At 46.6% G+C, this 144179-nt stretch overlaps 3 protein-coding genes across 5 annotated transcripts in view; 2 read left to right on the forward strand and 1 right to left on the reverse strand.

Moving 5' to 3' along the window:
• The first annotated feature begins 36178 nt into the window (after positions 1 to 36178).
• On the forward strand, positions 36179 to 97504 carry LOC142586276 (hepatocyte growth factor receptor-like). Its single transcript, XM_075697524.1, has 20 exons — positions 36179 to 36237; positions 39554 to 40786; positions 42565 to 42744; positions 44715 to 44843; positions 45905 to 46078; positions 49398 to 49568; positions 55810 to 55962; positions 68517 to 68786; positions 70502 to 70638; positions 73132 to 73326; positions 74015 to 74126; positions 83496 to 83762; positions 88832 to 89081; positions 90205 to 90351; positions 92608 to 92694; positions 93697 to 93881; positions 95982 to 96091; positions 96341 to 96503; positions 96620 to 96756; positions 97034 to 97504. The coding sequence occupies exons 2-20, from the start codon at positions 39632 to 39634 to the stop codon at positions 97239 to 97241; spliced, it is 4230 nt and encodes a 1409-aa protein (XP_075553639.1). The 5' UTR covers positions 36179 to 36237; positions 39554 to 39631; the 3' UTR covers positions 97242 to 97504.
• Positions 97505 to 110643: 13139 nt separating this feature from the next.
• The window catches only part of LOC142585121 (acetyl-CoA acetyltransferase A, mitochondrial-like), a 56896-nt gene continuing 23360 nt past the window's right edge, over positions 110644 to 144179 (forward strand). For both annotated transcript variants that reach the window (XM_075695637.1, XM_075695638.1), the window contains exon 1: positions 110644 to 110837. In XM_075695637.1, the coding sequence (XP_075551752.1) occupies positions 110801 to 110837 (37 nt within the window). In that variant the 5' untranslated portion in view covers positions 110644 to 110800. The remainder of the gene's footprint in view (positions 110838 to 144179) is intronic.
• On the reverse strand, positions 111839 to 137502 carry LOC142584345 (uncharacterized). 2 transcript variants are annotated; one of them, XM_075694501.1, is made up of 5 exons: positions 137372 to 137502; positions 117064 to 117131; positions 115995 to 116227; positions 113334 to 113402; positions 111839 to 112221 (listed from the first exon to the last, which is right to left on the reverse strand). In XM_075694501.1, the coding sequence occupies exons 2-5, from the start codon at positions 117122 to 117124 to the stop codon at positions 112129 to 112131; spliced, it is 456 nt and encodes a 151-aa protein (XP_075550616.1). In that variant the 5' UTR covers positions 117125 to 117131; positions 137372 to 137502; the 3' UTR covers positions 111839 to 112128. The 2 variants fall into 2 exon arrangements, with proteins under 2 accessions (XP_075550616.1, XP_075550615.1); XM_075694500.1 differs by lacking the exon at positions 137372 to 137502 and adding an exon at positions 135150 to 135240.

Here is a 144179-nt window from a genome sequence, read left to right on the forward strand (position 1 = left end):
ATATAGAAATAAACTGAAACTGTTCATACCTCAAGAAATAATTATTAATTGGCTCCCTCCATCTCCTTCAAAAATGTATAAACTGTGTCTTGTGTGTATATGTAGATATATTGTTTGTGTACATGGTGTTTACAGTGGAAATTTAAAACAATGAAGTGAGAAAATACGGATGAGACAGCCGACGCTAGTGCTTCTAATGCGTGTGCCCTCCTATTGTCAGGATTTGTAGAAAGAAAGCGGAAGTGTGAATTAAAAGCCGGGCACGTCCGCACCAACAATGATGCCGTAAGCTATACTAGCCCCAGGAAAATTTCAAGTGAAAAGGTCTACGAAAGTCAAAAGAAACCTCAAATTATCTGTGTGGTAAAGCTCTGGTATTGTCACTCTGTGTGTGCGTGCGTGTGTGCGTGCGTGCGCGCGTGTGTGTGCGTGTGTGTGTGTGTGTGTGTGTGTGTGTGTGTGTGTGTGTGTGTGTGTGTGTGTGTGTGTGTGTGTGTGTGTGTGTGTGTGCGTGTGTGTGTGTGTGTGCGTGCGCGTGCGTGCGTGCGTGCGCGTGCGTGCGTGCGTGTGCGTGCGTGTGTGTTTGTGCGTGCGTGTGTGTGTGTGTGTGTGTTCGTCGGCGGAAGGGATCAGGTTTGCAACATGCATGGACAACGCGTATGGAGTCAGCATTTCAGTCAGGAAAAGCCCGCGGTACAATTCATTTCACTGTTGAGGCCGTTTTACAACTGAAACTTCAATGCTAAATGAAGTGAAACGTTACAGTTAATAGTAGCAGCGAGCAAGCATTTTATTTCTCTTTAATTAAGAATTAAGCTTCCACCATTCCACTATAATAGACAAGTGAAAAAGAATAACATTACGCGCTTACAATTTATTTTTGTGGTTAAGGCCTTATTTAGGTAACAAGGAAAGTTTGAAGTACGAACTATTTGCCGCCTCGCAAACAGTGACTGGCGGTTATGAGGGCGTGGGCGGGGCTTCACTGCAGACTTAAGTTAGTTCACTGTACTTAAGTCGTGTCCGAATATAGAGGGAACTATGGCGCTGAAATCTACCGGAAGTGCAAGTATATGGTGGTTCAGTCAGTGTGGGAATAATGGTTAGTTTAAGGATTTAGCTGAACATAGTTCTTCTGGCTTCAAGCGGCTTTGCGACCCATTGCAAACTAATATTTTAAAAAAATCCCGTATAACGTACGTCTCCTGTGTCTGGCTTGCGGTTGTGGTGGACATCCTCGGCAGATCTTGCAGGCCGTATTCCGGAGGCAGTCTTTGAAGCCGTCGGCTTTTGCGTAGATTGTCCGCTCCGTGTTCCTGTGGGTCAGAGTACATAGACGTGTACCCAGCAACTCCACCAGTTTGCCACAGACACAGCCACAAAGACTTCGGTCGACGCTACAGATCTTTTATATATGCCGCTGTCCTGGCACCTTCATCGTTCTCTCCTTCTCGGAGCCACCCAACATGCCTAGCATGTGGCACCGAATTGCACCGAGTGGCTGTCAGTTGTGTCGAGGTCGTGGCAATATTATAAAGGTAAAAAGTGCTACTGAGAAAATTGTGGAGCGACATCAAAAGCTCGCGATACAGCTTTCTGTTCTTCAATACGTGCTACATAATAGTGTTTTTCCGAGAGTGAAAGAAGACCACGAATACACGCAAAGTGCCGAGAGCGGCAAGTCGCGCGGTAATTTTGCTTGCATTTGCGGGCTGCTTTCACGCTCGGAAAAACATTTTTATGTAGCACGTATTGAGCAACAGAAAGCTGTACTGGAAGTTTTTCATGTCGCTCTACAATTTCTCCCTGACATTCTTCATCTATAGGTAATAATCGAGAAGTTAATAAATAATTAAGACTAATGACCTAATTAGATGGATTGAAAAAAAATAGTTTGAGTATCTCTAAGCGACGGTACACAGGATTACCTTTGTTCTGTCCAGCTATGTGTCATTTGCATACTTTAACACGTGATAAGGTTATCTGGACGCCCTATATATGCCGTCCGCATGACGTAAGTACATCGCGGTCGTGGTAACACGCGTAAGATAATTTGAAGGCGAATTTCACCTCTCTGGCGTTAGACTTTAGCTACGGTTATTTTGAGACTACATAACTTGAGACTGCTTTTGCACGCGCGCTGCGTATGTAGTGTTTGTCATGAAAAAATTGCGTATTTGTCAAAACCTGTTCATAAGTACATTGCGAAAGAGTTATTGAGAGGCAGCAAAGTGCCTGGTCCAATACTCAGCACCCAAACAATAGTTATACATGTCCAATTTCTGGAACTTACATTTCAGTGAAAGCATTTTCAGGAAAAGCACATTTCAGGAAAGCATTTCAGTGCTCTTCATCTAAATGTGCGCAGTATTAAAAACAAAATTTCTGATCTCAGCACGTTCCTTGATTCCTTAACTATAAAATTTGATGTTATACTGCTTTCCGAAACATGGCTAACTCCGAATGACACTCCTTCACAACTAGACTATTACACATACAATGGTGTTACCAGGACTACCAATCGTGGGGGAGGATTAGCCTTGTATGTGAAAGTTTGTCTTACGCATGATGTCATTGATGAGCTAACATGAAAAACTTCCAGTACAGCTTTCTGTTGCTCAATACGTGCTACATAAAAATGTTTTTCCGAGCGTGAAAGCAGCCCGCAAATGCAAGCAAAATTACCGCGCGACTTGCCGCTCTCGGCACTTTGCGTGTATTCGTGGTCTTCTTTCACTCTCGGAAAAACACTATTATGTAGCACGTATTGAAGAACAGAAAGCTGTATCGCGAGCTTTTGATGTCGCTCCACAATTTTCTCAGTAGCACTTTTTACCTTTATAATATTGCCACGACCTCGACACAACTGACAGCCACTCGGTGCAATTCGGTGCCACATGCTAGGCATGTTGGGTGGCTCCGAGAAGGAGAGAACGATGAAGGTGCCAGGACAGCGGCATATATAAAAGATCTGTAGCGTCGACCGAAGGCCTCGAATGTATTACAATACGATTACCAAATATTGCAGTTACTGCAGTGTATCGGCCACCCACGAGCAGAAAGTCTGAATTTCTTGATACCTTTGAAAGCCTTATATGTAAGTTAAACTTTTTTCACGTGCCTTTTTTTCTGATGGGTGACATTAGGCGATGACGCAGCCACCGTGCAGGTTGAAACTATTCTGTCCACATATCATTGTTCGAACACCATTGGGCTGCCCAGCCGAATCACTCATCATAGCGCCACACTGCTGGACGTTTGCGTAACAAACGCGCCAACAAATAAGATTGCTTCAGGCCTATTTTCACTCGATCTCAGTGACCACTTACCAGTCTTCGCTCTTTTCTGTACTGCACCTAACAAACCTAACTACACCGACAAAACAACGTATCGAGTCATAAACCAGCTCACACTTGAGAACTTTCGCTCGGAACTAGCGCTTACGAACTGGTCTTTCGTATACGCAGAACAGGATTCTGATCGCGCATATAGCGTTTTCTTTCGCTATCTCAAAGCATGTTACGATAGCAATTTTCCCATCGTATCGCACACATTAAACAAAAAGAAAATCCGAAAGCCATGGATCAGCCCGAGCCTTCACAAAAGAATCAAAATAAAAAACAAAATGTATCATAAGTTTGTTCAAACACGTGACCTAGCCGCTCTAAAAGAATTCAAAACGTGTCGCAATAAACTAAACGCCGACATAAGGAAAGCTAAGAAGATATACTATGAATGCCTATTCGCCAAGATTTATAATGATCCTCGCAAACTATGGAATGCAGTTAATAATCTGGGACAATTTGTGGAAAACAAAACGCGCTTCAACGTCAAAGCCCTCTCCCAAGACATGAGCGATAATGCGGCTATTATGGCTTTGAATGCATATTTTGCCCACTCCGGCGACTATTTGCCGCCTTCTGAACAGAGTACGCGGGAAAGAATCTGCCGTAGAGTAAGACAGCCTAACACAATTAGTTTAGCCCCAGTGACACCGTTTGAGGTATTAAGCTCGATAAGTATACTACGTAGCAATGTCGCAACAGGTTATGATGAATTAAGTGCGGCGCCTTTGAAGTATGTTGCGGATCTCATCTCGGAGCCCCTGGCTCATATCATTAATTGTATGTTCGTTTCTGGACTTTTCCCTTCCGATCTCAAGCTTGCGCGTGTATGCCCTGTGCATAAACGCGGTGCTCTAAATGACATTTCGAATTACAGGCCAATTTCTGTTTTGCCCGTTCTATCGAAGGTGTTTGAATCTGCCATAAATTGCAGACTAAGGAACTTTCTTAGTAAGTATAACATAATAAACAATGCTCAGTACGGATTCCAGAAAGGCAAGTCCACTGAATTAGCCATGTTAAACGTAAAAGAAGAGATACTAAGCAATTTTGAAAAAAAGGCTGTATACAGTTGGATTGTTTCTTGACCTGAAAAAGGCTTTTGATAGTATAAAACATGATATCCTAGAACAAAAATTATTCGACTACGGAATACGCGGTGTTGCTCTCCAACTTATTAAAAACTACTTATTTGCCAGAAAACAATATGTTAAAGTCGGTAGCTTAACGTCAGCAGAAATTGAAATTAAGCAAGGCGTCCCACAAGGTTCGATCTTAGGACCCTTATTATTCATAGTTTATATTAATGATATATGTAATATCCCCTACACAGAAAAACTAGTTATGTATGCTGATGATACGAATGTCTTTTTTAGTGCTGATTCAATGAAAAGTCTCCAAGTTACTGTAACAAATTATTTAAGGCATTTGGAAGTGTGGCTAAATGAAAACAAACTTGCATTAAACGCACGTAAAACAAAATACGTTATTTTTAGGCCTACGAACAAACCAGGTATTAATCTGAAATTTTCATTTCAAGGCACAACATTAGAGTGCGTTTGCAAGCAAAAATTTCTTGGTGTTTGGTTCGAGGAAAACATGTCGTGGAATACCCATGTGTCCAGGCTTGCTTCTGAATTGGGCAAAATTGTAGGCTGTCTGTACAGGTTATCAAACCTAGTTCCATTATGGCTAAAGAAAGCTATATATTACGGCCACTTCTACTCTCGCTTGTCTTACTGCGCGCTAGTATGGGCAAAAACGACTGTTCAAAACCTAAACAGACTCGAAGTGTTTCAGAAGAAGGTTCTCAGAATATTTGAAAATTTTTATGGGCACCCTCGTGAACTGCGTACTCATCAGCTATTCATAAAGCACGATATTACCAGAGCAAGTGATCTTTATACATATAAACTACTACTTTATACAAAAAAGAAGAAGCTTTATGAGCATTCATTTGATAGCTCCCCCCGATACTCTCTCCGTAATCAACCCTTACCAGTTCCTTTTTCCCGTACAAGCTACGGAGAATGTCTTCTTCAATACCAGATACCAGCAATACTGAACAAATTCTTAACTTGTACCAAATTCGAACTACCAGAATATAAATTCAAGAAACATGTGCGAAATATGCTTTTAAACATGTAAGAATCATTCGAACAACATCTTTATTTTGCTATTAGGTATATATTTCATTTTGATGTATAAGATTATTTTTTGCCTTCGCGAAAGTGCTTATAAGGATTTTGTGACATCTGCATTATATGCAATTATGTTGTGCACCAAAAGTGTTGCGTTGCGTGTATTATACTTCATGCCTATATTTTTGTACAGCGTTTCAGATGATTATTTTTGCAATCTGTCTGCTGCTGTTTAATGGGTCCTTGGGCACTCTCAAGATGTCTGCGACATCTTTTCGCCCAAGAACCTCCGACTCGGTGTTGGAAATAAACTTCACTTCACTTCACTAAACTTGTCAAGCGCTCGGATAGTATCGGAGACGAATTTGTTCAGTAATTATGGATAAGCAATCTTAAATGGTTTGTTTACGGCATTCGTGCATGATCGCCTTTACAAGGCCATTTCCTTACAATACAAGGTATGAGTAAAAACATAGCAGAACAGCTTGCTGAAGCCAAGCAGCATCCCAAACCACCATGTCTCCTCTCCCTCCCCACCCATGTGGCATATATAGCTTCGGCGCACCTACCTACTCATCTTTCGAAGTTTCGTTGTCTCCTTGTTGCCTCGCTTCTCTGCATTCTTGTTTCACGAAGAAGTGCAGCGGAATAGCCAGGTAGAAACTGACCTCGTTCCTTGAAGTTAGTTCAGCAGCGTGTTACGCTGCAACCAATCGGGTTCGAGCCCTTGGCCTTTGCCAAACTCAGTACATCCAGGATGCTTTCAGAGTGCATGCTTGCTTTTGCTAAAGCATATCGTGAAGAATTTCTTAAGTGCTTCAACAAAGCAGAACAGTGCCCAACGTGGATACAATAGCCCTCCCTTATCCCTGCGCCGCGTGAAGTCGGTGACTTCTAAGCACTCCTCACTGGCTGGCACTGTCAAAGTTTGCTTGCAAACGTCACACTTAGTCTTTATTAAACATTTTCGCGTGACATAACCAGCGGCATACGTCAACCGCGAGTCGCATTTCTCTATGTGCTGGTTGTGGTCATGGGAAGACGTCAAGCAGGTTCGGGAGAATCATGGGGATGGCGTCTTCCGATAGCAGACGCTTTCCACGTGGAGTACGTGTTTCCTTGCCATCAACTACATGCACATAGTGTCTGATTATGTACATGTTCTCTGGTTATGTATCGCGGCTCGAAATGTAGCTCGCAGAGCGCCACATGTATCGTAAAATACTTTATCTGCAAGGTGAAAATTCCATTCCAGCTGCTTTCTTCGTTCTTCGTCTCTCGGAACATTGAACAAGGCTGGCTTCGGTGCGGGTTTCACGCGGCTGCACCCTGTGCGGCACCCGGCCGCGGATCAATAGTTGCGGCGACGGTTAGGCATTTTCATCTACCTGGGACACACGTCTGTAACGTGGGCAATACGCAAAGACAGGCACTACACGAAAAACATGCCGGCAGCAACGAACGAAGTCGCAGACATCCAACCGCCACTGCAGCATAGCAGAAAGAATCCCACGCACCCGAGACGGAAACTGGTGGGCAGACCATATGGGAGGACTGGCGAGTTCAGGACGAAGCTGATGCAGCGCCTCTAGCGGACGCACTGGCAGGCGACAGCGGCCGCGTCAGTGGAGAGCATTGAAAGTATAGGCAAGTGAGCCCACAGAAAATACAAAGACTTCTAGTACACTGTAGCACCAATGGTAGCACTTGAACGTCGCCCCTGAGGGCTCCGTGGTCGCCGTGCAAGTGTGGACTCAGCGTAGGTGAGGAAGGAGAAGAACTCTTTTTCCCAGGATGTGACATTGCATTGTTGCTTGTTTTTGCTTTTTTGAAGCAGCTACTCTCGAACGTTGATTAGCCACTGCCGTCGTGTCGGCTTCAAGACGTTTTGTGCGCACTTTAGTAAGTGCCGAAAGGGCCCAGACGTGACTGATATTCATGCAAGCGCAGTTTGACTTGTGCAATCGTGGGCTTCGGCTCCGTGACATTTGCTTTTGCCATATGTGAATGAACGGCTTGCCGAGAGGTACACCGCCGCTATTCTTAGGTTAATACCTTGTTTTTCATGGTCCTGAAACAACAAATGGCGCGTCGCTACATTGGCGACTTCAGTCGAGTGCGGTTGTTGCGCATGGCGGGCGATTTAATTGCGCAATAAGTGCTGCATTATCGGTGTAGATAAGATAAACTTATCCTGTGGGCCTTCCTTACGTCAGTCAGTCGGTTACCATAGTTTCGCTGTTATCCCCTGCATATCTTGATAACCACTAACGACCTGCATCAAATATCTACGAAGTGTGTATTCATCTTGAAGCTTATTTTATTGCTTATTGTTATTCTCAGTGCGGCTTTTTCTTTTCTTACAACTCGTGATGGGCAGCAGGGTTACGGCCGTGAAAGCCTTTAGGTGCACTGCGTGACTGTCTTCAACTAAATAGTGGCGCCAAACTTAGTCGTCAGCATTGCCGCCATGCGTCAGCTTCTGCAGTGCACTGGTGAGGCTGTCCACTGTTTCCTCTGCAGGCTCTGAGACTCTCGCAACAGCGATAGGTAGTTGGGCCGAATGCGAGCAGTAGCAGACGGCAGCTAGTTTATCAAGGCTCATATCGTCGAAACGCGCTTGTACCATGCGTGCGGACTGTGGGAGCCGTTGCAAGAGCAGCTCACAAAAAATTGGAGGCTACCTCTCGTTTGCGCAGTGCTCACTAAGTGACTGACGCAACCACTGCAGCAGTTGTGACGGTCAGGGGTCGTCGAATTGCTCCGAGAGGAGCTGCTGGACCATGCTCTGTTGCGATGGCTCGAGGTGCTGTAGGACAGTGCGATGCCGGAGTTTAGCCCGGCGACGACATGCAGGTACCTTGATGCCTGTGAAGTGCAGAGCTGGAGTTAAAAACGGGCCTCTACTTGCGTAATCATAACTCGAGGACTCTGGGGGAAAGCTGGGAAGCTGAAGCTCTGTGGCGATGACAGAAGACGTAATCATGGCGTCGTCGCTTTCAGCAGAAGGAAGGGAAGCGTCGTCCATGGCTAGTGTCCGAAAAAAACGTAAATGTCCTGGCTCACTACTCGTTGCGAGAGCAGTTTAGCGGAGGCAAGGAATACAGGATTTCACGGCTTGAGAACGTAAAAGCAGGTGTGCCTACGAGCTGTCTTGATTCCAAGAAAGAGCACGCTAATAAATGAAAGACACCGGTTTCCGCAAAGCGTGGCAAAAGAGGAACTGACGAACGCTAGAATCTGGAAAGCGATCTGTAGAGCAAGCCTACACATACCTCATCCTGCTGTGTTTTCGCTGCTGAGTTTCAGTTGGAGCGATAGCACAAAGATTACTTCGCTCGCTGCTGCTTTAGGGCTAGATGTTACATAACTTCTTGTAGCTTAGGGAAAAGTTGGCGACAAGCTTCTAAGAAGGAAGCTTATTTGAATATCAATCGTGCGCTTACGTTGATACAGCAGCACTGTCATCGCTGCAGATGTTGTTTCGGAGTAGGAGGGCTATCCACACACCAGTATGCTCCTTCTGTTTGGCAGTCATGTATATGACACGAACGATTTTTTCCGGCTACCAGCTCGTATACGAACCGTTTACAAGGGATGTTCCCACTCGTACACCCCGATGTACGCCCTCGTACATCTCATGTAGGCTCGTATGCCCGATAGTTACATTCGCAACAACACCACCGCCCGATGCTACATGTCGACGAAACGGGAACTGGTGAAATTAGTGTCCATCCCCACTGAGACTGCGGACAATCGTACAGGGCAAGTAGACTTACCGGCGATTGCTTGTGCCCGATGATATTTATCAACCGGGGCCGCGTATCTCAACAACAACTACCTCCGCGGTTGATGTCTCCCACAAGCCAGCCGAGTGTTTTACTCTCTCGAATGTGGCTTCTGGTCGGTGTTGCATAGCTTTCAGCTATATTTATTTATTTATTTATCTATCTATTTTTTATTTATTTAACTTGTACATAATTTCGCCCTAGTAAGGGTTATCTATGGAACGATGGAAGAACAAGCATTACGAAACGGATATTCACCATAAAAGCGAGGTCAGCCGTCGTCAATGGCGGCTTCAAATTTGTTCACCGATCGAGGCCCTACCACACCGGGCAACATGTTCCAACGAGGTTATGGTTATGTTCCAACAAGATGAGGTTATATTTAGATATATCAGCTCTTAGCTAACCCGCTTTACAATCTTTTTCATTTCATTTATTTCAGAAAATGCTCAAGAACAGCTCTCGCCTTTGCAGTAGAGAAAGAAGAAAGACAGAACAGTTAAAACTGAAACGATAGTGGTACAATATCCAACCAAAAATTCAAATAAATTATAGAAAAGTCAAATAGTGAGGCAGTACAACAACTCAAGATAATAAGGTCCTAACATGAGGTGTTTTGTTGTCTAAAAAGGCGTGTTATATTGTTAGAGGTGTGTGGTATCCTATGTTGCTACTGGTTTCGGTTTTGGGTCGTTTACGTCAGGGCGCCACTCAGCGCCAAACGCTGTAACTTGCCTGCAGCGTTTCTCCTTACGGAAATAAAAATAATTCTTTGTCTGGTCCCCGACAGAAGCAGTCCGGCTTTTCCTGGCGGCGCTGCGCGTCCCTGCCGTTTAGGCCTCATGCCGTAGATTCTCCGTCCGGCCGCCCCGTCGAAGCTACAACAAACTGGAGTCGAGATAAACCGCTTACTTTACTTACTACTACCCCTTGCCGTTCTACTTCTGCTGTTCTGCTTCCGGCATGCAAGACGCTACGTCTACTTCGACGTCGTCCACCTCAACTCCCCCACCTTTGTTCTCGGTGCCCAGCATGGCGTTCGTACCCTAAATGCCACCTTTCCTGGCATTACCCGGTACTCCTTCGGTACCGTGGCTCACATGGAAACGTTCTTTTTTCACGTTTCTCCAGGCGATCGGATGCGAGGCACTACAAGACGAGAGGAAGAAAGAGATTTTACTGAATAACTTAGGCTTCGAAGGGCAGCGTTTCTGCTACGACCATGCGTCGCAAACGGACCCGATGGCTACTATGTTCGAAGACATTCTTCGCATCTTCGACCAGCCCTTCCCAGAAAGCACCAATCCCCTGATGCATCGCATTATCTTCCTGGACAGGAAGCAACTACCTGGGGAAACCTTTCAGGGCTTCGTCACCGCGCTAAAAACTCTAGCGCCTGCTTGTGCGTTCGGCACTCGGCAAGACGAGTCCCTTCGCCACCAAATCCTCAAAGGCGTCGCATCAACAAGAATACGAGAAAGGCTACTCTACGAAGGATCGTTGCTCATGCTCAAGAAAGCCGAGCAAATCAGACGAAGCGTGGAGCAAGTTGACAGGGAAGTTCAAGTCTTCAACAGCTCGTCTGTTCAGCGCGTCTCGATGCAACGTCAAGATGGCGTCGCCAGCCATCTCTTTGCTCGTCCGGGCGCGCAAGATGGCGGTCCCTACCCCCCTTCTCCATCAACCCGGTACCTTCAAGATGGCGATCAATGGCATGGCGGACAGTCGTATCCTCGAGAGGCCGGCCAACGTGACGCCTGGCCCGAACTCTACGAAGCCAGTCGAGACTTCGCACCCCATTGTTACCGATGTGGTTCACCTCACCATATCGCATGCGATCCAGCCTGTCTGGCAAAGCACATTACCTACCATGCGCGCGGTAAAGTGAGACATTACGGTTCGGTTTGCGTTCGAGGAACCGGACGCAGCAACAGTCTCCTGCTCGTACGCAGCTTGTTTCCGTTACCGCTGATACGGAATCAGCTACTACAGTCCCGTTTGTGCTTACAATTCAAGCACCGAATTTCCGTCCGGCAACAATTCGCGCCGAAGTCCTCATTGCGAGTACATACACTCTAGTTGCTCGTGGACACAGGAGCTATGGTGTCGCTGATAAACAGCTCCCTATACGAGGAACATTTCAAGGTTTTTCTATTATTTCCCTCGAATCTTCGACTCAAGAATTATTCGCAGCAGTAAATTCTGCATTGAGGACGCTTCTCTGTGCGCGTCAAGTACCGCAACAAGGCTGTAGTAGTGACATTTCAGGTCACGAATCAAGGCACTTCTCTTCTGGGTTTAGACGCAATGCAAGCGTTGGGCATTGACATTCAAGGGTCTTCACTCGCATGTCATCAAGTATCAGGACTTCCAGCTGACCCAAGCGTTCAGCCTCCGTCTCTTCCGCACAACGCTTTAACAAAGTTCGCCCATCTGTTCTCAGGACAACTGGGACTTGTAAAATGGCTTCATCCACGACGTTCGTCTCCGAGCTTCAGTGCAACCAGTCTCGGCGAAACTGCCTCCTCTACCTCTGGTTCACCCACCGTGGTTGCTCAGTGGCTATGGTGCTGGGCTGCTGAGCACGAGGTCGCGGGATGGAATCCCGGCCACGGCGGCTGCATTTCGATGGGGGCGAAATGAGAAAACGCCCGTGTACTTAGATTTAGGTGCACGTTAAAGAACCCCAGGTGGTCAAAATTTCTGGAGTCCTCCACTATGGCGTGCTTCAAAATCATTAAGTGTTTTTGGCACTTAAAACCCCGTGATTTAATTTTTTTACATCTGCTTCTCCATGAGCAAGTCTCCGCTGAGCTGCAACGGCTCGAATCAGGGGGTGCCATCGAACGAGTCTTTGCGTCCTAGTGGATTTCTCCGCTCGTCGTCGTTCGAAAGAAAGGCAATTCGATTCGACTTTGCGTCAGTCTTCGAGACCCCAACAAGGCTATCATCATCGACGCCTTTCCGCTGCCGAGAGCTGACGAACTGTTGCATCGACTCGCTGGTGCTACTGTCTTTAGTAAGTTGGACTTGCAGTCCGCTTATCATCACGTTTTATTGGCCGAGAAAAGCCGTGAGCTTACTGCTTTTATCACTCATAACGGTCTCTTTCGCTTCAATCATGTGTGTTTCTGTTTGGCATCTGCGCCATCCACTTTCCAGCACATAATGTCATCTGTTTTAAAAGACTGCCCAGGCACCCTGTGCTACCCTGATGATGTTCTTATATGGGGTCACCCACAACGTGACCACGACAGAAATTTGCAAACCATCCTGTCTAGAATGAATAATGCAGGCATGCAGCTTAACCACAAGTGCGTATTCAGTGTCCCAGAATTAACTTTCTTAGGACATAAAATTTCTGGAAACGGCATTTCACTGATGGATAGATAAATTCAGGCAATCGTGGAGGCACCACAGCCTAAGGACAAAAAGACTCTACATTCATTTCCGGGCCTCGTGGGACATTATGCTAAATTCATCCCGCAGTATGCCGACGTAGTGGAACCGCCAAGGAAACTCCTAAGGCAAGGACAAACCTTTTTCTGGGATCGGGATACTGAATACAGCTTTCAGGCGATTGAAGACGTACTTGCATCACGCCCGGTAGTACGCATGTTTCAACCGCATCTTCCTATTGTTGTTATGGTTGATGCTGCTGACGTTGGCATAGGAACCATCCTGCAGCAAAAATGTGGAAACGAGCTCGTTACAGTAGCTTTTGCTTCTCGTACGTTGTCTTCCGCAGAACAACGGTACTCAGTAGGCGAACGGGAAGCATTGGCATGTCTGTTTGCGTGTGAACACTGGCATATTTAGTTGTGGGGTCGACAGTTCACTTTACGTACTGATCACCAAGCTCTAGTTGCATTGCTATGTTCAAAGGGTCACGGACAGCGACCATTAGGAATCGCAAGGTGGAATGCAAGATTGCTATATTACAATTTCACCATTGAGTACTGTAAAAGTGACAAAAATGCCATTGCGGACGCATTGTCACGCCTACCTGTCCCTCCCGAATGTGAACCAGCTCTAGATGAGGAAATAATGTCTTTAGTTTCATCTTGTATTACAAAGGAGGAATTCCAAGCAGCCACACAAGCAGATCCAGTGTGCCAAGTATTAAAAGGCAAAATAGTAAAAGGATGAAGAACTGTGGCGGAGCTTGCGCCAGAGCTACAGACATATGCTGCTGTACAGTCCGAATTGTCCTGTGTGGATAATCTGCTTCTCCGAGGTGAACGTATTGTTCCTCCTGCTTCCTTGCGTCAGACACTCCTGTCTATTGCTCATGAAGATCACTTAGGCATCACGAAAACCAAGTTCAGATTGAGAGGCATCTACTGGTGGCCTCACATGGTTAGGCAAGTTGATCCATTGTGGGAAACTGCTTTGTGTGCCAACAAGCAGATAAATCTGCCAAACCATCTTTTTCTCCATTACAACCTGTCGAATGGCCGTTAAGACCATGGGAGAAGTTAGCCATAGACATGATCGGCCCTCTTGATCGTGCTCTACAGTATGCACGTTTTGCTTTGGTCGTGGTTGACTATCATTCCAAGTGGCCCGAAGTTACTGTTATGCTTTCCGTCACATCGGAAGCCGTCATGCACAGTCTCATGTCCATATTCAGTAGGGAAGGATTTCCTGATGCTATAATGTCCGACAATGGACCGCAGTTTGTTTCTGCACAGTTCGAAAACTTCCTGAAGGAAAGAGGCATTAAGCATTTCTGGTCTTCTCTTTACTACGCACAGGCCAATGGCCAGGTAGAAAGATTTAACCATGTCCTTAAAGATCTCATACAGATTGCTATTTTGGAACAGCGAGACCTCAGGCTTGTGGTCTTAGAATACTTGGCAATTTACAGGTTTACTCCACGTATGACCACCGGTGTGTCTCCAGCAGCATAGCTGGAGACATGCCTCCAATTCATCCTGAATTTGCTTCTCCAAAGTTGTGCCAGGAAGTGCGCAGTAGAGTGCGTGAAAAACAGGAAAATACTAAAAAGTATGTGGATCGTTGTCGCGCAACCAAATGTCCTCATTTAAAGCGGAAAGTTGGGCTAGTTGGTGAGTAATCATTTAGAACACAATTGTCAAGAGTATCACATACTTATGAAGAACCACAATGCTCTACACACATCACGTGGATTCGAACCCGCGTACACTCGCATCTATACAATTCAAAGCACACATCCTAACCATTACACCACAGAGCCACCACCTAGTTGGGCTAGCAGCAACTGGTGGTGGTAGGTCGTCTTTTCTTGTGTGTCTTCACTGTGTCCGTGTCAGTGCGCTGCTTCACCAGCAAGGTATGATGTCCTCATTTCAGCCAGGCGATCTGTTTACGGTACGCGATTCACGGAAGTCTGGTCCTAAATACTCCGGTCCGTTCCAGATTTGTCGCAACGTAGGTCGAAGTACCTTCCAGCTTGAAAATGGCAAGCGTTGGAATGCGTCTAAACTGGTGGAGTGCTCGGTACGTCAAGGTGACACAACAAATGAAAGGAGTCATTTCAATGACGACACATCCTTTGACGATAGTTTTTCACATTTTCTTCCACTTCCTACTGGTACCCATTTCCCTGCTGCAGCCACTTCTTTGCAACCACCTGTCTCGCCACCACCACCAGGTTCACCCCGAGCAGAAAAGTCTCCTCAACGTCCGTGCGACACTCCTCCCCAAGACACTGCCCCTGAAGGCACTCGGGACACTGACACACCTCCCAGTCCCTGTACGAGTAACACTTCTGCTGTTCCTCCGCTACAACCTGAACCAGTCCTCTGTAGGTCTACACGTCATAGACAACCTCAGGAACGGTTTAAGGATTATGTTTCCAAGTAACTTTCTTCCTTGAGTTACTGTCTACAGAGGTTTCAACCCTCCCATGCGAATTGGGCTCTTAACGCCAAAAGTCTTTCCTTAGATGTTTGTTAGGTAAATAGGGCATAAGTAGTATCCTTCAAATGGGGGATTTCTGGCAGCATAAAGGGTGCAATGTGCACGCTGTACTTACTGCTATACTGCAGATTTATCAGTGGATCCTAGGGGTAGGAACACTTTTCTTCATTTCTTAGCATCCTCGTGAAAGGGATACCATACATTTCTTGTACATTACATTTCTTGCAGCATAAACATGTAGTATGCACATTTTCACTGCGGTAATAGCCACCATACGAATTTGTTTTTGTGCCAAAAAGTTTTTGAACATTACTTAGGTCGTTAGCATCCTTACGGTCGTTACTGTCCCAACTTCTTGGGAGTGTAAAGTGCTTGTACGCACAATCTCCAATCAACGACAGCCACTGAGACTGTCTCGAGTCAGGCTCAGGACAAATGAGCCACCCGTCACTGCCGTCCCAAGAGGCACACAGATGTTTGCACTGTCTATTTTTGCACTTTGTGAACTCTTTTTCATGTGTGATCTGTGTGTGCAAGTCTGCATCTCATCGTCTCGCCTAGACGGGTACTGAAACTCTTCCGAACTTTGGTGCAATCATGTCCATTTCCAGTTTCCATGTTGTGTGCTTTCTTAAAATCGGGAAAAGAAAGATGTCATTTTCCTTTGTATAAAGATGTCATCAGTAAACGCGTGTTACAGTGCTAACATATGTTCTTCTGTAACTCATGACTACATTTGTTACGCGAAGAGCGAGTAGCGCACTTTCCTCTCCAGGGAGAGGTGATGTGGTATCCTGTGTTTGCTTCTGGTTTCGGTTTTGGGTCGTTCACGTCAGGGCGCCACTCAGCGCCAAATACTGTAAGTTGCCTGCATTGTTTCTTCTCGCAAAAATAAAAGTCGTTCTTGGTCTGGTCCCCGACTGAAGCAGCCCGGTTTTTTTTTCTTGCAGCACTGCGTGCCCCTGCCGTTTAGGCTTCATGCCGTAGATCCTCTGTCCGGCCGCCACGTCGAAGCTACAACAAGGTGCAATCTGAATTCACGTGTAAAATGCTGGGATTACGCAAGACTGTTCGACGGAAGCAGAACCCTACAGTTGACACTGTTCGCGTACCAGAACAGTGGTTGTGCCACCCTGAGAGAATGCACGTCATCCTGTCCACAACCAGGAATCGGGGACATTTCGTTTAGTTTCCTTTCTTCGTCTGCACGTGGCATATCGAGCTTGATAAATTCTAAATTCGCCCCTTGACGTATCCCATGACGTACAACCAAGGAAAGCCCAATAAAAATTAGCGCGCCTTGGGACTGCTGCTACACTTCGGCACTTGGAAACGTGTGCACTTTTGTATCAACCTTATATCCAAGGTAGCCTCTCGTAATGCAAGGTGTGTGTATGTTGTTGCGTGACAAGACGAGCTACAGCATTAGAGGTGCAATCTGAATTAACCTGGTTGTGACTCCGCGACAATATTCACATCATCCTGTACACATGCAGTAATTAGGGACATTTCGTTCAATGCCTTCTCCACCACGTGGCATATCGAGGTTAATGGAGGAGGAGGAAATAACTTTATTGAGTCCTGAGGGACCGCTCCCTACCCACTCTTGGTTTTGTGGTTGGCAGCGGTCGCGGGCCACACCCACGTTGGGACTGGAAGCCCGTGAGCTTCCGCCCTTTCGTGAGACATCTGGACTGCCCGGAGCTGGGTCTGGTGGTCTTCGCTTCGCAGTGCGTCCACCCAGTCTTCTTTACTGAACATGGTGCCGCTTAACGCGGAGCATTGCCAGAGCATGTGCGCTAGCGAGCAGTACGGTTCTCCACAATCCGGACATTGCGGCTCTACCTCTGGTAAATAGAGGTTCAGTCCGCCTCTCGAGGGGAACGACCCTGTATGAAACATTCTGAATATTGTCATCCGACGTTCCCAAGATCCTTTCTCGAGACATCATCGAACCTTCTTGCAGCACATGGTCCTCCCCTGTTGTACTAGTTAAAAAGAAGGACAACAGTTGGCGATCTTGCGTCGATTATCGACACCTCAACAAGGTAACAAAGAAAGACGTCTATCCGCTACCACGCATTGGCGATGCCCTGTATTGCCTGCATGGAGAACAATATTTTTCGTCCATCGACTTTCGCTCCCGCTGCTGGCAAATTGCCGTCGATGACATGGACCGCGAGAAGACAGCTTTTATTACTCCCGATGGCCTGTATCAGTTCAAAGTGATGCCTTTCGGTTTATGTAATGCGCAGGCCACATTTGAACGAATGATGGACGCCCTCCTACACGGTTTCAAGTGATCCATCTGCCTCTATTACATGAACGACGTGATCGTTTTTTCTCCGACTTTTGCGACACACCTCGAGTGCCTGTCGACGATACTATCTGTTTTCCGTCAGGCGGAGCTACAACTAAATTGGTCTAAGTGCCCTTCGGTCGTCCTGAAACTTCTGTGCTCGGGCATCTCGTCGATTCTTCTGATGTGCGCCCTGATAACGATAAAATACGGGTAGGCAAAGACCTTCCCGTGCCAACATGTGCCCAGGATGTTCGCAGCTTCCTGGGCCTAAGCTCCTACTTCCGTCGGTTTGTCTGAAATATTGCGAATGTTTCGCGCCCTCTCAATCAGCTCCTCAAGAAAGATGCTGCATTCATTTGGGGCCCTCAGCAAGCTGGTGCTTTCACCGAGCTGATTGGGCTGCTTACATCCCCACCCATTCTCGCTCACTTTGATGCGTCAGCTCCAACAAAAGTCCGTACCGATGCCAGTGACTACGGTATTGGCGCTATCTTGGCACAGAAACAACAAGGGCGAGAACGTGTTATTGCCTACGCCAGCCGCCTTCTTTCCTCTGCTGAGAGCAATTATTCTATCCCCGAACGCGAGTATCTGGCTCTCGTTTGGGTAAATTCCGCCCCTATTTGTACGGCCGCCAATTCACAGTCATCATTGATCACCAGGCTCTGTGTTGGCTTTCGTCCCTCAAAGATCCTTCAGGCCGCCTTGGCCTCTGTGCTCTCCGCCTCCAAGAATACAACTATTCAGTTGTATAGAAGACCGGCCGGTTACATCAAGATGCGGACTGCTTGTCGCGCCATCCTGTCGACCCTCCTGATTCTGTTGGTAATAATCGAGAAGTAAATAAATAATTAAGACTAATTATCTAATTAGGTGGATTGAAAAAATAGTTTCAGTATCTCCAAGCGACGGTACACAAGATAACCTTTGTTCTATCCAGCTACATGGCATTTGCTTACTTTTACACTTGATAAGGTTATCTGGACACCCTGTATGTGCCGTGCACACGATGTAAGTACATTGAAGTCGTGGTGACAGCGTAAGATAACTTGAAGGCGAATTTCACCCCTCTGGCGTAAGACTTTAGCGACGGTTATTTTGAGGCTACATAACATGAGACTGCTTTTGCACGTGCGCTGCGTATGTAGTGTTTGTCATGAAAAAATTGCGGATTTGTAAGGCCCTGTTCATGAGTACGTTGCGTAAGAGTTATTGATAGGGAGCAAAGCGTCTGGTCCAATATTTAGCACCCAAACAATAGTTATAAATGTCTAATTTCTGACGATGAGCAACGCGTGAACAAGGTGAATGCAGTAGCCAACGTTTCGACAAGTGGACTTGTCTTCTTCAAGGCGACGTACGCTTTCCTTGCCGTAGTATATATAAGTGGGGTTCTGCTAAAGGGGAGAGGGTGTGAGGCGTGAGGGTGCGGAAACGAGGAAAGGTGTATTAGCGTGTCGAATTGAGAGTAAACGAACGCTGTGCACAAGGTCAAAGCCAGGGCCACCTCTCACCCCCCGCCCCGGTCTGTCAACCCACGCGTGTTAGCCGGCGTTTCAAGGGCCTCTGACACGCTGGCTGAAAAAAAAAGAAAAACAAGGGGAGGATACGCCAAGAAATCCATCTAAGTGTTGTTGCCTATAGCTTGAAGCTTAGCATAGCGAATAGATTCTAAGGCTCCCTTTGAAACGTTTATGCCTATTGGTTGCAATGTCTTGAACTTATGGATAAGGTATGATTCTCTGTATTTTCTTTCTCGTTCAGAACGGAAATTTGACTGTAAGATGTAGAGTTTAAGTTCATCAAAGTTATGACCTGGTTGGTTGAAATCCTTGGCGACGGCTTTGGGAAACTTTTTAGCTGTGTCCGCGCGGTGTCCGTTTAATCTGACGTTCATTGATTGTCCTGTTTCACCGATATATTGTTTCTTACAGAAGGAACATTCAAGCATATAAATCACATCTGAACTTGTACGAAGTTCGGATGTGATTGAACTTGTATGAAGTCTAATCTAGCTTTACTTCTAAAAGTTCGGATGTGATTTATATGCTTATGGCCGAGGGGGCGTCACATGCTTATTACAGGTACTGTCGGTACATATACACTGACAGCAATTCATGGACACGGGATTGCACAGAGGCACAACATACACTGTCAGCACTTCGTGGACACAAGATTGCACAGGCAGCACATACTTCAGTGTATTGCACCCCCAGCTTCTTAGTAAGCTTCTCAATGCAAGCGGGGGGCAAAGAAAGCAGAGAAGTTCCTACCAAAAGCTGTTGAGGCACCACGGTCGCGCTGATAACAAAAAGACAATAATCGCTAAACCTGCTTTCAACCCTTTTCGACCGCTTGTCCGAGTGGCCGGCAATAACCGTCATGCTCGGCGGTTCCTATTGCTACAAGCCTTTCGCGCCCGTTGTTCGGTTCTTCGCCAAATCATATAATGTCGCACTGTGACAAACATCTAAAATGTGGAAAACCACGAACAAAAATTTTGAAGGCAGCAATATTACCTTATCACACGCACTACTTAGCGGACCACACGCCCTCCTTCCAGGACAAGCCACTACGCGACACCGCATTTCCCCTGGCTTCACCTGCGTCTGGCGCGGCGAGCGGCATCCAGCAAAACATATTAGAGATCAGTTGCGCACAGTGTTTTGTGTCCCTTTTCACGACACCAATGGAACAAATGGTAAACGGTTTCCAAAGCAGAAAACCAGAGGGCAAGGGCTCTGAACGAATTATATTTTAAAGTGGCTGGTGCTGGGCGAAGCATATACTGTGGCACGGTAGATTTGCACAAGGCAAGCTAGGAGCCAAAGTCTGCTGGTTGCTTGCAAATGGCCGACATACTGTTAGCATGTTGAAGTTCCTTTTTCATTCTCATCACTTATTTGTGTAGTAGAGACAGCTTTCACAACTGGAGAAGAAGCCTGGAAAACATGAAACGTTTCGCGAAGCCAGCTGCAATATATCATGCCTCCATCACATAATTTCATGGCCACATGAGAGAGCCCACTGGTTAACACGTAACAGTGTTCATGATGTTTGCCATGCATTATCTGTTTTATCTGAAGGTCAACCACAACTTTAGACTGGAGCTGATGTTTCCTTTAGAGAAATTGTGGCTGCGAGCTTGCTTTCTGAGAGCCGGCTTTTGTCAGTACAGAATGAGCTCCACACATTAAATGCCACAGCATGTTCTGGATTTCAGATCGAGAACCTTCAAAGCACAATTCATTTAGTGGTGATAAAATTTTCCTGAAAGTTATTGATTGCTACATTCATATGGTGCACAAGCATTGCGGGAACAACTCCTTCACTTGGAGTACATAGCAAGGGTGTACTCCACACAAGCCGGTGGCGTTTTGCTGCATTTGCAAAAATTGGTTTCTTGTTCGGTTGAGATTTTAAAATATTGCATTGGTTTTGGCTGTTGCGTTCTGTTTTCTTTTTCTACAGCTTCTTAGTTAGACATCTGAATAGTGAACACAACTAGACCTTTCTGCTTGGTTTTCTAGATTGCACGCCCTTGCTGCAAAACAATTTAACCCAAAAACTTATTGCACCTTACTCAAAAGAATCACTTGAAGCAGCCATAGCCACTGATAACATGCATGACAGGATTATGAAAATTGTAATACTGTTTTTGATCTACCGTGTGTCGAACTCTCATGCATCAAGATTTAGAAAGATGTAGATGCCATGTAGCTAGATCAAACCAAGCTAATGTAGTTTGCGGTCACTTGGAGATACTCAGATTATTTTTTTACATTCTGCCTAATTACCTAATTGCTCTTAATTAGTTATTAAACGTCTCGAATATATTAAATAAATGAAAAGTGACAATGAGAAAATTGTAGAGCAACATGAAAACCACGCAATACAGCTTTCTGTTGCTCATTGCGTGCTACATCAAAGTGCTTTTATCTACATACACGTAAAGTGCCTTGAGCGACCAGTCACATGGCAATTTTGTTTCGCAAAGCTACAAATACAACTTAAATGGCTTCGTTTAAAAATATACTTAGCTCATGAAGTTATTCCTTTTATGCAGCCTGTGATGACAAACTTTATTAGACATGGACGTCGCCCTCAAGAAAGATGCCGAGGCCGCAGCAATTTACCGTAGAAGCGAAGACCACAAGCAGTGGTTCCTTCATTGACCGTGAGAAGGTCCCCTGGGGCACAAGACTAATTCGGTACTGCCACCTTTCCCATGCAGTTTTCTATCTACTTAACTAACCAGGTGTGTCAAAAATGGCAAAGGGAAAGAGAATAACAGCTTCAAACATAGAATTTGTGCAACCTCAATGCAGTTTAAGTGTTAAATTCTTCCCTTATCATTTATCAAAAACCGGGAAATAAGTAGATGGTATGGTCTTCATATGGACAACTCTTTCCCGCAGTGAATTAACAGTGGAAAAAACCAGCCTATAAAGGCTTGAATATCAGCCAGGATAATTACACTGAATAATAGACTGAATAATAGAATAATGTAGATATAAATTAGAAGACAGATTTCATTCCACTGGCAGACTTTCAAATCACCCTAATAATTCTTGTGTTCGATAGCCTATGCATGTCAAGCGACAGTGCTGCCTCATACAGTGCTTGTGATGCTTGCTTTTTGATGACATCATTCTTAGACTGCATCAGTCATCTGTTTCAATTCAATATTTCTCCCGTACAAGCGAATTTACATTCATCATAAGAATCCTTGTAGGGGACAGAATCCTTGTAGGTGAAACAGTAGTGAAAGCACTGAGATCAGAGCACTTAAAGGGACACTAAAGGTTACTTTGAAGTCAAGTTAAAGTGATAGAGCAATGCTCTAGAACTAGAATGTTGATAGATAGTAACCAACACGGATGATGTGTTGTCCCGCATTTTTTGTGCTATGTACTTCTATACTGTCAGTCGATGATGCTGCTCAACCTGCGGTGCTTAGTAGCTTAGTGGGCGAAATCTAAGTTATTTGCATGCATGTCGTTTCCGACAGGGCTCTTTCTTGAGTAGTATCCTGATACATATATGTTGCCGGCGGTTGTTTGAATAATTTGCTTTTCAATATACCCAGGTACGACATTATGCTCAGGTGCTGGCAGGAGGACCCTAAAAAGAGACCTTCGTTCGCAAAGCTCGTCACAGAGATCCCGAATCTCGTCGTCTGCCTCAAGAAGAAGAAGAGAAATACGCGACTCGGTTTGAACGTGACTTACATCAACTGCCCACGCCCCGAGCCTACCGACGAGACCGGGTCATCGACAGAATCTAGCCCTATTTAGACCACGTGTTCTGCTGACTGGGTTTCCTCCACCGCACGTCAATGTACAAAACAGCGTTCACGTTCAAAACGAAAATTTTCAGCGCACTGGATTACAACACTGCAACAACACGATCAGGTCAGAAGGGTAGTGCATATTTGGGAAGAGGACTCAACAAGAGTTCAATAGCAATAAGCTCCGCTCCCTGTATCTTGTCGTTCTGTGTCCTGTGTATGCGCTGCTCTAGGCTATATATTCACCTAGAACGCATCCTTCACGAAGGGCGCTATCCGTTGTACGCAGGCTGAGGTAAAAATCACTTTCACGACCAATACATGGACATACTTCGTTTATCTGGTCGTCTGATCAAGCTTGTCTGTTTCGTTCACTGCAATCTCTTCAACACCGTGCAACACATCACATAACAGACACATCAGCGTGACACAAACGTTCTGTTATCATGATTGCTATCTTCATTAGAATCTCGTATAAATGTATCGCTTTTCTGTTCGTTTGCCGCTACGTCGTCTAGCGTGGACTTCTCTGGACAACATCAAGCCGGTTGTACTGAAAACCGTTTTTCAGAAACGAAAATACTTGACCACGGCCATGCACCTCGGTGGCGTGCAAAGCAAAGGAAGTATTGGTACAGTTCCTCCAGTCGAGAGGTCAGTACAGCCATTTGAAGACTCGTTGTGCACAATCACGTATGTGCGGAACTGATTCTCTTTATTTCGCCTTCCTTCTCTTTTTTGTCCCTTTATCCCCTTCACTCAGTACAGGGTAACAAACAAGACATGCGACTGGTCCACGTTTCCTTCCTTCTTTGCGCTTCGTTAAATAACAAACAGCCAAAAACGATTCGCTCTTCCCCTCTCTAAACCATGTCCCCACCTCACGTGACCTGCACCTCATGAAGCATGTTGGAAGCATGTCGGCTACCAAGAAATTTCAGGCCACACGTGAAATTACAATTGACCGGCACTGTCTCGCCCCGTAATGCTTTGTAATGGTGTCCCCGAAAACATCCTTAGCATTCGCGAAGTTAGAACATATCGAACAGAACTCACAGCCTATTTTCACCCAAAGCCTTAATTTATGTGTCATGTAATTCTTATGCGCATGGCCCATTTCATGTTGTATTATACTTGTTTCTTGTTGTATACACATGCATGCACACAAAACGTTTGTTTTTCTTCAATCTTACAATATTGTTCTTAAGATCTATGTTACAGTATTAATTATGGTCTAACATAAAGTCGACTCCATTGTACTCTCTTCGCCTCTCGGAATTTATAGCTCTTGTCATTATTGTCGGAAACAATGCACATTTATTACGCAAAATACTCACTTTGATGCAAATTCTAGGGATAGCGAGCTTTCTGTATACGACTGACACAGGTTTCTTATTTTCGGCGCATACCAGTGTCCACCCAGCCATGGACCTTTCATTCGCCTACTTAGAATGGAATTGGCATGCACAGGTAGCTATTCCTTTGTCTGATAATTTACGTTAAAATATAGCCACCTATGCGAGCATGCTCACGACTCGTCCTCTTTACGATTGCTAGAAGAGTCCTTTCAGATCAACGCTCAGCGGTCTTGATAACCGTTCTTTTAAAAAAGAAACACTTGGACCACGGAATGATTCAAAAGTGCAAATAACGGTTCCGAAAGCTTTACTGCGTTTCTACGCGAACAGTGGCATTATATACGGTTATTTACATATTTTTCTGAGGCTTCTGTTAGCCTATCTTCACTAACACGTTCATTTGCGTGTCCACGTATTTGCTCACCGATATTTCTCAGTATGCGTGGTTTGTCTTCATTGTTCGCCATTCATTTATTCATTGTGTAAGTTTCTGAACCCTCGCCTGCATTTGTGACTGGCGCTTAAATTGCTTGCTCTTTTTTTCTGAACACGTTGGTCTCATTGTACAAAGTGCATTGTCGCTCCGACTACATTGCTCATCGATTCACGCTCGTCGACGCTAAGCTTTCGTCACTGCCTGTACATGTGTGTGTTTTTCTTTGTTTATCTAGTCATGTAATTTTGGTCTGCACTTTTAGTAATCAAATGTTGCCAAAAATCTGGCCATAAAAGTGACCAACATTTTCATTGTCGCCAAATAAACGAACCTTATGAAAATAAATGAATCAATCAATTGTTTCGTACGGTGCGAGGGAACGCAAGCGATCAGTTTGCTTTTTTGGGCTCTTTCAGTTGGTCCACCACAGACAAAAAGATTATTGTCAAAGATCATTGACAGAAAGATCAATTAGAAGTCGCGCGGAACAACCACGCGAAGAGTGATCAAATCTAATAAAAACGGGTAACACCGAGGCCACGGCCATGAAAAACCACCCTAGCAACGACACAGTGCTGCAGCACATGCCGATTGGATTACTGAAGGGCGCTGCCATGAAAGCGACAAGGTGGAACCATTCTCCACCGCTGAAGTATGTCAAGCATGGAGATCGAGCACTGCCCACTCCAGACGCCTTGTGAAGTCGCGGAGGGGGCCAGTCAGAAAGGATGGCGTTTGTCGAGCACCACGGTATGCCATTGGAACGTACGCGGCGCGCTGGGAGAACCAGAGAGAGAGAGAGAGAGACAGAGGGCAGTAAGTCCATCGTGGTATCGAGGACGTCTACATTAGGATGGTAGATGAGTACGTGGTGATGGAGGTGCCACTGCCGTGGAGTAAAATGCAGGTGCGTTTAATATCTACTGTGTGCAATTTACACGTATGCGCTCGGTAGCAGGCAGTGAATCTTATTGCCAAGGAAATAGTAGGCGAGTTCACGCGCTGGGCACTGATCCGCGTCAAACAGGCCGAGAAGGAACCGCAGCGTACAGAGGCGGATGACGAGAACACACCGCGACGAGTGTGGTTGCCTGAGCACCGCGCGACGGATCAACTCTGAACTACCCGACCAGAACATGGCAGGAGGGGATTGTAAGGACTTTGTAACACGTAGTGGTGGTTACACCGAATCGCAACCGCATCACACGCGGCCGCGAAAAAAATTCTAGCAAACTCAACTCCAGTATGGACCACCCGTTATTGAAAGTGTTACGTAGGTGCCAATACGTAAGTGTTGCTTGTTGTGATACCCGCTATTGGATCTTGTCGTTGAGTGCGGCAGTTGGCCGACGTTGAGGAGGATTTTGAGATGAAACTAAAGGTGTATTTACATTATTTATAGGAATAACACAATGTATTTAACAGTCATAATGTCATTGACGCCCAGTAGCAAATCGGACGCTGCGGCCAATGGCAAGAAGAACGAAAAAAAAAGAATAAATGACGCAATGAATGCCTCTTCTCCCTGTCTCTCGCTTTTAACCTCTTCGGTCTCTCGGGTTCACGTCATTTTCGGCCAATCGTCGAGCCCGCTCAGGTGTCGTCATTTTCCTCCAAAGGTAGGCACCCGTGCAAGTGCCGTCACAGTTGGCAGATGGGGTCGCTCCAAGGGCTCCACTGTGACTTACTTACGAGTGACTTACGGGTGACTTACGGGTGACTTACAACCGGCGTTGCCTTGCTGTTGCCTCGCCGCCTGAAAGCGCTCAGCTGGAGGAGACGAGTTGTTTTCGAATGACCTTTCAAACCTGCAAAACAGCTTCGCTCGGGACCAAGATCAACCACATGGAACCATGCCAGGCTCCCGTGGCACTTTCGGGAATAATCAAGCAGGGGTGGAGACAATAGCTCGACGTGCGGCGCACGAGGCCGGGATCGCCAAGTTGTCTGACAGGTATGGGAACGTGTTAGACGCGCTCTTGCGCACCCTAATTGGAATGCGACGGCGATTGGATGTGGTCGGGATACTCGAGTGACGCCATGAAAAGGGTCCGTATCCAACACCGCTGAACCAGTACCACATAACCAGCAGCACGTACTTGATGGCGCATACTCCTTGACTGCACTATCTTCGATATCAACCGGTCAGAACGTCCAGCTACCGGATACAGGATAAATACTGTTGATTCGGATATAAATACTTCGCATTAATACAGATTGGCATAAGTATGCGTTCTCTTTAATAGGGGTCAATTTGATTCTCAGCTCGGACACTACTTTACCCGCAGTCTCCTCCATCACCGATGGAAATAAAGTTATTATTATTATTATTATTATTATTATTATTATTATTATTATTATTATTATTATTATTATTATTATTATTATTATTATTATTATTATTATTATTATTATTATTATTATTATTATTATTATTATTATAAGTGATTTCAGGGGGAGCCGCCTTCAGGGGAACGAGACAGAAAGGCTCGGAATCAACAACGCAAGCCAAAGTGGCGCCTTTGGAAAGGAGAATTTTCTAGGGTGTTGTGTTCCTTGCGGCGAAAAGCGCAGACCCATTGTCAAATCTAACTAGGCCTGATACAATGGCTATCCCCTTCGTGAAACAACGCGCAGAAGGTAATACTAACGCATCTCCATGGTCGATGACGTCAGGCGTGATGGTCAGAATTTGCTGACAGCCTGGAGTTAGCTCGGTATCTTCTGCAGCGAGCAGGCGAAGTGGCTTGTATTTTTCATCGCCAAGCGAATAATCGGTATCGGTCATATGTACGATACGTTGCCCACAACATATAGCAGCAGAAGCAGATGCAAGGAAGTCCCATCCTAAAATGTGCTGGTGGGAACATGGCGACAGCCTAGATCATTACACGCACAGTACAAAACGCAGAAGGGCGGAAAGAGCCCCCTTGAGCTGCAACCAGCAGTGGTCGATCGTAAGGAGTTGGAACTTTCCTGAGACGCTTACACAAATCAACATGCATAACAGATAAAGTCGCACCAGTGTCTGTCCACCAAAGCTTCAACTTGCACACCCTCAACGAACACAGATATCATATTACAAGGGCGCGCTGGAGGAATTGTAGTTTTGTCGGTAAATGCAGTTTTGCCTCCGAAAACTGAATTACTTAGTTTTCCGGGCGATGGTTAGAGGTGAACGTGGCAGGCCGCAGCGGTGACGAGGAGCGGCGGAATGGCGAAGGTGAGCAGCGTCTGGTGCTGCGGTAACCATTCCGTGTCTCGGTTGTTGCGTGCGGAGATGTGGAATGGCGCGGAGGGGGGGGGGGGGAGGGCGGCGGGGACGCGTAACGTCGTCTTTGAGAAGTGGCCCCGCCAGAATACGCATCGCGTTCACTGATGTCGTACTCGCGACGCTCGTCTTGTTGGCACTTGCGGCAGAAACGTGAACTGTGGCCGCGATAACCACAGTAATATCATATAGAACGAGATGGTCGCCAAGGCGGGTAGTAGGGAGCGCTCGATGCGCTGGGAGATAGAGCAGACAGATGGGGCGATGAAGGCTCAAGTGGTATTGTGGGGACATTGGCCGGAGGAGCGACACCAACCTGCGCGTATATGCATAGACACAACGTAGAACGGACGCTGGTTGGAGGCCCGGTAGCAACCTGGCCGTATGTTGTAGGGGGCGTCGTGCAGGAGTGTCAACATGCGCGGAGGAAGTCATGGACGCGAGCTCCTCCTCGATGACTATGAAGCTCGTTGAGGTGCTGGCACGTCAAGACTATGTCAGTGACGGTATCGGGTTCCTAACGGCGAGTGCGTTGAAAGTCACAGTCCCAATGCCATTAAGAATATGGCGTGCACTGTCCTACGCAGCCATAGCATCACTGACACGGCGACAGAGTGCAAGCACATCCTCCATGTACGATGTGTAGTCACCGGAGTGTTGTTTGCGAGCATCAAGAGTTTTCTTCGCAAGGGCGGAGTGAACTGCTGGCGTTCCAAATACTTGTCTAAGCTGCCGCTTGAAGGTGGTCCAATCGGTGTGATCAATCTCATCGATGAAAAACCAGGTTTTCGCCGCACACGTTAGATAGAACGAGCCATAGCGGAGCTTGAGTAGGTCATCGCACCGACTAGCAGAGCTTACGCGCTCGTAATCGTCTAGCCAGTCCTGAACATCTTCACCGCGAAGACCAGCGAATTCATGGGGATCACGCTGCTGGCCACTGATGATCAAAGGTGGTGCCGCTTACGGTGTCGAGATGGTTACGGTAGAAGTGCCAGGCTGCTCGTCCTTCGACATGCTGGCGGACAGACGGCACAAGCGGCGACCTGAACGAAGCTCCAGGGAGTATGCCAGGCTTGCAGAGGACGGGGATCGAGAAGCTCCTCCACCACTTGTGACATCACAGTAAGGGCCGACCTTTATTGAGCCTGAGAAACGCGGCGAAGGACCCTCCGCACAGTCCACTATGATAATGCGACTACGCGCGCGATGAAGTGCACACACATGATGATGATAATATACAGATAATGAGGTGCACAATACAGCATATATATATATATATATATATATATATAAGCTTTAATAAAACTTGCAGCTAAATCTTCATGTGATCTCGAGGAACTGAGCGCTGAAGTCACGGCGTTAAATGAGTATATACAAGACCTCATAGTAGAAGACACTTCAATTTCCCAACATGAGTCCTCTCGGTGGTGTAATCTTCCTTCGTGTTATTGTCGCATACTTGGTTATCACTAATGCTGCTTCGCCTTTCAGGCGAAACTGCAGCCTGCCTCCCTCCCCCCATCTTTCTCTCTCTTTTCTTTTTCTCAGGGTCCGCGTATAAGCGCTGCTACGCGTGACTGCTATTGATTCTGATTTCGAATGAATCCGGCTTGACCTCATTTCAGTTACTGAGTGAATTATTTATAGTGGTCCCCAACTATCATGCACCAAGACTTCAAAAAAAAGAGCAGTTACGTTACTCGAAGAAAACCTAGTGCATATTGTTTCCAGATCAGTGGAGTGGCCACCAGTACTTCTTGCGGTGAGATTTGGTAATTACATTTATTTGTCTAATTCGAGAAGTACTGTCCTAATCATCAAAGTTTCAGTAAGGCATTTGTAGGCACCCCAAAATGACATCTAACTGCGGTGTTTTCAGCGATGTACTAATTGCTTATAATTTTTTCCGACTCGCAGTAACTGTTAACCTGGGTTGCAATCGTGGTTTGTATTCATTTGCATGGGCCCAGAACTAGCAGTATAGCTAAGGACGCAGGTGATTTTCAGCAACGTTAGTAATCAAATAATAGAAATAAACTGAAACTGTTCATACCTTTAGAAATAATTTTTAATTGGCTACCTACATCTCCTTTTAAAATGTAATAAACTTTGTCCTGTGCGTATATTTAAATATATTGTGTGTGTGCATTGTGTTTACATTGGAAATTTAAAACCATGTTGAAGTGAGAAAATACGGATGAGACAGCCGCCGCTAGTGCTTCTAATTCGTGTGTCCTCCTATTGTCAGGATTTGCAGAAAGAAAGCGTAAGTGTGAATTAAAAGCCTTGCACGTCCACGCCAACAATGATGCGGTAAGCTTTAGTAGCCCCAGGAAAATTTCAAGTGAAAAGGTCGAGAAAAGTCAAAAGAACACTCAAATGATCTGGGTGGCAAAGGTCTGGTAATGGCACTGTGTGTGTGTGTGTGTGTGTGTGTATGTGTGTGTGTGTGTGTGTGTGTGTGTGTGTGTGTGTGTGTGTGTGTGTGTGTGTGTGTGTGTGTGTGTGTGTGTGTGTGTGTGTGTGTGTGTGTGTGTGTGTGTGTGTGTGTGTGTGTGTGTGTGTGTGTGTGTGTGTGTGTGTGTGTGTGTGTGTGTGTGTGTGTGTGTGTGTGTGTGTGTGTGTGTGTGTGTGTGTGTGTGTCTAGGGGGGGAGGCTTCGGCATTGTCCGGAAGGGCGGAGCCCTCGGAATACTCCGGAGGGAGCTCCGGCCCCGGAGACCCCCCCGTAGTCGCCACCTATGTCCGGAGCGTCTTCTGTTTTTGATGAGTCTTTTCAACGGCGGAAGCGATGAGGTTTGCAACAGGCATAGACGACGTGTATGGAGTCAGTATTTCAGTCATGAAAAGGCCGCGGTACAATTCATTTCACCGTTGAGGCCGTTTCACAATGGAAACTTCAATGCCAACTGAAGTGAAACGTGACAGTAAATAGTAGCAGCGAGCAAGCATTTTATTTCTTTAAATTAAGAATTAAGCTGCCGCCATTCCACTATAATAGACGAGTGAAAACGCATAAAATTACGCGCTTGTAATTTATTTTTGTGATTAACGCCTTATTTAATTAGGTTACAGGGAAAGTTTGAAATGCGAACTACTTGCCGCCTCGCGAACAGAAGCTCGCGGTTATGACAGCGTGGCCGGGGCTTCACTGCAGACTTAAGCTAGTTCAGTGTACTTAAGTCGTGTTCAAATATAGAGGGTACTATGGCGCTGAAATCTACCGGAAGTGCAAGTATGGTGGTTCAGTCAGCGTGGGAATGATGGTTAGTTCAAGGGTTTAGCTTAACATAGTCCTTCCGGCTTCAAGCGGCTTTGCGACATTGCAAATTAATATTTAAAAAGAATATTGTGCTGTAAAAAATTACGGCAAAACCCATGACACGATGTACGTCTACATTAATGCGATTAGCACTCAAGCAATGTAGCGACACGCCGCACTGCCGAAACGCATCATGTATGATTACGCTCGTATGCAGCTGAGCTCCTCTATGGTGGCTAGAGGTAGATATGGCGTCAACGCCCGTATGTTCGGGCAAAAGCGCACTCCTTCGATTCATGCCGCCACCACAATGGCCGTGGTGGCGCTGCTGTGAGCATTGAGATGTCTTTCCAAACCTCTCTGCGTCTTTCACTCGCTCTCCGTGCTAGAGTGTAATCTGTGCACGAGCACGTGTGATTGTCGTTTTCTGGGTTCGAGGTTGCGCGCACGTGATTTTCGCGGTGTTTTCTTCGTGGTGAAAGATTGCTCGTTAGGATGTAGGCTTGAGTTCCGTGCCCTGCTCCAGCCAAATGGTTCTTCGCGTAAAGAAAGCGAAGCAAACACACTGTTTTGCACCTGACCGCACGCCCGGTTACGTATCCTCAAGGAAGGCAGGAAGCACGTCACTTTGTTTTCTGTGCCAAAGGACCCTGAACGTTTTGAAACGTGGCGGCGGGCTGTCACAAAGTAGACAGCCGGCTTGCGCATCTCATCGAGGCCAAACAGTCGATACTAAATCGCTGGAAGAAACAACGGCTTAACCGCAGACTGAGAAAGAAGGTGGCGGAGCTGAACCGAGCGATCGAGGATCACTGCCGCGCTCTCTGCATGCAACAGTGGAACGAGATCTGCAACGCGGCAGACGGGCAGATGCATAGCGGGAAGACGTGGAACCTACTGCGGCACCTGCTCGACGAAACGAAGACCAAGTCGCACCAAAGGGACAGACTCGCCAAGCTTATACATCGGGCGGTCTCAGCACACGGCGTCGACGAAGTCACCAGGCGCATTAACGACAAATACCTGCCGACTACACCTACCGAACAACACGCGCCGTACAGCGGCCTGCCTAACGCGAACCTCGATCGTGACATCGACGTCGAGGAGGTACGCGCGGCCCTGCACGACCTCAACAGCCGGTCGGCAGCCGGCCCGGACCTCGTCACAAACAAGGCGCTCAAGAACCTCGATGACGGCTCGATTGAAAAGCTCGCACAATACTACAACAAGTGCTGGAGAGCGGGAGCGCTGCCAAAGCTGTGGAAGACAGCCAAGACCATCCTGATCCCCAAGCCGGGGAAGCCGCCGGACACGGATAACCTCCGGCCCATCTCGCTCACGTCCTGCGTGGGCAAGGTGCTGGAGCACGTCCTGCTCAACAGGTGGCAAGACTACCTGGAACGAGAAGGGCTGTACCCGGCCACTTTGATCGGCTTCAGACAGCATCTCAGCACGCAGGACGCGATGCTGCAGCTCAAACACCAAATCATCGATGATGGCGGCAGCGCCCGCGACAACAAAGCCATCCTAGGGCTCGACCTGCAGAGCGCCTTCGATAAGGTGAAACACTCGGCGATTCTGTCCCAAGTCTCCAAGCTCAACATGGGAGAAAGATTCTACAACTACATCAAGGACTTCCTCACGGACAGGACCGTCGAGCTACGAGCAGGCGACCTACAGACGCAAGAGAAGAAGCTCGGGAGCACCGGAACACCACAGGGATCGGTCATTTCGCCAATGCTGTTCAACCTGGTAATGATCGGAGTGGCCGAAAAGCTCGGGTGCATCGAAGACGTCAGGCACACCATCTACGCGGACGATATCACGATATGGGTGACCGGTGGCAGCGACGCCCACATCGAGGGCGCGCTGCAAGCCGCCGTCGACGCAATAGAAGACCAGCTGGAAGGCACCGGACTGAGATGTTCGCCGAGCAAATCGGAGCTTCTCATACTCCCACCTACCAAATACAGCAGAGGCAAGACTAGACAACGCGAAAACGAAAAAATCAGAATCGTGACCAAATCCGGCAACGTAATCCCCGAGGTCGGCAAAATTAGGATCCTAGGCATGGTTATCGAAAAGCACGGAAGGAACGGCGAAACCATCACCCGTCTCAAGGCAAAAACAGCCAACGCGATTCGACTCCTCAAACGAGTCACTTCCAGAAAGGCTGGCATGAGAGAGGAGAGCCTAATTAGGCTCGTCCAATCTTTCATCATCGGCCACGTCGCGTACGTTGCAGCCTACCACAGATGGCTGCAACACGAACGAAACAAAATCAATGTGCTCATCAGAAGAGCGTACAAGACAGCGCTGGGCCTGTTCGAGTCCACAAGCACGGCCCGCTTGTTACAACTCGGGCTACACAATACGCTCGAAGAAATAGCCGAAGCGCAACGGACCTCTCAACTGGAGCGGCTGTCCATGACCAAAGCCGGGAGGAAGATACTGGACGATCTGGGAATAAGACGCTCGAACGAGGTGGAGATGAAGCTCCCCGTCCCCGAAGAGGTCCGACGCCAGACCAGAGTCGACCCCATAACGAGGAACATGAATCCCGAGTTCAACAAGGGAAGAAGAGCGGCGAGGGCCAAGGCTCTCATCGACCAGCATGCCAACGACGAACACGCGCGGTACGTGGACGCGGCCGAATACCAACGGAACGCCTTCGCAGCGGTCGTCATAGAGGCGTCAACCGGCGACACGAGGACGGCAGCGAGCGTGAGAAGCACCGAAGCGGAGCAAGCGGAGGAGGTAGCCATCGCCCTGGCCATCGCCGACGCAGACTGCCACACGGTGCTGAGTGACTCAAGACAGGCGGTGCGAAACTTCGCCAAAGGGCAAATCTGCAGGGAGGCTGAGCGCGTACTGCGAGCGGTAAAACTAGACGAACCAAAAGTACGACTCAAGTGGTTCCCGGCACACGCGGGCGACGCGTCGGAACGCAATGAGAACCATAACGAGACGGCACACGCCGCGGCGCGAGCGCTAACCAACCGCGCCCCGGCGACAGACCGTCCGACGTGGTTCGGAACCAAGGACCGCATGACGGATTACAATGAAATCACGAAGGCCTACCGCTTGGCTCGCAGGACTCTTCCACCCCCGCACCCGAGACTGAGTCGAGCGGAGGCGGTAGTACTGAGACAGCTCCAGACCGGATCGCTACCGAGCCCGAAACTGTTGAATCGCATGTACCTCGAGACATATCCGACCGATATGTGCAGAGTCTGCCGGAGGGAGACCGCAGACTACACGCACATCTTGTGGGACTGCATTAAATATCCAGAAGACGCTAACTCAAGAACACTCCCACCGCGGCTCGAGGCAGCCGCGAAGAGCTACGACCGAGACGATCAGCTCTGGGCCGTCCAGCAGGTCCTCGAGGCGCTCGAAAGGCACGGACCCAGCGAGCCGGCAACGGCGAGCGGAGACCCGCGCCGAGTAACGGCACCTTCGAGGATGACGTAGGCCCTCGTCGGGGCGCGCAAGCGCCCAACTGCAGGCATAAATAAAGTTTCTCCAATCCAATCCAATCGACGAGAAATCACCCCTCTGTGAGCTACACTTTCACGAAAAATAAATTTTGCGGTACTTCACGCACGTGGTCAACGGTGAAACAGTCAAGATTCCCCGTGATCGACCCGTGCTTACAAGTGACGCAGTGCCGACAATTTACCCAAATGCTCCATCCCACCTCTCTAAGATAGCAATCCTCACCACTGTTGTTGACAGGGGAGGACTCTTATATCTGCCAGATTAGCTGGATGCACTGGTGGCATCATTGGAAAGCCTTTTCACCCCCAGCTTCCATGTGAATCAATTAAGAAGCGACAGCTTTATGGATCTCGCATCTTTTCTCCAGCTTACCAAGTTGAACCTCATCGGCTGCCCTGAACACAAAACAGCACTTTCGCATAGAATCACAAACTTCTATGTGCTCACTAGGCTCCACTTCTACGTCGTCTCAGAAAGCGAAACGGGACGAAACGCGGGAGCGAATGAAGGTGCTAAAACTGTGTCGAGTGCTTTGGATTGTGTGCCTTGAGAATCTTTCTACACACCTTTGTTTTTATCAGTGATATTTAGTTTCAGTTATGTGCAATTTCTCTGTGGTATGTGTTGAGAAGAAGTCCTATTTCCTGGACACAATGTGCAATGAATGTCGTTTTGCCAAAGGGATTTGGTTGCTGAGGTTCGTGACTGTTTCTGCTGCGCTCCTTCATTAGTCGGGGCTGGCCGTCGTGAGCTCCGACATCGTATGAGAATCCCGAGTTTCTTCCCTATCGAGTGGGGTGCGATACTCAATCGCGTTCAAGAGTTCAAGCTATCAAGAGCATGTAGAACTTAATTCACTATAGGCATTTAAGTCCTCTCTTGCGCTTTTAATTTATCGGGGCGGAAACACGCGCCGATAATGCGGCAATCCGTTGGATGTGGTTTCCGCCTATCCAAGAACATGAGGTGCCTTATACGTGTCATGCGCCGTACGGTACGTGTTCATATTGTCTCGCCACGCCACAGGCCGATGGGCTCTCGGAGAACGCTGCGTCAGAGCTGAGTGCCACATACCTCGGACCGTTATTCGCTCGCCGACAGCCGTCATGCTGAAGATGACATGCGTTAAATTTCCATTCTGGGCGCATTGCCGGTGGCTTCAGTTCAATGTGAGAAACACGTCGCCTGCTTCATAACCTTGTCGGCAACAGAGCTTGCTGGATCAAGCCTTGATATGCCTGCGTCCATGGCACGGGCTCTGCTGGTGACGAAGGGTGCTGCAGCGTGCGATTATCGCGTCGTATCGGGCATCTCCGAGACGATAGGAACCCGCGTTCCGCTGAGTGCGCGACAACCGCTGGAAGCTCGTCGTCAAGAGTGGTGCCTCACTTCGCCTGCAGTGGTTCCTGGGAGCTCGAAACTGAGCGTCGCCACGAGCAACTCGATCGTTGCCGAGGACGGCCAACGACAGTGCCAGCGATCAGTGCTTCACATTGCAGGACTCGCACCGATATTGACTCGGCACCGTTTCGCTGTCTGTTGCCTGCGCAGTGGTATCGCAACCGTCGCCGATAAAGCGGCTGCAGCGGTCAACGCTCGTTCGCTGTCAACCGAGGGGCTCTTTCTCTCAGTCGGGTGAGTGACCAACGCCACGCCCTCAGGTGCGAGAAGCTTGCCTCGTCCTCAGACACTCTCAAAGTGAGTGAGTGAGCGAAATGACTTTAATAGGTCCAGAGAAGACGCAGGGGACACCCCGCGCCACCCCGGGAGCTTGACGGCCCGATCGCGGGCCAGGGTTTGGTCGTTGAGTTCGGGGCTGCCCAAGAGCAGAGCCCACCTATCCCTCGCTGAAGGAGGAGCCGATGGCAATATTTAAGCAATATTTAGGCAGCAATATTTACGAACATTCTCAAAGTAGTGCGTTGTCCGACGCAGCATACTACTCCGCTCCGCTGCCACTTGCCGCTCTTTACTTCGTGTAGAGTACTCTGTCTTTTAACTTTTTTTTTCTTTTCGTCCAACGCTTCACGTGTTCCGTCTGCGTTCATCATCTTATGTGTTCCTGCATTTTTTTTTTATTGATATTCGGTATTTTCAGTGATATTTTGCAGTGGATTCGGTAGATTTCACGTTTTTATTTTTCGCTATGTTATTCTTTCATATGTGCTTTTCTTTCTTTTCAAGATAGCGAAAGGAGAGCGAAAAAAGAAAGGAAATCCAGGGAGGCTAATTCTGGGTGTATACATCTGGTTGGCTACTATGGCAAAGCGTAAGGAGATAGAATGAGAAAGTGAGAGGAGCACAAAACGAAGTAAAACAACGTACGCAATCCAGCGACACAGGCAGTGTTCTCAAAGTGGTGAAGGTCTCTTGTGTAGCCCCGAAGACACAACTTGAGCACACAGCGCTGCTTCGGGAGCACCGACGGGCGCACCAACCTGAAACTTCCTGTTCCGTCATGGTGGACGCTTGTTCGGCGTATCAAACACTGCGCACCTTATTTGTCTATCGGTACTGTAGCACGGTTAGACACAGAGATGTTCTAATGTCTTGTCACAGCTTCATGCGCCGCACGCGGGCTTGTCAGCCATTTAATAAATAAACCATGGTATTTCGTAAATGGAACGCCGAGCTACGAACTCTGGGAGATGGTCTGTTCGCGTCACGATTCTTTCTTTGCAAACTTTTTGAATTGAATAATGGGGTTTTACGTGCAAAAACCACTTTCTGATTATGAGGCACGCCGTAGTGGAGGACTCCGGAAATTTCGACCACTTGGGGTTCTTTAACGTGCACCTAAATCCAGCAAATTTTTGATTTGGCAGAATAGCTCCTTAACTAAGTTGGCTTTTCATGTTATACTTTGCCTCTCCGGGTAGGTTTTAGTTTTTTTTTTCTCTGTCTTTTCTCCCTTTTCCTGCACTACAACACATTATGTATTTGTATGCCGGCAACAAAAACAAATTGAATTCTGGGGTTTTACGTGCCAAAACCACCACTTGATTATGAGGCTCACCATATAGGGGGGAACTCCGCCAGGGGATCTTTAACGTGGCCCCATTGCACGGGACAGGTGCCTTTTTTGCATTTGGCCCCCATCGTGTGTGTGTGTGTGTGTGTGTGTGTGTGTGTGTGTGTGTGTGTGTGTGTGTGTGCGGGCGTGCGTGCGTGCGTGCGTGCGTGTGTGTGTGTGTGTGTGTGTGTGTGTGTGTGTGTGTGTGTGTGTGTGTGTGTGTGTGTGTGTGTGTGTGTGTGTGTGTGTGTGTGTGTGTGTGTGTGTGTGTGTGTGTGTGTGTGTGTGTGTGTGTGTGTGTGTGTGTGTGTGTGTGTGTGTGCGTGCGTGTGTGCGTGCGTGCGTGCGTGCGTGCGTGCGTGCGTGCGTGCGTGCGTGCGTGCCTGTTTCCTGCATATTTTGTGCTTATTCTCTTCGGTGGCATACATGACGTTCTGTTTCTCGGAACATCGCCGCCTGTTCAATTCCGATGGGATCGCAAAACTCGCTATACAAGAATAACTATGTCAGCTCTCGATGCTCTTAGTAATTAACGCAAGATGACTGAAATTAGCGAGATTACCTCCAATACAGTGTTCCCCAAATCACGGGTATAGCATTGGGACGTGAAATTCGATGAATTATGATTATTCACCGCACATGTACTGGGTATAGCAGGCCTGCGATTCTGCAAGCATATCCACTTATCACTTATGTTACCCGCTTCCTCTTGGCATTTAGGGATTCGTCCACGTTGAAAAAATAGCATCACGAGAACAAAATTCAAATATGAGTCCTGGAACCTTTCCTTTTTACTCCGTCCCAATAACGAGGACGCGAACGGGCAACTATATATAATGCGACGTCTTTACAAAAACTAAAACGCGCGCTTTCGGTTTGCTGTGTCTCGCACCAAGGGTCATGTTACCTTTCTGCTGGAACGATTATGTATTCCGATAAAAATAGCCCATATAAGGCCTCCTCGCGACGACAGGCACTTGACGAGCAATAATGTGCGCCGAACGCACCACTGTATACATTGGAATCAGAAGTTGCTGCTTTAAGGAGGCGGCCGCATTCAACGTGCTTCCGACAAAGTTCCGCGTGCTGACAGAGTCTTTCCGTTCCGCGCGGTCCCGATGCGGCGATCAGAGCTGAGAATTTCTTTCTCTATGGTTCAGATGCTTTCAGAGTGGCTGGTACTGTGAGTTAAAACCTTGTTTACCTCATTTCAAAGCGCCGATAGTGTGTGGTGTGAAATGGCAGCTCCGTCGCGCCAAAAAATAAATACATAAACATGGCGTCCGTGTCGTTTCTGCTTAAACGTAATTTTGATACACGCCTAACGCTGTCACCGCCGGCGAGTGGCGCGTGCTGGCTATTTGTAAGTATCCTAATTTACCATTTAGCTTCAGTATGTCACGTTTTATGCAACGGGGGCCCACGTGCACTCTAAGTGGTATAACTGTAATCTGGATAAGTCTAAAACGTCTTTCGGTTTCGGCGTCACCCAGTTGTCCAGCTGAAATCAGTGGTTTTCCGAGTAATACGCTATACCCGGTTTAGTTTTCCTGGCCTTTAGTACGTAACGGCGATGAAGGTAAAAAAAAAACAAGTCATGAGAAAATTGACACGGCAAGGTTTATGGCACAATACCTTATAAACGCAGTGTATGTAATATGTTATCAACCTATAAGTGTATGGTCGTGTGTTCAGTGCGTTTGTGTTTGTTATTCAAACAATATACTGAAGTTGAACGACTTCTTACTGAGTTTGTTCCAATTCTATATTAACAATCAATATTAAGGTAGATGCAGCCAGACGTAAATCTGCTTTATTGTTTGGTGATTCACATCTATTACGATGAAAGGGGAAAAGGAGAACGTAGAAAATAGCGTCTTTTATACTTGTGTTTCATATCATTCTAACGACTTTCTACATTGTGATTGCCTTCTGCAGGAGCGGCCGATAGACATATCGGCTGGTTACCAACAACCAGAAACAGGACAGACACGTGACAATAATCGAAACGGGCAGATGGATCAACGAAATAATTATGGTGGACAGTTGCCGGCTGTCGTGTTGCTGACGCTGACGCTTGGTACGGTGGTGGAAGCTCAAGCTGCCCTCTCCATCAAGACCTTTCAGCTACCCAGAGGACCCGCACAAAAGCTCCTGTACGTCAATCTGTCGCGAGGCGACGGTGTCGTGGTCGTGGGCGGAAGAAACGCCCTCTACGCGCTGTCGCCTGACTTATCGCTCAGAGCGCTTTACAGAACGGGCCCTGAGAACGACAGCGCGCTATGCCCACCTCATCCTCTCCCGTGCGAACACAGCCGAAATGTGACGGATAACTACAACCGTATCCTGCTGCAAATCGGCACCGAACCCCTCATTCTGGCCTGCGGGGCTACGTCGCAGGGCATGTGCTCGATTCACGACCCTTTGCTCAGCCCGAATGTCACGACGCTCATGGACAAAAACCTGACGGACAACTACGTTGCTTCGAAGAAGAGCACCGTGGCCTTCTTCGGCACCGGAGATGACGGGGGAAAGGTCCTCTTTACCGCATCGGCTCCGGATGGCCGGCCTCCGGAGTACCGTCTTTTCACCGTGGCTGCCAGAGTGCTCAGCACGTCGGGTTCCTTCAGACTGCTTTCTCACACACGGGCTACCTCTGCGGACGAGAGCGATAGGTTAAAGGCGGCCCAAACGCTTCGCTTTGTCTACGGCTTCAGCCACAACGCCTTCGCTTACTTCGTCGTAGTGCAAAAGGTGGAGAAGGCATTCCAGTCCTCCTTCGAGACGCGGCTGGCGCGCGTATGCGACAACGACGAGTCATCCTTCCGCACGTACGTGGAGGTACCCATCATGTGCCCCCCGGCAGACGGCGCGCTGTCGGCGGCCACCAGTGCCTACTTGTGGCCGTCGAAGTCTGCAAGCGGTGGTGGCAGTGGTGGGAACGGCAGCACCGACTTTCTTGCAGTGGCTTTCGGAGGGGTTCCCGCCGGCAGGTTGAACACAAGCTACCTGAGACTGAGTTCGTCGAGTTCGGTGGTCTGCTTTTTCGATATGAAAAGCGTCGAGGACACATTCAGGAAGACTGTCGAAAACTGCGACAATGGATGGGGGAGCGCGAGACTGTCGCCCCTCTACCACGACGATGGCGACGACCTCAAGTGTTCCCATCACGTGAGTGTATAGGTCTTTGCTGACTGTTCTTTCGCATTCGTATATACGTTAATGCGGCTTCTCGCTGTGTGGTCGAAGAGGCGGAACAATCACCGTGGATGTCCCACCCCTTGCCGCACGCACATTTCCGCGTGCAGAAAGACGTTCGAGCGTGTTGATTTCGCGGATAGGCCTCGCGCAAGGAGCCCAATATGCAGCATAATAGACGGCAGTAACACAGTACGCGATGTTTTCTGCATCTTCAGGCCTGAAGTCTTTCCGTCATTTTCAAAACAGTGTCTATGAAAGGCGAAGGCATCTATGCCCACATTTGCACATATTTCTCCTGCAGCGTGAACTCGCTAGAAGAGATAACAAATGTCTCCCCTACGGAGGGCAAGTGTAAGCAAAATAAAATTTAGAGTAGGTTCAAACCGCTGATCATTCAGTCATCGGATGTGACTATGTCTTTTGTCATGACGCGTAACTTTGCGTGTTCCTGAGTAGAGATACAAAAAAAAAAAGAGATTCGGGCAGAACTTACCTGCAATAGCTATCGAAGTTTGCGAATAACGGAAGTACGTTATGTATGAGGCGTGTATGAAACGCCACGAAGTCGCGCAAAATATTTTGCGTGGTCTCCAAGATTGCGTGGCATCCTATAGCGCACTTGTGGCGCGCTGGTGCGTATGAGCCGTCTACTGCAGCCGGGCTCCTCTCTCGTGCTTTCCTCTGGACACTCTGCGCCATCCAGTGGCGTGGCCGCGAAGTACGTACGTGGCCTCCGAGATGTGCGCCTGTGCGCGCGAATACTGTGAATTCTGAGCGGAACGGGAGCGCACGCGACAAATGTTTGAAAGAGCTCGCCTCAGGGTCCCTTGTGAGTAATTCATTTAGGTAAACGTACTCCGGTTCGGACTTTAGAGCCTGAATGATTCACTTAAATAAACGGACTCCTGCGCAAACTCTAGAGGCTAGCTGATGAATGTCCCCTTTGTTATGGATTAGTATAATATTGGCATCCTTCCAGCACTTTAGTACACTTGAGGTCCTGAGGCGTTGCGTATACCAAAGGCCGCATGCTTTTCAAGCCTAATGCAACCTCCATATTTAATTAAATCTGCTATTATTCCATCTTCTCCTGCACCTTTTCGCCTAGACATGTCTTGCAAAGCCCTCCTAACTTCATTGCTGGTTACAGAAGGAGTCCCTCTATCATATTCATCACTACTTCCAATGAAGGTTGTGCGGCCTCCTGCACTCCATAATTACACAAGGCCTCCATGTCTGCCGGCATCTCTACTGAATCAAATGCCTTTTCATAATCTATGAAAGTCATATTAGAGACGTTGATTGTACTCCCAGATTTCTCGGTTACTTCATTGAGGGCACCTACCTGTATATACTTTCCCGCAAAGTGTCTAGAATGAGGCAAGGAATGATTTGCATTAAAACTGTTAAACGTCAGTAGCATCAAAGCGTCAACGGTACTGCGGGCATATTTTTACTTGCTGTTACCTAATTTAAACACCGGGGCACTTTCCAGTCTCTATTATGTACTCGTGCTGACTTTGGTGACCTCAAGGCTGATTTCGAACAGGGAAGGGCCTCGAAAGAGAGAGGAGGAAAGTTCCATTCCGTACGTTACCATTCAGGCATAGTTCCTCGTTGTTATTCCAGGGTATATATATATATATATATATATATATATATATATATATATATATATATACATATATCACGTTTTAACATTGCTGGTGTTAAAAAAAATCTGACGTAATTCTGCGTTTCTCTCTCAGGATACAGAAAGCAAGAACGTTTGCACACCAGGACGAAATGACTACGTAGAAAGTACGATCCCGCTCGTCGGGCGAGCACCTATAACGCTTAAAAATAGCCTCGCAACCTCCGTCACCGTTATGGAACAAAACGGCTCCACTGTTGTGTGGGTTGGCAACGACAAAGGGTTTCTCCGCAAGGTATGTGAAAAAAATAAAAGACCTATTACTGACATTTGCGTAGCAAGGCATATATACAACACTGTATGGCATACAGTGCTTCTACCACTATGCTCTCCGTACCTTCTATTACTGCTAGCGGCGTTTCCCGAGAATTCACTCCGACAAATGCACAAAGCTTCTTGTAACATTGCTAGAGTAAAATATAGCGCTCCAGGAGTGCGACCGCAGGGATAATAGTACACGTCGCACAGTTTTAAATGCGAGGTGTTCTCTGAGTGCAGCCACTTTCTTGGCAGGCGAGCGTAATTCGCCGTTTTCGTTGTCCGATCACGGTGATAGTGCAGTCGAAAATCATATGCCACAAGAGCGACTCGATAGCTGCCACTTGGGTTTGTGCCACCGGGGCCACTGAATACATGCCACTGGGTGTGTGTTAGTTTGATTTCAATCTTATGTCTTGTCATTGCAAACATTATCTTTTACTTATTTTAAATATAAACACCTACAGCCTATAATCTCTACATAACTGTTCGCTACACAACAGTTGCACTATTCATACAACCATTCCTTATCAATCATAAGTGCTTCGTATTACGTAGTGGTCAACGGCAGCTGACTCTGGGGAAATCGTCGCCCTCAATTTTACATGTCCTCGCTCAGAATAGTCATTCCGAGTTGTTTTATCATTCTTTATGCTTTAGTTATGTTGCGTTGCTCTGAGCGTTTTCGCAAAGTGCCTATGTGTTTTACTTAAAATAAACAACTTTTTCACTTAAATTAAGACAAATTCAGACACAGATTTAGCACCCTAGTGAATTCTGTCGCCAGATCTAGACTTTTCTTGCGTGGCAAAAATAGAAGCATAGTCATTTTTGATACTGGTAAGTTTGTTTGCTATTTAGGTAAATCAGTGAGTTTACGAGGACAGATGAGCTCCAAGAAGCTTAGTATAAGAAGCCACTGGAAGGTCGTTTGTGGCCAGAAAGACTAACTTTTACACATCTACCTACATATATGTATGCTGCTTGCATTCACAGGCTGAGGTAATTACTCGCCACATTGGCGCCACCCGCAGGCGCCTGTGCCAGATATCCTTCTAGATTTTTCTTAAATTTATATGCTTATTTGGAGAATGATGACATTATTTGTAAAGCCTACTAGTCCTTCTTTCTTAGGCAAACACTGTATAGAAAAAAAAAAGAAGGCTCAGACAAGCAAGCAAACAAGGCAGTATATTAAATAAATGTAAATAAATGTCGAAGCATGGTGCCACATAGTTCACTTACAGTTGAAATTAGCACATTGCATACAACAAACGCAATATGCCCAGCCAGTAATGTAAGATTGTATGAAAAAGAAAGTAAGGGTTATATATAACGCAGTTGACTGGTTGTTGACTTGCAGCTGACTTGCAGTTCACATGTAGTTCACAGTACGATTTATACAGTGGTTGCAAGAGTTACGAAGAAACAGTTCTTGTAGTGAATACCGTGCTGACGTGCATTGCATTACCAGCGGACGCCAGTGATAGCTTTCATGGGCCTGTGCAGTTGATGGGAGGAAAAGAGTCCCTTTCTGCAAGTATTAACATTCTTGCTCAGACATTATTATGTATAACAGCAAATTCCCTAATATTATAATCCCAGATAGTCCTCTTGCACTTCACCCCCCCCCCCACCCCCGCCTCCTTCTTCCAATTGTTTGCAGATGCAACTGACTGCCATAAACGGCATCAATAATTCTCCAAGCCATCAAGGAACGTCTTGGTTCTTTGGACCCTCTCACTACGTAACTGTTGTAAACAACAAATCAAATGAAATGGTTGTACATAACTGCTTAATTGCCTTGACGCCCATGTTGGTATAACAAGGAAGCACCGGTTACTACTTTTATGCATGCGCAGGAACTTAATAAGGGGCTTCTATTCAGAAACGTTGTGCGAGTGTGACCAGGTCTTGACTGCAAGCATTCTTGTCCGTTTGCCGCAGCTGCTGCTGCAGGATGACTCAACACGGTTGCTCGCGTCATTGGACTTGTCGAAGGTGGGCCGCATGATTTACAGGAGCACAGCTTTAGACAGCAACGGAACGTATGGTTATTTCATCATCGACAACAAGGTGCGCCACATCCTCCCGTCCTATTTTAGGCCCTTGGTCAGACGTTAAATCGAGCTTTGAGGCCGTGGCCTTACTTGATTTTTTAAGAAGTACGGGATTGGACTGCAGTATTTGAGTAGACCAAATTACTTGCTACATGTTTTACATCCTCCTCCTTCCGCCATCGTCACCCATCATGTGCCGCTTCATTCCCTCTTTATTTTCCTCTTCCCCTTCGCCGAGCACAGAGTAGCTGGCTAGAGGAATGTACCTAAGGCTGACCTCTCTGCATTTCTTATCATTAATCTTTTCTCTCCTTCTTATTTTACTTAATCTGCATTACTTCAAAAGGAACGCTATTCTGCGTAATAAGGCGCAATATTTGTAATCCCAAATTCAAAGTAGAGGTGATTCATAAAATATTGTGATTGTGAAGGACACTGGGCCTGTCATCACAAAAAGCTCTTACACTAGAATTACTCGTAAAGGTGAATTCTTGCCAATCGTAATTCTGTATTTTAACAAAGGTGGCCAGCCAATGGCAAAGATCAATTAAGAACGAACAGCTTTGTGGATTCAGCCCTTGGTGACTAGAAAATCAGTCTGTTTTTCACGTTGCGCTAATCCTAATAAAAATATTCATCACGCATTCACCGGGGCAACATGGTCGTTTAGGTGAAACGACATATTCGAAAGAGCCCTTTTTGGGGGGAGGTGGAGGTGGGAAGTGAATTTTGAACTTTGCCGTCATCGCTGATGTGCCGCGCCCAAATACTTGTGAATATCATCGGTCACCGGGAAAGCTTTGCGTTCTTCATGAAATCCTCTTCACGGTTCTCTGAAGATGCCAAACATGCATGTCATGTGCCATCGTGTCGACGTTTCAGAGAAAGCAGAAGAACTTTGTTAGTAGCCCTATTGCAGGTTTAGGGTTATTGCGATGCATTTGTAAATGAGCTTTTCCGCTGCTTGATTATTTCACATCCTCACAAAATATGCATGCCGGCACTGTGTTTCGAAACAAATAGAAGCAGAACAAAAATGGCGCAGATTGCGGTTGTACTATTTTACTTGGTCTCCAGGTTATACGGTTTCCTGTCGGTTCGTGCAATATATACGGAAGCTGCTCGCAATGCATACACAACCAAGAAGACCCGCTCCAATGTGGATGGTGTGGAGATCACTGCGCCCATTTCGCCGAATGTCCTTATCGGGAAAATTTCTCCGTTGATCGTTGCCCCATAGAGGTGAAGTGGGTGAGTGCGTAATGTTCACTATTTTTTGTAAATACTACTCTACCGTGTGCTTACAAGTGACGTAACTACACTCCTCAGTCTGGTTATGTCTCAGAAATTTGCGGAAGCGTTTCCTGTCTGGCTATTATGGTGATTATAGTAGATGGCTTGCAGTCACACCGTGTGGATTGCTTAACGTGCATATGCACGCGCATGTGTGTGTGTGTGGAGGGGGGCTGGCACGCAGAGCTCCATTCGTTGAAGTATTTGTTGCTCCATATAGTCCAATATTTTTTTTTATTTTTTTTATTCTGTTTGATTCTGATTTGATTTTGATTCTGTCGAAACCTCGGCAGTCATGGAGGCATTACGGAATCAGGGTGTAGACGAGCCGTATGTAAAAATACTGAAAGATATATATAACGGCCCCACAGCCACCGTAGTCCTCCATAACGCAAGCAACAAAATCCCAATAAAGGAAGGCGTCAGGCAGGGAGATACAATATCTCCGATGCTATTCACAGCGTGTTTACAGGAGGTATTCAGAGACCTGGATTGGGAAGAATTGGGGATAAAAGTTAATGGAGAATACCTTAGTAACTTGCGATTCGCTGATGATATTGCCTTGCTTAGTAACTCAGGGGACCAATTGCAATGCATGCTCACTGACCTGGAGAGGCAAAGCAGAAGAGTGGGTCTAAAAAGTAATCTGCAGAAAACTAAAGTAATGCTTAACAGTCTCGGAAGAGAACAGCAATTTACAATAGGCAGCGAGGCACTGGAAGTCGTAAGGGAATACATCTACTTAGGGCAGGTAGTGACGGCGGATCCGTAGCATGAGACGGAAATAATCAGAAGAATAAGAATGGGCTGGCGTGCGTTTGGCAGGCATTCTCAGATCATGAACAGCAGGTTGCCATTATCCCTCAAGAGAAAAGTATATAACAGCTGTGTCTTACCAGTACTCACCTACGGGGCAGAAACCTGGAGGCTTACAAAAAGGGCTCTACTCAAATCGAGGACGACGCAACGAGCTATGGAAAGAAGAATGATAGGTGTAACGTTAAGGGATAAGAAAAGAGCTGATTGGGTGAGGGAACAAACGCGAGTTAATGACTTCTTAGTTGAAATCAAGAAAAAGAAATGGGCATGGGCATGTCATGTAATGAGGAGGGAAGATAACCGATGGTCATTAAGGGTTACGGACTGGATCCCAAGGGAAGGGAAGCGTAGTAGGGGGCGGCAGAAAGTTAGGTGGGCGGATGAGATTAAGAAGTTTGCAGGCACGGCATGGCCACAATTAGTACACGACCGGGGTTGTTGGAGAAGTATGGGAGAGGCGTTTGCTCTGCAGTGGGCGTAACCAGGATGATGATGATGATGATGATGATGATGATGATGATGATGATGATGATGATAGTCCGATATCTTGGCATCAGTCTGCAACAAATAATCTCATTGATCTGAGAAATCAAGTGTTGTCAACAACATACGATGATTGGAACTATAGTGCAATTCGGAATTTCGGGTAATTTCAACAAATACGAAAGGTTTGAGTTTTGCACTTTTTTACTTGAGGTCAAAGACGCGGTGTTCAAGAGGATCGTCGGTTCATTCAGTCTTCTCACTTTTTCGGTAAAAGATCTGCTGCCTGCAGCAAGCGGATCCTGCGGAGAAAGACGGTTTCTAGACAAAATCTGACCACATTGTCAATGTACCGCATGGCGAGACAATCGATCCTGTTGAAGGCACTCTCAATTTTTTTTATATCCTCAAGCTAATAAACGCTAAAGCGCGTCCGAAACAATTAACAAATGAATAATTAAGAGCCTTTACTGCGCTAAACACTTATCGACTAGGTATAATATATCCATTTACCATTAACTTCAGGACATATGGAACAAATATAAGGTAAGAAAAATCTCACAGTTACGTGAGTTTAAACAAAAAATCGCATGGTTTTGAAGCAAGCGCTCTATTATTGCCTCACAACCACATTTTCCTTTCTCTATTTCAGCACTTAATTGTAGTACAAAACACAGCATAATGCAGTGGTCAGTCAAATTTAAACACAAATTAAGGAAATCAAGCAAAAAAGACAATGCAGTGCATTGGTGGAGCGCTGTATATCCCACGTATTTGACTTATTTCTTCCTTTGTTCTTTGATATCTCACCGTGTTTTGGCATTTCTATAAATCATTCTTGCCATCCAAAGACTGTGCAATCCAACAAGAAAACTCAGGTCGCGGGACAAGTTTTTCTTTTATCACTACAAGATACCTCAATCGAAGTAGCGCCAATTATTTCATCTTTATTATTTATGAACTGTTTGTTTCCAATTTACACTTTGTAATCTGCCCCTCTCCTCGGTAATGTGTAAGCCATGAGGGTAAAATAAATGAAGAAATAACAGCTGGAGATGTTTGCCTGTCTGACGGGCTGACATGCTACTCCAGGTGCTGGGTGAAATATATAGTTACACGATGATCACGCAAACACCCAAACGGCACATCGATTTTTACAACGCGAATAATGTTTTAGCTTTACAACCGCATTGCACTTGCGAAAAAAAAAATGATTTTCTATTCGTGTTCACAACACATACACGCAGAGAATAAAATGCTCATACATATAGACACGCTTCGTGTTTGTAAATAAGAAACTGATGACGTCGATATTGCGTGCAGTCACATGGTAAGAATAAAAAAGGAGCACTTTTCGTGATTTCTTGTCAAGCCAGCTCAATTCATGGCCGCAGTAATCTGCGGCTCCACTTGTTAGTCTATACGGCCATAATTAGCCTTATAAGACGACAAAGTGTGCCACCATCGAACGTGAGTTCCTCAGGGACAACTTTTTTTTGTCTTAATTTGTGAGTTTCTTCGCTTGCCGAATACAGACGCACGCATTTCCAAACCTTTATTGGAAACATGCCATTCACCTAACGCTGTATAGCGTTCGCTGTCCTTGGTGCGGAGGCCGGCCAACTCTCGCCCACATTACGTGCGACTGCCAGAACAGGCCACCCAAAATTGTTACACCGAAAATAGCCGGAAAACTTTCCGGAAGGGAGCAGTGGGAGACTTGGCTCGCCAGCGAGGATCGGGAGATGCAACTAGCGCTCCTCGACCAGGCACGGCGGACCGCTCAAGCCAGTGGGGCCCTGGACCAGGGGCTCCACCCACTCACTTTCTGCATTTAAAAAAAAAAAACTTCATAAACGTTTTGATATATATCATCGCTTGAACTCCGCACTCAGTTGCCAAAATTCTGTCGACGGCTTCCCGCCTTGGAGGACTTTTGGCCTCTAAGCCGTACCAGCGGCTCGCATGGCAACAGAAAGAGTTGGCAAAGAAGGGACCCTGTTCCTACCAGCGCTTGCCTGATGCAAGTAGAGAGATGAATGCTACTGCTGAACAACAAATGCTCGCTGTGCAGCCGGCTGGCAGTGACCACTTCAAACCGAGTGCGACGACGGATGCTCACCTCGAGACGAACTCTCCAAAGAGGGCAAGTAGTCATGACGATCATGAACCATACAGCGATGCCACGATAGTTGAAACCCCCGAAATGAAAGCGGAAGAGAGATTGTTTACGATGGTCACATACAAGAAATCACGCCAAGCGGGAACACCAGTGATTTTCAAGCTCACTGAACCGGAAGCGTCGTTCTAGAAAGTGAATTCGAACAAGTTGGTCACCGGGATTATTACCACCGCCAGAAAGAAGGTACAATCATTTCGTGTTACAAGGGAAGGTAATTTTTTCATAAATGTGTGTTCTATCGCCGCTTATAGGAATAAGAATAGACTATAATAATCCTGGGGCTGCTAATTGAGGCTAAAGGCGGTAACATGCAAACAGTCATGAAACTCACGTCCAAAACGGAGAACATGCTGCGGCTGATCCTCAGAGTGACGAACCGCAGGGGAGGGCTCAGCGAGAGCAATCTCATCAGACTTTACCACGCCTTCCTCATGAGTCACGTAAATTACGTAGCGTCGGCGCTAAAATGGACCAAGAGAGATTCCGCCAAGATAGAGATACTGATGAGCAAGATCATCAAAATGGTGCTAGGTCTTCCGATCACCACAAGCACGGAGCGGCTCGATCGCTTAGGGGTCCACAATTCACTAGCGGAAATCATCGAAGCACAGCCCAAGGCACAGGTCGTGCGGCTGTCGATCACCAGGGCCGGCAGACGCATCCTAGAGGAAGCAGGGATAAATGCAGAGCCAGAGTGCAACGCAGGTAAATTCGCGCTCAGCGCGGTGGTCAGGGGCACTTTCAAGGTAGAACCGCTTCCGAGAAACGTACACCCGTAATTCAACAAGGGGCGCCGAAAGGCGAGGGCCCAAGCACTGCTGAAATCGACCGCCAACTGCCCGGGACTGGCGGCATTTGTAGACGCGGCCCAGTACGGGCGCAGCGACCGGTACGCGGCCGTCTCGATACGCTGAGATGGTACGATAATTAACGCAGCATCGGTCAAGGGGGTAACGTCCGAAGTGGCCGAACAGCTGGCTATAGCCATGGCAATGAGGGACCCCGAACGTCCTTACGAGTACACAGATTCGCGATCGGCAGCCAGAGCATTCGCCTCGGGCTCGATATCGCGGGAAGCGGCGGCCGTCTTCGGCAGCGAGGAAGCCGCGGGTCATCACATCGTCACATGGTTTCCAGCCCACATGGGGGCCGACGTGCACCCCGACTTTCCCAACGCCAACGAGCTGGCGCACGGACGCGCGCGAGGACTCACGCACCGCGAGGGTGGTGAGCGGTGCGTGAGTGCCTTCACTCCACTACCGAAAATCTGCAAATTAATAAACACCCTTGGCCATCCAGTATAACAATGTAGCTCTTTCAAAAACCTTGCTGCAGCTCATAGCTTATCTGGATGTGAAACTTCAAATGTGTTCTGCACAACACTAGTAAATTTCGCACAGCCTGTCTCCGTTCAACATCAATCTATATTGTTGGTGCTGCAACAGACTGAATATGCTTGCAATTTACCTCATGCCCAGTTGGATATTTTGTTCTCTCTACAAGAATTGAAGCATGCGTTTTCGAAGGCACGCCAAAGAGCAGCGACTGGTCCTGACAAAATATCGTATGACACCTTGAAAAGCCTTGTGCCGACAGGCACGTCCACTCTCCTACACGTATTCAACAAAATGTGGGAGGAACCACATATTCCTGTGAGATGGAGGATGGCTAACGTGGTCCCGTTGCTAAAACATAGCAAAACGCCCCTGTCTCTAGACTCCATGCGTTCTGTCAGTTTCACCAGTTGTGTTTCAAAAGTGATGGAAAATTTGATCGACATTAGACGTCAATGGTGGATTGAATCGAGCTATTGTCTACCAGATCAAATGGCGTTTAGAAAACGTAGGTATACAATGGACTGCATTTTTGACGTGGTAACGTTTGTTGACCACGAAATTAGCTGTGGAGGCATTGCTGTTGCTGTGTTTAATAATGCTAAGAAGGTCTTTGACTCCGTCAGTCACTTTCATGTCCTGCTTGGACTCTCAACGCTCGGAATGCATGGCTGTATTCTCAAATGGATCGGTAACTTCTTGAAAGACAGAAAAATTTATATTAATGCAAATGATGGAAAAGCGATGCATACTCCATAAACAATGGAGCTCCGCAAGGAAGTGTATCAAGTCCACTTCTCTTCAATGCAACATTAGCAGACTTACCAGCAGCACTTCCAGCAAACGTAAACACATCTATTTATGCTGATGTAATTTGCGTACGGGCATCGCGTTAGACTCTAGAGGTTGTCAAGCACCGTCTGCAAGAAGATTTAAATGGTGACTATTTACAAGAACGGGGCATGTAGACATTCTATGCCAAATCTGGTGTTTTGCCCTTCACGAGAAAAAAGTCAAGAAATTTCGGTTTTTCAACAGACGACCATGAGATCGAGCTGTTTCGGAAACATCGTTTTCTCGGCGTACTTTTAGCCCACCAGCTTCGATGGACTCACCATCGACCACATTGGAGGACCAAATTAGTTGCGTCATTAATCTTCTTCGCAGAATCGCAGGCACGACGTAGGGTTGAACAACTGCATCCCTGCTCCACGTTCACTTAGCACTTCTCCGTCAGAGAATCCCTTACTCCGCCTCTGTATTGTACAAACTATCTGCGACGTCCCTTCGCCGACTGCAGCTATTGCAGGATCGGAGTGTACGAGTGTGTCTAGGAGTCCTGCAAGCTACGTCTAGTAACCTCACTTTTGCAGAAGCGCGGGAAACACATTCCACCGTAATTCGCAGCCTGGAAACATGCGAACACCTTTTCAGAATTTCTACCCAGAATTCTGCGCACCCACTTCTTTCAGTGATAGAGGACCGTCCGGGTACATAGATACACGCCATGTTTCAAGAGCATAAATCCACTTCCCCGATCGGTTTTTTGGCGCTCAGACCTATGTTACCCACCATGGCTTTTACAGGCACGTTTCCATATTATCAGCGAAACAATTAACCTTACATCAGCTATTTGACAAGTACGAGGAGTCTATTCACGTGTACACGGACGGTTCTGCAATCACATAAAATGCGACTGCAGCTTATGTTATACCATCCTTAGAGGTAGAGTACGCTTCTCATCTAGGACGCATGTCGTCAGCAACAACAGCGGAATTAGTGGCGATTCTCCAAGCCACTTATTTTGTCAAAACATACGAGACACCAAAAAAGTGGGTAATTTGTGCGGACTTTTTATCGCCTATAGCATGTCTTGAATATGTTGATGACAACCACCCACACGCATGAATACGCAGTAGGGAACATACGCAGTAGGGAAGAGTTTACCTCAGCCTACTGAAAGAAAACATGAAGTGATATTACAGTAGTTCACACGACATGCTGTTATGGCAGGCAACGAATTAGCGGACTTGTTGGCAAAATTGGCCCCTAAAGGTGATGAAATTCAACTCATCTCGTTAACACTAATGGACGCGCAATGCATATTAGAAGAACTAAAGAAGTACTTGTGTATATGAAGCTGGTTCAATGAACATACTAAGGAATATATTCTGCACGGAGTGGACCCTCAACTCAAATACCGGCTGGATGCACAGCTTTCGAAAAGTGCCGAGACAAGAATTCATTGACTGTGCCTTGGAACAGCATACACCAAACATATTCTATATCGAATAAAACGAGCTGCTTGTCCTGCTTGTTCCTGTAGTTACGACGATGTGGTTATTCGCCATCTACTCCTCGAATACCCCAAATACGCGACACAAAGACGGCAGCTAGAACAAGCCCTACATTCAATAGATCCCCACCGACCTTTTTTCAGTCGCAAAATTGCTGAGCTCAATGTATGGTATGGTATGGTATGGTATGGTATGGTATGGTATGGTATGGTATGGTAAAACTTAATTGAAGTCTTGCAGATGGTGAGTCTTCACGAAGCTGAGCCCAGGCCATCGAAAAAACCACAGCGAAAAGCATTGAATGCACTTGAACATTTTTACGAAGATACAGGGATCCTTAACAAGTACTAGATATCTCGCTGAATAGACACGCTATGTAACGACAACTTGCTTTTTTTTATTTGTAATTACTAGCGCCTTTGTATTACGTGTCTTAATGTTTCGTGTTATATGTTGAAACTCATTTTTGATTGTCATATTCTCTGTGTGTATTATTTTAACTATGTAATTCCTCATCTGTTCACATGCTCATCGCAGTCTACATCGCGGCCGCTTGTGGGACTTTGTTTACAAAGTCATGGGGGTGCGACTTGCCTTTGCCTTTTATATTTACATGTTCGTGGATGTACAGGACTGTGTGCTGCGGATTTCTGACTCTGTGACGTCGCTTTTTAATTTTCCTACTGCATGTTTTTTATATATATTGTTATTTCTGCTGTGATAAAAGCAGTAGCCGTCGCCATGCATAAAACGTGTCTGCAGCTCTTTCTTTCATCTTCATTTCAATAATAATTTTAAAAAGCTGATGGCGAATACAGTCACGCGCACCTACCAGAACCAGAAGGTTCGCGGTGGGCAGCTATCCTTATGACATCATGGCGTGAAGCAGGTCTATACTTACTGCTTTCTATAAAATTTAACTGGGGATTTACGTGCCAAAAGCCCGATCCTATTGTAAGGCATGCCGTAGTAGTGGACTCCGGAAATTTACTCCACCTGAGGTGCTTGCATGTGCACCTAAACCTAACTACACAGGTGTTTTCGTATTTCGACCGTCATCGAAATTTGGCCACCGTGGTCGGGATTCGAAGCCGCAACCTCGTGCTTAGCAGCCCAACACCATAGCCACTAGGCAACCACGGCTTATTCTATAGGAAATGCTTTTACTGGGTCACATTAAAGGTAACATAACGATATAACATTTATTTAGATTATGCCTTAAAAACAAAGAACAGCTTAAACAATAATCGTATTCTCCCGTCCAGTTATCCCTGACCCAAGGGCGCTTGATATCCAGGTCATCGAGGCAGATTATGTTTGACGCACTACACAAGAATTTGGATCCTTTTCAATGCTGATCGTGAGCAAATGTGCTACGTTATTAAATGGAGAGTGCAGAAGAATATTACATAAATCTAGGAAGCTGTAGAATACTTTATGACTTCCGTCGATTTAGGACATCTCACTGTACGTTTCCTGAGCACTCGCATCCGAGCTCCTGCATACCTGAACAGCAAACACTATATACCTCTGCTGAAACCGAAGTCCCCACACAAGAATCCGCAGCCGTCAAAATCTGTTCCGTGCGGGTCGGAAAACTATGCACATTTCACCATACCATCAACAACATGAATTGCCACTTAGGGTGAATATGGCCGGTAGCAGGAACGCACAAATGGAGGGAAATGCGCATCGGTGTTCAAGTCAAGGCCATGGTTTTGACCATTGCTTATGTAAACACTTGTTCGTTTGTATGACTTGTGCTGCTAGGCCGTGAGAAGGGGTACAATGTAGTGAAGCTGCTTAGTGCAATAATTGAGGCTAGCGAATCAGTGCAGCGCATCTTTTACTTATTTATTTGTGTTTTTGTCCATTTTGCAGAGGTTCTAATCGCCTTTTAATAATTGGTCCCAGTATACAGTACTGCCACAGATATCGGGCGTCTTAGTTAAAGAGGAGTACGATATTTGATACGAATATAGATTAACAGTGTGGCCAAATAGTAAAGCGTTGTGTTGAAAATACAACGTCCAGGGTACAAATCTCCCAGAGGGGCCACGAAAATTTCCATTTTAAACCTACCTCTCTCACCAACTAGAACATTCCTACACCTTCCCACCTTCGCCTCGATGTCCCAGCATAAGTTTGATCCTTCCAACAGTGACAACCGAGAATCGCAACGAGGCAGTAATTAAACTGGCGTTTGCGTTCTGTAGCCATGACGGCTACTGCGCCATCAAAAACGTCAATTGCTCTCTTACGAAGAGAAGTGCTAGATAGGTGAACGACTGCCGGCAAGCTCTATCGCTGCTAAAGAAACACCGAACTGTTCTGCAGGACAGTCAATGTCCTGTAGGACATTTCTGGATAATATCCTGAACGGACAATGAATACACCTGCCTGCGCAGGTGTCTGTATACAATGCTGGGAAATTACTCTTGAGCCCTGATTGCAAAAGCGAGAAATGAAAATAGTCTAATTTTTTCCACGACACTTCAGAATACTGTCTCGTTGCATGTATCTAACTAAAAAATATAGCAAATATCAGCTGAATATTTTTCTATGCCATTTCAGGTACACCCGTTGAACGGGCCTGTCTCCGGCGGCACTCTCCTCACGATTCTTGGTGACAACTTCGGCTCTCCTGAGCGCAAACTTTACAGCAGCATTAGGATCATAATTGGGAACCACATTTGTGACATCCTCTACTGGGACCCTAAGCGGCAAGTATACGTTGCGTACAAAACCAAGGATGAGGTTGGGTTGCCGCAAATGAATAAAATGTAACAAAATCGAAATTTGACCACTTGACGCCTCCTTGCGCCGCAGCAAAATTGAGGGGCAATGCAAGAAGGAAGAAATGCAAAGGAAAGAAGGCCCGCTAACCGCAAAGCAATGTCTACTTTGGACGACCGATGCTAAGACAGAAGGACCGCCTGAATAAAAAGAAAGTGTGATGCTTGGTCTAGAGAGCATCATGCGCATACTACCCGGCATCGTAAAGCAGCTAGACGACAAAAAGAAAGAAAGAGAAGTGGTATAGAAAAAAAAGCCGCATATAATGCGAGACGAGATTTGGGTATAGCGAATAATGTTGATTCCGCGTATAATGCGTGCGAAGCGAACTCAGCGAGAACATTTATTTACATCGTATTTATGGTTTCAGTCGTCGACGGCCTCGGTTGCACAATCTTAGAACAGTTACTGCTATGCCATCGAGTGCGTTCGAAATAGCGCATTTCATAAAAGCATGGCAAACAAGGTCCTCTGGAGTTTGGTGGACTGATTGTGAGGGCGTGCGGTGGCATGGTTCCCGATCCTCTCAGCAACTAAAATCACCTTGTTCTTGAAGGGCACAGTCCTTACAGCTTCAATGAGAGAAAAAAATGTGCAACTTCCCGATAACGTACGCTTCCCACGATAACGTGCACTTCCCTGCGAAGGTGAGCACTCGCTTCTTATGCAATCGCGTTATGGCGGCCGAACCCACACTGTCTACACGCGGTGGAGGATGATGATTAAAATGGTAGACATGCAGCAATAACAAGACCTGAACTTTGAGGCCAATTTTTAGGCTGGAATTTGCGTTTGGATCCGCATCTAGTACGAGGAGGAAATTTGACGCGTTAAGCGCGAAATCTATATATATATATATATATATATATATATATATATATATATATATATATATATATATATATATATATATATATATATATATATATATATATATATATATATATATATATATATATATATATTGTTACGTAGGAAGACGCCGACGAAAAGCTATTTACAAGTATATTTACAAGGCAATACGCCGCAGTTGACCAAGAGGCAACAGCCCGCGCTAGCTTCCAATCGTCGTCTTCGTCTTCTTCCTACTCGGCTCTTCGTCATTAGGAATACTACCCCGTAGCACTACCCCCGGCGGCAAAAGCACCGTCCCGGAGCGACTAAACGCCGGACTCTGAAGCAGTGTAGTAGCTCTTGAGCCTACTGACGTGCACGACATCACTAGACACCAGAGTAGATGACGAGGTTGAGCTCACAGGAGCAATTTCATAAGTCACAGGCGTCACCTGGCGCAGCACGCGGTAGGGCCCTGTGTATCGCGAAATGAGCTTTTCGGAAAGAACGACGTGACGACAGGGCGACCACAGGAGCACGAGTGCACCAGGTGAAAACTGTACGTCACGGTGGCGGGCGTTGTACTGACGCTGCTGCGTGGTTTGCGAGTCCGCCAGTCGAGCATGGGCAAGCTGGCGTGCATGATCGGCGAGGGCGATGGCGTCGCGCGCATACTCGGTTGTTGAGGTCGCAGCAGGAGGAAGTACCGTGTCAAGGGGCAAGGTCGGTTCGCGACCGTAGAGTAGATAAAATGGAGAAAATCCGGCGGTGTCGTGCCGGGAAGAATTGTAAGCAAAGGTGACGTAAGGAAGGGCAACGTCCCAGTCGTGGTGGTCCTTCGAAACGTACTTGGACAGCATGTCGGTAAGAGTACGGTTTAACCGCTCTGTCAGGCCATTGGTTTGAAGATGGTATGAGGTAGTCAGATTGTGTTGAATAGAGCAGGAACGCACAATGTCGGCGATAACTTTCGAGAGGAAGTTACGACCACGGTCAGTAAGCAGCTGTCGCGGGGCGCCATGCACTAAGATAATGTCACGCAAGAGAAAGTCCGCGACGTCAGTGGCGCAACTGGTAGGTAGAGCCCGCGTGATAGTGTATCGGGTGGCGTAATCAGTTGCGACGGCTACCCATTTGTTCCCAGAGGATGACGTGGGAAAGGGACCGAGGAGGTCTAATCCAACACGAAAAAACGGTTCCACAGGGACGATGATCGGCTGTAGATGACCGGAAGGTAGCACCTGAGGCGTTTTCCGACGCTGGCAGGGATCACAGGCAGCAACATAGCGTCGGACGGAGCGAGCGAGACCAGGCCAATAGAAGCGGCGGCGGACGCGGTCGTACGCGCGGGATACGCCAAGATGTCCTGCAGTAGGTGTGTCATGCATCTCAAAGAGCACAGTCTGTCGTAGATGTTTTGGCACGACAAGAAGAAGATCAGGGCCATCAGGGAGGAAGCTCCTTCGGTACAGAATGCCGCCCTGGAGGACATATCGGCGAACGGATGCGTCGGTAGGTGTAGAGCGCAGACGCTCGATGAGTACTCCCAGCGATAGGTCTCGGTACTGCTCATCAGCAATGTTAGCGAAGGCAGACACAGAGAAAATGCCGTCGGCGGTACTACTGTCGGCGTCGTCAGGCTCGTCTACCGGGTAGCGAGACAGGCAGTCAGCGTCCTTGTGTAGTCGGCCAGATTTGTAGGTGACAGAGAACGAATATTCTTGGAGGCGTAAGGCCCAGCGACCAAGTCTTCCTGAAGGGTCTTTCAATGAGCATAACCAACAAACCGCGTGATGGTCTGTGATAACGGAAAAGGGTCGGCCATATAAGTATGGGCGGAACTTCGCAACCGCCCAAACTAGGGCCAGACACTCACGCTCAGGGATGGAATAGTTGCGCTCCGCGGGCGAGAGGAGCCTGCTGGCGTAAGCGATAACACGGTCGTGGCCACGCTGGCGTTGTGCCAGTACCGCGCCAATTCCGTGACCGCTGGCATCAGTACGGACTTCGGTAGGCGCAGAAGGATCGAAATGGGCCAGAACGGGAGGCGTTGTGAGAAGATCGATGAGAAGCGAGAATGCAGAGGCCTCGTTATCGCCCCACTGGAAAGGGGCGTCTTTTTTCAAAAGCTCGGTTAGTGGTCGTGCTATGGCCGCGAAATTTTTGACGAAACGGCGGAAGTACGAGCAAAGGCCGATGAAGCTGCGCACATCCTTGACACACTTCGGAACAGGGAAGTGCGTAACAGCATGGATCTTGCCTGGGTCCGGTTGCACTTCGTTCGCGTCAACGAGATGTCCAAGGACGGTAATCTGACGACGGCCGAATTGGCACTTCGATGCGTTGAGTTGCAGACCGGCTCGCCGAATAACGTCCAGGACTGCTGAGAGGCGCTCGAGGTGCGTAGCGAATGTTGGGGAGAATACTATAACGTCGTCCAAGTAGCACAGGCACGTGGACCATTTGAAACCGTGAAGAAGGGAGTCCATCATGCGTTCAAAAGTGGCAGGAGCGTTACATAGGCCGAACGGCATCACCTTGAATTGATAAAGACCGTCGGGTGTTACAAAGGCAGTCTTCTCGCGGTCGAGATCGTCCACGGCAATCTGCCAATAGCCGGAGCGAAGGTCAATAGAGGAGAAATAGCGAGCACCGTGGAGGCAGTCAAGGGCGTCATCAATCCGAGGTAGGGGATACACGTCCTTTTTGGTAACCCTGTTAAGGTGCCGATAATCCACGCAAAAACGCCATGAGCCATCCTTCTTTTTTTACCAGCACAACCGGTGACGCCCATGGACTACATGACGGTTCAATAATGTTCTTGGCAAGCATTTTGCGAACTTCGGTGTGAATAACTTGACGCTCAGCCGGTGATACTCGATACGGCCGGCGATGAATAGGAGGGGCATCTCCGGTATTAATGCGATGTTTAACAGCTCTTGTTTGGGCCAAAGGACGACCGTTAAAGTCAAAAATATCTTGGTAAGACATCAGAACGCGGTAGAGCGCACGAGCGTGCTCGGACGGCATGTCGGGTGCAATCATTTTCTGTAAGTCGGCGATGGTACAAGTTGCCGACTGCCATGGTAGAGGAGGATCGGTTGAATTGTCGTCTACTGAAGTCGATGCTACAAAGTGATCCTCGAATGAGCAAAGTTGGGCCAGAGACATCCCGCGTGGTAGCACTTGTGTCGTCAAGCCGAAATTGACCACTGGCAGGCAGACGCAATTCGCCGTAATAGATAAAACAGTATGAGGTAGTGTGATCCCGTGTGTAACGAGGGCGTGTAAGGGCGCGGCAAGTTGGTGACCGTAGGGGTTGCCGAACAAGTCCCGAAGCTTTTGCTTAAGCGAATCCCAACTGGTCAGCTCATCTTCGTGCGTCCCACCGGTTATTGCGGCTGACGTGTTCGTACAGGCTGATCCAGTCCTCGACGTCTTCCCCATCTTTTGCCGAGAATACGCCAGGATCACGGGGAGCGGAGAGGGTGATGTAGGTCGTCGAAGTGGCAGCAGGTATAGGAGCCGGCGGAGTCGGGTTGTCGTCGCCGGGAGCCATGAAGGTAGGCTCGACGTACCGTCCACTGCGAAGCTCCGTGACGAGGTACAGGGAACGTCCACCTCCACCAAATATGTTACGTAGGAAGACGCCGACGAAAAGCTATTTACAAGTATATTTACAAGGCAATACGCCGCAGTTGACCAAGAGGCAACAGCCCGCGCTAGCTTCCAATCGTCGTCTTCGTCTTCTTCCTACTGGGCTCTTCGTCATTGGGAATACTACCCCGTAGCAATATATATATATATATATATATATATATATAAATATATATATATATATATATATATATATATATATATATATTATTGTTATACGCCGCATTTTACTTTGTTTCACCAGAGTGGGAAGATTTACTAATTGTTTTACTTTTACTAATTTCACGGTATGTGTCAACATTGTCTTGGGAGATGGGAAAAAGAAGAAAAAAATAAACAGTGACGCTTCACTTCGGGAACTCTGGTTACGAGCAAGCGTATGGACATCATGAACATGCACAGTGAGCACCAAGGCGTGCAAGTACAACGGGAAAGGGCGCGTACGTGGTCGCGGACGCAACATCGGTCTTGGCGGTGCGACGCGTGGCGTGCCACAGGGAAAGTGCAAGTGCTGTATATTAAGGCGATAGTCTTAAGTGTCTCATCGGTCGGAAAATGAGTTGTCCGGCGTAATGCAAAAAGAAGTCACAGTCCGGCGTTGTGGCACCAAAGTTCAGCACTACCCTCGATGATTGGTGGGAGTCGAACCCATGACCTTTCGTGTTGAATCAGGCAAAGCTAATTAAGGCAGTCAAACCCACAACCTATGGTGAGAGTTGAATGCTTAAACTTTGGTGTGACTGAAGTTCAGTGGCACCAAAATTGATGGTGCCGCCACTGATGGTCGAATCGACAACCATTGCACTCCTTATACATCCATCCCGGACATCCCGACGTAATCGTTGGTGCTTTGCGTACATTCGAGAATGTTACATCAGTATTCGCGTCGCGCACGCAGTATGATTAGACAAGGCTCCTTCGACAACATTAAAATAATTTTCGATGCAGTAGGTGCGTCTTTTACCGAACGATAACTTGATAACAGTGATAGCTCATTGAAAAATGGTCACCGGCAAGAAAGTAAGTCTACGCTCATCAAGAGAGCAACGCCGAGTTAGTTCGATGCAACGATTGTTCCTGGTGCCTGGATCCTGAATCTTACGTGTTAATGTGTGACAATAATAGCTTTCCCATTATAATTTTAGTATCATAGAACACCATCAGTGGAGTCTTTGTTCAGCCAGCACGGCTTCTTCAAAGCAATTTGGGCGTCCTCTTTCATATCGCTGCCGGGGAAGGGAAGTGGAGGGGAAGGTGCATGTTCTCTATTCTCCTACATATTTTACTTTTCTACGACTCAGAGAAAAAAAAAAGAAATCTTGGCCCCGTGTCTTATCTCCTCTATTTCAGAGTTCAATGCAAAACACCCCCTGTGCAGTACAGCTCGACAGTGGACATTGTGATAAGCGTAAGCGATCTTTTCAGTAACGCCGGCAAACGTTACGACGTTCTGCAAAATCGTACGATTCCCTTTGGCTTCGAATACATGGTAGGTGACAATAAAAAACAATAAGTTCCTCATCATTCATGGCGTGTGTGCGTAGGTTTGTGTGCATTTACGTGTGCGTCTCAGTGTGCTTGTGTCTTGCGTGTATGTGTGTGCGTGTGTGTGTCGGTGTGTTGTAGACAAGGTTCGGTTGCTTTGAGTAAACTGGCAGTTGAACAACGTACGTGGTCAAGACCGGTGCGCATTACAGAAACAAGTTGCGCTCAAAAACTTTTTGCACTTTTAAGGGTGCTGGTGTATCCTATTGCTGACACCCGTTACGGAACATTAACCTTGACGCAATTGTCCGTGTTGCGTTTAGAAACAAATAGTGTATCACGTCACTTTTTGTAAGCCGCGTTTTTCTTCACCAGAAGTGTTATGAAGGCCACCTAACTAGCTTCTCATGGTCTTTTTTTTTTTCTAGGTTGTGTCGTTCAGCGAAGTAACGCCTAATTATGGGCCGATAGCGGGAGGAACGAGCGTTTCCCTGAGAGGAGTTAACCTCGACGTTGGCTTACAGCATGTAGTGAAAATCGGCAGCAGCAAATGCCAGATACGAAGGTAACTGGATACTTCAGATATTATTTCGACAAATGCTTTTGACCGCTGCTAACAGGAGGAAAGCTTGCAAGGCGTTAACATTGTATGCGATCTCTCACTGGGTGTAGTACTTATGCGTTGAAATGTCTCAGACGACGTATTTTAAGGCAGATATCATTTGTTCTTAAGAACGAATAATTATGTAACCAGTCCTTATTTGCGCTGTAACGAGATCCCTGATAGATACTCTCCCTTTGCGAAAACATATTCTACAACGCATAATCACATTTTTACCATTGTAATAGAAATAAGTAGACTTACTGTAAGAAAGAAACATTATACGTTCAAGACTTCCCCATCCTGCCTTTGTTGCCAGTCCGCAGAACGATGCATAAAAAAATGCGCCAGTGTTCCGCAAACGTTTTTAAAGCTCCGTCACTACCTCATGGGCTTAGTGCACTGAAATGAGCGCCAAATAGACGTAATCTCTATAACTGTGAATCTGAGTCCTATCGACGAGTGATATCGCAACCGATCTCAACAGTGTCGCTTTTTTTTTATACTGTCCTTCAGCGTGATTAGGGTCCTTACGCCAGGCATGGGTCACATATTTCTTAAATTCCTGCTCTTCTATTTCGATAAGCACACTTATTCATGTATGCTCCTATATTTATGTAATATACCCTTCTGACGGCGCTGCATGAAACTGTGAATGAATGAATGAATGAATGAATGAATGAATGAATGAATGAATGAATGAATGAATGAATGAATGAATGAATGAATGAATGAATGAATGAATGACAAGCAAGTCGTCTTTGTGGATTTGTTATCACAGACTCGAGAGCAAGTTTCTCCATTGTTCAACGGGAAGCGTGGGCCGTAACGCGGAGTATCAAAAGATGAACGTCACGTTGGCTATTGATGGCGTTGAGGTTCCTTTCACCGCAGCGGACAGCCTGCATCCGACATTCACGTACATGCCGGATCCCGTGATCAACGACTTTTATCCCCGGAAGGCCACTTTCAGGTATACGTATCTGTGAATAACTCCGACAGCGAACAAATTGTTCCGTGATTACTGGAGAGATTCCTGCAAGGGCAGGGTATGGTGGTGGGAAGAGGCGACTTGTTTATGGGGGCGCCTCCGAAACAAGTATTCCGTTAATAAAATGCTGGACGTGTTGATATGTATTTCGAAATACTGACCGCCACACGAGGGCGCTACTGCTTCAGGCACCTCGACTGGACCATAGGCGGGTGCCAGGGGCGTCATCTACCGGACGATTGGTTTTCGACCCGAATGAACGCAAATCACGATTCTGACAAGTGTAGTGAGGCACGCTCGCTAAATTGGTCGGACAGGAGAATATACCAGCGCGATAGTTGGTGTGTGAGCGTTTCCTTCCACCACTCTGTCGAGAGAAGCAAGCAGGAGAGGAGAAAAGAAACGGAGAAGGCTGAGATGTTTACCTGAATAGCGTCTGCATGTTAAACGTCGTTATATTTGGTTTTGAAAGTCACGTGATTGAGTACCGTGCAAGTGTGATGCCTCTTCGAGACAACTTTCGTGAACGTATGCGTTCTTGTTACAGACGTCTTTCTTCGCCTCTGCGGTGGCGGCTGTACGTGCTTTATTTTGCTAGTCCATCTCTTATCACTAAATTAATTTCTCACTACTCGGAAGACATCTTGAACGTGGTCACTAGCGCAGCAATTTATGCTGGAACTAGGCAACAATAGTTGATGTTCAAAAATAAGAAAATGCAGATGATTGTTCGTAAATACATCCTCCTAAATATTTTAAACGCTTTTGGGACTCAACAGAACCATTATCTGCTCCCCAGATGACAAACTTAGACTCTGTGGGAGACTATAGGAGTAAGCCTCAGGCGAAACGTTTCACTAAATTTTCTGTCGCTGAAACAGCTTACGATTTGCAGCGAGAACTTCACCGTGGAAGTCAATGGCCATTTTTTGGACAGCGCTGCTGCTCCATCGATGACAGTGCTAGTGAACTCTTTGAACTTGAAGAAAAAACAAATACTTGTGAAGGTAAGAGACCATGGTTAAATTATGAGTCGTTCTGTGTTGGCCGTGCGCGGTATGTATACAGCTACTTTATGAACGATCAGGCTTGTGCAAAGGGGATATTGAAATGGGAAGCGGCGCTTGAAGTAACCCAGGTGCTAAGGTACCAAGGCTTCTCAGGAAGCTAACATGGTTTTTACAAACTCTATTTTCATAATTTCGCGTAATACACTGATTGTTAAAGAGAAAAAAAATTGAAGGTTAAACTTGTATTTTCTTTATTTTTTTTTAACGTTCGTGCCCAAATCCAGCAACAGTATGTCATATATTTCATAAGGAGCGGAGGGGGGGAGAGGGTATTTGGGCAGTTGTAACTCAGTAGAAGTTGTGGAAATGTCCAGAGTTCTGTATTCGGCTCTTCTGGGATGCAATGCAAGCCATCTTTACTAATAGCAAATTGACTACACCCGATAACAGGCTGTTAAAATTTATGACGTCACGGCGCGAATTGGTGCCGGAGCTTCACGGCGACGTCGCCACTGAGAATTCCTTCAATTGTGCGTCTTTTGTGGCTTGCCAAGCCTCCCTATCTAGTTAGTAAGGGCTTCCTTAGTATTGTAGAAGGGCAGTACGCTGCGAATACAGCTAAATTTAGCTTTGCTCGTTAGTGCCCTTCAATTTTTATTTCCCTTCCTTGAGATACAAATGAAGTCTGCACATCTCCTCTTGCGTGTGCGTGACCGTTCAGAGTGGTCGACAGTAGTAATCTTGTCGCCGCCATTGTTCTTGCTATAACTGTAGGACGCATAGCCTCTTAACATGCTAGTTTCGTTGCAAATCTTATAAAAAAAAATTGAAAAAGCAGCGTTCTGTGCTATGAAGACAGTGTTTTGCTGGAAAGCATTGTATATAACAGTAGCCGCTTGTCGTATAATACATTTGTTTTTTGCGCTATTCGCGCACTACTCAAGAGATTACATTTAGTCAGACTGAATGTAGTGCACTGAGACCTGCAAGAGCTTGGATAAGCAGTCAATATCTCAAAAAAATTTTGCCTGCTCTATTTCAGCTCTTAGATTGCTTTGTGTATTATGCTTTTTTAAATATCTTTTACTTAGTTTACTCCTGCGCTGTCTGTCTTGGTTCATGGTCTTTATGTAATGACATCATATAATGACAACTTCTATATGGAAGTTGCGCATGGTGGGTAACTTCGGGGGACAGTTGCGTATGTATTGTACGATGTGCGTGTCCAAGAGAATGTATTTCGGATCTGTCTTTCAGCATATTCTTTCAATAGAACTCGCCGCATAACATATCTAAGTGCAGTCGGTAGATTCTGTGCTAGGTACGTTGCATTGGCGCATTACTTAAAGGGAGACTAAAGAGAAAAATGTTTTCTTCTGCATCAGTAAATTACCTTTCTATGACACGAGAAACACCACTCTCACCATGATAAGACGCCTGTTAAACTAGAAAAAGCGCAAGAACGAAAGATGGGTGCCGGCGCCTGCTTGAAGTTCCCGCACCTGGTCGCTGTGACGTCAGGGATTTTGATGGCACCTTCTAGGGCCTACTTAATTATATAACGGTACAGATTTACTACATTGTGTTCTAAAGGAGCCAAATATTAAACATGGCAAGTTTCGAGAACCTTTACTCAGCCAACGCGGCCCTAATGCGAAAACATACTTTGGTATCCCTGTCGTCACACTGACGTACCTGCGTCGGGGTTTAGGCGCGAAATTCAAATGCTGATACTTCGACCTTCATTTTCTCATCTAATAATCAAACTATTATTTTGAAATAACTGCCTGCAGGATTCTCAAACAATGCTGTGTTAGTCTCCACTCATTTATTGTTTGGCTTTAGTGTCCCTTTAAGATTGGCATTGTCACTTTTAGAACACGCTTTCGTTAAAATCTACGTGGTAACTTACATAATACAGGGCGTTTCAGCGAACACTTTCAAAAATTCTTAGATGTTGCCTGTAGTAGAAAGTACAATTGTAGTTTCTGATGTGGTCTACTATAAGAACACTAATTAAGTTTTAAACTAATTACCTTGTGGCTTATAGTGATATTTACAAATTCTAGCCGTGGAGTTCGGAAGGCGGATCCACTTGGAACGTATTTTCAAGATGACACCAGTTTCGAGATAATTCCCGAACTTTGCGGAGAAATGCATCGGCGTTCCAGTTACCTTTGTGCGTGAATGCATAAAACGACGTTTTGTTAAGAAAGTAACTCGATCGCCACTGCATGTCTCCTCAAAGTTTGGTAAATATTATCTCGAAACTGCTGTCATCTTGAGGAGTCGTTCCAAGTGGATCCGCCTTGGGAGCTGCATGGCTAGAATTTGGAAATTGTACTATGGGACATACGTTAACTATATAGAAACTTAATTAGTCAATATTTCTTAATTAGTCGATTGTGCGTTTCAATTATTTGTGCAAGTAATGTCCGCCTCTTCGAGTAGACCAGCTCATGAACTAGAATTGTGCTGCCTCAGGCTAACTTTAAACAAAAATTGAAAGTGTTCGCTGAGACACCCTGTATGAAACACTTTTATGCGGTCTGGCTGCTATGTCCTCGTCTGCAAGTCGCAGTATTTAAAAAATAGAAATAGTTGCAAATAAAGAGAGAGAAAGAGAGAGAATGAGGCAATATCGTTTCCTAAAGAAACAAGAAGAAAACGGCCCTTGGATGTGATGTGCTTTTTCACGCGTTCAGAACGATTGCAGACTATTGGCATGCGCCTTGTCGCCTGTGCACAGTCGATTCATCTTATCGCACCTGAACTTCCTTTCCCCTCAGTGCTTCATCTATGCTACCCTTTCTCCCGCTCATGGCGGGCAACCAGACCTTTATTTTAGTTAACGACCACGACTTTCATATCCTATTTCTTTCTCTCCATTTCTTACACCGTGCTTCTCCTCTGAGTCTCACTTGCCGTTTGCCTATGCTTGCTTACTAAATGCACTTTTTTAGTAATTTGTCATTCTTGTGATGAAATGTTAGGCGCCTGTGCATCGGCTACTGATAGATGAAGCAGAAGAAAAAAAGCTTGTTTTACTCGCTCTAGTTTTAAATTCCTTTTGTTTCTTTCTGTTGATGGCAAGCCTGAGTGCTCTATTACAGGCTATGTTATTTCATTTTTGATCAGTTTGTTTCATGTCTTGATTTACATGTTTATTTGTTTATTTTCATGGTAACACGTGGCTCGTGGCCACGGTTCGTTGATGTAAAGGAAAGCGAGAGAAGAGAAGAAGGAAAGGCAGGGAGGTTAACCAGAGGGATTTGTAAGTTGCGACGTACTGCTTTTGCGTCCGCTGTCTTTTGTAACCATGAAGAGAGGAATCAAGATTTTTTTTCACCTCTACACGTTGGGTTTTGGCATTCTCAAAATCATCATGATCTAGCTTTTATATGAACCTTAACAAGAGTATCGTGTGTTGTCATTCGTTCTGTTCGCGATTCATCCTTCAGCGGTATTTTCGCCTATGTTTAGTGTGCGGCTGTAATGCTGGTCCTTCCCAAAAAGCTCTGTTTAGCTCACAGACGTTGTTTGGGCTGTAAGACATGTGACATTTCAGGCGAACTTGTCTCGTGTTTTACTTTCTTCGTTTTCTTAAGGTTAACGTACATTTATAGCTTGCATAGCCGCATACAAGAGATACAGATTGTAGCATAATAATAGGCGATAAGCTATACAGCCATCAGCCTGAGGCAATCTGTTCTCAGTAGCTGCCTATATAGCACGAAAAAAAAAAAGAAAAAAAGAAGAACGTGCGAAACTATTTTAAGATCATTCTTAGCCCGACTCGTCGCTATCAGCACGAGTGTCGTTAGCATGCGCTCCGGTGAATATAGCGAGAAGAAGAAAATGACGTGCTTCCGTTTATTGTTGTCACACCTTCCGCACTGCCCTCCAGGTATGTCGCGTATTGGGCGGAGGCCGCAAGATGCTGTGTCCCGGGACGTCGCTGCTGCAGTTCTCAGTGATCACCGAAGCCGAGTTGCGGAATCACCGGTTTCGCGTGCCAGCGTTCATCAGCTTCCGCATGGGCGGCCTGTACCTGCCTCCCAACGGCCTCGGAAGAGGCGCATATTTCATGTTTCACTACTTGCCGGCGTCTGAACCGGACAGCTACACCGAGCAGGAAGCATCGGCGAACGTCCCGCTTGCATCATCCCGAACAGACGTTAGTAGTCCTGTTGTCCTTCCCGTTTACGTCTGGTTGGTTGGTTTGTTGGTTGGGTGGTTGATCATAGGTGATATGATCAAGAGAACTTATTATGCCGAGCTCTAATTAAAAGTTCCATACACCACTCCAGTCATTCCGTATATTTTCCGTAAACATTCCGTATAATTCTCACGGAATATATATTGATTCCATATAAATTTTGTGCAAGTTCCGTACAAATCATGCAGAAATCGTAGGAAATTATTGAGTTTATGCGGAACGTTTCGGTATAATGGTACATTAGTAGCGTACATTAATGAGTAACCCACCGTCGTGTCGGCTCCTCACACCTCAGTTATCCACTATTGTTGTTTTTATGCCCCCATGCAATAAGTCACGCATACCTTATACTCCCTATTATTTTTCCCAGCTCTAACCGTAACAATATATTTCCATGTAGCTGTACGAGTCTGCAAAGGTGCTTACGTAGAGGTTATGGTGGTTAAAAAAAGTTACATTTGGCGAATGCTGTCTGCAGAACACTTACGGGACACCACACTTGTTTAAGGTTACGAAGCAAATCCTTCTTGCAATTCGTACTTTCAATGAGGTTACGAACCTTACTTTGCGTAGCAGTCTGATAGTTTATTATCGCTGTTAATGCAGCGCCATTCGGGCGAAATTTGCATTTCCTTTAGCACGAACTCGAAATAAAAAAAAACTTCGAAAATTACTTTCTACCACTTGAAAATATTTTGAATGCGAGTGACCTTTCCTTACAAATACACATAATTAACATTACCTGGCTAGAAAGATAAGAAAACATTACATTATTTTTTTTTATTATTAGCATCCTTTTCCGACCAGGTGAGCAACTCATGCACCGAAATTAGCTTGTGTGCGCTCCAGCAAGCCGCTGAGCAGATAGTCCTGTTTTAGTCTGCTCTAGAAGTCACAGATTTTACTCTCTCCAGAGGAGGCCTCATTACAAAGACTGCGGAATGAAAGTAGAAAAAAAATGAAAAGTGTTGCTTCGACATTTTCACTCCCTTTCCCTGAACCTAAGAGAGGAATACTAACGCACTTTAGTCCGCTAGTGGACTCCTTATAATATGAGCTATATCTGTAGTTCCATCGCGAAAAAGGAAAAGAAATCAAATATTAGCAGAAAAAATGGGGAAACTACTTTTTTTCTTAATTTGCTGCCCGAACAACAGCGGCGAGCATGTCACTATATATTTTGTAATAAATTCATAAAATTGGGTCTGCTTTATGCAGGGAAAGTTCCAAAACATGGTCAGGACGACTCTCCCCTTTTTTTTTTTTTGAGCGCATCTGTTTAGCGTTATTTACTTCTAAAGAACTACTTGACCGCAGTTTATCGCCTGTTTAATATATGTTGTGTTACTAGGTAATTAGGCTTGATATTAATCAGCATGTGATGGTGTGAGGAACACGCGCTATTGCTCAACTGCATCGATTATATTAAGATGTCCGGCTTTCGTTTTACAACTTGCAAAGGTCTAATCATAAAAATATAGTGGAATTCCCGTAAATTTGTGTACGCCGTAAACATATTACCGCTGCTCACTCCGCGTCATTAGGTAACAATTAATAAACAGTAAACTGTGTACATTTTTGTAAACAATATTCTTTCCGGTTAGTTCTACTACATCCATTGTTCAACCACAAGGATTCTAAGATAAACAGCTCTTTCGGGTTTCTGTTTGCAGAATGCAACGTTCGGTGGTGTTAAACCATGGTATGGCCCAGCAGCTGGAGGAACTAACATCACTCTCTTTGGGACAAACCTCGACACTGGGACAGAAAGAAGCGTGATAATCGGTGGAGCCAATTGCACGATCTACAGGTATGCACGACCTAGGTATGCAAGCGAACTGCACGTGGCATCTAAACGAACTTGCTACAAAACGCGAGTGAAAAAATAAGCCTCTTAGCCAAGAATTGCTGCTACAGACTGTTCTATAATACAACACTCTGGAACAGTACTCTATTGCTGACAATATAAAAAATTACCGACTATTACGATACTACCTAATGCGAAATTTGAGTGCAGCTCTATACGTGTTTTCATTTTGCAATATATTGTCTGGCGCAGACAATGTGTCTCGAGCGGCACGTTGCAAACGGAGCGAAGTGTGGCGCGACTGCCTCACTAATTGGGAGCTCAAGAGAGGCAGCACGTGAGTGACGCGTGGGCGCGATTCACAGCAGCCGCCGCAGTCAGACCTCCGCTCATGCAGCGCTTTGTTTCCATATCTGATATCGGTGGATGCATTCGCCGCATACCTCATCGATGGCGTCATCGGTGAGCAACCGACGCGTACTAATCTGGCGCCATCTCGTAGCGATCGTCGCCGCAGACCACATCTTGCGCGGCACCACGCTTCTCTTCAACCGTTTTCGCCATACTCTCCTCCTCCGCTTCCCGCCTAGTGGCTAAGCTACACTCTTCCTCCTACGCTTTCCTCCTCGCGCTCTCTTCGCTATCGCCGTCGTTCACCAATCGCTGTTCTCCGCGTTCGCTCTTTCATCCTTCGCGCTGTTCGTTCCCTCGGTTACGTCGAGGGACGTCGAGGGACGCCAAGGTACGCCGAGGGTCGCCAATGCTCAACGCAGGAACGCGTGCCTAAGAGCTGCGCTGTAGAGATATAGTTGGCTGATACTGAACAAGAATGTACTTCGTAAAATAGAATAGGAATAGCGAAAAGAAACATAGGATACTGCGCTGTGACCTACTTTCTTTTCTTATTGTATTTTGCGCAATGCCTCATTATTCTGCAGGAGTACCATGAATTGGGCGCATGTTTCAGATGAAGTTTTTTGGGTTTCCTGCTCGCTCTTTCTTCCGACTAATCTGACAGGAGCCCAAAAGCGTCTTATTGGTTTATTGGCAGAGTTGCGGTGACAACTGGTACCTGACAGGCTTTCCTTTTCTAAGCTTTCCTATAAACATAAATAAGGTTCCAGAATGACAAAAATATTCGGACGTTCAAGAACTCGGGCATTCTCATGAAACACAATGCACGTAAAGCCACGACCAGTAATCCGTTCGTCAATTATCGAGGAGGAGAGAGAGAGAAAGACTGAAGGGTGTGTTTTTGACGGAAACTTCATGTGGCTTCTCGGCACCCATAAAGAATAATGCAGAGTAGTAATGCCACTTGCGGACGCTCGTCGAGCTAATCGAAGAGAACGTCTGGTGTGGGGAGGGTAGCTTACCTCCTCGTCCCAGCGCCTCGCAACATTCCATTTGTCTCTATCTCCGCTGTTACCATACCTTCTTTTTTTTTTCTTTGCGGCACAATTTCTTGCGGTAGACCGCAAGCTAGATGGCGTTTTACGACAACCGGTGTATAGCCAACATTTCCAGTAAGGCCTGATGAAGAGTCTCTTCCACGGCTGAGATCGGGCTGTCATCGCTAATTTAAACGCAGTATTGTACTAAGAAAGGTCGTTGATCCGCTTCTGTTACTCTTCTGACTTTCGAAACAGGTTGTGAATCTAAATTAATGGGCCAGTACAAGGTCACTGCAGAAAACGTACCCTCGTAGAACGACGCATAGGTGAGAAAATAGGTCATAGATGCTGTCATCTAGTCAAAGCGGTGCAATTTACTTCTTGCAAGGACGCGTGGTCCCTGATGTGCCCGCACGTGAGTCTCTTCTTCGAATGGAAAGTGTGCGACAGCCTCATACAAAGTTTGGCCAGGCGACTCCTTGTGCGGCCGTCTGACGGTTTCCGCCTGGCTAAAAGAAATATACATAATATTGCATCTTATTATTATTTCCCTAATGAAAATTTTGTAGGCGCTTGAAGCCCAACAATTTAAACAAATCCTGACTCAGTGAGAACAAGCAGCTCAAGTTTGTCTTAAAAAGCGCAGCTGGTGATACGGTAGCAGTTTCTCTGCGGAGGCCATGTAGGGCGGCCTACTGCGCGTCCTTATCCGTAATGAGCACTGTGAGGCTGTCCCCTTTCTTCTTGCGTTGACTTCACTAATTCCTTGTTGGGTTGAACCCAGCAAGTTCGGTCGTTTCCTTGGTTTCTTTTGCTCCTGCAGAGACGCATAAAACGTGGTCGGCCTAGGCTGGCATTTTGCATCGTCCAATTTGTCCAGCTTGAAAGTAATTTTTGAAGTTTTCGTGCGATGATCGAGGGCCTCGAGGCTGCTGATCGGCACGATCTAGCGTCTTCGGCTCTATTATTTAAACCCCCATTCAGCTTCGGACGCTCGGTATATAGCCGTGCGTTGTGGGATGGTGACGAAATAGTTCTCGCCTGTATATATGTATGTCGTAATAACCAATATTGTAGTTATAACTGATATGCAACTTTGCAGAATAAACTCGACCTCGCTGGAATGCTCAACGAATGCCGTCGCCAACGAAAGTCACTTGGACCAGGAGATGCAGATCATCCTCACTATAGATGGCACGGACGTTCCTTTTATTCCAAAAGAAAATCTGAGCTCCAAGTTCACCTACAAACCTGACCCCATCATCGACGACATTACACCGAGGAGGTCTACTTTCAGGCAAGTGACTCACAGGGAAATTGCGGCTGTTGTATCTGAAGTTGTTTTGAGAGTATTTTGGGATGTTGGTGATCATGGTAGGTCGGGTTTTCTGGCGTAGAGGCAACTAAGGTCATCTTGTGTCAAACATACAGCAATTAAATTCAAATGCAGACATTCCTTATGAACTTCGGGGATTTGAGCACAGACTTTATGGCTGTTAACGCGAACCCACGAAAGTGCTGTTAAATCTTCCGTTTTCGATACACTGGTTTCTTCTACTTTCTTCCTGGAGTGATAAGATACCGTCCTCTGGTCGGTGGCTGCGCGTGAATTCAGTGATGACATGTTTAAAAAGCATTAGTTAGCTGATATGTTTATTAATAGCAAACTGCTACAGCTGAAATTTTTACTTAATTACTGTAGAAAATAATAGATAAGGTTGGGCAAACAACATATAAGTGTTTATGAGTTGGCTGTTCAAGGGGCGGCATTCACCAAAGTAACACTTGAAAATTCAAACGTTGTGGTCTTTTTGTTAAATGCTTGAACACCATTACAATGGGCAAATGGTTACAGTGGGTACAAGTTGGACGAGGTCGGAGCTAAGTTGAGCTGAATGAAAATAATTGGAAGCAGCTTTGTGTGTGTGAGCGGCATTAGCTACGTTGATTCTGATGGTCACCATGGGTTCAATAATGGTTCGCAGTGGGAACTTCTCTCTTGAGGTGACGGGCGCCCATTTGGACAGCGTGGCTCAACCTGCCATCGTCACTCGAGTGACCTCTCTGAACCAAGAGCAGAAAGTGAACATAAGACAGGTAAAACGCAGCTTTTGTTTGTGACGCTGTTCTTTTTCGTATAGAAGGAAGGGGTGTTTGTGCAGACTAAATTCGCATATAGTATCCTAGAAGAGCCAAACGCTATCAGCGATGTCATTCGCGTGCCTGCCAACGTTCGTGTGTGCTTGTGTGTGTGTGTGTGTGTGTGTGTGTGTGTGTGTGTGTGTGTGTGTGTGTGTGTGTGTGTGTGTGTGTGTGTGTGTGTGTGTGTGTGCGTGTGTGTGTGTGTGTGTGTGTGTGTGTGTGTGTGTGTCTGTGTGTGTGTGCTTGTGTGTGTGTGTGTGTGTGCTTGTGTGTGTGTGTGTGTGTGTGTGTGTGTGTGTGTGTGTGTGTGTGTGTGTGTGTGTGTGTGTGTGTGTGTGTGTGTGTGTGTGTGTGTGTGTGTGTGTGTGCGCGCGTGTGCGTGTGCGTCTGTGTGTGTGCGTGTGTGCGTGTGTGCGCGCGTGCCTGTGTGCCTGCGTGCTAGAAAGCAGCTAGAAGGCCCGCCGCGATGGCTTAGCGGCTGTGGTGTTGAGCGGCTAAGCACGAGGTTGCGGCATCGAAGCCCGGCCATATATATATATATATATATACAAGGCGAAGACACTCACTCCGACGCGAAGGCTGGTCCTCCGGCCGAAACGTCAGTAAATATGCCGAATCCCATATTGATGCGCTGAAGTGATGTCTAGATGCTTCAGTTATACCACAGGGTCAGAGAAGCGAATTCCGGCCAGAAAGCTCTGAGGTATGCAGTGCCAATGACATTGGATGGTAGCATTCTTTAAAGACTGCAACGCTTGTACTGATCCGCATTTTAATATGCCACTGCGAGTCCTGTGTGTCAACGTGCTTTAACAGAGTATTATGTTTGCTTTCTTCCCCGGATAAAAACTTCCCTAGAACATTATCAAGCACTGAAAACGAAGCACTGAGTAAAACAAAATCTACAGAGATGTTTAGGAGACAAAGTTTCCAACTGTGCTCGCCGCCTACGGCAAATTCGCACTGCCAGGAACTTCATTACGTGAAAAAATGCGTCGCCGCAGGATAGCAATATCACAAACCTTTTGAATGTGTCTTTGCCGTCAGTAGAAATTGCTGTACTTTCAAAAGAATTAAGTATTTTGTCCAGCAGCTGCTTGTTTACGCAAATTCCAGCTACACAAGGACTTAGATAATTTCGCGCGAAATTTGCGGTTACGGGAATTCTTTCATGAACGATCATATGAAAACGGTACTCCGTAATATACTTCCCTCTCAAAAACAATGGACTCCACCGCCACAGCGAGAGAAATGGTTAGATGTATTTATCCGAGCGGTTCGGAGGAATATTCTTAACGTCTATACACTGCACGCCCCCTTTCGTCCCAACCTATATCGAAATGAAACCAGCGCCTTGGAACCAGCCGACAAAGGAGGAGCGTTCGTAGTAGTGAACCGCCAACAATATATCCATGAAGCGAATGGACATTTATCTAACGGCGCGTTTTATCAAACTCTTCCCAATGGTCCAACCTGTGACTTCAAGGTCAAGATTAAAGAAACGCTGTCCGAGCTATATCAACGAAAACCGATAGACGAAGACACGTACCGGTCTCTAATGCGTCCTAAATCACTCCAGTAGCAGGTCGCTTTATTTATTACCGAAAATTCATAAGGCAAGGAACCCAGGGCGTCCAATTGTTTCAGGCATATCTGTTACCGAGAAACTTTCTTGGTATGTAGACCCGCTAATCAAACCAATTCTCCAAAACTTCGCCTCTTTTATAAAAGACTCTAACCATTTCTTAAGCGAAATAGTAGACCTACACACTCCCTGTGTTTCACTGCTTGTGACGCTGGATGTCATATCCCTTTATACGAATATTCCGCATTCAGATAGCATTCGTGCTTTGTCCCTTGCCTATGGACAAGCTGCGATTGGCAATCCCATCAGCGTTCTCACACTGAGCCCCCTATTAAAACTCATACTGAAATTAAATAATTTCTAATTTAATGGCAGCCATTATGTACAGGTCAGTGGTACTTCTACGGTAACATGGATTGGGCTGAATTATGCCAATTGTTAATGACCAAACTGGAAAGTGAATTTCTAGAAAACTGCACCCTAAACCCTTCATATTATGGGCGTTTCATTGACGACGTGTTTCTGGCGGGGTCACATGGCGAATCGACGCTGCTTAGCTTTATAGCTGCCTTCAATAGCGCTCACCCGAGCATTAAGTTCTCACATAACCACTCCACTTCAGAGACCGACTTCCTCGATGTTACAGTGTCAATAACTGGAAATAATCTGACAACAAAATTTTGCAAAAAGTCAACGGACAGGCATCAATATCTCCATTACCAAAGCAGCCACGTTCGTCATTGTAAAACCGCAATCCCCTATAGCCAGGCGCACCGTTTTAGGCGTATATGCTCGGAACAAAAAGATTTCGATGCTATCTGCGCGGAGCTAAAGCGTGCACTCGTGGACCGCCAGTAAACCGAGGAAATTATTGATGATGTAATAAAATGAGCCAGGAACTTGAAAAGAGAAGATATTCTCGTCAAGTCAAAGTCGGAGGCGACCACTCCTGCAACTAACCTTATTTTGACGCAGTCATCGTAGATTCTGAATGTTTCCGCCATTGTCAAACGCCATCAAAATATTCCAAGCCAAAGTGAAAGACTTAGAACAATTTTTACGGATGCACAGTGAGTAGTGTACCGACGCTCAAAAAGAAACATTCGCGATTTGATGACTCTTCTAAAGTCGGCGCCCGCATACCTGCAGGGTGTAGTCCGGTAAACTATGCCCTCATATGGTAACCGCAATAATAGCGAAAAGCTGGGTTTCAAACTTAGCGCTCCGCATCAGAGGCCGCCTAAACTGTGACACTTTGAACGCCATTTATCTGCTTGAGTGTGGTACGTGCCACCTACGGTATATTGGTCAAACAGTAACGCCATTTAGAATCCGATTTAATAATCCTCATTCTCATGCAAAGAAGTTCCCACACCTTCCGCTGTCAAAACATCTATGTACAAAAGGACACTCTTTCTATGGTATTAGAGTGACCATACTCGAATCTCGTTTCCTTCCCATCACAATCATTGAGTCCGCGAATATTACCTGATATACAAGTTCAACGCTCTTTCTTGTGGTATTAGCGAAAACATCGGCAAACTAACGTACATCACTACTTCAGTTTCACCACCATTTATATATCTTTTTACTTGTGCACTTGTTCACAGTGGCCTTTTGTGCGAGGTTTTTCTATGTTGGGAAGGAAGGAAAAAGTGGAGAAGGATAGGCAGGGAGGTTAACCAGTTTAGCTCAACTGGTTTGCTACCCTACACATGGGAGCCGGATGGGGGGATGATAGATGGGGAGGAGAAAGAAAGCGAGAGCACATAGCACAGCACACACATCGTCAGTTAGTCTGTCAATCTTGCGTGGTACATGACATCACTGTCACAGCCGCTTGTCCGTCTCTTTCAAAAACCGGAGTAGTCCCTTCGTCGCCTTCAGCTGCGATGTCCTCTGTCGGCGACACGTGAAAATCGTTTCAACTGACAATGGTCTATTGTCAAGGTGCACCAGAATGGACGCCAGAGACTGTCTCTGAACATTATATTCAAGACAGTCGCACAGAATATGTTCTAGCGTCTCTTCGCAAAGACAGGCATTGCACAGAGCGTTGTCGCCCATTCCAATGCGAAATGGTTAAGATTTCGTGGATGCCACCCCTAGCCATAAGCGTTAAAGCAGAGTGGCCACTCTTCCGCGGAGTCCAGTTGGCATACAGAAATGCATCACAGAGTGCAGGTCGTATTGACGATTGCTCCGGTTGGTCTGGCTGCTTGGTGTGCACCATAGAGAGAGCGTGATCTCCCGTGCAAGCACTCGAAGTCTGCTGGCTGCGTCGGACCGTGAAAGCGGTGAAAGTTGCCTCTGCCTGTGTGTCTTCAAGAGCTGCCCGAGCGGCTTTATCAGGGTCTTCGTTTCCTACGACGCCGCAGTGACTTGGCAGCCACTGAAACGTCACGTGATGTCCTTTCTCATGTGATGTATGGAGTAGGCATGTAACATCGAACACCAGCTGTTCGAATGGCCCGCGACGTAGAGCTGATAGCACAGAATGTAGGGCTGCCTTTGAGTCACTGAAGATTGACCATCGTCGAGGTGGTTCCCGATTGAGGAAACAGAGTGCAGCGGGAAGAGCAGCTAGTTCCGCAGAGGTCGATATCGTTGGGTGGCCAGTCCTAAAGCTCATGGTAATAGCTCTTGCTTGGACAACCACAGCACCGGACGAACACTGGATGTTTGTGGAACCATCAGTGTATGTATGTACACTGTCTGCGTACCTCTCGTGCAGAAGAAGCAGAGACACTTGTTTCAGCACAGGCGACGACAACTCAGACTTTTTCCCGATTCCTGGTACGCTGCGATGGACTGTGGGGCTGATAGGACACCAAGGGGGTATCGATGGTTTAGATGCAGCGGTGAAGCCCGAGGGAAGTTTGTCGTTGTACTTGACGATAGTTTTAGAGAATGATGCTTGGTGCCTGTCTGGAGGTAGTGTTGCAAGGTGGGGATAGTGTGCACGTGCAAAATGTCTGATGTGCGTTCTCAGGGCTTCCACCGTAATGTGAGTTTGCATTGGATGGTCCCGAGCAATCGCAATAGTTGCCTCTGTTGACATGCATCTGGGCAAACAAAGGCAGACTCTGAGTGCTTGAGCTTGTGCTGCCTGCAGAACACGAATATTTGTCTTGCAGGTGTTGTTCAGTACAGGTAGACTATATCTTAAGAAACCGAAAAAGAGAGCTCTGTAGAGTTTCAGCATTGCGTCTACGGACACGCCCACGTCTTTCCTGTGAAGTATTCAAACATCTGGGAGGTTGCTGTCAGGCGCCGTTTCATGTAGGTCACGTGCTGGCTCCTACAGAGGTCTCGGTCGATAATTACGCCAAGAAATCTGTGGGCTCTGACATAGGAAATGGTCCGGCCATTGATTGAGATGTCATAACGCGTCATTGGTTTGCGAGTAAATGCCACTAGTGCTCTTTTTTCTGGTGATATGCTGAGATCTTGTTTACACAAGTAGCTCGCTCTCAAAGTAGCCGCTATTTGAAGCCGTGCACGTATCTGAGGACGGGTTACTGCCGAAGTCCAGACAAAGATGTCGTCTTCGCCTATTGAAATATTGATGGTAGTTGGCAAGTATTCAGCAAGTCCAATAAGAGCGAGGTTGAATAACGTCGGGCTGAGAGCACCGCCTTGAGGAAAGCCCCTGCTGGTATAGCGTCGCGTAGTTGGGCCATCGTCAGCTAACACATAGAATGATCTTGCAGATAGGTAACTTGCAATCCACAAAAAGACTCGACCACCTAGGGCAACCGTCACACGAGCGTCGAGAATGGCCTCATGTAATACGTTATCGTATGCCCCTTTCACATCTAAGAATAAAGCTGCAGATAAACGCTTACGGGACCTTTCGCGCTGGACATATGAAACTACATCAACTACACTGCCGATGGAAGAGCGGTCACGTCGGAAACCAGCCATGGAATTCGGATAAATCTTGTAGTGTTCAAGGTACCATTCCAGGCGACCAAGGCTCATCTGTTCCATTATTTATTTATTTATTTATTTATTTATTTATTTATTTACACACATACCTCACAGGCTCTAACTGGAGTATTGCGTGAGGGGGTAAGAGAAAGAACATGTAGCAAAAACAGGAGCAAGAGACATAGCTAACACCAAATCAAACAACTGAAAAAAAAGAAAATTCAATTGAAAGACGCCGAACAACATCAAGCAAACGAAGAACAACAACAACACTCTGGACGATCAGAAACACGCATGGCTCATCGAACTCCTGCAAAGAACTGCAAACGCATGTATATTTATAAACTGCTTGCAAGGATAGAGAATCACAGTCAAGTCACATGGTACAAATGAAACGTGTGCGCATAACTACGGAATCAATTTTTTTAATGTTTCTGTAAACGTGTCCAGATTATTATTTTCAACAATGTGGCTTGGAAGATCGTTCCAAGCTGCTATTGTCAGAGGCAATGCAGATTTGTTAAATGCATTTCTGTCGCCAAATACACGTGTGAAACTGTGTGCGTTATATAAGCGGCGAGATGTGCGAAATGGGGGCGAAAAGGGTAATGTAGTTACGTGTTGACTGTGAGTGGTATTGTGCAGTAAGCAAAGCAGAGCTATCGTCCTTCTAGATTCAAGAGATGGTAGTGATAGTGATTTCTTTGTAGCAGTTACGCTAGAAAGACTACTGTAATCTTTCGCGTTGAAACGCGCGGCACGGTTTTGAATAGATTCAAGAGAATTTATTAAATATTCCTGATGTGTCGACCACATGGCGGAAGCGAATTCGAGCTGAGGACGAACAAAGGTTCTGTATGCTATTTCACGAGTGGCTGAAGGGGCTTCACGTAGGTTTCGTTTTAGGTAACCAAGTGTGCTAGATGCTTTTGCTGTAACATGTTTTATATGCGCCTTCCATGATAAGTTTGTTGTAATATGAATACCGAGATATATGTACAAGGGGGTGACAGTGACAGCACTGTTATTAAGCGAGTAAGTGTAAAGAGAGTTAGTTTTCTTTCGGCTGACAGTCATTAATTTGAATTTTTCTGTATTTAGTGACATTTGCCATAGCGTGCACCAGTCTGTAATCTTATCCAGATTTTTTTGAAGAGAGATGTGGTCGTCGGGTGTCTTAATTTGGCGATAAACTACGCAATCATCAGCAAATAATCTGATTGCTGATGCTATGCCGAATGGCAAATCATTTATGTAGATGAGAAACAACAGCGGACCCAGCACGCTACCTTGAGGTACACCAGATGACACATTGGCCAAGGAAGAAGAATGATTGTCAGTAAACGTAAACTGTTTGCGGGATGTGAAGAAGTTCCTTATCCACGATATTGTAAGGCTGTCTAAATGTAATTATGATAATTTGGCTATTAATCTAGAGTGGGAAACGCGACCGAAGGCTTTGGCAAAGTCAATAAAGATACTATCAATCTGGAAATCATTGTCTATGTATGTCGTTTGTCTATGTATTTGTCTATGTATTGTCATTGTCTATGTCATTGTCTATGTATTTATTTCGTTTACGTCGATTATCTTTCCTACACAGCTGTCCAGCGCTATTGGGCGGTAAAGACTCAACAATGACGTGTTGTAAAGACTCAACAATTCTATCCGTGCGAATTCTCCAAGATAGCACAAGGCTCGGTATGATATACCATCTGGACCCGGATATGATGAGCGCCTGCAGAGAGCTAGTGTCGCCTCGAGCTCCTCCATTGTAAAAGGAACGTCCATGCGGCAATCACGGGAATGGGAGACGTCATCTCGTGCTGGAGGACCAGGACGAGTCGCTTGGTCTCGGATTCGCGCACAAAAGTCTTCTGCGACATCCATGTCTTGCCGCCCTTGGAAAAGCGCGAGCGCCTTGAATGGAAAACGCTGTTCTGGAACGCAACGCAGACCTTGAACCGTTTTCCAAATGTGAGACAGTGGCTTGCGGGGGTCGAGTGTCTGGCAAAACGTTGCCCAACGTTCCGACGCTAATCTATTTATACGACGCTGAATCTTCTTTCGCGTTCTTCTGGCGGCCCTAAGGTCATGGATTGATTTTGTACGCCGATATCGACGTTCCACCCTGCGACGAAGTGCTCGAAGTCGCTCCAATTCTATGTCGCAGTCCTTTCGCGTGCAAGAGATCGTCAGCATGCGAGCGGCGTTTTACATCGTATTTTTAACTGTTTGCTCTAACCCAGAGGGTAGGCCATCACGGCACGCATCTTCCATATCAGATTTGAAGTTGGCCCATTGAATCGTCTGAATGGTATTCCGTTGGCCACATCTAGACGACAAGCCTTTGATGTTCAGATAGGTGGGAATGTGGTCACTGCCATGTGTCTCAGTATCTGGAAACCACTTCACACATCTGGCGATAGAGTTGAAGACGAAAGCAAAGTCGAGGCAGCTGCCGTATGTCATGCCTCGAAGAAAGGTGTGGCTACCATCGTTCAGGAGAGTAAGGAGATGCTTGCTCATCTTCCTCCTCTTGCATTTGTCCTTGTACTTTCCCATGCTGGATGGTGTGCATTGAAATCACCTATGGTTACCCATGCGGTGGGACAAACACTCAAGATATCCGCTAATCCTTTAGTATCGAAATTGCAGGAAGGCGATATATATACGCCTATGAGAGTTAACAAGAGTTTGTTCTTTTTAACTGTGATGCATATATATTGATTGTCGTCGTTGGGCGCAATTGGTTGCAAAACACAAGTGACTCCTGCTTTCTCCTGCAATGCGGAATACAGCGCTAGCGTTCATTTTTTACTCGTGTGCAGCTTGTGCTTCGTTAGCACCGCATGATTATGTGATTACATGTAGTGACGTTTCCGTTCTGCTGTGTTTTCTAGAACTGCCTGGATATTTTTACATTTTTTTTCACCGTGTACTCGCTTTTCATTTTGTTTGACTTCGACTTGATTATGCGCATGTTCGTTTGGGACAAAGAGACAAAGTATCTTGTGTATAAATACATAACTGTGATGCGACTACACGTGCATTCACTCCGACGAAGGCCGGTCCTCCGACCGAAACCTCAGTATCGCCTTTTTTGAAAGCCTTATATATATATGTGTGTGTGTGTGTGTGTGTGTGTGTGTGTGTGTGTGTGTGTGTGTGTGTGTGTGTGTGTGTGTGTGTGTGTGTGTGTGTGTGTGTGTGTGTGTGTGTGTGTGTGTGTGTGTGTGCGCGCGCGTGTGTGTGTGCGCGCGCGTGTGTGTGTGTGTGTGTGTGCGCGTGTGTGTGTGTGTGTGTGTGTGTGTGTGCGCGTGTGTGTGTGCGTGTGTGTGCTTGTGCGTGTGAGTGTGTGCGTGCGTGTGCTTGTGTGTGCGTGCGTGTGCTTGTGCGTGCGTGCGTGCGTGCGTGCGTGCGTGCGTGCGTGCGTGTGTGTGTGTGTGTGTGTGTGTGTGTGTGTGTGTGTGTGTGTGTGTGTGTGTGTGTGTGTGTGTGTGTGTGTGTGTGTGTGTGTGTGTGTGTGTGTGTGTGTGTGTGTGTGTGTGTGTGTGTGTGTGTGTGTGTGTGTGTGTGTGTGTGTGTGTGTGTGTGTGTGTGTGTGTGTGTGTGTGTGTGTGTGTGTGTGTGTGTGTGTGTGTGTGTGTGTAAAGAATTGGTGCATGGCTTAGCGGCTGTGGTGCTAAGCACGAGGGATGCTCAAGTTAAACGAGACGCCTTCTCCAAAATGTCGTATCATGTGCGCTGTTTGTATCATCGGAGATGCCCACTGAAATGTTTTGGTCATATACTATGCGTTACAGGAATGCCGTGTCGTTGAGGGAGGTTTCAAGATGCAGTGCCCTGGCACTTCTCTTATGGAGTCGTCTGTTATTAGCCCCAGCGAGTTGAAGGGACTGAACGACTCTGTTCTGGTGTGGATCAGTTTCCAAATGGATGGGCTACATCTTCCACAGGCCATCGATGGCGCCAACGGACACTTCCCCTTCGTCTACCAGCCGGAGCCGCAGTTTATGTTTTCGCAAGTGGAACGTGGCGTCAACCCCAGCGAAGTCGCCGTTGAAATCACGGTGCGGGATTCTAGTTCATTTCGCATCTGTTTTAAGCCGTTGGTACTCATGTCCCCATATCACCGTTTACTTAGCTGGCCAGAATAGGCTAAGTCCGCATAACAATGTTAGCATCGCTGAGCCGCATTATGTCCATGTTGTTGATGACGTCGTCGTTGTAGCCACTTACGGTATTTGTGGACGTGCTAAACGTCATAAAGGTCCCCGTAATTTTGCAAAATTAAGTTACGAAGTTAGAGCAACCTCTCGTATTGTCTAAAACGACGTTCAACAATGATTTTGGAACAATTGCAGCGTTTCTTTCTTTGGGCCACTTGCTGACGTCGTTACCGACGAACGTGCTTGTGAACGTATCAGCAGAGACAGGCCTTATGAATTTCGTTGGTCATTCATAATTTCTATGCTTCACTTGAATCCTTTGACCAATTACTACTGCCGGCCCTGACTAAACACTACTTCCCAGCAATACTGTTCCTTATGCCATTTATATGGTATCTGTGCTACATAGGTGCATTTCAACGGGTGTTGCCAGATGATGGTATTTTACTGTATGGTTTGGGTGTATCGATCACATATTCTTTGTTTTAGGGAAACCACTTCGAACTTTTTATGGACCATGAGCAGGTATTCGTGCGTGTGAATGGCTTGGACGACGCATGCGCGGTCACCCATGTCACGCCGCACTTGATTGTTTGTAAGATGAAGCCTGGCGTTCTGGAACAAGAGTCACCTTGCGGGTTAGAAGTGAGTAAGCATGTTCCGAACAGCTCGTTTATTTTCGAACAACGATCTTGTTCTTCATATTGCTAATTTAACTGAGTGTATTGATCATCAACAAACCATCGTGACTGTTTTTATATAACGGAGCTTAAAGGGAAGCTGAAACGGTTTTAAATTTCCATGAATTGCTGGGATTGGGAAGAACAGACCTAATATTTTCGATTCTCAATTTTTTTCCTTCCTTTTGTTACTATAAGGGGCGGAAATCGCTTTCTAAATCACCCCCGCGGACACGCCCCCATCGCTTCCCGGAGCGCCGGGTGAGGTGGTTGCCAGAGGAGAGAACCGGCGAGAGTGACGTCATTCGCGGCGACCGAGCTGCCGGACCGGCGTGCTGGCATCTGCTGGCATGCCTCTTTCCGTTCTGCGCTTTACTGAACGACGCTACGAGAGATCTGCCGCCGCCGCCGCTCACGTTTGTTTTCTTTTGCGATTTTCGTAAAATGTTCTTTCGTGAAGCTGCCCGTCGCGGCAGGTTCACGTGCATGCTCGCGCGAGCAAACGCCGCTGGCACGCTGCGAAGCATAGACGGAAACGCGCGCAGTAATAAATTTTGGTGACCGGACTTCGTGCGTAGCTTCCACAGCGTTGCGCCTGAGGTATGAAATGGAGTATACGTTTGCCCAGTGACATTCGACGTACGGTTGCAGTTATCGTGTTTACCACACGGCGGTGCTAAAACTGCCTAATATCTTTATGTCAACACTAGCATGGAGCACGCATACCGATTCTTGATCGAGCCACAATCGCAAAGTCGTCGAACCATAGTATGAATATTGCACATATAATACCTCCGGTCATCTCTGGATGTGTATGATAAGCAACTTCCGTGACTGTACCTCGCAGCGCTGCATGTGCGCGGTTTGAAATGCGGCACTTATGTTCGCGATCGTGTATCAACACTCAAAAAACCACGGGACTTTAGACAAGCAGCGGCAAGGTGCTTGACATCGCGGGATTGCACCCGTGTTTACAATCTAATGAGAACTTAGTGCTTCGGCGTTCTTCCAGCAGCAAGTTCCCAGTGACACTTTAGCGCATTTTTTCTCCCGTCATTGGAACGTGCAGCTACATGAAAAAAAACATACGTAGCAGCTAAGCTAAGATAAATAGCTCTCGCTGTTGGCACACTCAACATCGTCGTTGCCGCCGTTACCGCCATTGCCAACATCGCTTTCCGTATCGGCTGTCGGTTCGAACATGTACGGCGAAAGCACAAGCTGTCCGAGACAGCGAGAACGTTCTATAATGCTTAAAACTCAGCTATGAAGCCAGAACAGAACATCGTGCTACGCTCTGAAACGGCGGCATGAGGCGGCGCCGACCGGCGACTGCCGCGATTGACGTCACAGCGGCCCCGACCAATCACGGGCAACAGTGGCGTTCGCGCGATGCCCTGAGGCGCTGGTGCGCGTTTTCTTGAAAAAACAGCCGCTTGCGTTTGTTTCCGCCCTTTTTGAACCAGATATTCGAGTTCAGGGGACTCAAAACTGTAGAATGCCGCAGAGAACTCATTTTTTTCGGAAAGTGTTTCAGCTTCCCTTTAAAAAGGAACACGCAGAAATATTCGTTTGATGTATGAATAGTCTGTTCTTATATCATGTCGGTTCCATGGTGCTCAGTAGTTTAGGCATAGTAACCTGGGCTCGGGTAGTATAAGTAAGCCAATAGCCTGCAGGCCCGCGAACAAAAGTGCTGCTGCCGCTGGCCGCCCCCGCCGCCACCGCCTCCGCACCTTCTCAGTCGGCATCTCGCCGGGTAAAGTGGGCCGCTCCTAGAGATCGTGCAATAGTAAAACAGTGCAGATCCCGAAAATGGCGCGATGCTGATCTCTGAGACAGTGTATTCCGCGGTCACTTGGATCATGTGGGTGGTGCGGTTGCAGCTTCAATATCTTGGCGATTTGTCGAGCGGGACCGTAATCACAATAACCACCGTGGTGGCACGGTTGCACGGTAGTTATTGACCCTTTCATTTGGCAATCCCGTGAGCGCTGTCATGTTTGATCACGTGGTGACGCGCTCATTGGTTGCCTCAGCTGTCTCCATTGCCTCTGTGTTTACAATGGGTGTGCATGCCGCCTCTGCAAATGTCTCTTTCGGTGGACATCGTAGATGGTGACAGCGTAGTAGACATGCGAAACTTTGGCTGCAGCTGCAAATGACATCCAAACGCTTTCGGAGCTCAACACGCTTTGTCCGAACGGTGCGAAAATCGTATACGGGGCTTGTAATAAAAGCGGGGCTAAAAATGTATTCCAAGCTATCCTAACATTCGGCAATCAGTATGATTGCGTTAAGCTCTTCGTTAGTTATTTAGCAAATACTTTTAAGTGACGGCTTGCTATCTTTCTGACTCAGTAAAGTTCCCCGGGCGTTCACTTTCTGATTGTTTATTTTCTGCCTGATCGCTCGCGGGTGCGCTCAGTTGGGGTAGATTTGTTCTTGCTGGACACAAGGCTTGTAACGTATACATGTTCTGTACGCTGTAATAATAGCTTGTAGCAAATACGTATTATCGCTAGTCACTAGGTTACTGCGTGGTCCGTTACCAAATGTTCAGCTTGGAACATTCGCGTGCTGTCGGTGTAGTCACCGTCACCCATGCATGCTTCCGCGCATTGATTCAAGTATGCGCCCGTTCACTTATTCTTGATACATTGACGATAGAGTGGGTGTAAGTTTGCAGGTGATTTGGGGTGAATGTGTGTAGATAACTAGCGCTAACCTTACTATATGCCAAGAAGCGGCGCTACTCCCTTTGTCATCGTATAACTAGCGGTACTCACTCGTGAGGACGTTCCACGGTTGAAGTCATTTCCATGCAGGTTAGCGCTACAACGCTGGCCGATGCATCGACTTTTTTTATCCTCGAGCGAAGCCGTGCATCTCCAAGCGCCGGCAACACAACCAGTCCTTATGTATAGCAGCGCTTCGCGAACTTGGACGCCCGTATTTATTCCGTGCCTGAATATGCCACTCATCATTTTGTAGCTTACAGTGCACGTCTTTACTCCACCGCTCTATATTTTTCACCGTGAACAGAGTAGAGTGCGTTAGCGAAAACCCAGTTGCATTTCCAACGGCTGATCACACAGAAGCAGTGCAGAAGAGGTAACTGTTTCGTATTCGGGCGCTTTCTCTGAGGCAACGTGCGGCGCGCCGCCGAAAGCGCCATCTCGCTCCTCTAGAGCCAACTACTTCGTGAAAAGGGTCAGTAGTGTATTATGCTATTCTGGTGAGTACGGAGGTTCCAGGTTCGATTCCGCGGCAACAGCATTTCGACGAGGCCGGAATGCAGAAGCGCTCCGCTACCATACTCTAGGTGGTCAAAATTAATTCCCAGTTGGTCATTGCAGGAACATCCTTCCAGCATAATCAACACAGGTCTGTCACCTTTGGCAACCCATTGCGCAGCATGGGCTTACACGCCCACATTTGATTGCACACCCATATACTCTGGAGAAATAAAGATCAAAAAGGCCGCCTCATGTCAGAGACCTTTGATCAGTAAATGTGGTGACAGGTGCGTCAGAAAGCTGTCACTTGCGCTACGCAGCAAAGAAAATACCTTTCTGGATGTATTTAACTTTAGTAGTACTTAACTGATGCATGTAACTGTAGTATACTCAATATCTTGAGTATACCGGTATTCTTTCATAGTTGGCGTTGTGGTTGAAGGTAATGGCTTGCGTACGGGTGTACGCTTGTGCGAGTTTTTCTGTTTATAGGTTGTTTCTAAGAAAATAAACTTTTAGTCGCAAATAGCGCTCGTGTTTCGTCTTTCTTCATTGTCCTTGTTGGTTTGTTCGCGCTCTAATAAAGGTGCAGTTGTACCGACACGCCCAGCCAGCTGCCGTTCTTTAATTCGGAGTCCCCAGCAACGGTGTGCTTCATCATAGATCGTCGTTTTGGCATGTGTAAAACCCCACAACTTATTTTACGTAATCACTACGGCACAGAACTTGTAATGAAGTTGTAGTGTAGAAGTTGTAACGTAGAAATAGTGTAGCGTAGCCTTGTAGAACACTTTTATAAAGTTTAATTTAATGATTCGTGGAAGTTTCTCTGGGCATAGGTGCCACGATGTGATATTATACTTGATAGACTTATAGCGAGGTTACATTAACAAATACAGTAGTGCTTGTGTAGGTTAGTGCGGATTTATCCATGTGGTTCCTGTGGCCGCCGCAATTGTGATAGAAAATTTCAAACAACTTTACCTTTGTTAATTTTTAACGCTTGGCGCAAAGTCAAACTGAATGCAATGCGCGGGGTTGCTTTGAGCAGGTGGTCTACGCGGGACAGAGCTACCCGGTTGGTGCCGTAAAGCTGATGACAGCTGAACAGCCAGATGCTCAAGACGGTATCATAGCTGGCTCAACGATGGCTGCCGTTCTCGCAGCGGTGGCCACCGGCGTGGGGTTCCTCTTGCATCGCCGACGACGTCAACGAGTCAAAGGCACCTGGCAGACCAGCTACGTCGTTCGCTTCGGCCAGCGTCACAACAAGAGCGATTCTCTGGCTAACGCATCCAATCGTGAGGGAGCTTGAGTCCGTCTTATTCTATATGCAAAACGAGGTTCTCAATTAACCCAGCTATCTCCATACATTTTGAAAACTCAGAAGGCAACCTTCGACGACAAAAAAAAAAGGCCTGTGTTGCGGTATAGTCAGACGCGAAAGAATATCAAATTAGAACATGACAGGAGACGGCGTCATTTTTTGGCATTTTGTCTGTTGGCAATCACAAAACCCGCACACTTGAACTAACACATGAAACGGATTTGCGTCGGCAGCTAAAACTTCCATACGCGACAGATCCTATTCGCATGGCCAAACGAAGCCTTAACGCATCCAGAAAATGGCTTGCACCTTTATACAGCGCTTGTCCCTTGTCAAGGCAATATGTCAGGTACTGCGCGTGGTACATTGCAGCGGCTAAACATGCGCTATTATTATAAGAAGAGAAATCACGGCCTGCTATAAAGGGAAGTAATATATCTTAACTTGTTACTGTGTTAGTTGGTTCAAATTGTGTATGCGCAATAGGTCGCGAAACAATACGAAGTAAGAACAGCACAGGACAGAGCGTCCTATTACACTACCATGAATCATCTACAGACTAGCAACAACTAACGGTGAGAAAAAAACAAACGTTGTTTGCTTGTTCCTTTTAGTGGTACGAATTTAACGGAGAGGCTGCACATAATGATACTGCTGGTGGAAATTTTCGAAACCAGAATTGTGTTAACGCGAACATTTATTTAAGCAAAATCATGTTAACGCATGCACACAAAGAAAGAAATTCTTCCTGTAAAGTGTACTTCTAAATGTCATTTCATTCACTGAGAAATGTCACTCATTCAACTGTCATTTTTATACTTCAGTAGTGCTTATATAAAAAAGGTCTACGGTTGATGTGACATTGCGCAAAGGGCTTTCTACATCTGCACCAAAAAAGGGAACAAAGGGCGGGGATATTAAGGAGAGAGAAACATTTGGTTTGCTACCCTTCACTGAAGTAAGGATAAGGGGAGACACATAGATAAAAAGAAAAGTACAGAAACAAACGACACGCTCGAAAGAAAAATGTATCTCTTTTACATCCTATCCAGTCGCAACGCTAAGTACCATCATGTTTTTCTGATTTTCTTGTGCAGGCTACTTTCGAGAAGGCAACGTTGACGCCCAACAAGCACTGATGGCAACCCCGTTTGACGTAGATGAAGAAACCAGAACGATGCTTCAAAGAGAAAACTTACTCATTGATCGAGGGTGGCTTCACTTGGGTCGTGTCATCGGGCAAGGTATCTAGTCGTGACTGTCTGATTGACATTTCGTGCTTCAAAAAACGTCAAGCCATTTCTGGACTCGTTGTAGCTCAGCCCTTCTGTGGAGGTCGCCGACTGAATTATTAGAAAAAAAGACTAGTGAAAGGTGAAAGTGTGTTTTCGTACAGATAATGATAATGCTTTGTTGATAGAGGAATTATGAATTAAGGTGATTTATATTATAAAGGTAGGCCTATTGTTTCAGCTGTAAGTGGAAACGCCATCGAAGCGCCATACCTTCCGATGCTCTTCACTCTGACCTATATTTTTGTAATTGGAAAGAGAGTTTAAGCAGCATGCTTCGCTGCAACTCGAAGATGCGAATGAAATTTGCACAGTTTATTTTCTACTGCATGCTCATAATCACAAATTGATTTCTATTACGTAACGAATTAGTACGTCATATAGTATGCAAGAGGATGTACCGAAATAAAGTGAAAAGTGTAATAGAATCATGTTGCCTCATTTACCCTTTTGTCATCGTAAATACCCTCCTCTCGCCTTGTTATGCAACCAGAATCAACGATCCGCATAGGATCTCTGGTTGATTTGTTATTGAGTACTGGTCACTCGGAGCGCAAGCTAACGGCAATGGACTCATTACCTTCTCCACTGCACGAACTTAATTTTACGGCGATGTTCACAGAAACTTGTAACCATTCTGCAACATGTTTGTTTTCAATGAAGTTAAAAAATTTAGGTGGACCTGCAAAAATGTAAACTTGGCCCAATGTACGAAATAACAAAACAGCCGTTGCCCTGCACAGCTGTTTACAAAATCAAGGTGTTCTGTCGCGCGTTGTGTTTTGACTACAATAATAGGAAATATTCGGACACTTCAGGCGAATTTTTGCCGTCGCCGTCGCCGTGATGCTACGTATAAAGTTCAAGTACGATTAGAACGAGTGTCAGGCAGCTCCGCAAATACCCAACCCCACGCCCGAGCAGTGGGAGGCCGTGCTTACTAGTTCTGGCCCTCGTTACCACCAGCAACTGGTGCGGTGGGCCCGGGAGACAGCAAGAGCCGCAGGAGCCGTGGACCAAGGGCGCCTCCCGCACAAGCAGAAAGATGCCTGCTTGTCCTTTCCTATTCTTTAATAAATGTTTCTCCTCCTCCTCCTCCGCGCACCATGTGTTGTGGGTGCGAGGGCAAGCGTGCGAGGGTACGCTGAGAAAGATGGTGGCTCGATGCGCACCCAATGTTGGTGATCACGTGATCGAGCGCGCGTCTGATGGGAGAGCGCGCGTCTCTTCTTGCTGGCCGGCCGTGGCTGCGCATGGCTGTGCGCGCGGCTGAGCGCGTACGCGGCCCGCGCACCATCATCATCATCAACCTGGTTACGCCCACTGCAGGGCAAAGGCCTCTCCCATACTTCTCCAACTACCCCGGTAATGTACTAATTGTAGCCATATCGTCCCTGCAAACTTCTTAATCTCATCCGCCCACCTAACCTTCTGCCTCCCCCTGCTACGCTTCCCGTCCCTTGGAATCCGCGCGCCATATCTTGCACGTAATCTGCAACACGCGCAAATGCCCAGGTCGAGGTGAGATAGCTGGTGGCTTGACGCGCTCTGTCTCCCGCGCACCTAGTTTTGTGGGTCGTGTAACCTCATAATTTCGGAGACATGCTAAAGTGACAGGCAGCAAGAAGCGGTAGCTCCTCGCTGCAGACGCTCTTCCGCACGCTAGCGTTGTGACAACCAGTGTTTGCAGTCATCGAGTGATATCTTTTCATGTTTGCCCGTGCCCGCGGGAATAACCACGCTCGTAATTTAGATAAGCGAATGTTTACTTGTATTTAGGTGGGCGATAACGCTACGAACCTTACTTCATGTAATTGTGTACTACTTGAATATCGCTATCAATGCTTCGCCTTACGGGGGAAACGAACATTTTTACTTTATTGTATTATAAAATCCGTCGCTTCTCGCAAGGGTCTGCTGGAAGCTTATCGGGCATACCCCGTATCGGATTTTGAAGTGCTGATGCCTGCAGCATGTTCCCATCTTTGCAACACTTGTTCGCGCTGCTTGCAAGTAATGGTATTGTAACATGCTGAATTGGTAAGGGAAGCTTGCTACATCTACAGCTCGGTATTCGGTCACGAAAAGTGCTGAGTGCTGGATGCTTTTGGCACATTGACAGAAAATAAATTTCATTTGGAGATTTTATTGAATGCCGGAAAATACTTTGTTATAAAAAGCATATATTCATTTTATTTCCACCTAAAGGTCACTTTGGTTGTGTCTACCATGGGACTATCAAACAAGAAGACAAAGGTCAAGTTCAAGACGTGGCAGTTAAAACTCTGCATAACAGTACGTATTCCTGCCGTTTCACTTTTCATTCTAAGCATTTTGTTTTTACATTCTGGTGGCGTTTTCAATAGACATGACGTTTAAAGCATACTTGAAGCGCAGTTGTTACACGCGACAACCTAGAGATTGCAATTGGTGTATGATGTTTTGGTAATTTGTGCGCCTAAGGAGCACATAGGTGAAATTTTATATTCGAGTTCTCGTCATAATTTATTTTTGCTATTGTATGGGTTTATATGTAAGCCAGGGCGCACCAAAATAGACTAAGAAATAAAACAAGCTATTCAGTTTTAGAGAAGTGCGGTATCAAAATATTTCCAGTCAGAGGACACCCTGCCCTCCAAAAAAATACAAATACTTTGACCCAATGAATGCGCCTTGTAACCTTAGCAGTAAGAACTGCCAACTGAGATATACAACCGCTTTTTGCAATAGTTAATGCACGACATGCGTGAGTACTTCAAATCTGCTCCTCCAAATTACATTTCTCTCTGCTAACGTTCGAAAAGATTTAGTGAAACAGATTGTTTGAGGTTCAACTAAACTGGTGTTAAATTAAGACTCTCATATTCAGTTTCATCTTTTCGCTTGAGAATAAAAATAGAACTTTATTTCACCCCTTTATTTATTCTAAACTGCTTTCATTTGCAGGTCCTCGTGTATTTCTCCCTTCGAAAAAATATATTTTGCACTTTCCTTTGCCTCTTGTTTTAACTGTAGCGCTCATAACAAGAAATAAGCTTTGCAAAAGAAAATACACTCCTTAAAGTAGCGTCAGTCTTTTTTTATCATTGAAGTCTAATGATTAGGCAACATCGGGCAGTTGCACTATTAAAAACAGTATAGAAGGAAGTATAGAAAGCAATAGTGTACGTGGGCCGTGATTTTCGCTCCTGCTTTCCAAAGCTCTGTTCGGGAATGAAGTCGTACTTTTCTCATTTAACACCAAGTGTAGTCAATTCCTTTCGAGTGACGGGTATGCTCTCTGACGCGACGCTGTAGACTCTCGCGGTGGTGAAGTTGACAGCACGGCCTTCTTGGAGGAAGCACTCATCATGAAGGACTTTCACCACGTGAATGTGCTTCCGCTCATCGGGTTGAGCATCGACAAGGCGGACGGCCTCATGGTTATCATACCCTTCATGAAATACGGTGACCTGCTGTCCTACATACGAGACGACAGAAACGTGAGGGCTGCTTCATTGCTCGTCATTCATCTGGCGGTAGTGTCTGCACGCCAATAGAGAATGCTGACAACTGCTTTCGATGCATAGCGTTTCCTGTAAAGATCACTGCAGGGAACTCTGGCGCTGTGATCGTTCAGAAACCATGCGAGTTGCTGTCAACACGCATGCATTTGTCTCATATTTGCGTTTGTGGCTTCAGACGCTCTTGTGGCATTATTTATTATACTCTATTTTTCAAATATCCGAGCTATCATAGTTTTTCTGAATGCAGAAAGGCGACATGACTCTGTGCGCAGACATAATCATCGCGAACTGTTACAAATATAGCGCAATATCTTGTTTAATATAATCGGTTTGCAAAGGCACGAAGTCGTTCGAAGCCCGAAGGGCGAAGTTTAAGGAAATACATGTACTAATACTCGCTTCCATGCTGGCTGGACCGCCATGCTTCTAGCTCCCGTAGACACTAGCAGAAGAGTTATCTCTAATGACTTTTGTCGAAGACTGTTTTCTGGGTACAACACTTCGGCGGTTAGCTCCATTCTCGTAGGTTATTGTACTCCGAAGGAAATTACGTTCATATTATAGATGGATAACGTTCTCATAGCCTAGTTAATGTAAATACACGCCTACTCCAGTGCAGATTACAAAAAAAAAAAACCTGAGGCAGACTTGTATAAGAGAGAAGCAGTGATTCCCACAAAAAGAGGTTTCCTTCACTAACCGCTCTTAGGGCATGGAAGATAAAAATGCTTACAAGTGAAGGTTCGTGCCGTGTTCTATATGTAGCCGTACTGCTGCGGTAGTTTAGCGTTATATATATATATATATATATATATATATATATATATATATAGTCATATCATAAGAAGCCAACAAACACTGACACCAAGGACAACATAGGGGAAATTACTTGTGCTTAATAAATGAAATAAAGAAACAATAAATTAACAGAAATTCAAGTGGATGAAAAAACAACTTGCCGCAGGTGGGAACCGTACCCACAAACTTCGCATTTCGCGTGCCATGTTCTACCAACTGAGCTACCGCGGCGCCGTTTTCCCACCCACTTTCTTGGGTGTTTACTTGTCCTAGTAGAACACTGGGAGTGTTAGCCAGCGCCACCACTCAGACCTTGGCGGCGGACGTGCAACGTCTTTTCTGCCGCAGACGTCACGAGAACGTGATCTTTTTGGGTGAAGGCAACTGGTCAATAAACCCACATATGCTACCTGAAGGCATCAATGTTGCCGGATTCGAGACCCTCGTTATGTAATAAACGAGAAGGAAATGGGTTAACCGAGGGGCTCGATTTTTATTTGTCAGATCATAAGAAGCCAACAAACACTGACACCAAGGACAACATAGGGGAAATTACTTGTGCTTAATAAATGAAATAAAGAAACGATAAATTAACAGAAATTCAAGTGGATGAAAAAACAACTTGCCGCAGGTGGGAACAGGTGTGCTAGTGAGAGAAAGTTTAACGATATCAATAACAGAAAAGGTTAGCCATGCGGAAAGGTTCGGCATCCTAGTGCAAACTTATTATGTGATAAAAGATGCAAGTAACAGGCAGAAAAGAAATGCACGCATTCACACGCGTACTCGGAAATGTGGGCAGCAGTGAGAAACGAACAAAGTGACAAGTGGAACCATACGGCATCAGTAATAAACAAAATTTAATCCATCTCTGTCCCCTTGGCGGCAGCAGTGCACATACCCTGTTTGACAATATCGAAAAGAGCTTAAAAGAGTAGGTGATAACTTTTTTGCACCGAAATTAAACCACAATAATAAATCTTATTATACATGGCACACACTAGGTTTCAGACAGGATTACGCGAACCCATGAAAACACAAGCTTCACCTTGCTATATTTACGAGCGCACACCTTAGAGGCCCATATGGCACACAACAGCTTTCAGGCAGCAAGCTCCACAAGTCAGCCTAATAGCTAACTATATAAAGATCGCTATCGTAAATACAAACACAAATTTATAAGCACGTAGCAGTTTGAGGAGCTTTCGTGTGGCGATGAAGTTCAACTATTGTTCACTCATTTTTCTTGAAATTTTTTTTCTCCTCGCGAACTTCTAGGCACCTACAGTAAAACAACTGATAACATTTGGACTCCATGTGGCCGAAGGTATGAAGTACTTGGCTTGCACAAAGTTCGTTCACAGGGACCTCGCAGCTCGGAACTGCATGTGAGTAAGAACTCTAAACTGCGCCATGTGGTACAGCTTTATTGTAGCCATGGCGACGAGGGAGAAAAAAAACAAGCAAAAATACTGAAGGGACTAACAGTAGTTATTGTTCTACCCTCCTCGTCGGTCGGCTTGGTCGTTCTTTGACTCATTGCTGAGTACGACTCCTGCGAAGAGTTCAAATTCCTCCGTGGCATTTTTGTTTGTGACGGAGAAAAACAGGAGTGTTCAGTGGCGCTTCCACTGCAGGCTGAGCGAAGACTTTATCGTCCGTGTCGCTGACTTCGGCCTCTCCCGCGACGTTTACGAGAAGGACTACTACAGCGGGGATAATAAGAAGACTAAGCTGCCCGTGAAGTGGATGGCACCAGAGAGCTTGGAGAAAGGAATCTACACTCACAAGAGCGACGTGGTAAGTGTCCGGCGTATACAAGCGCAGTGTACAGTGAGTCAAGCGGTTTTGACCCGATCTTGCGTAAGCCATACTGAACAAAGTTGCAGGCATACTGCGCGTTCTTTCTGTTGCAGTGGTCGTACGGAGTGCTCTTATGGGAGCTTATAACTCGCGGAGTGACACCGTATTCTGAAGTGGACAACTGGGACATCGTAGACTTCCTCAAACAAGGACGCCGGATGAAACAACCAAGCTTCTGCCCCGATGAGCTGTAAACTCATTTACGTGCCTTTAATTGTAGTTTAACTATAGGAATGTTGATATAGTAAGCAATTCGGATGACAAGTGTTGTCCCTCGTTTTTCGTGCTGTGTAAATCTCTACTGTCCGTCAATGATGCTGCTTAAACTACGGTGATTAGTGCCTTAGTGGGCAACGCTAAGTTATTAGCATGCATGTTGTTTTCCGACAGGGCTTTTTCTTCAGTAGCACCTTTATACTTATGTGTTGCCTGCGTTTATTTCAATATTTTCTTTTCAATATACGCAGGTACGACATTATGCTCCAGTGCTGGCAGGAGGACCCAAAAAAGAGACCTTCGTTCGCAAAGCTCGCCACAGAGATCCCGAACCTTGTCACCCGCCTCGAGAAGAAGAAGAGAAATAAGCGACTAGGTTTGAACGTGACTTACATCAACTGCCCACGGCCCCAGCCTGCCGACGAGGCCGGGTCATCGACAGAATCTATCCCTATTTAGACCACGCGTTCTGTTGATTGGGTTTCCTCCACCGTACGTCAAAGTACAAAACAGCATTCACGTTCAGATCGGAAATTTTCAGCGCATTGGATTATAACACTGCAACAACGCGACTAGGTCAGAAGGTTACTGCATATTTGGAAAGAGGACTAAACATGCATTCAAAACCAATAAGTTCCGCTCCTTGCGGTTTGTCGTTCTGTGTTCCGTAGGTACGCTGCTCTAGGTTATATATTGTTACGCGAAGGACGAGTCACTAAGACGACAACTATTTACAGGTTATGTTTACAACAATGGTTGCAGCACTGACCGTTTAGATTCACCGCGCGAGCCCAGTTCGTTCTTCGTCCTCTTTTCTCGAGTGATGGCCACCACGCACCTCGTTCAAACAATCAAATATCAAACGCGTGTAGCGTAATCCCCCGGTGGCAGAAGCGACATCCCGGAGCGTCAAAATGTCATCCCTGGGAGGGTGATACTCCTTCAGTCGTGTAACGTGCCCGATATCACTGGACAAAGAAGCAGATGGGCCGTCAGGGGCGATCTCGTAGGTGACGGGAGTCACGGCACGAAGCACTCGGTGTGGGCCTGTGTAACGAGACAGCAGTTTTTCTGACAAGCCGACCTGACTCGACGGAGACCATAGAAGCACCGAAGAACCAGGCGGGATGTGCACGGCTCGGTGTCGCCGGTCGTACGAAAGCCTGTGACTCTCGTGGGATTTCAGAAGGCGGTCACCGGCGATTTCTCTTGCGTGGGCACAGCGGGCGATGGCGTCAAGTGCAGATTCACTGGTCGGTGCCGCGTGAACAGAGAGGGATGTGTCGAGGGGCAGTGCTGGTTCTCGGCCGAACAGAAGGGAAAATGGGGAATAACTGGCGTTGTCGTGGCGCGAGGAATTACAAGCAAATGTGAAAAACGGTAGAGCGAGGTCCCAGTCAGTGTGGTCTGAAGAGACATATTCCGCGAGCATTTCTGTCAGAGTGCAATTGAGACGCTCTGTGAGGCCATTAGTTTTCGGATGGTATGACGTGGATAGCTTGGGCCTTGTGGCACAGGACTGCAGGATGTCCGCGATAACTTTTGATAGGAATGCCCGGCCACAATCGGTGAGAAGTTGTCGCGGAACTTCATGTAATAAAATCACGTCGCGTAAAAGAAAATCGGCGACACCTGTGCAGCTTCTAGAAAGCGCTCGGGTGATTGCATAGCGCGTGGCGTAATCCGTGGCCACAGCGATCCACCTGTTCCCAGAGGTAGAAAGAGGAAAAGGGCTAAGTAAGTCCAAACGAATACGAAAAAATGATTTCGGGGGAATATCGAATGGTTGAAGGTACCCAGCAGGGAGCGTCGATGATGTTTTGCGTCACTGGCATTTCTCACACGCAGCAACGAACAACACCTGGTCCCGATGGTATTCCTTATGAGGTTTTCAAGAACATGGAAGGAGCAGCTCTCGACACACTTCTTCAGGCTACTAATAAAGTATGGGAGACTGGAAACGTTCCACCTGATTGGAAGCATTCAATTGTTGTTGCGATTCCGAAACCAGGAGAGTCTCCAAATAGCCTGCAGTCTTTACGCCCAATTTCACTAACCTCCACTGTCTGCAAACTCGCTGAAAAGATGCTGGCCACACGAGTTTCCTGGTGGCCCACACCGGCCCACACAGGCCCACACAGGCCCACACAGGCCCACACCGAGTGCTTCGTGCCGTGACTCCCGTCACCTACGAGATCGCCCCTGACGGCCCATCTGCTTCTTTGTCCAGTGATATCGGGCACGTTACACGACTGAAGGAGTATCTATGCTCAAATTGGATTCCGTTCTTACTTGGGAACTGAAGACGGACTTTCTATGTTATCAGACGATGTTTTACAGGTTTCTCCACACAGTCACGCTGTACGCACGGTAGTAGCAACAGACATAACGAAAGCTTATGACAATATAGACCATGAAATCATTATATCCAACCTCATCGGCCTGGGACTTCCACCGCGGGTGATAAGATTCATCTACTCATTCCTTCAGAATCGCACATTTGCGATTAGAGTAGATGGAAGGCAAGAAGGATACTTCACATCGAACAGAGGAGTCCCACAAGGTTCGGTTCTGGCTCCTCTTCTCTTCAACGTTGCTCTAATACCTCTAGCCTGGCAACTACATCGGATTCCAGATGTGAGGTTCTTAATCTATGCGGTTGACGTCACTTTGTGGTCCGTGCATAAAGATATCTCTAGACAAGCTCAACAGCTTCAAGAAGCCCTTGATGTGCTGAACAACTATGCTCGGAAAGCAGGATTGGACATTTCCGCCCAAAAATCAAGCTATGTTGTGGTGGCCAACAAGAAAGGACGCACAAGAATCACGCAGCACCCCTTTACATTTAGACTCGGCGCAGTGACAATCCCTGAGGCTTCTGAGGTCCGCATACTGGGTCTCGATATTCACCAATCCGGCAGTGGTGCACACTGGCTCCGTAAAACTAGACAGAGTTCGTCAAAAACACTTCACCTTATTCGTCGCATTGCAGCAAAAGCAGCTGGAGCTCGTACTGACGTAGCTCGACGGTTGGTGCGTGCAGTCTTGCAGCCACGGATTTTATATCAAGCTTAATTTCAACGGCTGACTTTGGCACAGCTGGCACAGTTGGAGACGATTAATCGTGATGCTATGCGCACAATCACAGCACTGCCCCGCATCACTCCGATACCAACCTTACAGGAACATGCCCAGCTCAACACAATTGCAGAGCTCATTTTGCAACGTGGAAAAGCACGTGAAATATAAAAGCAACTTATTCCGGCTGTCGCTGCGTTGCATGCTCATTTTCACCGCGGCTCTCGGATTGACAATCAGCCCTATCCAATGCCTCCCTGGGAATTCACCAGCATCACAACTAATAAGCCAACGAGGTTACGACGCCGCGATACAACAGGTATTATTGACGAACACAACATCGTCGATGCATCATGCGTTAACACCTGCCAAGTCTATACGGATGCTGCCATTCTCCCAGACGGCGGAAGGACATCATTCCTGAGTACTACGCATAATTTCATCAGCGGCCACCAGCGCTATTTATCTACAGAAGCCAGCGCTCTAGTAATGGAACTTCAAGCCATCCACGACGCTGTGCAAGATGCGACATCTAAGCTGCCTACCATCAAGCAACTAGATATCTTCACTGATTCTTTAGCGGCTATCCAGGAACTCAAGAAGGTTGATAAGGCGATGGAAATCTGCGAGACAATACACACTATGAATAGTAAGACATCTACTTGCGTCAAGGTACACTGGATTCAAGGCCATTCAGCGAACCCTCACAACATTGCTGCTGACCAGCAGGCACACTGCCCTCCTAATCCTGATCCTCCACCTATTCCCCTCCCACCCCAACCCCGTAACTCGCTGCGAGCCCGTAAAAATGTTCTCCGGCAGGACACACGCGCTCTTATCCCACCATGTGTCTGCTCCCTCCCCCTTCACCTTACTAGGGCGGAGGAAGTTGTGCTTAGGAGGCTTCGGGCCGGGGTGGCCCTTACACCGGCTGTTGTCTCAAGGTGGAACTGGTCGCATTTACCACTGGGTGCTACGTTTCCATACTGCTCCGTTCCTGTGGTGGAATCAGATGCATACCACCTAATATGGACATGTACGGGTTTACAATCGGAACGCTCGCGTCTCCTACTGGAAGCCGGCCTCCGCTACAGTGTGACAACCAGCTATGACCGCTGGATACATGACAACAGATTCCACAAAACAATGCTCCAATTCATACACAACACAGGCCTCACAGCACACATATAATACACATATACAGTCCAAGAATTATGCCTTAAGGGCAAGCCTTATCGCAATAAAAAAAAAAAAGCTACGTATCTTCGAACGGAGCGAGGAAGCACTGGCCAAAAGAAGCGTCGGCGGATCCGGTCGTAGGTACTTGGCACACCCAGGAGATCGGCAGTGGGGAGTTCTTGAAGTTCGTGGAGAACAGCCGAGCGAACGTGTTTAGGGATCACAAGGAGTAATACAGGGACGTCGGAGTAAACGTTGTGGCAGTAAAGTACGCCATCTTGAAGTGTGAATAAGCGAAGGGAACTGTCGGGAAGTGACGATTCCAGGCGGTCAATGATGATACGCCAGGACGGGTCACGGCGTTGCTCGTCGGTGACGTGGAGCAGTGGAAAAACAAAGAGAACGCCGGCGTCGGTGTCAGCATCAGTCGTAGAGGTCGCGTCTTCGACTGGCTAGCGAGAGGCTATCTGCGTCCTGATGTTGGCGTCCCGACTTGTAAGTCACTGTGTAGGGATATTCTTGTAGTCGGAGGGCCCAAAGACCGAGCCGACCAGTAGGATCCTTGAGCGATGAAAGCCAACTGAGCGCATGACGGTCTGTGATAACTGAGAAGGGCTTGCCATATAAGTGCGGGCGGAACTTTGAAACAGCCCAGAGGAGAACAAGACATTCTCGCTCGATAATCGAATAGTTGCGCTCTGCATTTGTCAGGACTCGGCTAGCGTAGGCTATAACGCGGTCGTTTCCGTGTTGGCGTTGCGATAAGACGGCGCCGATCCCATAACCACTGGCATCGGTTCGGACCTCTGTAGGTGCGGACGGGTCAAAGTGGGCCAAGACCGGTGGATTGGCGAGATTCGTGATAAGGCGTGAAAATGCGAAAGCCTGAGGGGAAGCCCACGTGAAAGGCACGTCTTTCTTCAGAATTTCAGTGAGTGGTCGAGCGATTGCTGCGAAATCTGCGAGAAGAAATCCCCACAAAACTCCGGACGCCTTTGACAGACTGAGGAACAGGAAAAGCCGTTACTGCTCCAACCTTCTCCGGGTCGGGTTGTACTCCGGAAGCATCGACGAGATGGCCTAGCACTGTAATCTGTTGGCGCCCGAAGTGGCACTTTGATGAGTTTAATTTAAGCCCAGCCTTGCGGAAGACGTCAAGGATAGCTGCGACGCGCTCAAGGTGCGTCTCAAATGTAGGAGAAAACACAAGGACGTCATCGAGGTAGCAAAGGCAGGTTAACCATTTGAAACTCTGAAGCAGGGAGTCGATCATCCGTTCGAACGTGGCAGGGGCATTGCATAAACCGAACGGCATAACTTTGAATTGGTAGAGGCCATATGGAGTGACGAATGCGGTCTTTTCTTACTCTTGCTCATCGACGGAAATCTTCCCATAACCGGATCGAAGGTCGATGGGCAAAAAGTATTTAGCACCATGAACACAATCAAGAGCGTCGTCAATTCGTGGTAAAGCGTAAACGTCCTGTTTAGTAATTCGGTTGAGGTGGCGGTAATCAACGCAGAAACGCCACGAGCCATCTTTCTTTTTGACGAGCACGACCGGTGACGCCCAAGGACTCCACGAGGGTTCAACAATACTTCTGGCGCACATCTTGTTTACTTCCTGCTGAATAACTTGCCGCTCTGCCGTGGACACGCGATATGGTCGGCGGTGAAGGGGAAGTGCTTCACCATTGTTTATCCGATGCTTAACAAGGGACGTCTGACCAAGTGTTCGATTGTCAGTGTCAAATATATCGCAGTAGGAAAGCAAAAGGCGATATAGAGTGGCTGCTTGGTCAGGTGTGAGGTCCGGAGCGACCATGGGATGAAATGGACCGTCGAGGTTCAAGGCACCCTGCGGGTAATCAGGAGGACCTGGAGACACGTCGGCTGCAGAAGCAGTGACGTAGTCATCTGTCACTGCCCAGAGCGTGGCCACCATTATGCTTTCAGGTAACACTTGCTTCGTCAAGCCAAAATTGATAACGGGGAGACACATGCGTTAAGCGGCAAGGGTTACGACGAAGTGTGGCACAGAAAAGTCGCACGCCAGGAGGACATCACGAATAGGTGCGACGACATAGTCGCCATCAGGCACGGTTGCCATTGAGGCCAATCCGACGAAGGCGTCAACAGTGGCTTTTGGAGGTAAGTGAACAAACGCTGTAGTGCAGAGGGTGTTCGGTTGTTCGGGGCGAACGTCTGAAAGAAGAGGAAGCTCGAGGCAGAGCGTACCGGTGGAACAGTCAATGAGGGCAGAATGCGTAGCCAGAAAGTCGAGCCCGAAGATCAGGTCATGAGGTCAATTGGTCAGCACGGTAGACATGAGTGGAACTTGGCGGCCCTGACGTACCCCTGACGGCAACAGTGGCGTCATTGGCGACGCGTACGGCTCGAGTGATGGCAGGCGTAAGGACTTTTTTGAGGCAACGACATAGGTTAGCGCTCAATTTGGGCTCGAGTATCAATTAATGCCATCAACGGAACACCATCTAGGTCTACTTCAATGATGTTCGTGTTGGTGAGGAGAGTCAACGGAGGATTTGGACAGGACGAACGTGATGCAGCACTACCTCCAAGAGCTGCACGGCCCAGTTTTCCGTCCGTCGGTTTGGCGAGGAGAACCGGCGAGGTTGGGGTGGGGAGCGACGGCGTTGAGGCGATGGCGATCGCACAGGGGAGCGGCTGTCAGTGGCATCAGAAGTAGCGTACAGACGGCGAGGTGAATAACGGCGAGCGTCGGCGTATTGGCGAGGAGCAGGGAATGCGCTCCAGTACGGCGGCATACAGGTGGTGCGGAAGTATTAATTAATGCTGTCAACGGAACACGATCTACGTCTACTTCAATTAGGTTCGTGTTCGTGAGGAGTGTCAATGGAGGATTTGGACAGGACGAACGTGATGCAGCATCACCTCCAAGAGCTGCATGGCCTAGTTTTCCGTCCGGGATGGTCCATAATTCGTTGGCGACGAATAGTGGCGAGGCTGGGGCAACGGGGACCGACGGCGCTGAAGTGACAGCGAGCGAGCAGGACGACTGACATCGACGGATACATCAGAGGTAGGAGGCATACGGCGAGGGGAGTAACGGGGCGGGTCGGCATATGGGCGAGGAGACGCGGAAAAGGACCTCGAATACGGCCATGTCCTGGAGGTGCGGCAGTGGCGAGCGACGTGGCCAATGCGGTGGCAACGGAAGTAAATTGGCTTGTCGGCCGGAGTTCTCCACTCGGCAGGGTTGCGGTATCTGGAATGGGAATACAGATCGCCGTGAGGCGGAGCACTCGGCACCGCTCGGGCGTCAGGTCGGGAGACGGAACAGGCAGCAGGAAAACCTAGGTTTGCAAATTATTGCCGTACAACTGTCTGAATGAGGGAGATCGCTCGGGCTGGTTGGTCAATAGTGGGTTCAAGTGGGCGTGAATGGAACGGCACAGGAGCTGTAGCCTCAAGTTCGCGGCGAACAATGCGTGTGACATGCTCATTAGAAGGTGGTGAAGCGGTAAGGTCAACGCAAGACAACGTCGCCGCCGTGTTTGGGAGCCAGGAAAACTGTGGAATGACGCGGCGGCTTTTGGCGAGCCCAAAGCGGCGGCATTCCTTTTCAATGACGTTGATGGTGGATACATTGTCGAAGACCAACAAGTTGAAGGCGTCGTCCGCGATCCCTTTAAGTACATGACCGACTTTGTCAACCTCGGCCATTTTCTCGTTGACTTTCCGGCAAAGAGTGAGCACGTCTTGTATGTACGAGACATACGATTAAGTAGAAGCCTGCAGAACTCGGATGGCAAGCTCTTTTCTGGAAAAGCAGCCAGCTGCCGACTGGTGGCATTTCCAAAGAGGTCGACGATCTTCTCCTCGAAAAGATCTTAGCCAGAGATCTCGTCCTCGTGTGTCCGGCACCAGACTCGAGGAGTTCCACCAAAGTAGAATAGGACATTGGCTAGCATAATGGTAGGGTCCCAGCGGTTGTTTTGGCTAACACGCTCATACAGGTTGAGCCAGTCCTCAACGTCGACATTATGTTGGCCAGAGAATATGCCAGGATCGCTAGGATTGGTAACCCTAACGTACGCTATTGTCGGGGTCGCAGGATTAGAAGGAGACGAGGTGTCGTCACCGGGAGCCATGGCGAAAAGCAGGACGGTGCGGCCGCTGCGGAGGTCCGTGGCGAGGGCGGGGAACGGCACCCTCCACCACAATGTTACACGAAAGACGAGTCAGTAAGACGAGCAGCTATTTACAAGTTATATTTACAACAGCGGTTGCAGCGCTGCCCGGTTAGATTCACCACGCGAGCCCAGTTCGTTCTTCCTCCTTTTTCTCGAGTGATGGCGCCCACGCGCTTCGTTCGAACAATCAAATATACAGGGTGTAGCAATATTCGCCTAGAACGCATCCTTCACGAATAGCGCTATCCCTTACGCGCAGGCTGATGTAAAAATCACTTGCATGCCCAGTACATGAACATACTTCGTTTATCTGGTCGTCTGGTCAAGCTTGTCTATTTCGTTTACTGCAATCTCTTCAACACAGTGCAACACGTTTAATCGCCAGTAACTATACATAACAGACGCATCAGTGTGACACAAACGTTCTGTTATCATGATCGCTATCTTCATTAGAATCTCGTAGAAATGTCTCGCTTCTCTGTTCGTTTGCCGGTACGTCGTCTAGCGCGGACTTCTCTGGACAGCATCAAGCTGGCTGTACTGAAAACCGTTTTCAGAAGCGAAAATCCTGGAAAGCAGAGGAAGTATTACTACAGTTGCTCCAGTAGACAGGTCTGTACAGCCGTTTGAAGAGCCGTTGTGCACCATCAAGTGTGTGCGCAACTGATTCTCTTTATTTCGCCTTCCTTCTCTTTTTTGTCCATTTATCCCTTTCACTCAGTACAGGGTAACAAACCAAAACAGATTTGCGTGTGGTCCACGTTTCCTTTCTATTGTCCGCTTCGTGAAATAATAAACAGCCAAAAACGATTTGCTTTTCCTTTCTCTAAACCATGTCCCAACCTCACGCGACCTGCACCTCTTGACACCTGTTGGAAGCATGTCGGCTACCAAGAAATTTCAGGCCACACGTGAAATTACAATTGACCGGCACTGCCTCGCGCCGTAATGCTTTGTAACGGTATCCCTGAAAACATCCTCAGCATTCGCGAAGTTATAGCCTTTCGAAGAGAACTCACAGCCTATTTTCACCCAAAGCCTTCTTATTTATTAGTCATGTATTTCTGTGCACATGGCCCGTTTCATCTTGTATTACACTTGTATAACCCGGTTCTTGTGGTATGTATTCGCACAAAGCGTTTGTTTTTATTCAATGTCTAAACTTACAGCATTGTTCCTAACATCTATGTTGCAGTATTTATTATGGTCTAACATAAAATCGACTCCACTGTACTCTTTTCCAGTCACGGAATTTGTAGCTCTTACAGTTATTACCGGAAACAATGAAAATTTATTATCCAAAACACTCACTTTGATACAAATTCTGGGGATAGCTTTCTGTATACGACTGACCCAAACTTGTTATTTTCGGAGTTATTTTCGGACCCAGCCATGGGCCTTTGATTCACCTACTTAGATTGGAATTGGAGTGCACAGGAAGGTATTCCTTTATCTGGTAGTTTGCGTTAAAATATAGTCACCTATGGGAGAATCCTCATGACTCGACCTCTTTGCGATTGCTAGAAGAGTGCCTTGAAATCAACGCTGAGCGGTCTTGATAACCGTTCTTCTAAAAAAGAAGTGCTTGGGTCACGGAATTATTCACTAGTGCAAATTACACTTCCGAAATCTTTACAGCGTTTCTTGTGGCATTGTATACGGTTATTTACACATTTTTTTCAGACTCCTGCCTCGCGAAAAGCTGGCAGCGTAGCAAGTGCAACCAAAATCTCATAATTCGAATCTCCAAGCTGTTCAAGGAAACGCAAGCGTACTCTGAACAACTTGAAAGAAAAAACTGGCGCGAAACATGTAACAAGCTTCAAGGACCTTAAGCAGCAAACGCACTTGGGCGGTACTCAAGACTCTCCTATCAAAGAAGAACAAGAACGCCGCAAAACATAAAGTGCAGAGACTCATACCCAACAACCCGGGGAAAGAGGAAGACATTAACGAAGGAGAAGTTCCTCTGTACGGAGCTGAACATAACTGTAGATTCGCACTTTGACGAGTATTCAGGCAACCCAAATATTGAACTGGATCGGCCATTCACAGAAGCAGAAATCGAGAGGGCCTTGAGCAAGCTCACTCGCAACACGGCGCCGGGGTACGACAGAATAAGCAAGACACTCCGGAACCTCGATGGACCCTCTGTAGACGCGCTCTTAAAGTACATCAACGAGTGCTGGGAACATGGTAAAGTACTGCCGTAATGGAAACATGCCGAGGTAACCATGATACCTAAACCCAATAAGCCCAACAGCGAGTAGAACCTTCGACCTATATCCATCACCTCGTGTGCTGGAAACCTCTACGAGCACATGGTGCACAACCGCATTATCGAACATCTCGAAGACAACGGACACGTCCCAAACACCATGTTCGGATTTAGAGCTCACCTGTCCACGCCAGACGTGTTACGGCAGGTAAAGGAAAAAGTCCTCGACAAACTGGACACGCACAGCAAAATAGCCATCCTGGCACTTGACTTGAAAGGGGCTTTCGACAACGTATGACAGGAAGCCATACTACAACGCCTCAGCGTATATAACTGCGGCGAAAAAATATATAATTACATCAAAGCTTTTCTGAAAGAACGGACAGCCCCTGTGGGGGAAAGGCAACTTACGCTCTGAGAAATTTGACACACCGCGAAAGGGAACGCCACAAGGCCCCGTCATTTCAACGATGCTATTCAATCTGGCGATGAGCCCGCTACCCAAGCAATTGAAGCAAATAGAAGGGATTGGTCACGCCATATACGCTGACGACCTCACCATCTGGACTACGGGAGGGTCGACAGGTAAACAGCAAGGCGCTCTGCAAGAAGCGGTTCACACAACGGAAAAGTACCTGGAAGCATGTGGACTGACATGCGCACCTGAAAAGTCGGAGCTCTTGGTGCTAAAAAAGCGCACCAGAGGCCGACAACCAGACCCAGTAGTAAAGGTGGGAGGCATCATGATTCCGCAGGTTACGACGCTCCGTATACTCGGACTCCTGATTGAAAAAGACGGGGCCGGGGGAGCAGAGTAGGAAAAAAACTCAAAGAACAGTGCAACAAATATCCCACATGATCAAAAGAGTGACAAGCAAAACTCACGGACTCAATGAAGAAGACTGCACTAGAATGACACAAGCGCTGCTCACGAGCATCGTCACGTACGGGACCCTATACGTTGACATGAAGAACAGTCAACGAGACAAAGTAAACGCCCTTTTTTTGGCCGATTCCGGATGACATAGGGCAAGGAAACACCGGGCTCACTGCAAACATATACGGCCCGACGCGGCACGTGATGCACGTAAGCATGGAGGTGACCTCCAATACGAACGCACAGTCGTTGTGATGCCGTCGTCGTCACTGCGTCGTCATCATTTAATCGCTTTCATTCCATAGTGATCGCTCCTTCTTTGTCATGCCGTCGCCGTCGTTCCACCTTGTTAATTATCGACATCACTGTGTTGTCATATCGTTCTCATCACGCCGCCGTCGTCACATAGTCGTCGTCATGCCACCCTCATTATTCCGACATCGTCATTCAATCAACACAGCTAGCTGGGCGACTTCGTGATTGAACGTATTCCCAGGGGTGGGCAGCGCAACCCGGACGAAGGACAAAAGGAAGTATGCGCTTGCATTATCTACTTCCTCTTGTCCTTCGTCCGGGTTTCGCTGCCCACTCCTAAGACAATGATAATTCAGTCATCATCATTACTTCTTCGTCATTCCATCGTCGCCACGCCACCGTCGTCACATCGCCGCAATCATTTAGCTGTCATTCTGTAGCCGTCGTACCGTCGCCGTCGAGCCATCGGAATCATATCATTTTCGTTTCATAGTCATCATGTGCTTCTTGTCATGTCATTGTCACCATTACATCGTCGTCATGCGCTCTGGGTCATCTTGATGCCGTCGTGGCCGTTCAATCATCGTCATACAGTCCTCGTCATTCCAGCGTTGGCATGCCATTGTCGAAATCATCATAACGTCGTCATAATTCCAGCATCACCATCACATTATTTTCATATCGTCGTCGCCACACCGTCACTGTCTTCTCATTGTCGTCACACCGTCGTAGTCGTTCTAGCGTTGTCACTCGTTGTTTGTTGTTTATTTCATAGTCGTAATTACGTTGTCGCCATTGCGCCGTAGTCATAAAGCGGTCGTCATATCATCGGGATCGTTCCGTCATCGTCGTTCAATCGTAGTTGCTCTGGTGTCCTCAATCCATCATTGTCATTCTTTCGTTGTCGTACATGGGAACCGCATATTCGACCGTCAAAAGTTTATCTTTAGCGAGGTGTTGATGAAAATAAGTCAAACTTGGCCGTGTGCTCAATAGTTGCTAAAGAAATGAAAGAAAACCGTTCTTCGCAAGCGCCAGTGAAAGCTTTGCTTAAGTCAACTCCCGCAGTGCCTGAGATCTGCATATATCATTGTCAAATAAAATTGCAAATGTACACTGCTCTATTTTCTTCGCGTGAATTTGCGCACCCTTGATTGAGGAACCACTAAAATCAATAATTTGAGCCCTATGTTTTTTCGCAAAAGAAGGTGCTTTACTGTATTGCAAAGATTCCATTTCCATACAGCCATACCACAACGCAATTGTTTTACTGTTATAAGATAATTATAGTCTGTTTCCTTTTGAAACTACAGATTTTTTTATGAAACGGCGATGAGTATGGTGAACGTGACGTTCTTGCAGATTAATCGTAAGGCGAAGTGTACATCCTTTGCCACTAATAACGTGAGTTTCGGAGCAATAGTTAACAGCAATTAGGTAATCATCTTTTTCATTAAAACAACTTGGGGGCAGTTGTTCATCTGAGAAACTGGGAGGAAATCACATTCCCCCGCTTTCCTTATCTCTTTTCTTCTTCTTCTTCTTGTTTTACAATGAAAGTCGCACTATATAATTTGACATATTCGTTATCCAATTTCAAGGCTCAATACAGGAAAAAAGTCGGAACCTAACGCGCCGGAAGCGCAGGAAAGGTGGCCTCGCTATTGCGTCAGACGGAAACACCCCGGGAGGTAATGCGTGACCAAGTTTGAATAATGGAATATCGGAGCGAATACTGAGGCGCGTGTCCGTGTGCCTGCATGAGGCATGTTTTTGCTGCAGCAAGAGCCCGGAGACGACTCTGTCGACAGACCTATCTCGGCCTACGTTAAGACGAGGCCGTCACGTGATCTTCGGTACACGCGTGTTGGCATGCACTGATAGCTTCATGTATCACGGTTGTTCTTTCCTTTTTTGTGCGTTTTCTTTCTTTTTTTTTGTGCTCGTTCAGCGAGCCGATTCGTCATGTGTACGAGTCGCTGCGCTGACGTATGCGTAAATCACGCAAAAAAAAAGGGGGGGGGCGGAGGGGTAGTGCGGTGCAGTGGGACTCTAGTTTTTCAGTTTCCCCAAGAGTCGAGAAGCGGCGACAAACGTGGGTGCTAACAATGCGCTGCGACACATGGCAGCCGTCAGGCGCCGACAGAATCTGTTGAGTTCACTTCATCACTGGTAAGTGCAGTGCTCCGGTGGCCCTCATCGCACGCATCTACGCTGACAAGAAGAGAAAAAAATGCGACCATTTTCATTTCAACGGAAACGCCGCTTAGGTATGCAGCTCATGCCCACTACGGTTACATTCGGTCCGTCCTTGCGTGGATTTTCGTTAGAGACGAGTCAGATGTATGCATGGTGCGCTTCTGGCGTGGACCGCATTTCACGGACGGTGTTTTCAAACGACTATATATGTCACCGAGTGGCACGTTCGGACAACACTTAGGGTAGTGTTTCCAGCCCTCTATGAGGAAAGGACCAGGGTACTACTCGCCGCAGGAGAAGTGCTCCTCGACGTACCGATGACGTGCAGCTCTCCGGCAGCGAACTCCTCGCGTACTCGGAGAAATGCATCGCAGCAGATGCAATGATAGCCATGGCGCGAGGGAAATGTATTGCCCGTCAACTCTTTGCACACGTCTCGCACTTCGGTCCGCGCGCAGCCCGTGACGTCACGCTGTTTACGAAAGGGAGAGGATTCACCCAGCCAGGACAGCCCACTCAAGATAAAAGCCCTTTCAAAGCTGTGCAACCGCCTGGTGAGGCATGCAACGCGTTAGTTCATTTGCATCCCGTTTGAAAGCAGCACTGCTGCAACGAGCAAGCGGGGCGCGGGGTCGGCTTTTTAATATTTTGTGGGCTCTTTTAAAAGCGGAAAAAATTTCACTCGAGAGAGAGAGCACGCCGCAAACAATTCCAATTGATGTTTTCGAATGTGTTATAAAACATGGTGTTGACATATCTGGCGTAAGCTAATAAAGAATGGTTTCTCAATCAATCATTACAAAGCAATTAATTAAGAACAATGCAAGATGTACTGGACGCTTCTTCAGATTGCTGCTAACAAATATACAGTTGGTCTCACCCGTGTAAAAGGTTTTGCTTCTTCCTAAATCTTGGTACATGTTATCTGGGACCCCCTGTATCTACAAGGCGATGTAAAGACCACTGCCAGTTTGTCTAGTTTTTGAAAAAAGCGTGTATTTAAGAAAGGCCCAGTCAACAGATGATAAATTTTCTTCTATTGACAACAGTCGTCTAGTGAACGGTCACAACGTCAAACATAACGTCCTTTATTTTTTTTCTTTGATGTGCGACTCTACAAATGCATGTATTCAGTATCATTCAACGAATGCCGGTGGGCATATCTTATCGGGCAGTACTCCCAAGGCGCTTGTTAAATATATGACTGTTGCCACTGCAGAACGAACAGGTATTCAGATTATCGAACCACCACTGTGCATTCTCTTGTATTGTTCTCATTCATACACCTCAGTGCGTTTATTTACACATGGTCTTGTCGTTCCGGTAGAAGGTGCAGAGAACCGCTTTCGTTGCGCTTCCTAATTATGCTTCCTCGCCAGTCAAAATTCTGCGCATAAATATCTTGAAGGTCAGAGGTCCCATGTTTTTCAAGAATTGGACGATTCCGATGGCCAGCTAGTAGGAGGAAAATAAAACAAAACAAGAGCTTAGTAGCAGAGAATATACATATATATATATATGCGTTGTTTGCGTCGTGCAAACATAGTTCGCTAAAACAGAAAATAAAACAGCATGGTTTGAAACCATGTACTTTTGCAGGAAGGAAGGTCGGTAATCATTCGAACCACGGCGCTGACATTGTTTCTAGCCGGCAAATCTTAGACCTTTATGCGTTACATGCCGCTCAAACAGCAGCCTTGTCTCTATGGGGTGTTCCTACGAAAACTTTTACGAAGACCTCGAGAGGCGCGGCTTTGCGCTCGCTACAGCCGCCCAATTTCCTTGTAGCGCGCTCTGACAGCCGAAATTGCCACAGATCCGCAGGTAATCACAAATTTCTGGAGCCAAAAGTGGACGGCTCGTATACGGAGAGTTTGCTTCTATTTCCCAATTACGATGAGCCCGCTGAAACTAAGCGTTTAAAAGTTAACTAACGGATTTTTGTTATTCACCCGATAATTACTACGTATCACCCTTTACTCTGTGGTTGCCACCGCTGACGGAATGTCTCCGAAGGTACGGCCCTTTTATTTCAGAACGGTTATTTATCAGTATTAAAATCTTCGTAGAAACACCCGGTATGTAGTACATCCTGACGTACGCTTGCTGGTTGTCGTTTTGAATATTCGCTTTCCACCAGTGAAAATTAAAGCATGAAAAATGTCACCTCTCTTATGTTGTGCGGAAGGCGATGGTTTCTCAGCACTTTTTTCGTACGTTTATGAGGGCACGGAAATGCCCTACACGGTGTATGTAGATACCTTACACACATGCGCCCATCGTTGTGTAAATATATTTTTTGGCGATATACGCAACCTGAACGATGATGTCCCAGCTTAAATAACGTACTCTGAAGCTTAGCAACTGTATGCTTAGTTCTACTTTGCACGCGTCTTCACTTCATTATGGCATGTCTTCCATGTCCATTAAGTACCGCGGTCGGAACAATGTCACTAGCAATCCTTACTGGCCCTATGATTCATGTCAGATTTGTAATGATTACAAGGAATATCTGACAGAGGGAAAAAAAACTGTGATGTGTGTGTAGAAAATTGGGCAGTACTTACCGATGATGCCTCACCAAGAACTTCATTAGTCTTTGCGATTATGTGGGCAGGTGTGATTTCTCCGGTAATCTGAAAGTAGAGCAAACGGAAATATCTTGCAATTAGTTAGATCTTCCTCAGTGGCACTTTGCAAAATAAGGATTTGCTACAGAGCATACAGAAATGAACGTAAGTTTAATTCAAAATATCTTCTTCCCTGATATATTGTTCTGTGAACGTATGACAGGGGAGAATATTTATACCAGGTGCATTTTTTAGCTGCACAACATTTTCAAAAATCACCTGTGGCAGATAGCCCAATTCTAACCTTTCAAATAAATTACTCGATGATGCGGACATTACAGCCACGAGAAATCAAAGTGCTCAATTGACTCAGTTAACATAATTGCATTAAATGACTTTTCAATTATTTACTTTACGGTACATATTGCAATTAATGATTTGTAGCTGGCGAGTTCGGAAGGCGTATTCGCCAACTAATTCTCTGGGGGACATTACTTCCGAGATATTGCCTTTCAAAGTTTGCGACAAAATGTATTGGCGTCCCAGCTACTTTCGTGCTTCAATGCATAAAACAGCGTTATCCTTTAAAGAAATAAGTAAGTGGAACAATAGCACTTGTTTTACCAAAAGATTGACTGCGCACACCTCGAAACCGACGCCATTCTCAAAATTCGTTCCAAGTGATATGCTTTGCGAAATAGCTAGCTACAATCCACAAACTGCAGTACGTGCTGTAAGTTAGTAAAAGCTTAATTAGTCAAATTTCGTTGATTAGGCAATTGCACATTTGATTTCTCGTGGAAGCAATGTCCATCTCGTCGAGCAATTTAGTCCGAGGGTCAGAATTGTGCTATCTAAGGTAGATTATTTTAAATATATGTTGCAGCTAAAAATAAAGAAAAATAGACACCGTATATAATGTATCTCGTAAGGTGGCAGCGAGAGCTAGCCTCAAATGTTTGCGCAGGCCTAGGAGCTCCTGTCCTTCTCCCGAAGTTCAAACAATAAGAACGCAAGGAATAATAGCCGGTCGCGCCATAGACTTGATTACTGTCCGATTATATGACTTTAGCCTATATATCTACATACAGAGTGCCCAAACTATCATGCACCAAGATGTAAAAATATGCAAATGCCTCGTAACGTGACAGAACCAAATTAATGTTGTTTGCCGTCGCTTGAGATACTCAGACTATTTCTTACATTCCGTCGAACTACATGTCTTAATTAATTATGCAGATCCTCAAATATTTTAATTAGATGAAAACAGTCAATGAGAAAATTGTATAGCAACATGCAAAACTCTCGATGCAGCGTTATGTGGCTCATTACTTGCTGCATAAGTGTGTTTTTGCGAGCGTGAAAGTAGCCCGCGAATACACGCAAAATTCTCGGGCTTCTTTCACGCTCGGAAAAGCACTTTTATGTAGCACGTATCGAGCAACAGAAAGCTGTATCAGGAGTTTTTCATTCTGCTCTAAAATTTTCTCATCGACACTTTTCATCTAATTAAAATATTTGAGAAGCTGATTAATTAAGACTAACTATGTAGCTAGGCGGCATGTAAGAAATAGTATTGGTATCTCCAAGCGACGGCAAACATCATTTCCTTGGTTCTGTCCAGCTGCGTAACATTTGCATATTTTTTTAAATATTGGTGCATGAGAGTTGGGACAGCCTGTATATGCAAACAAAATTGTTCGAATATATGCGTATGTGACGCGAATTTGATTCCGCCCAGCACTGGAGAAATTCTAATTTTCTTTCGCTTGCCACTGAAGAGCGGCACATACCGAATGAACTAATTTTGTGTTAGATAGGTTCATTTAATAGCGCACACACCCAGTGAACGAAGTATTGAAGTGTACCGCATTTACAGTAGCCCATACGCAGCGGCGCGAGTTGGTCAACCCGGTTCCCTCAGCACAGCAGCCCAGTGGCCTACCCATGACACCGAGTACATTCCAGTGACCCAAGATGGCGCGCAGACAGACAGACAGACAGACAGACAGACAGACAGACAGACAGACAGACAGACAGACAGACAGACAGACAGACAGACAGACAGACAGACAGACAGGCAGACAGACAGGCAGACAGACAGACAGACAGACAGACAGACAGACAGACAGACAGACAGACAGACAGACAGACAGACAGACAGACAGACAGACAGACAGACAGACAGATAGATAGACAGATAGATAGACAGATAGATAGATAGATAGATAGATAGATAGATAGATAGATAGATAGATAGATAGATAGATAGATAGATAGATAGATAGATAGATAGATAGATAGATAGATAGATAGATAGATAGATAGATAGATAGATAGATAGATAGATAGATAGATAGATAGATAGATAGATAGATAGATAGATAGATAGATAGATAGATAGATAGATAGATAGATAGATAGATAGATAGATAGATAGATAGATAGATAGATAGATAGATAGATGCGTACAGCGTAATAGTCTAACCGCATTAAAAGGCACATTATACGTGTACCCAGACAAAAGTGAGGGCGAAATAAAAATGATATGCCAACAGCACTAAATGGCAAACATTAAAGAGAACATGATCAACAATAAAGGCCTTGACCATGCAATTGCTTATGACTTTCAAAGGCAGTGCATGGGAGCGTCCGTACCGTGTCGCGCATGGCGCCGATGATAGTGCGCACGTTAAGCGCGTACACGAACTTCTCGAGGAGTCGGCGGAACCGGTGTTCCTCGGTGTCGTCACCCAGGTGGTCGGCCGACAGCTCGAGCAGCTCCTGCTGCCGCCGGATCTCGTCCACCAGGCGCTCGCGGCGCGCTGCCTCTGCCGCCGCCGACGCATCGACCGAGGTCTTCGCGGTTGGCGGACCGACCTTCAGCACGGCTGCGCCGAAATTAGGCACGGTGGAGCACATGTTAAGTACCTTTTAAATACACAGAGCCAGCAGGCACTGTTACCCACGAAAGGACGAGGGAAAATATCAACTGTGTTTTAGTATTGAATTGTAGAATTAGTAAGAAAAAGGGAAATGAAAATGTGGGAAGATGCAACTTCCCGCTTGTGGGAGCCGAATTCACAACCTCAGCATAACGCGTGTGAGGCTCAACCGATTGCGTTACGGCGGCGTGTGTTACAATGAAGCTTGCCCTGCTCGTGTAAGAATAGCACAGAGAGCTATTGATTGAGACAACTTTGTCAACGCAAACAATTTCACAGAGCTAAGCTGCTTTGGCACTTGCCCACGTGACCCTCCGTTGAGCATTCTAAAGGGTGTTTGCAGCAATGAAGCTTCAAGAAAATTGAAATTACCCAATTTCCTTCGCTTCGTATTTTTATTTTATATAATATTTCACTTATTGCACCTGCGTTTGCATATCATTTATTGAATGATTATGTCGTACTCTAATATTTTTTCCATCAATATGCCGCTTCGTAATTTAGTTAATTGGTCGTTATTGTGCTGCCTAGCGCACAAACTAAAGGAAACGACAGGAACACCGACCAGGAAGGCAAGCACGTTCGTCCCCTTCAACTTGCGCTGTATACAGCGCAAGAATAATGAACGTCTATGAACAAGCCCAATTGATCGCCACTACAATATGTCAGTTCAGCTCATGTTTCGTTTAACTAGATTTGTTTATATAATTCTCACTTTATGTGTTGACCTCTTCAGTTACCTTGCTCTATGCTTTATGTGGGCACGGGAAACACATACGTACCCGCTTGCACTGCCACGATGGCGACGAAGACCGCGAAAACCAAGAGGGCTGCTCGAGCCATGGCGGACCTGCACGCAGCATACAAATGTCGCTCACTAGTGACATTAACGTTGGTTCCGAGGAAACATGCGTTCAATGAGAATTGAAACGGTCGTGTTGTTTCACTCAATGACGAATCATTCAGAAGACATTCAGCGTACGAGTTTCTTCTGGAACTCTGATTCGCAGATTCGACGGAGCCTCGAGAGAGGTCACGGAGACCACGGGCGCTGACCCAAAGTCACAGCTTACATGAGCGTCGTTTATCAAAAAGCAGACAGGAGTTTGGCATGGCAATCATAACGACTCATCCACGTGAACAGATAAGTACTGATACAGATCACATTTGATACAGATCAACTCGAAGAGAAGAAGCACCGATATTATCGAACAAGACTAGCGGGTTTTGCTTCCTCATACGATTTAAGAGGACGTCAGCTCAATCTCGTTTCTGACAAGAAACAACGGCTTACTCATCGATCGGAGAAAGCAAGTGACATATAAAACTGCTGGGAGATGAACATATCGCTTAGTATTGTTTTCGAGGCGGAGACAAGCATGAATGCTGTTTATGCAAGGCGAATGCTGAAGGCACTACCTGACACTATAACATGGCGGCCGAAGCGCCCCAGAAAGAACAACACTTCTTCGTCATCGTCTCTTCTCTGTACGTCCTGTTCTACATCGCGACACTAAGCCACCCGGGTTGGAGCGCCGACCCGGCGCAAGCGATTATAGTCCAGCAAAGGCACGCACGTAGGAATTTAAACATGAGATACGAACAACATCAGTTCTTGGCTGTACGGATGACGGGCCTGGCACCTCGAGAGCAATCTCGTACGTCACATCTGAAAGCTGTTGCAGGGTTCGCCAGGGACCTGAATATCGCGACAGAGGCTTCTCCAATAGGCCCACACAACGATATGGTGACCACAGGAGCACGAGGGAGCCAAGTAAATACTGCACGCCCCTATGGTGCCTATCGTCACGGGACTTCTGGGCAGCCTGATAATAAGTAAGGCAACCGGCGGCCATTTTGGCGAGCCTGTGCTGCTATAGATATCACATCGCGGGCATAAGCAGTGTGGGACTATGTGGCTTGTGGAAGTACAGTGTCCAGTGGCAAAACGGGTTCACGACAAAACAGTAGATAAAACGCTGAGTAACCTGCAGTGTCATGAATTGTACGCGAAAGTGACGTATGGCAGGGCGATGTCCCAGTCCTGGTGGTCTGGAGAAACGCGCATAGCTAGCATGTTCGTGAGCGTTCTGTTCAGTCGCTCTATGAGACCGTTAGTCTATGGATGGTAAGCAGTGGCTATTTGATGTTCATTAGATCATTTGCGGAGAAAATCATCAGTGATCTTTGACAAGAAGTAACGTCGGCGATCGACGTGGAGCTGACGTGGAGTGCCGTGGTGCAAGACGGCGTTGTGTAGGAGGAAATCTGCGATGTCAGCGGCACAACTTGTAGCAGAGCTCCCGTAATGGCGGAATGCGTGCCGTAATCGGTTGCGACCGCAACCTATTTGTTGCCCTTGGTTGAGGAAGGGAGAGGGCCGAGTAGGTCGAGTCCCACGCGAAATAAACGCCCTGTGGGTATATCGATGGGTTGTAAAAGCCCAGCTGGAGCCATGGGAGTGGGCTTCCAGCGTTAGCACAGGTCGCAAGCAGTCACATACCGGCGCACAGAGTGGTACAGGTCGGGCCACGAGAAACGGCGCCGGGCTCGGTAAAAGGTGCGAGTAACGCCGAAATGTCTTGAGGCGGGCGCATCGTTGAGTTGTTGAAGCACGGTGCGTTGAAGGTGCCCCGGTACGGCCAGCAGTAGGTCAACACTATCACGGCGCAAGTTGTGTTTATACAGGACTCCGTCGGACATACAGAAGAGACGCAGGGAAGCTTGATAAGGATTTGGCGAGCCTAACCGATCTATGATGGTTCGCAGAAAGGGATCACGGCGCTTTTCATCGCCAGTGTTGAGGAAGCCTGAGATCGACATAACGCTCGCGTCGGATTCGAGGTCTGTGGCTTCCGATAGCTCAGCAGGGTGGCGGGAGAAGCAGTAGCCGTCCTGATATAAACGGCCGGATTTGTACACTGCAGAGAAAGTGTATTCCTGCAAGCGCAATGCCCAACGCCCAAGACGCCCTGTAGGGTCGTCCTTCAACGAGGACAGCCAGCATAGCGCGTAGTCGTCGGTAATTACGCGGTATTGGCGACAAGATAGGTATGGGCGAAACTTCGCGATCTACCAAACCAGCAATAGGCACTCTCGCTCCGTAATAGAATCGTTGCGTTGGGCCGTGGAGAGAAGACGGCTTACGTAAGCTATAACGCACTCTTGACCCCGCTGAATCTGAGCAAGAACAGCGCCAATGCCATGACTACTAGCATCTGTACAAATTTCTGTCGGGTCTGAAAGGCCAAAATTTGGGAGATCGTCCAGAGTCTGATAAGTGCTGTGAAGGCTTCGGTCTGCCGCTGTCCCCACGCGAAGGCGACGTCGTTCTTTAAAAGCTCGGTGAGAGGGCGCGCAATGTCACCAAATTTTGAACAAAGCAACGAAAGTGCGAGCATAAGCCTGTGAAGCTGCGAGCATGGCACAGGAAAGTCTTGCACGGCTCGAACCTTTACCGAGTCAGGTTGAATTCCATTGGCGTTTACAAGATGTCCGAGAACGGTGATTTCACGACGACCGAAGTGACACTTCGACAAGTTGAGCTGAAATTTCGCAGCGCGAAACATAGCAAGGACAGTCGCGAGACGCTAAATGTGGAATTGAAAGGTTGGAGCAAAGACGATTACGTCGTCGAGATAACACAGAAAGAAGGTCCAATTCAGGCCTCGGAGAAGGCTCTCCATCATTCCCTGGAACGTCGCCAGGGCATGATAAAGGCTGTCTTCTCGCGATCCTTCTCATCAAGAGCGATCTGCCAGTAGCCCGAGCGGAGATCAGTCTATGAAAAATATTTTGCCCCATGTAGACAATCAAGCGCATCATCAACACGAGGCAATAGATACACGTCCTGCTTGGTGGTCTTCTTAGGATGGCGATAATCAACACAAAATCTCCAGATGTCTTTTTTCTTGACCAGGACTACCGGTGAGGCCCACGGGATAAACTGGACTTGCGTCGCCGGTGTGAATCCGATGAGTGACTACGGCTGTCTGGCCGAGCGGGCGTTCATCTGAATAAAAAATATTGTCGTTACCGAACATTATGCGCCTAAGGTCTTTAATTTGAGCTGGAGAAAGGTAGGAAGTGATTATTTTATCAACGTCGTGGCAGGGTGACGAAGCCGAACGGGAACACGCGACGTGACAGAGGCAGAAATAGTGGGCGCAAGCGGAGATATCTCGTACTCGAGCACAGGTGTCAGATGGGCCACTGTCATGTTACCGGGCAGAACATGTGCAACAGACCCAAAGTTGAGAACGGGAAGCCAAGTATAGAGAGAGAGAGAGAGAAGGGAAGACGGAAAGGCAGGGAGGTTAACTAGACTGAGTCCAGTTTGCTACCCTACACGTGGGGAGGGGAATGGGAAGTGAAAGAGGAAGAGAGAGAACTTAAGTGTAGGACGTCTATAGTCGGGCACACAAGTCTGTTGCCCTCAGGTAGCGAAAAAGCGCTCGAACGGCTTTCTGGGCCAATGAACTGTGAGGCCAGGCTCCCAAGATCTTCGCTTCCGTAAATGGCCTGTCATCCAGTCTATTTAAGGCACAGTGGAGAGTCTCACGTTGATTATCGAAGCGAGAACAGTGGCACAGAAGGTGACTGATGGTCTCTTCACACTTGCACTTAGCGCACATTGGTGAATCCGCCATTCCAATACGGTAGCTGTAGGAGTTGGTGAATGCTACTCCTACCCACAGCCGACACAGCAGTGTTGCGTCACGTCGTGGAAGGTTCGCTGGTAATGTACCCATCACCCATCACTGGGAAGCCAAGTATAATTATCGACAATGGTGACGAGGGTACATGGGACCGCGACACCATGCTGTAGAATAACTTCGACAAGCGGAGAGACGATGTAGTCGCCATCAGGAACATGTGATCGAGCGTTAAAAGGTACAGTAGTAGCGGCTTGAGGCGGCAATTGAGCTAAATCTGCAGGACACAGGGACGAATGATGTTCATCAGAAACAAAGTAGCTGTCACAAGGAAGGCCCAGCCGCACGACATCTCTAGCGCAGTCTGTTAGGGCAGAAGCGGTCGAAAGAAACTCCAGCGCCAAAATCAGGTCATGCGGACAGTGCTCTAACACAATAAATCAGACGACGATTTGCTGGCTAGAAATCGTTACTCCTGCTTTAAACATGCCGGCAACCGGTGGCGTACTGCCGTCGGCGACGCGCACTGTGCACGGTACGGCAGAGGTGAGGCCCTTTCTTAGTCTTTTGCGAAGAGCGGCACTCATTACAGACATATGCGCACCGGTACCGACAAGGGACTTCACTGGGACTCCATCCACTTCAACGTCTTATATCTTTGCAAGGGTAGGCAATGTGATCAGAGGATTTGCCGGCCGGGTAGGTGACGCAGCGTAACCTCCGGGAGCTGCACCGACTAGTTTTCCTGTGGCACGAATGCGGGGGAAGAAGAGCGGCGGGCCTGTTAGCTCCTTCTTTGCTGCCAGGTGATGGCCAAAGGGCTTTCCAAAGAGGTCTAGAAGCTTCTGCTTGTAAACGTCCCACCTCCTGATGTCTTGTTAGTGGGTCTCGTACCATGCTAGCGCAGTGTCGCGGAGCTAGGATATCACATTCGCTAGCATTAGCGTCGGGTCCTACCGATTATTTTCGCTTACACGCTCATGCCAGGAAATCCAGTCTTCAACGTCCGCGCCATCGATGCCATGAAGGTCCCTCGGTCTCGCGGCTGGGACAACACGACGGAGGTCAGAGTCTGCGGCACCAGAGGTGGGCGGTCGGTCATTGTGGTGCTTTGGCTGTGGATCATCGTGTCAGGGCGCACGCGGCGACCGCTGCGGAGCTCCGTGCTGGTACCCCGCACCTCCACCGAAATCTTGCAAGGTGGAGATTAGCACGGATGTTGCATATGCAAAGCGAATGCTGAAGGCACCAGCTAACACTATTACATGGCTGCCGAAGCGCCCCAGCGACAACACTTATTCGTCATCGTCTCTTGTCTGCACGTCCTGTTCTGCATCGTGACAATATTTAACTCTGTTTCTCTGCCGAGAAACAGAATCGACTACCGTCAAGTGCTACTTCGACAACAGATAATCAAGCTGCGCAAGATGTCGAGGTCGTTGCTATGCTGAGGTCGCTGGTGAGTTATCCGAGCCCTTCTGGATAACATGCTAATGCCATCTGCTAAATGCGCAATGCAAGTCCTGAATTCCATTGAACCATTACTTGCTGGTCTGCAGTAACAAGATGGCTTCCCATCCACAACCACTGCGGTCATTCGGAACAAGTCAAGTGCGCTTCCATACTTCAATGGAACGCCAAAGGTCTGCAGTCAAGAATATCAAAATTTCTGCGCCTTTTTTTGCGAACAAGTTCCCCGTTATCATAATTTGTGAACATCATTTTCCAAAGACAATTCAACAGTCGCGCAACGAATCATTTGTTTCTTCATCATGCATAGAACGTAGTCAAGTTGTGTATATGTGCAGGGAGCTCACGTATGTTCACCAAATAGTGCAGCCTCACAAGGATAATCAATACGTGTGTCTCCGTGCTAAAAAGAAGAAAGTTTCATTCATACTGATAGGCACCTACATATCCCCATCACGTCGACTTGATCGACAGAGACTAAACGACATACTCACAAAAACTCCAGGCCCTCGCATAATCATGAGTGACATTACCGCCCATCATCCACTCTGGGGAAACCTCAGGACCAACCAACGAGGCACGAGTCTTGTTGATCTCGCTGCCGAGCATGTACTAAGTGTTTTGAACGATGGCAGCCCGACTTATCTCCGAGGAGTGACATACAGCAGCTGCTTGGACTTGACATCAGGGTCGCATAGCTTAAGTTCCAAAGTTCAATGGTTCACAGACATGGAAACTCATGGCAGCAACCATGTTCATACGTACCTGACTATCAGAGGCCTTGACAATTCTCTTTTCCCTGTGCTCTCAAGACAGGTAGGCTAGCAAGATTACCGAATTTCGATCAAGGAAAAGTGCAGAGATGATCATCCCAAGCCTCTCGAAAACATGATCATACAAGCACTTCAGGCTTCTACGCGGACGTTTGCAACATCTACAAGACGCACAGATTTCAACCAAGAATTGGAGAGGCTTCAGGTGATCCGCCGGTGGACCGAGAGACGACATAGGCGTACGAAATCCATTTATGGCCTGAGGGAAGCCCGACGCATTCAGAAGAGAGTTCAGCGTCAGATAAACAAACTTCAGGACCAACGATAAAAGAGCTGCTGCGAATCGCTGTACCCTCGCGAGCCGTTATCCCCTGTGTAGAGAACTCTTCAGGGTCTTCGTTCACCTCCACAACAACGTCGTCCCTTCACAGCACTGTCTCTACGTTAAAGTCGTGTAGCTCGAGCTTGAGGTCACGGAACAATTTTGTGCGAAAGTTACTGGCGACTTCGTTCTGGTGGGTGACTTTTCGCTATATTATCTCTCGCTACATCGCGAGAGATCAGAGCACGAAAGTGCCTTTCTCTATGGAAGAACTGCAAGCGGCCTTGGCTGCGTGCAGGCGATCGTCGTTACCCGGTCCCAATAGGGTGACCTACACTGCCTTAAGGTGCCTAGGTTCAGCAGCACAACCTTGTCTTCTGGATATATTCAATCAATCTTGGCGTAACGGCATAGTCCCTCATGCTTGGAAGTACAGCCGACTGGTGCCTTTACTGAAAACTGGGAAGTCTCCGCTGGGCCTTACAATACCGGCCGATTGCACTTGCGAATTGCATTGGTAAGGTCATGGAGAGGATGTTGTCAACACGTATTCAATGGTACCTGGAATACTATAACATTTACCCTGATGCTATGGCTGGTTTTCGACGTGGACGGTCTTCATTTGACAGCGTCATTGATCTCGCGACCTCCGTGCAGCAACAAAAAGCTATGAAGCGCTTGTCTGTGGTACTCTTCTTATGTGTAAAAGGAGCCTACTACAACGTAACCCATGAAGCCATTCTCCAAGCTCCAGATGCTGCAGAACTTGTAAGCCACGTCTATAGGTGGATTAGGAGCTATCTTTCACAGAGATCTGTGTTTTTCCTACAGAGGATGGCCCGACAAGTAGATATATCTCCAGTCGTGGTGTCCCACAAGGCGGAGTGTTGAGCCCCACTCTTTTCAACCTCGTGCTAGTGGGGCTCGCCGTAATGCTACCACAGACTGCTAATGTCTCGCTTTACGCTGACGTTATTTGCGTCTGGGCATCCGGCATAACAACGCCACCAGTGCGCGTCGGGATACAGAAAGCGGCAACTTTGACAGCGGGATACAGAAAAATGTGCACTAGTGGCATTTACACGAAAACCGATGTCTTTCTGCCCGGTGTGTATCGAGGCCCAGTCAATTGCGTGCAAGAAAGCTCGCAGGTTCTTAGGCGTTATTGTGAATTGGGACCTCACCTGGAGTCCGCATGTCTCATACATGAAGAAAAACCTCATTTGTTTTGCGGGTATGTTCAGATATGTAGCTGGAAAATCGCAGGGACCATCCATTCGCTCCATGTTGCAGCTATACACGGCACTTTTTCTCACATTTTTGCGAGATAGTCTTTCTGTTTTGTCCAACATATGCAGGCCTAATCTCCTTTAACTACTGAGCGTACAAGCCCAAGCACTGCGGACATGTCTTGGCCTCCCGAATGTTCTTCGACAGTTGCAACGATTGTCATTGCACAGGAGCACCCGGTCACTACTCATATCGTCGGTGAGACGCAAACAGCGCACATTCGACACCTTTCTCGGCAACCATCCCGCCATTTAGCCGATTTGCCAGCGCGAAGACCACAGGCTGCATTGTGTGGTATTGCGACGAGAAACCATGACTCGATCTCATTTGGCTTCAAACCTACGAAGCGTCCAATATCGGCATTGGGGTGACTCCGGCATATTCACGTGTGCCACTCAATTCTTGATATTGCTAAGGAGACAGACTTGTCACTGCTAGCCATGAAGCAGTCGTCTCTGCTTCTCCTCAATGAGTCTTATTTTGACCGTATACACATTTACATGGACGGTTTCACCAATTGGAACAGCTCTACCAGACAGAGCAGTAGTTGTTCCATCAGACGCCGTCTTCTTGCAGTTTAAATATTCGCCCAATACAACGTCGACAGCAGCAGAACTTGCGGCTCTTCAAGTGCACTCAAGTATGTGGTCCAGCAGCCACCAAATTGTTAGGCCATTTCCTGCTATTCGAAAGCAGCTCTACAAACTCTGCAGTTTACCCTACATCATGGATTACACGAGCAGCTAGTGTACGAAATAAGGCACGCTCATAATGCCGTGCTCGAGAATGGCCACGACATTGTATTTCAATGGTTGCCAAGCCATTGCCGAATTGTCAGCAACGACAACGCAGATGAAGCCGCGTGTTCGGCTCACCAAAAACATCAGCTGGTTTCTATACCACTTTCAAGAAATGATGCTGCACGACAACTTCAATCACTTTCTCGCCACATCACACTTTCTCGATGGAATTCGCCTGGTTTCACCAACTAACGCTTGCACTCTCTCGACCCTAACTTGAGACTTTACCGGCCACCAGGACTCTCCCGTCGCGGCACAACTTTACTGTGTCGCATGCGGTTGGGCGTGACATTTACAAATTCCCATTCGTTCCGGATACGAATGGCCAACAATGCGGCGTGCAATTTGCGCCGCTGCCATGAGACTCTAGCGCACCTCCTGTGTCACTGCCCATTCTTTGACATTCAACGACGTACTTCTAAAGCGAAACTCAACCTGCTAGACCATAGAGCGCTCACAGAAGAAAAGATCCTTGGACCATGGCGTGTGCCTTCTTGCATGCAAGAGGCCACAAAAGCCCTTCTGCTTTTCTTGAAGCACACTGGATGGTATGAACGCTTGTGATAGTGGACATTTCTCTGCGGCTGACTGAATGACTGACTATTATTTTTATTTTCTCTACTTATCTGTTCTTCTCTTTTTCCTCCCCAAGTGTAGGGTAGCCAAGCAGGCACGTCCTTGGTTAACCTCCGCTAGCTTTTTCTCTTCATTTCTTCCCCTCTCTCTCTATCTCTCTCTGTTCGGTTCTTGTGGCCTTAGGTTGTCTGGTTTACAGTGCATGAATCCGTATTGGAAACGTTGTCAGGATCCTGTGAGAATTTCAAAAGAGCCTCGATGCAAAGGCAAAAGTTTGATAGTCGGTAGTGTAGTCCAATTTGCTTCATAAAACATGGTAGTCTAATAAAGTAGAGCCGACTATCTCAGCAATCAAAAATAGATCTGACCATGCCGGCATAAATGGTAAATTTTATGTGACTCAGTGACGCGAAAATTCAATATTTTTTCTTAAAGAAATTGTATCGGGTCGCTAATTATTTATGCATTTATTGGTCAGCATCATGGCGACATGCGACATTATCCTAAGCAAGGGTCTTTAAAGCTATTAAGATGGTGTTAGCACTTGCAACGAAATAGGCATTACATTGGGCTACTATAGTTCAGGTAAAAAACATCTAACGCACATGAACATGTGAATGTGCAACACATCAGAGTATTTATTGAAAAGAAAATGACACGAAAGTAAGGACAGCGACAGCTCGCGCAAATTCAATGAATGGCAACTTTGCCTCAAAACATGGCTCACAGCCTGGTGGGTAGGAACCATGTCTCGAGCCAACAACAACCACAAATGGCGTATATACCTTAACGTTTAATTTTCCCTTGTTTTCTAGAAATACCATATACACATGGTCTAATGAAAAAGGCCTCGATATTTTTTACTAATAAATATGGTGGGGGCCCGTAAGAACCGTCCCATTCGACTATGCTCCGCCGCTTGTTTAGTGGACAAATGAAAGGACCTCGATCCTAGCCCCCGCAAAGATAAACCTTGGCCCTGACGAAACCCGGTCACCTTGTTGAAACGTTGGCTCCAGGCCTACGCGCCCCTTGTTTGTCGGTTTTCGATCGCTTCTAGATCTTCCTGCGACCTTTTGGTCTTGCTTGGATGTGAAAGCGCTGTATTTACTCGCCAGTTATCTCGATGATGAGAGCTTTGTTTGTTTACTTGCTTGCTTGCTTGTTTGTTTGTTTGTTTGCTTGTTTGCTTGCGCGGTCGCTTGCTCGCTCATTTGTTCGTTCGTTCGTTCGTTCCCTTCAGATAACCGTTTCCATGTGAACTAATGTTCGATGTCTACGCTACAGCTGTAAGGTTTGCGGCGTGTATGAGTTCAGGAGTCCTTGTTGGCATTTATTACGTACATGCACAGCAATCATAAGAGGGAGTGTAGCACTGTAGCGAACGTTGCCTTGCCGAAGGAAGAACGGCAGCTTGATGTGCGTAATCTATCTATCTATCTATCTATCTATCTATCTATCTATCTATCTATCTATCTATCTATCTATCTATCTATCTATCTATCTATCTATCTATCTATCTATCTATCTATCTATCTATCTATCTATCTATCTATCTAGCTAGCTATCTATCTATCTATCTATCTAAAGCGGACACTCAGTGACCCAAGTTGTCGAATACTTTAGGCCACCAGGTATGTGCTCGCAGCGGTGATGCCGTTATAGTCGTTCCGTTGTCGTATTCCAGCTTCGTCATCTGACTCTTGTCATACCGTCCTCTCACCCCATAGTCTTCATACAGTCCTCATGCATTCGTCATCATACCTTCGTCGTGAGGCCGTCGTGGTAGTGCCGTCGTCTCCCCCCAGCTTCATCATTCGACTATCGTCATGCCATCGTCGTCCCACCCTCGTAGTCAAACAGTCGTCATGCACTCGTTGTCATACCGACGTCGTGTTCGTTCCATCGTCGTCATTTCTGCATCGTCATTTGACTCGCCATACCTTTGTCATTCCACCATCCTTGTCATACACACCACTCATCGTGATCTTGTCCTTTTACCGCTGTCATAGTCGTCGTCGTCGTCGTCGTCACGAATTCATTATCACACTGTCGTCGTGTTGCCGTCATGGTCGTTCAATTACCATCATTATAGCTTCGTCATACGATGCTCGTGCCGTCGTCGTCATACGACCTTATTCGGTCCATTGACGTCATTCCTTTGTCGTCATTTCTATCGTGATCATGCTGTCGTCATTCAATCGTGATTAAGCCACCGTTTTCATGCCATCGTCGTCATCGCGTCATCGTCATACAGTAAATGTCACGCATCCGTTGTCAAACCGTCGTCGCCGTGCCGTCATATTCCTATCATCGTCGTAGTTCCAGCTTTGTCAGCTGGCTGTAGTCATACCATCGTCGTCACGCAATCGTCGTCATATGCTCGCCGTGATCCCATTGTCCTCGTGCCGAAAGTTGTGACGCTGTCGTCTTTATAACTTCGTTAGGATTCAGAATTGTCATCTCATTGTGGATCATGCCATTACACCACATTTGCTATTCCATCAACTTGATTCCTTGGTCATTCCATTGTCGTCACTGCGTCGTCGACACGCCGTCATGCTTATGGGCGACCTTGTCAAGCGAGCGCCATAGCAAAGTGGGCTGATGGAGGAGACAGTGTATATGTCACATGTAGCCGAAGCAACGGGAGTCTCGAAAGGACCACTACTGATTTAAGATAAATGTCACCTCAGCAATACGGTGCGTTACTACATTGCTTGAATGCTAATCGCATTACCGCCGACAGTATTCGTGAGATGGGTTCTGCAGGAATATTTTTGCAGACCAGCCTATACTACAATACCACAACAGTGTGAAGACGCGATGGAAGCGCCAACTACCACTAAACACCTTTCTTTTCCCTTTTTTTTTTACCCTTCTTTAATGTAGACGCATCGCTTTTGAAGCAAACGCTTGCCTGAAATCGGTGCCTCGTCCACGTCTATAATTTTACTGCCCTCGCATTGTTGTGCGCTGGTTTACAAGATCGCCGAGGACACTGGAAAGTGCTGGTGGAAAAGCCCGTATTATGTGGCAAGCGTCTGATTCATCCACTGCAACGGGTAATGGTATGCGGGTATTGAAGTTAGGACACGTTTCCTGTAAGGCCTGTGGCGAGCTTCATGCCCAGGTGACCACCGCCAGTGTAAAAACCAACCCGGGCTGCAAGGTTCTTCTGGCACACCATCCACGCAGAATGAATGGGGAGGCAGCAGCCACATGGTAGAACAAGAGGATGTATCCTGTGGGTGGAAATTTGTATGGGCCCGGAGTAGGGTGAGTTTTTGGGGCGGGAAGAGAACCGGATCGTGTTTGCCGTGTTCCTCCTGCACGCTTGTCACTAACAATGCTGTGATTTTATGCTGACACGTGTGCTACGATGAATAGCGTTAACCTCGTGGTTTTCGGGTGCCTTGAAAAGCATTGTAACGTAATGTACTGGCTAGTGCTCGTGTATAACCTATAAAAAGAGGATATGCACCATATCATATAATCATTCATGAACACATGAAAATCCCATGTAAAAGCCCCTGTGTTCTCATACAAATATATTATGGGCGGTTGCGTGCCAAAACCATGATATGCGTATAAAATATGCCGTGGTGGAGGGCTCTACATTAATTTTCACCACCTGTTTCTTATTATTATTATTATTATTATTATTATTATCATTATTATTATTATTATTATTATTATTATTATTATTATTATTATTATTATTATTATTATTATTATTATTATTATTATTATTATTATTATTATTATTATTATTATTATTATTATTATTATTATTATTATTATTATATACATTGATATAGAAGGAGTCATTTGAGCCCAAATACCGCCCCGGCTACTCCTTGGCTCTTGAAGCTGTGGTACATACAATATGCAGACACGCTACCACATGGAAGTGAAAATAATATCACGGCATTACAGAGAAACTCTCAAAGCAATACTGCGAACAATGCCACACAACACGGTGACATTAGAGAGACCCATGCAAGCAACTACGAGCACCACTGTAATACTGCATATACACAGCGACAGTAAAACCACACCAACGTTCTCATAAAAAAAAGAAAACTTTTTTTTTCTTGGGTTCATAACACTCAACAATGCCGCGGTCTTCAAAGCACTTTTAATGCTTATGAAAGCGCACTTTTGTACGGCTCCTGTTGGCTACGGGCTCAATTATTCCTTTATAGTGGTTAGTTTTATTTAACGTGCGTCCGGTGCACGGTAGATAAGCGTTTTTGCATGTCACCCCTATCGCCGCACTGCCGCCGCGGCTGGGATCCAACCTGCGCCCTCGAGCTCAGTTTCTGAAGAGAACACCAGTTTATTGATATGCGTTCCCAAAGTTTTCAGTGAAATTCATTGGTGTTCTGGCGACATTTTAGCTTCAGTGCATAAAAAGGAGTTTTGCTACAGAAGTTGAAGAACAGTGGATTTTTACGGCTAGTTTGACTGCGCTTGTCTAAAAACTGGTGCTAGTTTCAAAATTCGTTCCAAGTGGACGTACCTCGTGAAAACGCTGGTTTAAATTCGTGTATTGCAATGTGTGCGCTAAATTATTTAGTTGGAAATTTAGTTAGGGAAGTTTCGTTAATTAGTTAATTACGGGGACTGATTTCCAATGTATGTAATGCATATGCCTTTGTGTATTCCAGCTCAATATGTATATTTGTGTTAAATGGTACAGGTGAATATTGTTTTAGTTCTCTCAACAGTAAAATAAAACACCCGGTATATTGTACGGGGAACGTAGGCTAGTTATCGCGCATAACGTTAATATCAATAAACATTACATATACAAATATAACGTCATGGCGAGGTCACGTGGTTAGCTCGTTAGGCTTGTACACAGAAAAGCCAGGATTGTGTCCTGAGGTGCTGCATTGTTCTGTTTCGTTTTCTTTGTCTTTCTTCGCTTGATGTTTGTTACATCGAACGCCATGCGTCAACCGGTGCTATAAACATTTCTTTAACAGTTATTATTCAAAACAAGATTACAAACCCCAGTCTGTATATAAGAACGTAACCAGTGGATGAAAACAAAAGAGAGATTCTGCAACACAGATTACTGTGACTCAATTACACTAAGCGCAACTGGCAACTACTTACTATATTCAGAAAAAAAGTGTTGTGTGGCAAGCGTAAATCGGTAAAGCGAAAGCCGCTGACCAATATCACAAGTGGTGCTGTTTGTGCCACGTTGTTGTGCACTCTGCAGGCGGTGACGAACATTCAGTTATTCGTAGTTATTCTCCGTACAGGATAGGACAACCGGCAGGCATGAGTATGCGGGCACATATGCAAACCGCGATAGCACGGCGTAAAAAGGGGAAAAGATAACAGCCACTCTCGAGCGAGAGCAAACGCAAGACATCGCGTGACATTATGGCGTCAGGTAAAGGCTGCCCCCTACATTCATTCTTGGGGGACGCGCGCCTTTCACTCTCGAACTATCCGTCACAAGTTTATTATTATTTTTTTTCGTTCATCGCAAAGCTTTGCAACATCGCCGGGATCGTTTTGCCGCTAAAATTTGCAGTTGTGGAAGAATTCCTTTGCAGTGACTCTGCACATGGCAAAACTGCAGCCGGGACAAACACGTTCGTCATTCTTGATTGATTTCTCCGATGCCTAAAAAATTAATTGGACAAGCCAACCGCTCGACTGCAGCTAAGCACAACAGGACCGTCTTTTGCCGTGGCTTTCACGTGCCAGAAACTCACCCACTCTGAACGATCACCGGGTTGGTATCCAAAGTCAGGCTAGTCACAGGCATTTCTAGACACCTCACTTGACCCTAAAGATCCTAGCACTTAAGGTCGCATTTTCATCGGACTAAATACGATAACGATTATGTGTCCTACTTGTTTACGATGCACTTTGTGCGTCGTTATTGTAGTAGCTGGTGAAAATCGAAACTTTTCTGGATAATATTCACTTTAGCTGACCGCCGGAAGTACAACTATCTCCTGTGCACAGTTCTGTATAGTCCCAATAGCACCAGCCTATTAACCAGGTTAGTGAAGGATAGAATTACCCCCAATTAACATGCAGACTTGTCAACGTTCATGTCGTTCGCTAATGCGCCCGAGACGCCTGGGAATGATGCGGTAGTGTTACAGATAATTGCTAACTGTTCGTGTTTAACTTCCAATAAAGCACCGCCACGTGTTATGAGGGACGCCGTGGTGGAGTGCCGCGGGTTATTTTTGCGCTTTCATGAATAATCGAAGTTTGCAGAGGCGTCTTTTTTTTTTCTATTTGCTTCTCTTCCCAGCACACTCTTTCGAAGGGGCTAGTATAAGGCTACCGGTGCACTGTCGCCAACTGATTCCTCACTACTTCATGACGAGCTCCCTCTTGAACAGTTTGGCGCAATTATAATGAACCTGTTAAACGGCGAACAATATCACGTTCGAATCAATACTGCGGAAACTAGGGGGGTCCATGATATATAAGTGCGACTGAACGAGGACGGAGAAATAAACAGATGCACAGAGAGAGCGCTTTCTCTGTGTATCTGTTTCTTTCTACGTCCTCGTTCAGTCGCGCTTATACACGCTATCATGGATTGTAACCAACTAGCCCGCCAGCATGTTTTAACCTAGGGGGATCAAAATTTACTTCGTGAAAAATCTTCAAAGCTGACAACTCTTGCTATATTATGTCCAATTGCTCCCGCGTGTACACTTTAAAAGAGCATAACGGGTGAGATACATTAGTGCCTCAAGCAAATGAAAACGCCTGGTCACTAACTAGAGCAAGTCGCCCTCTGATGAGCTATACCGCTTTTTCTTACAACACTAGTGACACATTCTCCCTATACGTTTGGGGAGAAACGAACGTAAGGAGAAAGGTAGGAGGTTTACGTGAGCACAAAATAAGGTTTCCTACCGTATACACTGGACAACGGGAGAGGGAGTAGACAGGTAAGAAGAAACGGGACAACGGGAGAGGGAGTAGAAAGGTAACAAGAAAGCAGAGACACAACGCGCTTACACACGCGCACAGATGTCGAAACAAGTTAACATCAGCCGGTACTAAAGCCATAGGCACGAGTCAGCTGCACTGTCGTCACCCTCTGCAGCAACTACTGGTGAGGGCGGCACTACAAAACGATTAGCTTCGCAAGCGGTCGGTGATCAGCAAATACTTGCGCAAGCCGTGCATGTGGATATTAAAAGATCCTGTGCGGAATGTGCGGTTTTGACCCCAGGACTAAGGTCGAATGGGAGCGATGGAGACTGTGTACCATAATTCGTATTTCTTCCCATGTGAACCACATAGCAGGTGACTTCTTCATCAAAAGTGAAATCCAACAACGAAGCACAACCGCTGTCGATATTTGCAGTTATTCGTCTAAGGAGCTTTCTTACCGATGCCGGCATAATGATTGAGGTAAATGGTCGATGGTCGCCAAGGCGACTACCAAAACTACTAAACCTACCATAACTTATAGGCTCTTGGAAAGCATAAGCCTTAAAAATAATAAAATATTACATGAATAATGCCAGAAATATACATGAATAAATCATAAAGGAAAAGTATAAGTAACACGCAAGAATGGAACGCTATGATTTTATAAGATGAGAAGCAAAAATTGAAATAAAATGACAGTTACAAGTGCATGACAGAAGCTCACATCACGTACAAAGGAAAATAAACACTGCTTCAGAAATGATCTTTTACATTGTGGCATCAAATCTGCGGCAAGAAATCAAATCACACACATTGCCACAAGGTGTTCGTGTCTAGAGGTGAACACTTAGTAAAGTTTATCGTTGCAAACACATGATACAGTATAGGTATGCTCAAACGAACCAAGTTGTGCTTAGCAGCGAAGCACACAAGGGTTAACCACTTATTTCTCGCTGCCAACTGTCGTCAACATTTCAGACTTTTCGAGGTTTCGTATTCAAAGGCGCTACTTAGTGGGGAGGTGTTGAATCAAAGATATATTTGGCCGTGCTCAACATCTGCGAGGATCACGGAAAGGATGGTGGACCTTCGTTTCACTTGTTCCTTTTCAGTGTCGATGGTCTACTTATAATTTTGTGACTGAGCTTCTGCATAGACACAAAAATGGTTTCATTGATGCGTACTTGTAGTAAGCAAATGGGCAAACTAGTTTCTTCGCAGACCCATACGTGAAGTAATCGCGGACAAGGGTAGTGTGCTCAGGCCAAATCTTCACCGAGTCGATGCACTCAGGTTACACTTAGAGTAAGCGCGTACACTATAGGAAAGATTCGCGATTTTGCTAGTGCGCCCTGAAAATTGCAGATGACCACTATCCACGCGAAGTTATCCCTAACGAAAACGAGATGTCGGTGAGTTTGCTATCGCATGCATATTAAACTGTCGGTCTCTTCCCTGGTCCCGATATTGGGATGAATGTACCGCTCAGGTGGTAATCATGCTTTTGGTTCCCGCGCATTAACGAATTGTTTCGTTCAACAGCGAGGCTTTCTTCTTGAAAAGTCTATCAACCGTTTGATTTGTCGCTTCCTGCTACATTCAGCTAGATGTTGACTGTTATTTTCGCATAAGTTACGCCTCTGACTTTGCGGACGTGCTGGCACAACAACGTGGACCAAACCCAAAAACGAGAGTACAGGAGAAGCAACACCTTTATCAACCTGCGTAGCTAGACGCCTCTATCGGGTCCCTACCAAAACCACCAGCTTCGCAAGTGAACGCCGTATACAAGGAATTTGAAGGCCCGCTGTAGTCGACATGATTTGTTATATTTAGGCCACCAGCGAAGTGGTCTCCTTTGCCGCTAAATCTCACAATACGGGCTGGACATTCGTTCTAAGCACGATGAATGAACATCGAGAATATCCATAGCGCAGTAATTTCAGCCACAACGTTTACAAACGGGCCTGTCTACGTGTTTAGGAATCACCAAAAGTGACAATGACAACTACAACAACAACCAGGCGAGTGACAACACAGGCATACCTTTTTGACCAAGGCTTATGTCGACTCGGTGCAGAATATTTTCCGGCGGTTCTTGTAGGCTGCAACATTATCTGGCTCATATATAGCTAGCTCCATGGTCGCCGGTGGCGCTCTCTCGGAGGAATCGCCGATAAGCACATGCTTGCTCCCCGCCACCAAAAATATCGCTTCGCCCCCCACCCCGCCCCCACCTCTTCCGTGCCCAGTGCCCGCGACGCAGTAGCGAGAAAAAACAGCACACGCAGCCTTTGCACAGGTTCGATTTGCACGGACAGAGGTGCAGAAAAACACCCAACATACCCCCATTCATTCCGCGTATTGACTTTGGTTTGTCCATGTTTTTTTGTTTGTTTCTGTACTTATCAGATGGTGATTGCTAATAATTTGCGGAGTTTTCCTTGTTTCCGATTGTCTTTGAGACTACGTTCACACAAAAAAAAAACACCTGACGACTTCAGTGCATGCCTGTTTACACTGCTGTCAGCGTTAATGAATCTGTGTCCACAGGGAGCATTGTTCGAAGGTTCGGGAAAGCTTGCAAGTGAGCCTTAAAACGGTGCTGCTCGAGAACGGCAATCACGAAAACAAGGAACCACTGCAGGAACAACAACAAAAAAACCTACTTACTTCCTCAGCCACCGATGAAATTTCTAGCATTCGAAACATGCGAATTACGTTTCTATTATTCATGGCGAAAAAAATTATTTGTGGCGTACAGCTGGCCAGTACCTATTTCTTACAATACTGATAACTCCTTAGTTATGTCGCGCCTGAGTTCACTGAGAATGGGCATTCATGTTTGGGCGCGCGCATTATACGATCAAGTAAACGGAGAGAAAGACTTCACTTGGTTCAGGCGCCGCGTTAGTGTCAGCAATAAGAAAGTGCCTGATTTCTTGCGTGAAGGGATGTCTCGTTGCTTCTACTCGCATTTCTCTGCGGAACTGAATTAATAGGCACGTGGTAGCTTATTTTTACCTTAAGAAGTGAAACGCTCAGGCGAAGGTACTTTCCGACCCAGACCTCCAAGCTGCCCGCTTAAACAGCCACGATTATCATCACCGTCACCACCACCTTGAGTCATAGCCGCAAATTATCAAACTATGCCGCAGTAACGCTGCTGTTTAATCTACCGATCAAGAACACTGTACTTTATCTTAAGCTAGCACCGGAATATAACAAATGGCATTCCTTTAATTAAACATCTGCGAGGAGTAGTTGACGCGTTCTGGTAGCATGAGTGAGTGTTACATAGCCTTAATTAAAGGCTTCTAACCACTAATGACTTCAGCTCAAAAAGAAAATATCGTGTGTTTAGTTCCACAGACAAGTAGCTTGCTACAAAGCTTGTAATGTTCAAAAAACAAAGATGAATATTGAATTGTTGTTCTAGAGAATTCCGGGTCACCATATAGTGACGTGCAATTCCAGTAACCATACTACTATTGCAACTGCAACAGTAATTGTGGTTACAATTACTATTGAATGCACAGACCAGACGAAGTGTGGGCCTCAGCAAAGGGTTCTCAACAACACTCTGTATAGTCGCTTTGTGAAAAAAACCTCAAGAGCCACGTGAACTCCTTGTAACTGTGTTGTGTTCGTCTACTGGCAATGGTTCTAATGTTACTGAATTGCTTGAATATTTCTCTAAGCTTCATTTGAGATTTCCGAGAAGTCCGTTTCAACGAAACGATGTGTGCTTCTAACGCCTCTCGTAAAGACTTCATACACTTAACGAAGCTGCAAGCAGGTCTTCCTGCTCAAACTGCTAAAAGTTACTTATACTGCGCTCTAGCCTTTGCCGCTGCTTGTTATCGGTGGGCCTTGACGAAAATATCTCCTGGAAGTGACAGGAGAGGTCGACAGCGTTGACACCGGCCTATTTTTGTCTCTAAACGGGAGGTCATCTATGCCAGAGTAACGCGCCGCACTCCATAGCATATGCACTCCCATAAGCGATTGCAGTATATCAAGATACAACTCAAATGTTTGCAAGCCGCTTCAGTCTTGCAAGCAGAATGTCGCTCAGTATTCGCACATAAAAGCGAGTTCCCCAACACGCAAGTTTCATATAGCCTCCAAGCCTCCGAGGGTCCCGTTGCAGTCTTTGACTTTGGGACCCTCGTCTGTATATTGTATCTTACCAATGCATTGTATTTAAAGAATAATAAACTGAAACTGAAACAGACACTGAAACTGAAATGTCGGCACTTGCTTACCTGTGTGCTAGAACGCCAGTGGACGAATATGTGATTAAACGTCAATTTCGCTTCTCGCCAGCGAAAATCAGCAAAGTGGCGGCGAGATCGAACCTTCGTTCCTTCGTTTGATACTCCCCGATATCGGCTCTCATACGAGCGCGCTCGACTTTTATCTTTTGACTCGCCGCACTGCTTGGAGTGTCGTATATGGGGGGGGGGGGGGGGCGATAAGGGCGTGCCCGCCGCAAACCTCCCCCATTCCTGCGGCATTGATGGGGCAAGACGCGCAAGGTGCCGTAGAAGAAAACAGTGCGACGACAAACAACCGAGCGCACAGTTATCTTTCGCACGTGGCCCATATTTTGAAGCACCTGCCCCTGTTGTGGCCGAGCAGCCACGGCGCCTTGGCCTTGTGCTCGCAGGCCGAGATACGCAGTGCCGTCGTGCGGATTACTGTCGTGTCGTCCAGGCGCATCGGCACGGCGGTTGTGTGCGTCCGAAGTTCGATTCATGTGAAGTTTAGTTAGGTCTAAACGTCAGAGATGTTGCGGCTTCGTAGAACCCATTTCGTGCACGAGACACGAGTCAGAGATAAAAGAAGCAACAAGTTATTCAGAAAAAAAGAAAGAAAAAAAGAGATCCGAGAAGACAGGCACGCTGAAGTCATTACATCCAGAGTTGCATTATCGCGATTTACGCTTTTTGCGCAACCTTCGCTAGTCCTGCAGGTAATGTACCCGCATGCCAGATTTCTTCGTGAAAATACTAGTTGACTCGTACCTACCTAGTTTCATATACATTTGGGGCAGTGCTCCCCTTGCATGTAACTACAAACGTGCCATAAAAAAATATTTTGTTGCTCTTGCGGTGTAACCGAGAGGCTCCATTCTTCCGGCAAGCCTTTGGTGGTGCACGGCTAGCAACTGCAACACAAATGACCGCTGAAAACTCAGTGCACTACGCTAAAAAAAACGAAACTTTAGAGGCAACCGGCCACAAGAAGGTAACACATGGTGTATCCTCCCGAAACCGTTCAGCAATGCGACATACGTAATGCATATACAAATGGCTCAATTCATACCGCAGATTATGCAAATGGGCATCTTTCTGGCGGCTGTACATGCTGAGGGGACTGAAAAGATGGGCTTCAAAAAATATAAGGAATAATGTACTTTCCAGGCGGTAAAAATATTTTGTTTTTATTGAGCTTGCTTTAGCTATGTGCACATGAGTTGTAGCGTACGCACTACAGGAACACAACATTAAACACGACAGTGATGACGTGAAACAATGACTCAAATCAAGTGATGTTTCATGACAGACTAACGAGTTTCTGTCAAAACACACCCTTCGGAAATGCCAGAAAGCTTCGTTCTCACCCTGCTTGACTCCAGAAATCAAATGTTGCAGTGCTCAAATAAATGCCTGAACTTGTCGGTACACAATTACGTAATCAGTCGAAAACTACACGAAAAAGAACGGTACGTGTGCAACTCGGGTTGCCTTATTTTGTGCCGCTTCATCGTCGTTCTTTTCTTCTCCTTCGAACGTATGACGGCGCTGATTGGCTTGTGGCTAGCTCCTACTGTGGAGCATCATCTCGAGGCATCCGGGGCACGATTCCGGTAAAAACAATAACATGTGCAAGTTTTGTTGTTGTTGTTGTTGTTGTTGGTGGTGGTGGTGGTGGTGGTGGTGGTGGTGGTGGTGGTGGTGGTGGTGGTGGTTACGTGACACTCATGATTGACGAGTTGTGTGAAAGTACCCGAGATTGGCAAGGGCCGCTACAGGGGCTACAAGGCAGCTTTTGTGAAAAGTCTACTCGTCAACCCGCGTAAACGTTTCGCGCTCCATAAGACAAAGCAAAATGGTTGGTTATCACAACAGCACACGGGTGGCAACAGGTATCAGGTAGAGCGATCGCATATCTCTCTAATAACAATGGAGCGTTGGAAACTCAGCTGCGCGTGAGTATCTTCTTGTCACGTATTAAAACTAAACTTTCGAGAGCACTAGAATACTCTCGCTGATAAAACCCAATCCCACAGATTGCGTATGGTTAGAGGGGGCGTAACTCAGTTGCGAGGCGCGAAAACTATCCGACAGCCACGTCACCAAAGGGCGCCGATATTGTAAAGCCCATTTCTGTTTGTCAGGGCTAACATTGGTCCGCAAAAGTTGTTTATCATGCCAAACGTTCCGGCAAATATTACGGCAGTTCTGACGCACGCGTACATAGTCGAATTTGTAGAAACGCTCCCGCACGCTTTTCGCACGCTCAAAATTATCACGCTTAGCAACGTGAAGGCTCGGATGTGCCTGTTATTTTGCAGAAATGTTTATGAACGCCCTATCTAGACACCACTGACGTAATCATAATCCAGTGACACAGAGCAAGCAAACTCCGACGTCATTTAAGTGTGAAGGCGTTGCTCATAAAAAAAATAATAATGTTGCGCACGTTTTTTTTTTTTTTCTGGCTTCGCTTACGAGTGGTATCACGAATGATATCGCGAGTGGAGCGAGTCAGTGTTTCATGACGTCATGAAGAATTCACATGCTGGGTACGGAAACATAAACTTATTCATAGAAACAATTATTATAGCAAAATTCAGGGCACTCTGAAGTTTACGTGCAATTTCTTTTCTTGTGTTCGGGTGATTTGAACGTTCATTTGACGTAAAAAGTAAACTTCATGTCAGTGCTCGTTTAACTTAAGCTGACATCAAAAGTCAACAATAGGAGGATGAATTTACATAAACGAGCAATTGGTTCATTTACTCATGGCACACAACGTAGCATCACTGCCCTAAATCCAGATGATTCACCTGCTAGGGAACGCTGCACCAGCTGCTCGTGTAAAAATGCACCTGTGAATGTTGGACGGTGCTCGCTGCACTAGGTTCTTGAATCACTGCCAAAGCAAGGCCACACCACATTGCGACCGTCTGATGCTCCGGATGTTCTGCACTTGCGGTATAATGCCGAGCGGGAATATCGGAGGAATTTCATCAGCACGCGTACACAAGCAAGAGTGGGGCATCGTGGAAGTTTCAACCTGCTCGCGCTGCATCAACGACGCTACAGAAACCACTACAGATTTTCGACATCAGCACGTGTACGGTTCGCATTTTCCATGCTTCTTCGTGCGATTTCCGGACAGAGATTTAGGCACTTCAACGCCTAGCCAAATTAGCTTCCCAAGCGGGTAGGTATTTAGAATTTTCTGTTGGAAGGGAGGTGTAGGGGACGCTGTAGTATGGGAGGCACGCAATGCAGGCATTCTGGCAATAACGGTATACATTGGTTATACAGAATCATCATCATCATCATCATCATCATCATCATCATCATTATTATTATTATTATTATTATTATTATTATTATTATTATTATTATTATTATTATTATTATTATTATTATTATTATTATTATTATTATTATTATTATTACAGCGGGGGTCCTCCGGTTTTGTTGAAAAAAGGGACACTCAGGCTTTATTAGAAGAAATGAGTGGACCGTTTATTCACTTTAAAAAATATCTTGTATGTTGTGCACTTATTTTAGATGTGGCAAAAGCGTTTGGCATGGTATGCCATTCAGTTTTGCTAGATGAACTCTACAATTTAAGTTTCCGAGGTCCTTTTTTCCGGTTGTCACACAATTTCTTTACAGATCGCTCCCGGATTGTTTCCATTTCAAACATTTCCAGTCCCGGCGTTTTTTCGAAGGCCGGTGTGCCACAAGTTTCCATGCTGTTTCCCTTACTTTTTAATGTATACGTTCAGGACATATGTAGTGTTCTATCCATCTGCAAGTTATTTAAATATGCAGATGAAACTGCACTTTTAGCCACACTTGTGAATTTTCCAAACGCATTCTCAATGCTTCAGAATGACTTTCATGGTAAGGGTTGTAACAGCGCACCCAGGACAAGGACAACAGAAGGAATAAAACGACGACATAGAGCATTTGTTGTCCTTGTCTTGGGTGCGCTGTTACAACCCTTACCATGAATCCCAACCAAGTGGCCCAACTTGCCGTTCTGCTCCACAATGACGTTGGAAAATTAATGGATTGGTTTGATACAAATGTCATTGACATCGATCATTCCAAATCAAAGTTGGTTTGCTTACATAGCCACTCAAGAGTGTTTCACTTTCTTCTTCACTTTATCTGCACAGCTCTCGATGTATTAATTGTTCCTGCTCTCCAATAAATTCTTCGGACTCGGTAAAGTATTTGGGCATATGGCTTGCTTCAAGTCTTATCTTTTTCTACTCACTTATCTTACATATGTGCCAAACTTCGTAAAATCGTTCTGTTTACCGCATCACAGTGTTTTCACCCTTGTCTGTGAACAACATTTGTTCATTGTTCTGGAACCTTGCATCAACGTGTAAATAGGTTGTTGCTAAAGTGTATGTTAAAAAGCGTTACTTATATGACATATACCGACCACAAGAGATGAACCTTTTTCAGATGCTAAAAATGCCGAACCTGAGATCACTGTTTGCTCAAACAGTGGTACTGAAACATTTCTGGGCAGATGCCTTTAAAGACTCCACTGTGCTTTGCCGTCCTTTACGTCATGCACCAGCTTTTTCAGTTCCTCACACACGTACCAGATGTGGCAAATGTACTCGAGCCCTTTGTGTTCCAGGCATATTCATTGCTCTTCCCTCTTAAATTATTTCCTGCGAGCCTATACGCGATATTCTCAAACATCTAAACGAATTGTGCATGGAATGATTATAGGCGTCATATTTTCTTTCGTGTGTCACTGTGAAACGGGTCGCGTATTTATAATTGCTCGTAGATACAGCGGGGCGTGCCACTTTTGACGGAGCTCGACGTTTCTGCGCAGGCGCGAGTAAGAGCGGGCGCGAGAGAGAAAATCTGGGGGCTTTTGCTCCTTGAATGTATGACTCAGCCTAGGCACTACGGAGGAGGTTTCTTAGAGCGCGTTGTATTCGTTTGTCCCCTAGACATGCCGGCACTGCGGAGTTCGGTCGAGTTGGTTTATACGCTCCGCCGCTGGCTGCCCGCGCGGTGAAGCAGTGGGCGCGGACGCCGCTTGGTGATCGCTGTGTCTGAAGGGACAATGTTCTGACTGGTGTTTTATAAGTTGCGGGTCGCTTTTTTCGTCGCGACGATAGATCGGATTTTTTTACGAGCACTGCTCCAGGAGGGCACATGTAACCGGCAAACGGAGGCCTCAGGAGAGCACCTGAGGTTATATTAAAGCAGGCAGCGCAGGATCTCCGGGGCACCCAAGCGGTGGCGGGGGGATCAAAGCTGGAAGCCGGGCGGCCCGTGGGTTGGGGCCGCAGTTAGTTGCGAGTGATTTTCTCTCAGGTCCAGTCGTTTCCATACTCGCGTTCGCGTCTTTTGTCGAGCAAGACGCGGAAGCTACAGGTCCCGCGCTGTTTCGATCCAGGTATCGTGTCTCGCCTGGTGCTATACAGTTACTTGATTTCCAGTGGTTGTTTTTTTTTCACCTACTGCCTACGCCAATGTTATCAATGCGTACAGCCAATGTTATCAATGCCATTTCGACATAGCATAATCAGTGTATGTTGCGTTTTATCTTAAAAGCTTACTGGTACTGTCATTCTGCTCCAGTTTTGTTTGGCTGGGCGCCAAGAGGGTATACCGGCAGAACTCGCGAGGCGCGGTTGTGCTGAACTTAGCATCGCAAGTTGCCGGCTCGACGCAATCATATTTAATCGATCATGTTTTTACTAATGAAAACAACGTGTCATTATTTCGCATTATTGGCGGCGCCTCCAGGACACCAAAGCGGCAACGGGGATGTCAAAGCTGGAAGCCGGGCGGCCCGTGGGTTGGGCCCACAGAGGCCGAAGCGTGCCTGCATGGGGGTGTTCGCATAAAACATTGGCTGTCCGCGATAGCGGACAGCCGATCTTATACTCCCCTGGCACGCGCAGGTTTCACGTATATATACGTGAAACATAAGGTACGCAGTAGCGGGAGACTCCAGATTAATTTCGAACACCAGGGGACCGTTAACGTGCCCCCAATACACAGGACGCGGGCGTTTTTGCATTTCGCCCCCCATCGAAACGAGGCCGCCGCGGCCGGCATTTGGTCCCGCGACCTCGTGCTGGGCAGCGCAGCTTCACAGCCGCTAGAAGCCATCACGGCGGATCTGTCAAAATTCAGTCTTGGGCGCGCGGCTTTTAGCATCATCATCATCAACATCATCATCATTGGGGTTGCCGTATTTGTCGCTTTTCTAGACGTTATCGATGAGCGCCAGACTAGCTGATGCGGTTTTTGGTGCCATTGTAGGCTTGCCATTGAAGTGCCGCGTATATTATTTATGTAGTTGCTATCACCGCCTAATTAACTCTGCTGTTGAATAAAGGTCACTCGCGCAGCTCTAAACTTGCGCTTACTAGTGCGCACCTCGTCTGCGTTATCTACAGCCACGTGCTGTTTAAACACTTCAATTTATTTTAGTCTTTGCCAATCCGACTGTGATTCTCATCCGTGGGATCGTTACATTTTCTCCCGGTAACTCAGTAGCAGTATCGTTATCTCAGAGAGGCTGATATAACCCCATGGGTGGCGGCAATGGAAAAGAGACCTGCCTTGAGTAATTATACTTAAGAGCACAAAACGAAATCAGGAGAGAAAGAATTTATGATAACTCAAAGGGAAGCTCATTACTTTTCGAAGCGAGATCAGGATGCCTTAGAACACGCACTTATAAAGCGAGATTATACGAAGGAAGAAGAAGAATGTGCTTGCTGCAATAAAGCTAGGGAAACGATGGAGCATGTTTTATTAGAATGTGAAG

The sequence above is a fragment of the Dermacentor variabilis genome, chromosome 6, assembly GCF_050947875.1.
Source record: "Dermacentor variabilis isolate Ectoservices chromosome 6, ASM5094787v1, whole genome shotgun sequence".
Classification (NCBI taxonomy): domain Eukaryota; kingdom Metazoa; phylum Arthropoda; class Arachnida; order Ixodida; family Ixodidae; genus Dermacentor; species Dermacentor variabilis.

Coding starts and splice junctions, on each gene's coding strand:
- LOC142586276 (XM_075697524.1), top strand. CDS start 39,632: ATGGATCAACGAAATAATTATGGTGGACAGTTGCCGGCTGTCGTGTTG. Junction 44,844..45,904: donor ATTTCATCATCGACAACAAG/GTGCGCCACATC, acceptor CTTGGTCTCCAG/GTTATACGGTTTCCTGTCGG. Junction 70,639..73,131: donor GCCAATTGCACGATCTACAG/GTATGCACGACC, acceptor GCAACTTTGCAG/AATAAACTCGACCTCGCTGG.
- LOC142584345 (XM_075694500.1), bottom strand. CDS start 135,229: ATGAGCCAGATAATGTTGCAGCCTACAAGAACCGCCGGAAAATATTCT. Junction 116,228..117,063: donor CATCGTGGCAGTGCAAGCGG/GTACGTATGTGT, acceptor ATTTCGGCGCAG/CCGTGCTGAAGGTCGGTCCG. Junction 112,222..113,333: donor TTCTTGGTGAGGCATCATCG/GTAAGTACTGCC, acceptor TCCTCCTACTAG/CTGGCCATCGGAATCGTCCA.